At 44.8% G+C, this 141666-nt stretch overlaps 6 protein-coding genes and 1 long non-coding RNA gene across 16 annotated transcripts; 4 read left to right on the top strand and 3 right to left on the bottom strand.

Moving 5' to 3' along the window:
- Positions 1-26647: 26647 nt before the first annotated feature.
- On the bottom strand, positions 26648-39624 carry TMEM114 (transmembrane protein 114). Of its 2 annotated transcripts, XM_083414299.1 has the most exons (5): positions 39463-39624; positions 36555-36892; positions 35422-35502; positions 29671-29808; positions 26648-28651 (listed from the first exon to the last, which is right to left on the bottom strand). In XM_083414299.1, exons 2-5 carry the CDS (start codon positions 36736-36738, stop codon positions 28419-28421), a joined length of 636 nt encoding a protein of 211 aa, XP_083270425.1. In that variant the 5' UTR covers positions 36739-36892; positions 39463-39624; the 3' UTR covers positions 26648-28418. The 2 variants fall into 2 exon arrangements, with proteins under 2 accessions (XP_083270425.1, XP_083270424.1); XM_083414298.1 differs by lacking the exon at positions 39463-39624 and having other exon boundaries at positions 36555-37202.
- Positions 39625-41669: 2045 nt separating this feature from the next.
- Positions 41670-56020, top strand: METTL22 (methyltransferase 22, Kin17 lysine). Of its 5 annotated transcripts, none has more exons than XR_014504784.1 (13): positions 41670-41805; positions 44574-44727; positions 45728-46093; positions 46944-46984; positions 47069-47213; positions 47443-47514; positions 48575-48628; positions 49521-49601; positions 50632-50734; positions 51695-51863; positions 53138-53246; positions 54752-55231; positions 55279-56020. XR_014504784.1 is itself a non-coding variant. In XM_083412701.1 (11 exons), exons 1-11 carry the CDS (start codon positions 41758-41760, stop codon positions 53237-53239), a joined length of 1335 nt encoding a protein of 444 aa, XP_083268827.1. In that variant the 5' UTR covers positions 41670-41757; the 3' UTR covers positions 53240-53344. The 5 variants fall into 5 exon arrangements, 3 of the variants coding, with proteins under 3 accessions (XP_083268827.1, XP_083268828.1, XP_083268829.1); XR_014504785.1 differs by having other exon boundaries at positions 41739-41854; positions 53138-53302; XM_083412701.1 differs by lacking the exons at positions 54752-55231; positions 55279-56020 and having other exon boundaries at positions 53138-53344.
- A 5660-nt stretch (positions 56021-61680) lies between these two features.
- Positions 61681-103821, top strand: ABAT (4-aminobutyrate aminotransferase). Of its 2 annotated transcripts, none has more exons than XM_083414212.1 (16): positions 61681-61789; positions 79704-79841; positions 81949-82046; positions 82848-82877; positions 84046-84163; positions 86683-86732; positions 87646-87726; positions 88645-88737; positions 89184-89246; positions 91285-91348; positions 92162-92310; positions 93783-93920; positions 95115-95282; positions 96071-96217; positions 98496-98607; positions 99603-103821. In XM_083414212.1, exons 2-16 carry the CDS (start codon positions 79772-79774, stop codon positions 99722-99724), a joined length of 1503 nt encoding a protein of 500 aa, XP_083270338.1. In that variant the 5' UTR covers positions 61681-61789; positions 79704-79771; the 3' UTR covers positions 99725-103821. The 2 variants fall into 2 exon arrangements, with proteins under 2 accessions (XP_083270338.1, XP_083270339.1); XM_083414213.1 differs by lacking the exon at positions 61681-61789 and adding an exon at positions 68686-68823.
- TMEM186 (transmembrane protein 186) lies at positions 103653-107198 on the bottom strand. The gene is made up of 2 exons (XM_083414285.1): positions 107060-107198; positions 103653-105717 (listed from the first exon to the last, which is right to left on the bottom strand). The coding sequence occupies exons 1-2, from the start codon at positions 107060-107062 to the stop codon at positions 104998-105000; spliced, it is 723 nt and encodes a 240-aa protein (XP_083270411.1). The 5' UTR covers positions 107063-107198; the 3' UTR covers positions 103653-104997.
- A 648-nt stretch (positions 107199-107846) lies between these two features.
- Positions 107847-116839, top strand: PMM2 (phosphomannomutase 2). The gene is made up of 8 exons (XM_083414272.1): positions 107847-108092; positions 108531-108642; positions 110187-110263; positions 111166-111257; positions 112173-112272; positions 114004-114079; positions 114756-114871; positions 115850-116839. The coding sequence occupies exons 1-8, from the start codon at positions 107862-107864 to the stop codon at positions 115952-115954; spliced, it is 909 nt and encodes a 302-aa protein (XP_083270398.1). The 5' UTR covers positions 107847-107861; the 3' UTR covers positions 115955-116839.
- Positions 116840-119739: 2900 nt separating this feature from the next.
- Positions 119740-140140, bottom strand: CARHSP1 (calcium regulated heat stable protein 1). 3 transcript variants are annotated; one of them, XM_083414302.1, is made up of 4 exons: positions 139982-140140; positions 126860-127026; positions 123441-123563; positions 119740-121422 (listed from the first exon to the last, which is right to left on the bottom strand). In XM_083414302.1, the coding sequence occupies exons 2-4, from the start codon at positions 127015-127017 to the stop codon at positions 121260-121262; spliced, it is 444 nt and encodes a 147-aa protein (XP_083270428.1). In that variant the 5' UTR covers positions 127018-127026; positions 139982-140140; the 3' UTR covers positions 119740-121259. The 3 variants fall into 3 exon arrangements, with proteins under 3 accessions (XP_083270428.1, XP_083270427.1, XP_083270429.1); XM_083414301.1 differs by lacking the exon at positions 139982-140140 and adding an exon at positions 135690-135827; XM_083414303.1 differs by lacking the exon at positions 139982-140140 and adding an exon at positions 127826-129672 and having other exon boundaries at positions 126860-127593.
- LOC310664751 lies at positions 125293-129911 on the top strand. 2 transcript variants are annotated; one of them, XR_014505046.1, is made up of 2 exons: positions 125293-125804; positions 129805-129911. It is a non-coding gene; the product is annotated as an uncharacterized lncRNA (long non-coding RNA). The 2 variants fall into 2 exon arrangements; XR_014505047.1 differs by having other exon boundaries at positions 129767-129911.
- Positions 140141-141666: the final 1526 nt, after the last annotated feature.

Below are 141666 nucleotides of genomic sequence, written 5' to 3'. Positions count from 1 at the left end.
CCAGGACTCTGGAGACATTTCCCCCTCTTATATGCCATATCTTAATTAGGGGACAATACCACCATATAAAGCAATCTTAAGAATCGTCTCTCAGATTCTGGCCCAGGTGGTCCTGATATGTTGCTTTGAGCACATTGCACCCCCAGGCTGGCTTCCCAGATTATCTCCAAGCCTGCTGGCTCTGTAGCACAGCCTTTCTCAACTTGTTGCTCTTCATATGTTTTAGACTACAACTCCCATCAACCCCAGCCAGCATAACCAGGTTTGATGGGGCCTGGGACCAATGGGAATTATAGTCCTATGCATCTGAAGAGCATCGTGTTGGATATGGCTGATGCATATCAAGTTTTACGGAACTAAAACTGTATAGGGAAGCTTTTAATGTTTAATAGGCTATTGTATTTTAATATTCTATTGGAAGCCGCCCAGAGTAGCTGGGGAAACCCAGCCAGATGGGCGGGGTATAAATAATAAATTTATTATTATTATTATTATTATTATTATTATTATTATTATTATTATTATTTTCACATAACATTGGTCACATCCATGCCATACAGCTAAAGCGCATGGGTTCTGCATACGACAGGTAGAGGAAGTCTGCTCTAACATCTTATATACAGAAGAGGGAACATCCCTATAGGTTGTTTTTTGGAAGTGAATGTGGGAATGTTCAGGGATGCAAGAGAGTATATATTGTTTGATTATAGCCTTTCCAACTTGGGTTAACAAGTTCACAATTTAGCAGAGCAACATTCCCCTTTTTGAACTCACAGCAGATGCGTTTGCTCAGGCTCGCTAAAGCCTCTATAATAACTGTTCTGGTATTTTCCACTTATTCCCTCATAAAAGATAAGACACAACACAGTCTTCTATAAAAGTATAAAAAGAGTTTACTCACATTCTGTTCACAATCGGATCCCAGAAGGCAGACTTAGCTTAGAAAAGTAACATACACCTGGAAACAGGTGAGGCCACGCCTACCTCTAGTCACATGCAGAGGAAGACTGTCCCAGCCCAGAAGGAAACAGGAAGTTTACCTGCTGGCTAGACAAACATTTCTCCCCATGTGTAAACATGTTCACTCTAGGAATGTTGTAACTGACTGCCCTTGTGTTTCACATCCCACAGTGTACACAAGCGCACACACTCAGATACCATCAGTCACCACTTTATATGTGATGAGAAAATAGTCCCATTTACAGAAATGAGCCTCATGCCTTCACATCACAGCTGGCTGTTAACAAGCTTAAGCTGCAAGATCAAGACATAGAAAAGATCTGCTGTTCTAAAGCAGAGAGGGCAGTATCAGCAACAAGAAGCTAAGGAACAAAGCCACAGAATATATAGCTTTGTTGGCTGTGTGCATTTCCTCCCTCGAGTTCCTAAGCCAGCCAACCCCATAATCGATAAATATGTTATCAATAGTCCAACGAGGACAGACACCGAGAATTGTTACTAGACAACTCGGCTTGTACATTCAGCACCTTTGCACTACGTATCGACAACTGGAATTCTTTGGGGAAGGAATCGTGTCTTGCATGCACGCTTGGAAAAGTTTGCAACTGCCGACACTGGGAAATATAATTTTCTAAAAGAAAGTTCGAGGTGGTTTTTGTGTGTGAGCACGACATCTGAACGGGTCTTTCTCTCTTCCCTTTGAAACTCTTCAGCAGTTCTGCTCCATGTAAATTTGCAATTGGTGAAATAGAGGGAAGTCTCCGTTTCGGCAACTTTTCTAAATTGTACACGCCGGCACACACAGGATGTGCTAATTTTGCCACTGCAATTGATGTGTGGTCCAATGCTCATAACGACTTGGAAAGATGATGACCGTTGCTGACAGCAGTGTGGGAGTCTCTGCCCTCAGGGGTCTAATGTTCAGAAGAGGAGTCGTAATGATGCTCAGTGGTCCCGTCTGAGCCTATTAAAATCCCGGCTAGGGAACGAGGGAGAAAATCATTCTACTCACATTTTAATATGAAACCGCCTAATTCTTACATCATGAAACAATTCACAAAGCCTCTGATGGGACACTCTGGTGGTTTCCCATGTCTCCCCTGAGGTTTGGTGGGCCTTCACTAGGGACCAAGCCTTTAGTGCAGTAGGCTCTGCCCTCTGGAACTCCCTGCCACTGGAGGTTTTACAGGAACTGTCTCTGCCTTCTTTCAGACATCTTCTGAAAACTGCACGGTTTAGACAGGCCATCACAGTATGACTTCTTGTTTAAAACCAGGATCTACTGATGTTTTAGTGATGCTTTTTAATTTTGTTTTATATATGTTTCTAGACTGATTTTAGCACATTTTTTTATGTTGTAAGCTACCTTGTTATAAAACAGCAGAAGGAAACAGTAAAAAAGGAAAAAAACAGTAAAAGGAAACACAGCTATACTTCAGAATTTGCACATCTACAAATCTCTAACCAAAAAAAAATGTTCAGAAATGTGTCTATTAGGGGAAAGTGTGTGCAAAAAAAATACACATATGAATGAAAATATAACATGTATTATATTAGAGGGAAATGCTTGCAAAAATATGTGTCTCTGTTGGGCAAAACTTGGGTACCAAGTTTTAAAAGATATAAGATTGTATACGTGCAGAAAATGAATTGACTGAATTTAAGATTGGAAAAAATGAAGAACAAGGACCAGGGGAATTTGACAGTTTCATCCATCCTAACCCCAGCTCATGAATCCTAACTGAAATTCAGGTCCAGATCTTAAGGGGATCACCAACAGTGGGAGATCCTGAGCACAGAAAGAAGAAGAGGGGGAATGTTTTTCCAAGTGAAGCCAAGGGGTCAATCAATGCAAGAGATTAATATGTAGAACACAAATGAAAATTAGGGCATCCCATTTGCCCTAATGGACAAACATCCACTTGTTCCCAGGCCTAACTGAAGATGCTGGGTCTTGAACCCTTCTGCATTCAAAGCAGCTGCTCAAGCACTGAGCCATGGGCCCCGTGTTTTATTCTGGCTCGCTAGTATCCCAAATTCAAGCCAGCAGTCAATCGGATGACATTAACTCCTTTTTGGTGGGGAGGGGGAGGAATGGATACTATGATATTAATCCACTACCATTTATCTTCCTGCAGTGTATGCAGTGGAGTGAATTAAATGCATATTATATAGATATATGTACTGCACGCAACTGCTACATATATACTGTTTGGATGCTGCTATATATAGAGCATGCAATGGATGTGCGTTCAGATTTGTCTCTCTAATATTCTGCTTTCCATTCTGCAATGATCTATTGCTGCAATACATCACCGGCATGATGACGTCCTGATAATGAATTACTATCATTTATTATTAGAATATCATCACTAGCATATTATCGCCATGCATCACCAGGGAGGCAGCCAGCAGGAACAGGGCTGCGAGAGATGGACGGGCTCTCACTCGGATTCATTTCCAGGTGGTAGCATTGGTGGCTGGGAAAGAATTTGCATCCTTTGCGGAAATCTTTCCCAACCTGGTGCCCTCCAGATGTCTTGGACTGCAGCTTCCATCATTCCCAGCCAACACAGCTGCATTATGAACTACAGCTGCCATCAGTCTGTTCCTGGTGATGAAAATGAATTCCTAGGTTCAGAAATATGCTCAGAGGTATTCTTTCATTCTCAGCAATATGTCTTTTGCACCTGATTCTGAGTGGTCGATCTTGGAATTCTAGTAAATAAAAAACGTGAACCGGCTTATTTATTTATTTATTGCATTGCATTGCATTGCATTGCATTGCATTGCATTGCATTGCATTGCATTGCATTGCATTGCATTGCATTTATTTATTGCATTTATTTTAATTTTATGTTTGCATGAAGTCTACCCAGACCAGAAGCTCCCACCCTTTGCCTCTGGTACAGTAGGCCCAAATTTGTCCCCTTTCACTGTGTGGTCAGCCTTTCCTCTACTGCAAATCATTGCAGAATGCCATCTTAACATTCCTGAAATTAATTTCCACTTTTGGACTCGTTCCAACTCCTCCTCTTGCAAGTCAGAAATGCAGATGTCGGCAAGTGGAAAGGGGAAATACGAGGCTCGCCATCTCCACAATGTTTGTGAGCTCCCTCTTAATCCTTTGGAAGGTTATTTCCTGCTTCTCTAAACTCCTTTGCATTCACCTTGTGGGAGTTTTCCCCAGGATTGGAGAGGGGGGGAGAGAAATATTGTGCATTATTTCTGGCAATCTGTGTAGCTAGATTAACTGGAGAGTTAAAGTTGACCTGCACAGCCACATTCATAAGCTTCAAGGACAAGCCTTTCTTACTAACCTGAGAACTCAATGCTTTTCCCAAACTTTTGATAGCTGATATATATACTTCTTTTTAATAATAATAATAAAAAAAAACTGAATCAAAATTGGAGTCATGGGGTTATATCCAACTAAGTTCCACTCAAAATACACTCACTGAAATGAATGTACCGAAGTTAGTTCCCCCCATCTATTTAAAAGGGTCTACTCTGAGTAGGACTAACATGCCTCCAGTTCTTTACTCCCTTGAAATTAGAAAGCTGCCTTCACACCAAGGCAGATCTTTGGTCCATCCGTGGGTGGGGGACCTTTTCTTTACATGCCAAGGCACCGGAGCCACAAAGTTCCCAGGAGAACAATAAAACACACTGACACAGAGTATTTTGGTTTATGGGTTCAAATAGGCCACAACTTTATTGGTTCTTGGTGGTTTGGCTTAGGTGTTGGGGTGAAGCTAGGCTATATCTTGACTCCTGTCCATCTGCAGGGAGTCCACGGAAGGGTGAACCACCGATACAAATGGCCACACCCACCCTGGCAGCAGATTGGCTGGGGCTGTCCCCAGCACAGATGACGCAGCCGGCCATGACATGGGGGAGGGGAGGCAGCATACTGTTAGAATTCCTGCTCCATGATTGCAGTCATGGGATTTATTTTTTTTACATGACAGTACATGTAAGTACTTAATTTGTTCTGGATGTCTGTTCTTTTTTTCTTTTTTCTTTGATTTTTTTTAATTGATTTTCCAAAGAAAAAAATTAGACAAACAAATCTCAACCGTATTTAAACCAAGCATAGTAGCATTGTTAAGTGACTTCCTCGTATCCCCCTGGTTGAATTTCAGTGTATATCATTTTAACGGTTTTCCAAATCCCGGAGGTCCATTCTTAACCTGAAACTGTTCTTAACCTGAAGCACCACTTTAGCTAATGGGGCCTCCTGCTGCCGCCACACCGCCGGTGCACAATTTCTGTTCTCATCCTGAAGCAAAGTTCTTAACCCGAGGTACTATTCCTGGGTTAGCGGAGTCTGTAACCTGAAGCATATGTAACCCGAGGTACCACTGTATATGTTTTGACTCCACAGAGTGGGAAGTGACAGAAACAGAATGTTTGTGTTACTGTGTTCCGTGAAGTGGGACTATTGTCCTTTGTTCTTTTTCTCTTTGCTGTCTGATGCGAGAGAGAGAGAGAGAAGGAGCCATGTTGCAGTGCTCTGTGTGTGTTTATATGTAAATAAAGTAGATTAGCCAAAATGCTGAGTTGCTGAGGTGTGTCACGAAAAGCTACAAAGACTCTGCGGATCTCTAAGTGTGCCGGTTTCGGTTGGCATCAGTCGCTGGGATGCTCGGGATGAAGAAAGCTTCTGAAGCTCCCGAATGATCGACCAGGAGGGAAAGCTCCCATTGCTCAGCCCCTGCTCCTGCCAACCTAGCAGTTCAAAAGCACGTCAAAGTGCAAGTAGATAAATAGGTACTGCTCCAGCGGGAAGGTAAATGGCATTTCTGTGTGCTGCTCTGGTTCGCCAGAAGCAGCTTAGTCATGCTGGCCACATGACCCGGAAGCTGTACGCCGGCTCCCTCGGCCAATGAAGCGAGATGAGCGCCGCAACCCCAGAGTCGGCCACAACTGGACCTAATTGTCAGGTGTCCCTTTACCTTTATACAGTGGTACCTCAGGTTACATATGCTTCAGGTCACATACGCTTCAGGTTACAGACTCCGCTAACCCAGAAATAGTACCTCGGGTTAAGAACTTTTCTTCAGGGTGAGAACAGAAATCGTGCCTCAGCGGTGCAGCGGCAGCAGGAGGCCCCATTAGCTAAAGTGGTGCTTCATGTTAAGAACAGTTTCAGGTTAAGAACAGACCTCCGGAACGAATTAAGTTCTTAATCCGAGGTACCACTGTACAAGAAAAAAAATCATAAAGAACTTATTTTTTGTTTTGTTTTTTAAAAGAACACCTATGTCACTTAAAAAACCAAAGATAAATGAATAAGGCTGCAATCCTGTGGATGCACATACTGAGGAGTAAGTTCCATTGAACTCAGTAGGGCTTGCTTCAGAGGAGATGCGTGTTAGACTGAGCTGCAAAATCCCCCCAAAAAACGCTTGGTTGCTCTTTGCGCTGGAAGAGAAGGTAAACTTTTTTCTTTCACAAAGTAAAAGAACTGCAAAGCACATCTCAAGGAGATTCAAGATCCTCCTGGGATCACTGAAACATTCCTCCCGCACCCCGGTAACTTTTTAAATATGCTCTTGAAAGGATAGAGAGGGATTTTTAAAAATGCAAATAAACAAATATCCCCATTTCAGATGGCTGGCAAAAATAAATTAAGAATGTAACGAAACAGTGACTGCAGTCAACCCCCTCACCAGGCTCTCACTGTCCTCAGCTTCGTGCCCAAGAGCCCTGGAAAGGGAGCCATTTCCAAACTCGAACCCCCAAGTAATATGCTTGAGGGATTAACCGTCCATCACACACACACACACACACATATGAAAAAATAAAAATAAAATAAGACTCCAATTTGATATTATTTTTCCAGATCCACAAACATAAATCCTAATTTGTTATTCATGTGAGCATTTTTGAAACAACAGCTACTTGCAGAGCACAACTCTGGGCTGCATGCAAAGGCACGGAGGCGTTTGAAGGGCATTTTACTTCTGAGGACCAAATGAAAAAGATGACAAGGAAAAGTAACAGAAAAGAGACCTCCACCATTCCACCAACACCTTGCTTCACAATGGGCTTGTGCTTGAAGAAGAAGAAGAAGAGAAGAAGAGTTTGGATTTGATATCCCTCTTTATCACTACCCGAAGGAGTCTCAAAGCGGCTAACATTCTCCTTTCCCTTCCTCCCCCACAACAAACACTCTGTGAGGTGAGTGGGGCTGAGAGACTTCAGAGAAGTGTGACTGGCCCAAGGTCACCCAGCAGCTGCATGTGGAGGAGCGGAGACGCGAACCCGGTTCACCAGATTACGAATCTACCGCTCTTAACCACTACACCACACTGAATCAGACCCAGCTCTGTGTTGTCTAAACTGATGGACAGCGGCTCTCCCAAATTTCAGATAGTCTTTCCCAGCCCTACCTGGAGAAGGTTCCAGGGATTGAACCAGTGACCTTCTGCATGCAAAGCAGATGCTCTGCCACTGAGCCAAGCCCCTTCCCCATTTGATCCAAGAAGGTTCTACTTATGGTTTGAAGAGCTGGAGGCAAAGCCGCTAGAATAAGTTTATAAGCTTCCCATACAGGGAAGAGCCATAGAGCAACTGCCTTGCATACACAAGGTCCCAAATTCAATCCCTGGCATCTCTTGGCAGGGCTGGGAATATTCTCTGCCTGGAACCCTGGAAAGCTGCAGCCAGTCAGTGCAACAAGTGGTCTCTCTTGTATAAGATTCTCAATATTGTGTTTTAATAGTAATAATTGTCTGCTAACAGGATAACTGATGAAAGTTACTTTAAGTAATGTTGCAACATCATAACTCAACTGTGTAGCTGGATGTAAAAAGGTAAAGGTCCCCTGGATGGTTAAGTCCAGTCAAAGGTTACTATGGGGTTGTGGCACTCATCTCGCTTTCAGGCCAAGGGAGCTGGCGTTTATCCACAGACAGCTTTCTGGGTCGTGTGGCCAGCAGGACTAAACCACTTCTGGCGCAACAGAACACCATGTTGGAAACCAGGGTGCACGGAAACGCCATTTACCTTCCCGCCACAGCAGTACCTATTTATCTACTTGCACTGATGTGCTTTCGAACTGCTAGGTTGGCAGGAGCTGGGACAGAGCAACAGGAGCTCACTCCGTCATGGGGATTCGAACCACCAACCTTCCGATCGGCAAGCCCAAGAGGCTCAGTGGTTTAGACTACAGCGCCACCCACGTGCCTGGATGATACATGCTTAAAAAACAAAGTACATTGTTAGTGATCACTGGACTTGGGACTAGTGCATGACCTGAATCTAGATTTTGATCTAGATCTAGAATGCGATCTTGACTGAGATTTGGATATAGATGGTTCTTTTTCTCCCCTTTTTCATATACCAAGCTAGATGGCCCAATGGTTTGACTCAGTATAAGACACCTTCCTATCTACTGCTAAGGAGCAGATGAACTCTGCCTTGATACTCCTGTCAGATCCCTATTGATGATAAGAAGTTCACGCAGGCCATATCCCCAATTGCTTTGGAATTTGTAGCAGACACCACTGAGGTTTGGTTTATTTACTGTATTCCCACCCTCCCTTCCCCCTTAGAGACTGCCGATTTCAGTTTCATATCTCTCTCTCTCTCTCTCCTTTTGAAAAGTGACACGTGTTTTCAAAAGCTTCTTGAGCAGTGACAGGGAACTTCTAACAGATCCGAGTAATTGGCCGACGTTTGAGGCAGCGAGCAGTTGGAAATGACAGTATAAGCAAAGAGAAATTGGTGTGGGCTAGTGGGGAATATATGTGCAGGGACTTGGAGACCGAATGCAATTAACTGAAGGAGGACCATCGGGTGCCTTTCCCTTCCCAGTGACCCAAACAGATTTTAATCTGATCTGCTTTAAAAGAGTCAGAGACAGACAGAGCCAACCGATTCAAGTGCTACTCTCCACCTTCCTCTTCCCTGCTGAGTTCTACAAGGGGCAACCCTGAGGCTGAGGAGGAGGAAGCTGAAGGCAAGGTCAACCCCTGGACTGGCTGTAAGAAGCCAGGCAGACAGGTGGGAGCTAGTCAAGAGCAGACTGAGGCTGGTGGGGATGTTCTCAAATAGACCACTAGCCTTCACAGTACAAAATTCTGTACTGCTGCATCATGCAGTGAAAGATGAGTAACACCCACCTGGAAACCTGACTCGGTGTGGTCTCAAGAGGTGACATGATCGAAGTTCATAAAATTATGGGGAAGGTGAATTAGAGAAAAGTTTTTTTCTCCCTGTCTTACAACTCTAGAACTTGCGAGCATTCTATGAAGCTGAACGCTGGAAGATTCAGCACGGAATGAATGAAAAGAAATTCATTCTTCAAGCAGCACATAGTTAAACAATGGGACTTGTTCCCCCAGGAGACAGTGGTGGCCACCAGTTCAGATGGCTTTAAAAGAGGATTGGATGAGGACAAGGCCACTAAGCAGCCTGACTATGTTCTGCCTCCATAGTAATGTTTCTGAATACAGTGGTACCTTGGTTTTAGAACAGCTTAGTTTATGAACAACTTGGAAATAGAACGCTACAAACCTGGAAGTAGGTGTTCTGGTTTGTGAACTTTGCCTTGGAAACGGAACATGTTCCACTTCCTGTTGAGTGTGTTCCATTTGTAAACTGAGTCCCCCACTGCTAATCAGAGGCTTCCTCTTGAGTCTGTCGGCTGTTGAGTCCCTAGCACCCACACAACACAGAGGTGATATTTGGAGCTTTTGTTTTTGCCGCTTTGAGACTCCTTAGGGTAGTGATAAAGCGGGATATCAAATCCAAACTCTTCTTCTTCTTCTTCTAATCACTTGCTCCACCTCCTACTTCTTGGAGACTTAGCTGCAGCCAATTCCAACTCTTCTGGAGTTGAATCCAACCCCCTAGTACCATCTGCATCCTGCTCCTTCAGTTCTGTGCTGTTGCGAAAACTTTACAGGCAGCAATCCACAGCAAGAAGGGCTCATCTCACTTTCTTGGCGTGAATGAACCAAGTGCCTGTTTTCCTCTGCCTCTTCCTCCCCCTCTGCAGATTCCTCTCTGCCGGCCATGTCTCTGACAATGAAAGACTGAATTTGGGTGTGGTATATATGAGTTAATGTTGTATATTGTGAGTCGGAATGTGTTTTGGCAAGAAGGAGAGTGAAGAGAAGAGGGATCCCTGAATCTTTAAATGTTTTCAAAATGTGAAGCTATGTTTTTGCTTTTGGGGTGGCAGATTTTATTGTTTGATGCTTCACTAGCAGATTTATGCCTGGCTTGGCTCGGGAATTGTAAGAAACAAACAACAACAAAATCAGTGCAGTTTTGAAGTCAGTGGTTAAAATCAGTGCAGTCTTGAAAGGTCCAGTCTGCCACCTTGATTCAAAATGCCATCCAATTGAAGCTAAACATAGACAAAAACCTGCTCCTTGATCTCAGGAACCACCATGCAAAAATTTCGTTACAGTATCTTAGGAGGCGTCTAATTAGCCACCAAACACCTTTCCAATATAGAATAGATTGCATTGTAGTTTTGTGCAATATACCGCTGTATTCTATAAAGTTGGTTATTTTGCATATCACTTAGAGACAGTGTTAAGCACTGTATAAATATAAATAAATAAATAAATACCTTTTATTGAATAATGTGTCACATGCCCCCACACTTTCCCCTTTTGTTCATTGCTTTTTTATTTCGGTTTTTAAAAGTGCATGGATAACAATACAAACTTGGGAAAGTTTGCCAACATCTGATGATGACTTCAGTGAGGTTCAGATGGGCAGCACTTGCTGTTACTGTACTGATTTATCCATATTTGACATTGGACTTTTCCAGCACCTTGTTGCAAATGCATCAGCGATACAGACGCTGGCATGGGAGGCTTCAACAGGCTGTCTGGCTTTCAGGAAGGGCCTCTCCTCCTTTGCTTTTCATCTCTTTTCAAGACGGAGACCTCACAAGATCCAACACGATAACAGCCACGGGGAAGGAGGCAGCCGAGAGTCTGCGCCGGCTGTGCGAAGGCTGCCGAAGAGTGACACATCAAAACAGCAACCCAGCCAGTTCAGAAGCTACAAGCGTTCTTTATTTGTTGTGGGACCCAGTCTGGGCGCAACTTTATTTCATGTTACTAGACCTCAGGCGCTGGCTGCTGATAGGAAGAAGGAAGCTCCTGCAGTAGCTGACGCAGACAAAACAAAAAAAGTTCCATTGCACCTTTCTTCATTTGAAAACATCAGCCTGAAACTCTTCTTCAGCAAACAAACCCACTCAGCTCTGGGATTTAAATAAAGCTTCAGACAGAGCCAGATTCTGAGCCCCCATGTTGTATTTGGAGAGGGGGTTCTGGGAGCAATCTCACTTTGCCAATGCCCTCCCACCTCCCAAAAAACACTAGAAGTGTGGTCTTCAGGGGTGGGAAATAAATTACATTCAGCTCGCATTTAAAGGGAAACTTATCAAGTTCACACTTTCCATCACAATATGCAAACTGAAACAATAGCCACCCTTCGAAATTTGTGCTTCTCTGAATTTTGCAATGCACTTCTGCAGCCAAGCAATATGTATGAAAATGCATATACTAGGGTAAAGTTTTTATACATTTTTAAAGGTTCAGATACATTATATTATATTAGGGGAAATTGCTTTTCAATAATGTGTGTGTAGTATGATCCCCTCTTATGCAGGGGTTGGGTTACAAGGGTTCTGTGTATACATGAAAATTGCATATACCCAAACACCTTGGAGCCACCCCCATAGACAGCAGGTGAAGAGGAGGGATAGAGAGAATCCCCTGTACTCCCAGAGCCTGTGACCAAGTGAGCTTTGCAAGGGGAGAGCTTCAAAGAAGAAGAAGAAGAGTTTGGATTTGATATCCCACCTTTCACTCCCTTTAAGGAGTCTCAAAGTGGCTAACATTCTCCTTTCCCTTCCTCCCCCACAACAAACACTCTGGGAGGTGAGTGGGGCTGAGAGACTTCAGAGAAGTGTGACTGGCCCAAGGTCACCCAGCAGCTGCATGTGGAGGAGCAGAGACGCGAACCTGGTTCCCCAGATTACGAGACTACCGCTCTTAACCACTACACCACACTGGCTCTCTTTTTGCACTGGGTAACCGAGGCAGATCTGGCACAAAAAGAGCTTTTAAGTGGTCTGCCTTGCTTGCTGGGCATGGCCTGTTTGGTGAGCAGGCCTTGGTCCAAGCAAAGCAGAGAGCTTAAAAGTCTTTAAGTGTCAGGCAACCCCAAGCAGATCTGGTGCAAAAAAAAGGGGTTTTAGGAACTCCAGCTTGCTTGGATTTAACCTGTGCCATTTTGACCAGCATGCCTTAGACCACACATTGATGAAATGGCACAAGTTAAATGCATGAAAGATGTGATTGTACTGTATTGGGCATAACTGCATACAAACATGTGCCTATTAGGAGAAATTTGAGCTATATGACTTTTAAAGATACACAAATTGCAAATCAGTGTGGAAATGTAGAGACCTGAACTGGGGGGAAATGATAAATGGTGAGAAACCAAAACTGACAGATTCATACACCCTTTGTGGTCACTGAAAAGTAAAACGTGTCAGAAGGAGGAGGTCACACCAAGGATGAACAGCAAAAGCAACTTCAGTCAACTTTTTGTATCCTTTCAAGTAAGGCTTCCTTATCAGTAGATGCCCACCTGCCACTATGGAAGGACCTGTGCTGCTCTGTCATTTCACAACATTCAACTTACCACTTGCTGACATGACCTGGCTGCCAAGCTATTGAGCCATGAACATAGCACAAGAGTCTGACTCATCTAGCCTAGCTTCCTGTTCACGCAGTGTTACGAAAATGTTGGTTTTGCTGGACTGGTTGAATCAACAAGTGTTTCTCTTTCTTTCTTTCTTTCTTTCTTTCTTTCTTTCCCTGCCAGCAAATGGTTAATGAATGGCAACCTCTGATTGGCTGTGGTTCCAGGAGGGAGAGTTTAAAAGGAGAGGATTTGAGGAGAGACAGGGAGTTAGGAATTGGGGATTGGTTCTGGAGGGTTAGAATTGAGGTTGGAGAGGTTAGGAGATAGGTAGGGAGACAGGTTGAGGTATAAAGAGTGAATGGGAGAAAGAGTTGGTTCTGGGTAGAAACATCCACCCTGAGAATATTGTGAAGGACAGAGTGTTGTGTCCTGTCGGAAGAAAAGACGGGAATTTTACTGGGAGGCAGAGGTTGAGCCAGTAGAAGTAGGAACTGCAAAGGAACAGCCCTAGTCCCTACTTGGGACTCAAATCTAGTCTGGAGGGGAGAGATTCTTCTAAGGAAAAGAAGAAACTCCCAAACCCAGTAAAGGGAGGGGGTGTGGAGAGCCCTTTGGTCCGTTACTTAAAGTACCTCAGGAGAAGGAGTGTTGTTGTTTTTTAATAATCTTTATTAATTTAAATTACACACTTATACAAAGAATTTACAAAAATTTACAATCTCATACTACAAAAAGAAAATTAAAGAAAAAAACAATTAAGAAAAAGAAAAGAAGAATATACAGAAAAAGAAACAAGAAAAAGCAAATTTACGTACATAAAAAAACTTAATCTTCCTAATTAATACTTAATTAAAACTTAAATAAAAAAGACTTCTGACAAAACGAGTCTTCCAATCATTTTCATTGTACTGTTTATACTGTCATTGTTTTTCGCACAGTTTTATATTCTTTAATATTGTTCCCGTCTACTCCATAAACTGTTTTGTTGTGTTTACAAGCATCACTCAAGTTCTGCTAATATGGTGTGATTGGTACAATATGATCTTATATAATCCTTAAATATTCTCCATTCTCCAAATATTTTCCGGTTCAATACTCCTCTAACTCTTCCCATCAGTTTTGCTACTTGTAAATATTCTAACATGAGTATCTGCCAATCAGTAATTGTTGGAATTGTTTCATTTTTCCACTTCCTGGCCACAAGAATTCTTGCTGCTGTGGTGGCATACATGAACAGTGGTCTTACGTCTTTTTTAATTTCTAATGGTAAAATGACTAAAAGAAAGATCTCGGGGGGGGGGGGTTAAATGTAAGTCTGAATAATTTCTTAAATTCATTATAGATATTATCCCAGAATTCCCTAATGATTGCACAAGTCCACCACATGTGGTAGTATGACCCCACATCTATTTTATATCTCCAACAAATTGGTGACCCTCCTTTATACATTTACACTAATTTCAAGGGGGCGTGGTTCCATCTATATAACATCTTCATGATGTTCTCCCTAAGGTTATAGCATGCTGTGAATTTAATACCTACCTTCCACAATCTCTCTCATTGATCCATATATATGTTGTATCCAAAATCCTGTGCCCATTTCACCATAACTGTTACTTAAATTACCTCAGGAGCAGGAGTGTGAAAGGGGGTGGATAACTGAAAGAAAGTGCCACCGCATAAAGGAACCAAACCTATAACTCAAAAACAACTGAGGACGAATTAAAGAGAAAATCACACTGTATTCTTGAAGTAACCTAAGTTTAATCCATGTGTGTTATATACTATCTTGCCTTAAATAAATATTTATTGTTTATTTAAAGAAAACCTGTCTGAGACTCCAACTTACTAGTTATCCCCTCACAGAGGTCCCTTCCGCAGGATACTATGGGCTAGAATTTTAAGAGAAAAGGAAAATAAACCTTCCGGTAAAGAGTTGTTCAGTAAGAGGGGGCAATTTATCTGAGTGAGAACGGGCACACTGGCGTGAGAGGGAAAAGTGCCGATGCGGCCATCACACGCAGTGGCCAAACGGATGCTTGTGGGAAACATGCAAGTGGGAGCGGAGCCCAAGAAAACTCTCCACTCCTGTGGTTTCCAGCAACTGGCGTTCAGAAGCATGACGGCAAAGGCAGAACAGAGCCGTTGTGGCTAGTAGCAGAGGCAGTAGTGCATTGGGTGCTGCACTGCAAGGAGCACCAAAACAATGCTGTAGGACGGAGTGCGAAAGGCGGAAAGCCCCTGAATTTTAGTGTTGCACACAGGGCGCTGCTGAAATGTGAGCGTCCACAGGCCCCCACTGCTAGTAGCCATTGACAGCCTTATCCATGATAGGCGTTAATAGCAGGTTACCATTTGGTGACCATGCAAAAACAGGCCTTCTTGGTGGTAGCACCCACCCTTTAGAATGCCATCCCCTGGGTGCTTTATGAGACAAAGACAGTATAACTGGCTTTAAACACCCCTTCAAGACATACAGTGGTACCTCAGGTTAAGAACGGATTAAGTTCTTAACCTGAAACTGTTCTTAACCTGAGGTACCACTTTAGCTAATGGGGCCTCCCGCTGCCGCGCAATTTCTATTCTCATCCTGAAGCAAAGTTCTTAACCTGAAGCACTATCTCTGGGTTAGCGGAGTCTGTAACCTGAAGCGTCTGTAACCTGAAGTATTTGTAACCCGAGGTACCACTGTATATGTCTACCTCAGTTTTCCTATACTCCAGGTAGCCTAATTTTAAAATTATTCTTTCATGTACTGCTCAGTTCTGCTTGAGCTATACGGTTTTATTTTGCTTTTGCTTAGTTGCTAGAAAGTCTCGTTTGAATGTTATTTTATTTTTACACAAATTGATATTGATCCTTTTTCTGCTTGCAATGTAAAGCACCCAGAGATGACGAACCCCCAGGGCCGCCGTTTGGTGGTAGAGCATCTGCTTTTGATGCAGAAGGTCAAAAGTTCCATTCCAGCCATCCTCAGGTAGGGCTGGGAGGGACTCCTGCCTGAAACCCTGGAGAGCCACTGCCAGTCAGTGTAGGCAAAACTGAGCTAGATGGACCAACAGCCTGACTCAGTGTAAGGCAGCTTCCGGTGTTTCTATGCCTTTGAGAAAGGGCGGCAGAGCATGTGTAAAGGCAGAGCATGTGCTTTGCACACAGAAGGTTCCAGGTTCAAACTCTGACATCTCCAGGTAGGGCTGGGGGAAATCACTACCAGTCAGTGTGGAAAGCATTGAGTTTTATCAACACACAGTTAAGCTCATCTAAAAGCCAGTATTCTGGCTGCATTTCTGTCTGAGTACACTCAGTCACCAGCTAATTGCAAAACATGTAGGAAAACTCTCTTTCCCTTGTCGTAACACTGCATCCATCTGCCAAACCGGTGAGCAAAATTATTATTATTATTATTATTATTATTATTATTATTATTATTATTAATACCCCGCCCATCTGGCTGCCCCCCCCCCCCCAGCCACTCTGGGTGTCTTCTAACAAAATATTAAAATACAGTAAACAATTCAAAAAGGGCAACTACAAGAATCGATGGGATGGGATAACTCCCCTATGACGAAAGGCTGCAGCATTTTGGACTTCCTAGTTTAAAGAAAGGGTAGAATGATAGAAGTTTATAAACTTGTGCATGGCATGGAGAAAGTAGATAGAGAGAAGTTTTTCTCCCTCATAACACTAGCACTCATGGGCATCCAGTGAAGCTGAATGTTGGAAGATTCAGAATCAAGTACTTCTTTATCGTTGAACTATGGAACTGCCTCCCACAAGAGGCAGCGATAGCCACCAACTTAACAGGCTTTAAAAGAGGATTAAACAAATTCGTGGAAGAAAAGTTGGTTGCTGGCTATGCTATGCCACCACAGTTGGAACACAGCTGCAGCAATGCTTCTGAATAAAGGTAAAGGACTCCTGGATGGTTAAGTCCAGTCAAAGGCGACTCTGGGGTTGCAGCGCTCATCTTGCTTTCAGGCCGAGGGAGCCAGCGTCTGTCCACAGACAGCTTTCCGGGTCATGTGGTCAGCAGGACTAAACCGCTTCTGGTGCAATGGAGCACCGTAACGGAAACCAGAGTGCACAGAAATGCTGTTTACCTTCCCGCCACAGCAGCACCTATTTATCTACTTGCACTGGTGTGCTTTTGAACTGCTAGGTTGGCAGGAGCTGGGACAGAGCAACAGAAGCTCACTCCATCGTGGGGATTCGAACCGCCGACCTTCTGATCAGCAAGTCCAAGAGGCTCAGTGGTTTAGACCACAGCGCCACCCAGTTGCTGGAAACCACAGGAGGCCTCTTCTACTCAAATCCTGCTTGCTGGCTTCCCCCAGGCTTCTGGTAAGCCACAGCGAGAACAGGATTCTGGACTAGATGGGCCACTGGCCTGATCCCATTCTGATATTCTTATCTGGAGGGCCAAAAGTTCTGCACACCTGTCATAGATGACCTGGAGACACATGGAGCATCAGTCTGACTCTGCTTCTTGCTCTCTTGCCAGATGGTGGCATCATTTCCATGCAAGCAAACCTCCTCCTTCGCAGGAGCATAGAAGCATGCTGGTGAGCTTCAGCCCCATCACAGTGGCGACAGTCCGTGCGTCACACGCTCCATCCTCCCTGCCGGCTACTCCACAGCGCTATAAACTGCCTCCCTCTTTATCTTCATCTATCTCCGCTCACTCAGATTTATGGTTAAAATTAAGGTTTTGGCAAGTCTCCGGCAGCCGGTGCCCCATTACTGCCAAACAATATAGTGTAATTAATGTTTTTATGTTTAAGGAAGAGACGGCACATATGTTCTGGAGCGGCAGAGGGGCAGATTTATAGGGAGCGCACCGGAGTCAATGCTCATGTTTATATGCTCGCCTGACAGATCACGTATCATTTTCTAAAGGATGCACGCCGGCGTCCCGCTTCCCTGGATTTCGCTCGCAAGGAGTGGCACGGCGACACCATAGCGAGATGATGGATTTCAGGTGGCACCAGGGGGAGGAAACAGAACATCAGTAAATGCTCAGCGCATCTATCTCTTCGTAGGCAGATGGGCTTGCTGAACATATGCCATGGGGCTGAGCCCAGGGGAGGTGCTCTCTTAGCGGGGAACTTCTCCAGTACACCACCGTTTCTGAAAGGGCCAGGCTCCTGAGGTCTGGAGCACTACTGCAGGCACACCATAAATGTTGCAGAAGTGACCCCGTTTCTGGCAATGGGCAGCTTCGTTCTCAAAATGCAGCTGTGATGTTTGAGACAGCTTTACCTGGTGGGAACAACAACGGCCACTGAGGATCCCATTAAAGTGGAGCCTACAGGCCTACAAATTACACAAGCTCAGACCTATTTTCCAGGGACAGTCCCAGGTTTACAGAAGCCATCCCGGTTCCTGATTTGATCCCGGTTTTCCTTAAAACATCCTATTTTGATCAGGGAAATGTTGGAGAGTATGGAGTTATGTGACCCCTGAGCCAAGGAGATAAGGAACTGTACAACCTTTACAAGGCAGCCTGTATAGGGAAGTTTTTAAATGTTTTATTATGTTTTTATATATTTTGGAAGCCGCCCAGACTGGCTGGGGTACATATGAGTGGGGTATAAATAATGGTCCTAAGGAAACGCAGGACATTCCAGGATCAAATCAGAAATTGGGAAGGCAATCCGGGACTGTTCCTGGAAAACAGGGACACTTGGAGGTTCTAGGTTTAGATATACTGAAGGCAACACCTTTAACTTGACCTTAAAACAAATACATATGCAGTCAGTGCAGATTTCTGAGCACTTGCAGAGACAAGGCTCACCACAAGGGGCAGCATTCAGCAATTCTTGACCCCAACCCTTAATTCTGAAATTGGCCACAATCGCTTACAGGCATTCCTTGCTGGGGTGCTTTTTTTAGGATGAGGTACAACTTCCAGTTGCTCAGTCCCTGCTCCTGCCAACCTAGCAGTTCAAAAGCACGTCAAAGTGCAAGTAGATAAATAGGTACCGCTCCAGCAGGAAGCTAAGCGGCGTTTCAGTGCGCTGCTCTGGTTCGCCAGAAGCGGCTTTGTCATGCTGGCCACATGTCTATGTGTAAGCTGTACTCCAGCTCCCTCGGCCAATAAAGCGAGATGAGCGCCGCAACCCCAGAGTCGGCCATGACTGGACCTAATGGTCAGGGGCCCCTTTACCTTTACCTTTACAACTTCCAGGGTCAGCACATTTTCAAGGGGGCAACGGTAGGTGGAGAAGGTGAGAGCATTTCTGTCCTGCTTCCCTTGTGCATAATTGTCAAAGCGTTTTCCTTTTTTGAAGGGGGAAAAATGTAACAGAAAAGGCTCCATTTCCTGAACTGATAGTCCCAGAGAGACCACTCCATTCTGCAAAGCGAAGTATTAAGCAGAGCTCTGTCGACTGAGTGGCAGGTCTGTTAAGGCTTCCCAAAGCAACACAATCAATTCCTGTCAGGAAATTCAGATTCATATTTGTGTCAGACATTGGGTGCTTGTCAGCATTGTTGGCGAGATCTTCCTCAGGGCTTGTCTTTTTCCAAAGCGATGAGCAGGACTTCTAGAAAAGAAAAGGGGAGACGGGGGGGAGAGAGAGAGAGGAGACCGGAAGCCGCTTTGGGGAACAGCTGACTCTGAGCTTGTTAAAATAAATCCACTAGGAGAACTCTGGAATCCAGTGACAGGTGACTCCATTTATAAATCAAACCTAGGTTGTTCTTTTCTTTTTCTTTTTACTAGCAAGAAGTGCCCAGCATTGCCCAATGCTTTTTAGAAATCAAAAAGCATTGTGTTTTATGCATGGACAGTGCAATTTGTGAATTTTGACCCTTCATGCCAAAAACAGTCAAAGTCACACCAAAGACACATTTGATCTGCTGTCTTGATTCAAAATTGTGCCTGGCACCCAAACATCAACAAAGACCCCCACCCCAACCCCTACCTCAGGAACCCTCAGGTCGAGTCTGGCAATGAGGCAGACAAATCTATGTCAAAAAAGTCCCAGGGTCCAAATGGCAACAAAGCCTTACACCCCACCTTGGGAAGCCTCATGCCAAGTTTGGTGATGATATCTTGAGAGACAGCAACCAGAATATCAGGAAAGAAGCTATTTTAATTTGAGCATGGATGTAAATTTTGTGCCATTTTTAAATTATTACTCCATGGTTTCGTATTGTCTTTATTTTGAATTACATGTGGGGGAAGCATAATTTTTTAGAAAGTCTAAAGGTCATAATCCTGCTCTGTCTAGAGTTGTACCTTGTCTCAAATCAACCCCTGGGCATCCCTCTAATTTTGATCCAGTCTACTGCCTGTGGTTCTCATCAAAGCTTTTCATTTTGCTACTTTTATTTTATTTTATTTTTCTTGGATGGAAAGAGTGCAAGAAAGATGTACAGTATACGTTCTTTCTGGAGATATAGCAGGTGATTCTCAGCTTTTCCAAAAGTGCCCTCTAGTGCTACTCAAGTGGAATAGCATCCGAAGCCAACTGGGATGGCTCTCCCACTTGCAAACACACACACACACACACACACACACACACACACACACACACGTGTGTGTCTTTCAACAGCACTTGAACTTACTGAAATAACTCATTTAAATTAAACGGGGCTGCCAGTACATATTAATTAAATATCAATTTATTCTTGAAAGACTACTTATGGAAGGTTCTCAAGTTGGGACTGGGATAAACCCCAGCTGTCATGTAATTAATTTGGAACGACGCAAACACAGAACACACATTACATCCCCCCACCCCAACACACACACACAGAGAGAGAGAGACACCACTTAACATATTAAAACTTGTAGGGCATGTTTACACATCCAATTAGCATTTAACAAGATAACCTTATAGTGCATTAATGAGATCAACTAATTTATTTATTTTTATGCCCAAATTAATATAGGCACTTTTCAAATGCTGAGGCATAAGAGGCAAAGGGTTGGGCTGCAGGGAGGCCATTGTCGTTTCCCCATTGCTACTTAGAAGAGAGGGGTAGGATGTGCTATTTGCCTACAGCGGGGGAAACTAATGCATTTCTCTCCACATGTTATTAGACTCCAGCCCCCATCAGCCCCAGCCAATGGAACCGATGGTGAGGGGTGAGAGGAGTCATAGTTCAGCAGCATCTGACGGGACGGGGGTGGGAGAGCCATTGGGTTCAGTTGACAACTTCATGCAACCCTACCGATTCACACTTCCCAAGGCAATTCATGAATTGAAACACAGCTTCTTTGATAATTCTGAGGCACGGTGCTCCAACCAAGAAATCTGTGTCCTAGTGGAAAGCACATATGGGTGAAAGTATTTGGGACAATCATTTGTGTGTGAAAGAAGAAAAAGGCACACTAAAATGCTGGTGAAATTTCACAATTATTCCATCCCTGTGCAGGCGGGAACCCTCTGAATCTGGATGAATCCCCAATATAAGGCAATTAGGAGATGATGTTCCAGGTTTTGCGCTGCAGCCTTATTTCCCTTACCACTGTGTTTTCTCGTATATTTGCCTGCTCTTTGCTTTGCCATGATAACAGAATCCGCAGAGGGTTCCCCACCACCTTCTCTAAAGCCAGGTGATGGGACAGTTCGTGTGACAGAGTTAGGTCAGCCTCCTGCAAGCAGGTTGCTCCCCAGGTGTTTTGGACAGTAACTGCCATCAGCCCCACCCAGAGGAAAACAAGCAGACCCGGCCAACAGATTCATAGTGGCTAATAATAATAAGGGATATCCAAAGTTAATCATCATTGTAGTAGACCCCCTGGGCATAGTGAAACTGTGGCACTCACTCCCACTGCAGGCATTGATGGCCATCAAACGGGCTGGCGTTGAAAGAGGTTAAAAATTCATGGAGGAGAGGGCTATTGGTGGCTACTAGCCATGATTGCTCTGCCCTGCCTCTATGGCTGGAGGCAGCAATGCTTCTGAATACCAGTTCCTGGGAAGAGCAGGAGGGGAGAGAGTCCTCTTGTGCTCAGGTCCTGCTAACGGGTTTCCCAGTGGGGCATTTGGTTGGCCCCTGTGAGAACAGGATGCTGGACTAGATGGGCCATTGGCCTGATCCTGCAGGGCTCTTCCTGTGTTCTTATATTCTGCTGAAATCAATGTTAAATCCGTTGATTTTAATGGGCCTGCTCTAACTTACTTGGGTATCATCACCATTGTAGTATTTTAAAGCTTTGTAGTAGTAATAGTAGTAGTAGTAATAATAATATTAATAATAATAATAATAATTTATTATTTATAGCCCACCCATCTGGCTGAGTTTCCCCAGCCACTCTGGGCGGCTCCCAATCGAGTGTTAAAAACAATACAGCATTAAATATTAAAAACTTCCCTAAACAGGGCTGCCTTCAGATGTATTTTAAAGATAAGATAGCTGCTTATTTCCTTCACATCTGAAGGGAGGGCGTTCCACAGGGTGGGCGCCACTACTGAGAAGGCCCTCTGTCTGGTTCCCTGTAACCTCACTTCTCGCAATGAGGGAAACTCCAGAAGGCCCTCGGCACTGGATCTCAGTGTCCGGGCTGAACAATGGGGGTGGAGACGCTCCTTCAGGTATATTTTATTAAGGGTACACCCCATCCTAGCACTTGATTCCATTTGATTCCAGTGAGGTCTGAGCAGGATGTTCTGGTGGTTTCTGTCCACAGTTATCTAGTGATACTAAAATCTATGTCTCCAGCCTTCGTAACCGGTGGAGACCCTGTTAACTCCAGAAACCACAGTTCATTGTTATTTGTTGTGCAGTCAGGTGCATTTCCAGAGGGATTTGAGGAGAACCAAGCCGAGCCCCCACGCTCCCCATTGGAGTAAGCCCTTCTGCAAACGCTTCGCTCCCTCTCAGCCTTGCCTGGAGCTCAAAGTGCTCAGGCATGTGCTTTATCGGGAACTGCTGACAAGTGTTATGCTGTAAGAAGATTTCCAGAGTCCCTGTCATTTCCTCCGCAGGCTGCCACCCTGCCTTGTCCTCAGGGCTCTGTCTCGCTTCATCACAGTTTTCTCCTTGATGTAAAGCAGAGGTGCAATGGCCGGTGGTTCCGAGAGGATGAAGAGAGAATGACAGGAAGAGCACAGATTTCCGGATTGGCCGCCTCAGAGTTCCCTTCACATCATTCTTCCCTGAGGATGTGGAGGCAGAGAGGAGGGTTGAGCAGAGGTGTCCTGAACTTGACAACAGCACCTGGGGAGGATCTGCAGGAGGTCATGAGCCATCAAATCTACTAGAACTTTTTTTGTAGCCATGGTGGCCCTGCTCCACAATAACAGGAAGTGGTGCTTCTGAATGCCAGGGCTGCAAATCCAGGGAGGGGAAAGTTGCTCTTCTGCTCAGGTTCTGCTTGTGGGTTTCCCAGAGGCTTCTGTTTGCCACTGCAAGGGCCATCAGGCTCTTAAAGCCATAGCATTGTAGTATTGGAAGGTACCCCAAGAGTCTTCTGGTCCTGCAATGCAGGAATCACAACGACATAATCCCTGAGAGATGGCCATCCAAACTCAGTTTAAGACCCTCCATTGAAGAAGAAGAAGGAGGAGGAGGAGGAGGAGGAGTTTGGATTTGATATCGCACTTTATACTTCCTGAAGGAGTCTCAAAGCAGCTAACATTCTCCTTTCCCTTCCTCCCCCACAACAAACACTCTGTGTGGTGAGTGGAGCTGAGAGACTTCAGAGAAGTGTGACTAGCCCAAGGTCACCCAGCAGCTGCATGTGGATGAGTGGGGAATCGAACCCGGTTCCCCAGATTATGAATGCGACTACCACTCTTAACCACTACACCAAACTGGAGGCCTCCACCTTTTGAGGTGATTTGCTACTCTGTCAAACAGCTCTTGCTGTCAGAAAGTTCTTGCTGATGTTTAATCGGCATCTCCTCTCCTTTCTTGTACAGTCATACCTCGGGTTGAAGTAGCTTCATGTTAAGTATTTTCGGGTTGCGCTCCGTGGTGACCCAGAAGTATCGGAGTGTGTTACTTCCAGGTTTTGCCACTCACACATACTCAGATGTTCAAAATGATGTCACATGCATGTGCAGAAGCGGTGAATTGCGACCCAAGCACACGCAGACGTGAGGATGCAGGTTGCGTTCGCTTCAGGATGCGAACGGGGCTCCGGAACAGATCCCGTTCGCATCCAGAGGTACCACTGTACTTTGAATCCATTGGTTCGTATTCTACCCCCTGGAGCAGCAGAAAACAAGCCTGGGTCATCTTCCATGTGACAGCCCTTCAGATATTTCAAGTTGCCTCTCATTCCACTTCTCAGTCTTCTCTTCTCTAACCTAAACATGCCTTATGCTCTTATGTCCTTAATTGAAAATGAAAACTGTGAATGCATATTGCGGGGGGGGTAGGGGGGCATTCTCTACCTAGAAAGCAAGCAGTCAGTTGGCTGCTTGGCTCAGTTGTTATGTACTCTGACTGAAAAGTTTAGCCTCGCTGGCATTTTAGGTATCTCATGTTTTGACTTCAGGAACTTTGGCTTTTTTATGTGTCTCTGCAAACCGATAACTTCTGCAGTCAGGGTAGCAGTCATAAAATTGACTCACTTTTGCGATTAAAGGGGAATACCTAATTTGTGCTTTCTCCTTGCCGATTCACTCAGTTTGGAAAGATCCTCATCCGACTCCTTGAAGTCCCTTTTATTCTTTTTGTTTTTTTAAAAAATCAACTTTTCTCTATCTCCCCTGTGTCAAAATCTAGATTGCATTCTCCCTGGAGCAGAGACCTGCCCTCTTGCATGTGCAGCTTGAAAAACACAGCTTTTTCTGCCCCAGAATTGGTGTTTGCAGCTGGTGCATGGTACGTGAGTGTTTTTACTGTTTAGCACAGATTACGCAGCCCGGGTGTTGAGCATGCTTGTCAGGGGCCTTCCAAATCTGGCTGCCTTTCTAGCCTTCCTCCAGGCAGGCCTAAATATTATTTTAATGCATTTCTCTTTTCATAATTAACTTTCATCTTCGTACAATGCCAGCCAAGCTGGCGATCATGGCAATAAAAGGATGATTATGCAAACGCTTCCCCACTGCGCTGGTGCAGCCAGTTCCAAAGTGCTGGAGGAAGACCTAGCTGCTGCGCAGTGCGGAGCCATTTATTTGCTCTGCACCCTGCGTGCGAACGAGACAATATTGCCTTTTAAATATTTGAGGAGGCCAGGTTGCCTGGGAAAAGGAAGGTAATTCTTCAGGAAGCAGATGTGGGTGTCCCAGGGTCCCTGTCGTCGGCAGAATTATGCTGAGCTTCAGGGGGCAGGTGGAGAGAGAGAGACGCTACTGACACTGAAATATTGTTACAGGAAACCCAGCTTAGCTTCCCCCTCCCTCTTTCTCTGTCTCCTGTGCTTAAAGGAGGAGGAAGAAGATTTTGAAATAATAAAAAAAGTACAACTGAATTTATTTAAAGAAATTAGCGGGTGGCGCTGTGGGTTAAACCACAGAGCCTAGGACTTTCTAATCAGAAGGTCGGCGGTTCGAATCCCCATGATGGGGTGAGCTCCCATTGCTCGGTCCCTGCTCCTGCCAACCTAGCAGTTCGAAAGCATGTCAAAGTGCAAGTAGATCAATAGGTACCACTCCAGCGGGAAGGTAAAGGATGTTTCCGTGCGCTGCTCTGGTTTGCCAGAAGCGGCTTAGTCATGCTGGCCACATGACCCGGAGGCTGTACACCAGCTCCCTCGGCCAATAAAGCGAGATGAGCACCGCAACCCCAGAGTCGGTCACAACTGGACCTAATAGTCAGGGGTCCCCTTTACCCTAGAGTTTACACTATTTTTTTAAAAAAAGCACAAAGCACACACACATGGGTGGGGGAAAGCATGGAAATAGAAACCACAAATTTCCTTCACTATCTGTGGAGGTCTTAGACTAAAAAGACCGTTGAAATACACTTGATTGCAGAATCTAGAACCTGTGGTTCTAGAGGGCCACCGGTTCCCCATCCCTGCACTGGAGCAACTGGGTTCCAGAGACAAAAGGGACGCTATCCACATCTTCCTGGGGATTGAGAATGCCTCCAATCAATGGCATGGGAGACTGAAAAAGCCACCAATCATAGGAGAGCATGCAAATATAAGGGTTCCTTCATCTGCCTTCCTGCCTCTCACCTTTCGGCTTCACCTGGGAATCTGAGCCCTTGGGTGTCTGAGTCTTAAGGCCTAGGAACTTAAGAAGAACCTGGTTAATGGCCCATCTAGTCCAGAATCATGTTCTCACAGTGGCCAGCCACATACACAATCTAGTCTGGAGTCTGCTACTTGTGACAGACTTTGATTTACAGTAGGAGCTGTTTGACAGTAGAACAGGCTACATTGGAAGGTGATGGACTCTCATTCTTTGGAGGTTTTTAAACAGAGGCTGTTGGCTATCTATCAAGGATAATTTTGCTGTGGTTCCTGCATTGCAGGGGGTTGCACTAGATGAGGCTTGGGGATCCCTCCAACTCTACAATTCTGTGATTCGACAAAGATGAACACACACATGCATCAAAACAAAGAGACACTCGCAGGCCGGTGATATTCCAGGCCTAATTGAATAGAGAGTTGGCCCAACATACCTTGGAGAATCTAGCCAGATTTCTTACATCATATTTTATTTATTTGCTGATTTAAAAACCACTTCACAAGCCAAAAGCCACCAAAGTGGGGTAGTACAAGATAAAACACAAAAGACTGCAGACTCGTTGAACTAAAAGAAATTAAGGCCATTGCTATAGTTGTACAAGTAATTTTCCGTAAAATGACTGGGTCACATTACGGTAAAGCTTTCTTAAACAAACAAACAAAAGTCTTCCGTAACTGCCTAAATATCAAGATAATTGATTCCAGAGGGCTAATGCAGCAGCACTAAAAGCCTGCTCCTTTGTGCATACTAAACAGACCTCTGGGACAATGTCCTTTCTGAAGAATGCAGTTGCTGAGCAGGGATATATGGGATAAGGCAGGCCTCTAGATGACTGGGTCCCAAGTTGTTTTAAATGCAAAAAAAAACCCCTTGAATTACACCCAGTAGCAGGCAGTGTGCAACAAACTCAGCAGAGGTGTTACATAGCGTCAATGGGATGTCCTAGGCAACTACCTAGCTGCTATATTCTGCAGCTTCCGGACTAAGCCCAAGGGAAGCCTCACATTACTGCATTGCAGTAATCTAGTCTTGAGGTTGTGGGTGCCAGGACCACAGTGACTAAGCTACCTCAGTCCAGGAATGGCCTTAGCTGCCTTGCCAACTGAAGCTGATAAATATGTCACCCTCTTTTTCCTTCTCAGCTATTCAGTTTCTCACTCCTGCCACGAGATGTCAGCAAAGACCACAGTTCTTCTTTCAGAGCTATTTCTGGTGTGGAAACCAACTTGAAAGCATGTCGCCACCCCTTCTCTATAGTATTGGCAGGTGTCCTGTGTGCAGCAGGATTTCTTTGTAGGATGCACCAGGGCTGGCACAGGCAGCTACACACAAACTCACACATACACCTCTCTTTGAAGAGAAGCAGCACCTCTGCCAAAACAGATGTCTTGCACGCAGCAGTATTTCTTTGTAGGATATAACCAGTGCTCACTTCATCAAGATTATACAGACCTTTGCCCTTTGAAGGTAGAATGTTTGTGAGCATTCTTTGATGTCACAAGGACTTGGGAGGCACCTGCAGATGTTGGGCAGTACAGATGTACAAAGGTGGGGCTTGCAAGTAAATGTTGCAGTACATGTCCTTTCTCAAAGGAGTGCTGACATTCAGTGTTCCAATAAACTAAGCATCCCACCTTGGCCTCCCATTCTATTTTCTTCTTTTCTTTTCAAACTGTCACTCTAAATTCTGTGGTCATTCAACATGTTCTACTCTCGCTGCATTGTTGTTGTTTTCCAGTGGGTTTCCCCCAAAAGCTTTGGTGGCTTAAAAAAAATATTTTTGTTTGTATTTCTGCAACTCTCCAAGTTCCATCCAACATGTGGGTTGTTTCTGCTTGTTCCCTTGTGGTCCCATTTTTGCTACGCTCCTGCCAGTGCTCACCATCTGACTTTGCTGTCAGAAACAATTTTCTATAACTGTATTTATATCTACATCTGATCTATTCGTGGAAACCATTCTGCCCGCAGGAATTGCTTCTGCTTGCGGAATTTAGAGACATTTAATACACAGATATATAACCTAGTGGTGGGTAGGCACCTGTTCTGCAAGACTACAGATTTCTGATCATCTCAAACCCAAACTAGGTTATTCCCCCTCACCTTAGGAGGAAGGTGATCAAGGCCTTTGTTCATCTTCAGTCTACCAGAGAAGCTCAGCATGTGAAGATCCAAGCTCAGACCGCATGGCTCTTACAAGCCTTTTTGTGCTGGGGGAATAGGGGACTATTTTGGAACTTAAAAGGGCATGTTTTAAAGGTCTAACAACCTATATTTCCACACTTCATTTTGCTGCATGTTTTGTGGTTTTAAATCTCTGCGGGGATTCTCTCCCCAAAGACTACTTGCCCCAAACCTGGATCTTGGCATCCAGGAATTTTCCTTTTCATACATCATATTTTATTTCCTTGCCACTGACAGAAGGAGCCTACGTAGATCTGCACAAGACCCTCTTTCCAGAAGGCTACTCATCTGCTAACCAAAATTATAAGCACATGGAAGAAAAAAGGCCCAGGGGAGAGCAAGACAAGTCATCATGGGACTTAAAAGTCGCTCACTTTTAAGTGCCAGCAGGTGGCTCAAAATAAGAAAGAGAAAGTAGGGGGAGATGGAAACCTGGAGGTGTCAAAACTCACTGACCCAGATGGGCTGTGGTGTTTGATAACCTCATATGGTGCAATCCTGCCTTTGCTTCATATCCACCATCCTGGCCATCAGGAGGAAAGCTAGCCCAGTGAGGATCTCGGTAGCCAAGGAAAGCCAGGCAAAGGCCAGAGACCAGCCAAACCGGATGTTGATAATGTCCAGAAGGGTCTTCCTTCCCAAGAGGAGAATGGCTTCCCTGAAGCCTGCAGCAAAGTAGGTGATGTAGATGCTGAGCCCGGCCAGTGTGATGAGAGCTGAAAGAGAGACAAGCTGTGAAGGAGTCTGAAGAGGGGAAGCTTTTCCAGTCTGGGGACCACATTCCATTCAGGGTAACTTTCTAGGGGTGGGTGGAGCTAGAGGCAAGAGTAGGTGGGGCAATGAAAGCGGCTTTTACCTTTATAAAGTAAATAACAACAACAACAACAACATTTTAAAAACACAATAAAACATCAAATATTAAAAACTTCCCTGAACAGGGTTGCCTTCAGATGTCTTCTAAAAGTCAGATAGTTGTTTATTTCCTTGACATCTGATGGGAGGGTGTTCTGATGGCAGGCGCCACTACCGAGAAGGCCCTCTTCCTGGTTCCCTGCAACCTCACTTCTCGCAGGGAGGGAACCGCCAGAAAGCCCTCAGCACTGGATCTCAGTGTCTGGGCTGAACGATGGGGGTGGAGACGCTCCTTCTGGTATACTGGGCCGAGGCCGTTTAGGACTTTAAAGGTCAGCAACACTTTGAATTGTGCTCAGAAACGTACTGGGAGCCAATGTAGGTCTTTCAGGACTGGTGTTATATGGTCTCTGCCTGCTATTTAAGAGTAAAGGGCAGTACTAGAGTGAGGGTGGACACTACCTTTTACTCATAAAGATCAAGAAGAGGGCTTATCTCTGAACTCAGTGCTGCCATGCTTGGTGCTGAGATTGGAGATAAAAGATCCATCCAACTGTCCTTCAGTGATTCTATCTAGAGAGCAGCCAGAGGGATATTTTATCTGCCAATCAGGGAGATAAATCATACCGCTGCTCTTTAGATATTGCCCTCTAAAGAGCAAATAGAGAGCTTTATCTCCTGATCAGATCAAGAGATAAAATTTGGGGGCTGGCAAGTCTGTGACTTGTCAGGCCATATTCAGTCTGCAGGCCATGGGCTAGTCACCCATGGTGCATGGGGAAGGTTACCTTGCCTTCAGCTTCTGTGGAATTAAGGATAGTCTAAAAGTGCAAGGAATTGTTTTCTGCCCCGCCCCCAAATCCATAGCAGCTCCATGGCATACCTCCAAGGAGAAAGAGGAGGCCGGTGAACAGAAGGAGGAAGTAAGCCTGTGCAAGGATACTGATGAAGCCCATCATTGCTCCAAAGACCAACAAGATGAGGCTAAGAGGTAGCAGGATCACAACTGCCCCGTGCATATCTGGAGGGAAACAAAATCTATCGGTCACATTTGCCAAGTACTGTCCTTACACATATGGCTATTGCCACTTTTTGCAAGGATCTCAAAGGACCTAATTTAACAGGTATGAAAGTTTTTGTCACATAGACCTTGAAGAGAAACTTACATGTAAACTAAGAATAGCTAGAGGAAATAGTTGCAGAGACACATTTGTTGGAGACAGTAATCCTGATTGCTTACACAAATGTTTCAATTAACAAAATGAAAGTCCCTTTGGTGTACTCCAACATAAAAGGTAAAGGTAAAGGTACCCCTGCCCGTACGGGCCAGTCTTGACAGACTCTAGGGTTGTGCGCTCATCTCACTCTATAGGCCTGGAGCCAGCGCTGTCCGCAGACACTTCCGGGTCACGTGGCCAGCGTGACAAGCTGCATCTGGCGAGCCAGCGCAGCACACGGAACACTGTTTACCTTCCCGCTAGTAAGCGGTCCCTATTTATCTACTTGCACCCGGGGGTGCTTTCGAACTGCTAGGTTGGCAGGCGCTGGGACCGAGCGACGGGAGCGCACCCTGCCGCGGGGATTCAAACCGCCGACCTTTCGATCGGCAAGTCCTAGGCACTGAGGCTTTTACCCACAGCGCTACCCGCGTCCCTTTACTCCAACATAAGGATTTGTTAATTGACTGTTTTCTCTTTTTCTTACTTTAAATACTGTATCTCTGCATTTATTTATTTTTTAAATCTGAGGGATCTGCACTTACAAGCTTCTTGGCATTTTCTTTTCTGACTTTGTTCACTTGGTTACAGTCTAGATTTTGTAATGCCCTTTTCTCCATTGTTCTCATTTCAACGAGAAACCACCTAATTTGCAGTTTGAGGGCCTATATGCGAACCAAAGGGCAGCTCTCCTTCCAAATTCATGCTTCTCCAATTTTGCAATACAAAAAATGTATTAGTCGGTCCAAACACCACGCTTATTAGGAGAAATTTGAAGTGAAATGAGAAAGAATTTTCATGAATTTTCCGCCTTAGCAAGTTGCCGTGGAAATATGGAGAAATGAATTTAAGATGGGGGGAAATGAGAAACTGACATATTTGTCAATCCCTGGTGGTAAGAGAACAATTTGTAAAGAAAAGACAAAATCCATCAGGGCTGGAGCTCCCCTATCCACACAGACGCCAGGCCACAATCCATCTGTCCATCTTTAAAGGTGTCATAAGATGCCTGGTTTTCATAAATATCATGGTGGCTGCAATCTGAAGTCCCACTGAGCTGTGCTTCCTTCTGAATAAACATGTTTTGGATGAGAGAATGGGTACCTTGTCTCCCAGCTGTGCTTGTTTGTGATTTGTTCTTTGCTGTAAGTGACCCTTCCTGCTCTTGCCTGTTTTCCCTTTTCCTGTCTTTTTTGTCTTTTTCATGTGCAATGGGCTAATGGATAACTGGAAATTCCTCAGAGCCCTCTGGTGCCTCCTAGGAGCTACTGCTCGGTTGTTTGCTTTCTTCCTGTGCAATCAGCCTTCTGTGCTTCTCTGATGACCTTTCCTGCCAGCTATCTTGCCACCAGCTGAATAAACAGAGAGGTGTAGAGTACTTTCCGGGGCCTTTCTAATTTCCTCTTTTGTCTTCTGCCCTGGGTGGTCTGAGCCTGGGCCTCAAGTAAGCCGGGGAGAGACAATCAAATCAGTTTGTGTTTAAAGGTGAGTCTACGTTAATGGGACGCGGGTGGCGCTGTGGGTTAAAGCCTCAGTGACTAGGGCTTGCCGATCGAAAGGTCGGCGGTTCGAATCCCTGCGGCGGGGTGAGCTCCCGCTGTTCGGTCCCAGCGCCTGCCAACCTAGCAGTTCGAAAGCACCCTTAAGTGCAAGTAGATAAATAGGGACCGCTTACTAGCGGGAAGGTAAACGGCGTTTCCGTGTGCGGCTCTGGCTCGCCAGAGCAGCGATGTCACGCTGGCCACATGACCCGGAAGTGTCTGCGGACAGCACTGGCCCCCGGCCTCTTCAGTGAGATGGGCACACAACCCTAGAGTCTGTCAAGACTGGCCCACACGGGCAGGGGTACCTTTACCTTTTTTACCTACGTTGGGTTGTAGCCAACTCAGACCCCACCTGCAGCAGTACATCTAAAGCTTCTTCCTTTCCCTGGCCAGGAGATGGAAGGAGCAATGAACGAAAAGGTGGAGAAAGATTTGAGGTATTTTGAGGGGAGGGGGAGGAAAGGCTTGCAGCTGGGAATTCAGGACTCTGCGTGGTAATGTGAGAAGCTGTGGGGGCTTAAGGGTTTTTGTGAAGGTCCCAGGCATTTTCATCTCAGCTGGAGACTATGGTTATCACCCTAAAATGTTGGCAATGAACATGCTGGGTTTCAATTAAGAAGACTAGAGTCTGCCTTGGTGTTTGAAAAAAAGAAGAGTAGAAGAGTAGATTTTCATCCTTGTAAGTGAGTGGCTGGATTCTGAGTTCCACTTTGTTTCTCTTCAGTACTAATTGCCCATGCACTGAAAACCTGGCTTCCCTCTTGGTCTTTTAAAGCTACTATGGAAACCAATAAATGATAGAGACTCAAGAATTGGTAATGAATGCTATTATACTAATTCACAGAACTGTTAGAGGTGCTTGCCTTAGTACATTGGTGCAACTGGCCAAAACAAGAGGTTCTGCTGTGATTTCCTCCCACCTATTGCTGCTTCCAGCTCTTCTACAGGGGATGATGAAAAATGGATAAATGATGCAAGAAAAAGAGACTGCAGTGGGAAGCTTACTGATGAACACATTTCATCTCATTGCAACAGGCCCAGCTTAGGCATGAGGAGATTTTTGACTAGCATATTAGAACTGTGAACCTGGAGCTGACTTCCAAACCTCATTTCCACATCATTATAGGAAGAGCTTGCAGCAATTGCCATAAGCTGCAACTTAGTTCTTATACAGTGGTATCTCAGGTTAAGTACTTAATTCGTTCCAGAGGCCCATTCTTAACCTGAAACTGTTCTTAACCTGAAGCACCACTTTAGCTAATGGGGCCTCCTGCTGCCGCCACGCCGCCGAAGCACGATTTCTGTTCTTATCCTGGAGCAAAGTTCTTAACTTGAATCACTATTTCTGGGTTAGCGGAGTCTGTAACCTGAAGCGTATGTAACCTGAAGCGTATGTAACCTGAGGTAACCTGAGGTACCACTGTACAGTTAAATTACAGAATTCGCTCCCACAAAAGGTCAAGGTGGCCACCAACTTGGACAGCTTTAAAAAAAAGGGTTAGATGAACTTGGCAACTAGGCTTTGGGACAGTGTGGTGTAGTGGTTAAGAGCAGTGGACTCGTAATCTGGTGAACCAGGTTTGATTCCCCGCTCCTCCACATGCAGCTGCTGGGTAAACGTGGGCTAGTCACACTTCTCTGAAGTCTCTCAGCCTCACTCACCTCACAGAGTGTTTGTTGTGGGGGAGGAAGCGAAAGGAGAATGTTAGCTGCTTTGAGACTCCTTTGGGTAGTGATAAAGCGGGATATCCCACCCTACTTGTGCTGGTCTATGACTGTAATGAAGATTAGAATGATTGATTGATTGATTGATTGATTGATTAGATTGATTAACTGGTAAGCATGCTGACTTTTGCTCCTTGGTTCTAGAGATAGGCCTGAGTCCAAACAGACCCTGAATGTTGTGGCCCCATTCCTGGATGGTAAAATTAGGTGGAATATTTTGCTCATAAGAGCATAGGAAAAGCTCTGCAGCTAGGTTAGGCCAAAGGCTCTTGTAGTCCAGCATCGTGTTTTCACAATGGCAAAGAGATGCCCATGGGAAGCAGGATCTCAGTGCAACAGCATCACTCTCCCCACTTGTGCTTCCCAGAAACTGGAATTTAGGTGCACAATGTCTCTGGCAGTGAAGGTAGAACACAGCCATCATGGCTAGCAGCCACAGATAGCCATATCCTGCATAACATTGTCTAATATCTGGTAAAAGCCTCACTGCCTCATCTTGTAGGAGAAAATCACATAGGACATACACTATGTGAAGAAGTGTTTTCTTTTATTTGTCTTGAATCTTAATTTTGGGGTGGGAGGGAATGCATACCATTTTTTTCTCTCCAAATACCCCAGTGAGAACGCCATTCTGGGACATTACAAGTAAGGGGGATGGCAGCCCCCATAACTGGATAGAGGTGGGTCCAGTCTGTTAATATTGCATGTGTACATTTGTAAGTGGGTGTATGGGGTGTTAGGGGAAAGGTAGTACCTCTGGTGGGGGACACGTCATGCTCCTTCTGGGGTAGTTTGTCCACCTTTGGTCCCCACCTTGCTCTCAGTCTTCACCTGTGGCTCCTAGAAGCTGTCAGCATGCAACAGCAGTAACACCACATGAAATGCCTTCGACTGGCCAGCTAAACCAGGTGAGGGTAGCCAATGGGTCTCAAACCCTGGGTAAACTAGAGTCTTTCCTTGCATGAAAAGACAGGCTCTGGTAGATTGAGTGGACACGACCGATTGTGGGTCCAACGGTCAATAAGGTGTTTTCTGCACATGCTGTAGAGTAGAGGGAAGTGAGGGGCAGATGTGGCTCATCAACCTGGAAAGGTCTGGGAAGGCGGCCCATCTAGGAGAAGAAAAACTCTGATCCTAAACCTCTGCTGCCTTGTGGGATATCTTTGGGAGAAGAAAGCGCTAAGGAATAAACCCTACACAAATCCGGAGTGGAGTCCCTAAGGCAGCTGGGATAGCGCCATGTACAACTCCTTCCAGCAACTCCTGCAGCCAAGCTGGTACCACACATATTGCTCTGCTTTCCTTTCCACCACATCAATGAGGCCAAGAGGTCTTGTTATCTAGTGTCAGGGACTGGGCAGAAGAGGAATGGTGGAGACCACCTTCCCATGCTGACCCCTCCAGAGAGGAGGAAGAGGAAGACAGTATATATTGACAACAGGGGTTTGAGAGAGGTCACAGCTCAGAGGCAGATGAGGAGAAAAGCTGGGAAATCATGGGAGAGCCAGAACAACACCCAGCTGACTCGTCATTAGAAAGCATTCTCCCAAAACCTGGTGAGCCTTAAAAGTAGGAGAACAAAGAACTCAAAGACATAGGTACATAGCAGCACTCGTAGAGGAGATGATGAGAATGACAAATGAGGAAGTGGAAGAGATGAGGAGGTGGAGATTCACTTGGGACAATGTCATTATCCAAGAGGCTAGGTTCTCTAGCCTCTTTCTGTAAAGATTGAAATAAAAAAGGTCTGTAAGATACTTTTCCTTGTCTTTATACTTTCCTAGGCAACCAGCCAGGAGCTGCTGACAGCATCCTAACATCTGGGCAGCCCAGGACCTCCATACACCTGTCCAGGCTTGAGCCCCACAGAGGTCAATTTGGTGCTGCTAACACAGCAGTTTGACTTCACCCCAGAGGCGCACTCCATTGTCTCTTGAGACAGATGGATGCCGACAACAACAAAAACATTTGTATGTCCATTTCATCCTATTTCCACATTAATCTGGGATTTTTTTAGGTACTATTTTTTATTTAAAGACATACTCAGATATCACACGTATATAAATACTTGTTTTATATCAACATATGCATTTCTGAACACATTTTATCCTAAAATATGAATTTTGGTACATTTTTTAAGCCACTTACTTAAGATGTGCTTGTGTGATGTGGTGATATTTGATATGTCAGGGTTAAAGGGGTTTACCAAATTGAAACAGGTCCTATTAACTGGAAGAGAAAGAAAAGAAAGGGAGAGACCATGAAACATTTATTCAGAATTCAATAGATCATTTCTTACTACAAATTTTCCATTTCACCACCGTTGATTAATCAACCTGAAGGATCAAGTTGATTAATCTGGTTGCTAAACCAAGTAGAACATGCAGCTCCACTTCTTCTTGACGCAACCTCCCAGCACAGGACAGTTCTATGAGACTGGTCTTTAACAATTGCTTGACTGCAGCAGTCAAATCCATGGATTTCAACATGGATAGCATTTATGCCTTTCAGAACTCCACCCTGGAGGCTTAGCCCCTTAATCCTAACCATCACTAACTAATTTGCCAGCACTCATCCTTTATTTACCAATGTAGTGATCTGCAACCAGCAGGTTTAGAATAAGGACTCCTTCTGGGAATGTCCTGTCTCTCCAAAGCTTGTTTCCTTTCCTTTCACCTATAAAGAGTGTCAAGGTAGGGAAGTGGTTTGAGTTCTGGTCTAGGACCTGGGAGGCCAGGATTGAAATATCCACCCAACCATGCAGCTCACTGGGTGATCTTGGGCCAGTCACTATCACTTAGCCTAATCTACTTCACAGGGGTGTTGTGATGATGAAACAGAGTGGGGAGATCTATACACCACCTTGAGCTCCTTGGAGGAAAGGTAGGATGTGACTAAAGCATGGTTGGAAAATAAAATAAGCCCATCTACCAGCCATGTGGTGGGATACCTTGCGAGACAGTTGGTGGGATGGTGTCTGCCCAGCCAGCCAATTAAAGGAAGTGAGTATTTCCCTTTAGGGAGAGACTTTTCCCAAAGAGCTCAACTTATGTCAGTGGGCCATGGCTCAGAGGTAGATCACCTGCTTTGCAGAACATCCCATGCTCAATCCCTGACATTTCCAGGTAGACTCCCTGCCTGAAACCCTGGAGAGCCACTGCCAGTCAGTGTAAACCGTACTGAGCTCTAGGTGGACCAATGGTCTGACTCGGTCTAAGGCACTTTCCTGTGAGCCTAACCATTTCCCACCAAAGCTCAAGAGGAAACCAGGGGTTACTTACCTTGGCACGTCCTCCAGAGCCCTGAATGGGAGCTCAGGCTGTCTGTGCGGTTGAGGAGCTTCTGCAGCTTAGAAGCATCAATAAGGTACCAAAAGTCAGTGCTGATAGCCACCAGCAGGAAGCTGAAACTGACCACGCCAGCCAAGGCTGCCAAGAGGGAGACAGCGTTCAGTGTGACTTTCATGGCAATTTTCTTCAGGCTGCCACCTGCTGCCTTGGTCCTAAGACTGAAAGAACTGAACCACTGTTTTCATCCCTTGATCACAAGCTGGTCCTCTGGATATGATTCCCAGGGTGTCCAACAGATGAATTGCAGTCCAAACGGCGGTAATAACAGCCTGGTGGTCAGGAAAATCCACACATAATTAATTAAACCCTGCCTCCAATCTGTCCCTCTCTCCCTTTATTTACTCTGTCTTTTCCTCCCAGCATGGAAAGTCATAGCCAGTTGGTTCCCGCTTTTGAATAAGAGGTACTTATGACAGTCAGTGGCCCCCCTTCTTTGCACTTCACCCAGTCACCCTCCAAATGAGTAAACACACACAGCGCATGGTTGAAGAAGCCCACTCTAGCCCATCAAAGTACCAAACGGCTTATTGTTCAGGCAATAATTATCCAACAGCTTTTTTCTCCTGGATACAAGAAAGGAAGAGGAGAAGGACGTCAGAGATCAGCACCACAGACAGTGCCCAGGGAGCAATGAGTAAATCAAGCTCTTTTAAGCTGCAGGGAGGTTGCAAGAAGGAATTTGCAACAAGGGAATAGGGTGACCTGCAAAGAGATGGTCAGGGCATATCCACACATGATCTCCAAAGGACTCTCCTTTGTATTTCTTGGGTGTATTATTAGATGTTAGAGCCTGGAAAGATCAATCTGTACTTTTCATTGAAAAAAAGTCTCTCTCTGATGCTTCCCATCCCATCTTAATGGCATTCCAAAATGTGCACATTATTATATTATGTCAGAAACTTAAAGGCATCTTCAGTGCCATGTGTGAAAAGTCATTCTGTACTTTGCTGTTCTTCAGGTCTACAGCTTAGATATTATTGCTTGTACCCCCTAATAATGTATGGGTTGTCCGTGGTAGTGCAGAGATTGTTTCAGTGCAGGAGATTATATGCCAACTTGCTGAGAAGTGCCTTGCATGGCCACGGTGTGAGAGCCTGGAGAGGCATGACCAGCTCAGCCAGAATAAACTGGTCAGGAGAATGAGGTAGATTTATTAATGGGATTATTCAATATGAGGAAGTTGTATAAATTCACTTGATGGGAGCAACACACATGAAACCATACAGGTGTTGTAATAAGAGAGTCACAGTTTTGTTTAAAGTCCGAAACAACTTAGCCTCAGACAGACTAGAGCAGGCTGTTACAAAGCAGCTCTGAACCATCCTGGCTGCTGTTTTGAACGCGAGGTTCAGGGCAATCCTGGCTGCCTGTTTGGATAGGTTGCTGCTGCATTTATGGCATAAGTTGCTATGAATGCTGTACACCCCTCCATCCTACACTCAGGCTGTATATATGTGTAAATAAAACCATATGTCATAAAGACACCATAGTTTCTGTTGCGCCTCATTCCAAGAGCAACACAAACCCTGGTTAAGTGCAAAGACCATGGGATCTCACACCACTCAGAGATTGAGGCAGCCTGTAACAATAGGTTACCACCCTTTTTCTCAAAGCATTATTGTTGTTGTCTTCAATCACTTGCTTATTCAAAAAACTGAAGCACTTGCCATGAGAGAAGATGGCACCAAATAGCTAATTTCAATTTCTATGCCATCACTGGCACTCAGAAACAGCCCTATCATTGGGCAAAGTGAGGCAACTGCCTCAGGCAGTGGGTGCTGGGAGGCAGCAGTGGCTGGATCCTTTTCTTGTAGGCAGTGGTTGCTGGTGCCCACTGGGACACAAAGGGTAGAAGGCAGGGAGCTCAAGAGTAGGATTAGTAGCTGGGATTACTGCCTCTGACAGTGGAGGTAAGACATAGGGTTCACAGCCATGAGCTGACTGAGACTTGACCATTGTGTGGTTCGACACAAGCAGACCACAGTGGCTGCTACTGAAATCAATTGGTTTACCATCCAAGTTCTCTGACTCAGCTGAGTGGTGAGTCAGGTCCTTGATGGGACTTCTAATCAGCTTCTAAGACATTCAAGATGTCTTCAGCAGGGAATGTTTCAACCTGTGCTTGTGAAACAGAAGTCAGAGCAAGACCTGAAGTCAGAACAGGATTTGTTGCACATATGTCTTCTCTGATAACCAGATGCACCTACAAATCCCTCATGGCCAGAGAGTTAAGGGCAGTGACCAGAGCTTCAGGATGAAACTACATCTTACGTTATGCTTCTTAACATGGAATATCACATCTGATTCTGCCTAAAGATGTGAGGGCAGCAGCAAAAGCATCTGAGGTGCTATATTTATTCATTTGGGACTGTAGCTCAGTGGTAGAGCATCTGCTTTGCATACAGAAAGTCCCAAGTTCAATCCCTGGCATCCCCAGGTACAGCTGGGAGAGACTTCCTGACTGAAACCCTGGGGAGCTGCTGCCAGTCAGTGTGGACAATACTGAGCAAGATAAACCAATGGTCTGACTCAGTAGAAGGCAGCTTCCTATGTTCCTGTAATTACATTTCTGCCTTTTTCCCAGTGAGCTCAAGGTGGCAAAAAATATTGAAAGGACCAGTGAAAACAGTTAAGAAGAAAAATATTTAAAAACAGGTGCTGAAAAGGGTACAGTGAAGCCACCTGCCTGATGTAAATAGGCGGGGAGTTCCAAAGAGCAGATACTGCCACACTAAAACAGTTTTCATAATGAAGATTGATTTCTCACGAGCTCAGACTAACCAAAGATTCTAAAAGATTACCCACCACAAACCTACCAACAGTAAACAGAGCACTGTACCTGAGAGAGGAGAGATAGGAAGTCTTGGAACACATACTACAGGTTGTCATATCCTCCAACTTCCATATCTGAGTGGAGTTTTTATTCTGTGGTACTAGTCTGTTGCTGGGGAATCCCTTCATTGACAAGTTCCTGAATGTCAGGTGTTTGCCTCACTGGTTAAATATATACTTAGTGGGAGAAAACAAGTGTTCTGTGATATGCTGTCAACAAAACGAATCTTCTCAGCCTGTATAATGTTGGTGGGACCAGTCTGAAGGCTATGCAGAATGTAGCAGCTGCCTCAGGCAGCAGAAAATAGGGGGTGATAGGGGCAGCTCCCCAGCTGTTCCACCTGAGACACCTTCTGCTGGAAGGCAAAGATATGCATGCCATGCAGTCTGTCCTGCCGCCCTCTGCATCCCATGATTACCCACCTGCCCTCAGGTGCAGTGGAGGACATGATCCCATTTGCACATGATTTACACATGATTTGCTAGTATTGGCATGTGGTGAGAACATAAGAAGAGCCCTACTGGATCAGGCCAATGGCCCATCAATTCCAGCATCCTGTTCTCATAATGACCAGCCAGTTGCCCCAAAGCGAAACATGTAAGCTGAACCTGAACACAAGAACAACTCTTTCTTCCTGCAGATTCCAGCAAGTGGTATTCAGAAGTATGACTGCCTATGACCTAGCAGCCATTATTGGTCTTCTCCTCTTCCATGAATCTGTCCAATCCTCTTTTAAAGCCATCCAAGTTGGTGGCCAGCACTGCCTCCTGCAGAAGCAAGTTCCATAATGTAACTATATGCTGTGTGACTAAGAACTCTATTTTATCTGTCCTGATTTCTCCAGCAGCGAAATGTATTGGGCTGGCTCTGCCATTTAGTGCACACCATGCACATAAAATATATGAGGGGGAGCAAGCTTGAGCCATATTGCATTTGCCCATGACATATCTGTCAATGTTTCACCAATGAGCACAGGAATATAGAAAGCGGCCATATCAGTCTATGGGGTCAGCTGCAATGGGCAGGAAGGTTTTGGACAGGAATCTTTATTTTCATCTTAGAATAAGAGTGATGGCTGAAAGATGCTGTTCCTGGCAATCTTGACATTATTAGCTGTTAGATTATGTGATTGTTTTCCATGCTTTTAACTGTTTTAAAATTTATTTTTAATTGTATTGCTTTTTTACTGATGTATTCACTGTCTTGGAAGGGTGGGATATAAATTTAATCAATAGTAAATAAAATAGAGCAGACCCATCACAATCAATTAATGTGACTAATTTATGTCAATTGATTTCAATGGGTCTTCTCTGGGTATGTCTTAATTGGATGTGACTGTAAGGCTGCTGTTCTTGGGTGATTATGTGGATAAACACTGTTAGTATATTTGTTTCATTTTAATGGCTTTTATTGCATATTGCATTTTGCATGTTATTGTCACAGAAAATCATGTCATGATTCCTCAAAGCAATAAATTAATTGAATTGTAATCCTACCAGATTAGTTATGGTATCTGGCCAGAATTCAGTACTCTGAGAATATCAGTTTTTATTTTATTACAAATATGTATCCCTGTGCAATCCTTTACATATCTATTCACAAGCAAGACCCACTGTACTCAATAGGAGCCCCACTGAATTCAGTTGACTTATTTCAATTGGGTTTTTCAGTAGGCAGGTAAAAGATTGCACAGGGACTAGAATCTTTTTTAAATGAAAATTTATATTCTAGGAGCACCAATTTCTCTTCCAGATCTTTTTACTTGCACAGCACAGTCAGAAGTACAATGATGAGTTTGATATTATTGTCTCATTGCAACTTTATTGATTTTACTTGGAAAGCTGCCTTGGAAGGAGTTGTATCCTTAAAGACAGGATACAGATAAGCTAAACAAATACATTCTCAGAAAGTGACTCCATGTTTTAATAAGGAACATTTTTTGTGGTTTTTGAACTGGGAAAAAGGTGGTGTGGAGTGGCTGGGGGGGGTGAATAAAAAGGGCAGAGATCTGCCACATTGGCTCAGCAGGGCTAACATCTGGAATATTTTCTCCATCCTCTCTGCCCCAGCCCAGTCTGAAATGAGTTTGGTCCTTGCAGACGGAGACCGTTGCCATAGTAACTCTGGAGCGCGGGAGGGGTGACAGCAGTAAGTCAAACAGGGGCTCGTTGCCGCGGCAACAGAGGGAAGCAGGAGGCGGTTGGGCTGACAACGCATCAGTTAAGCTAAGTGGGCGGGCCGCTGCTACGGGAAACAGCGCGCCGGAAGTCGGGGAGAAGGGCGGAAGCGGCTGAGGGCAAAATGCAAAATGGCAGCAGTGGCGTCAACGAAGCTGCCGCGAGAGGGGAGGTGAGAGTCGCCATTACACCCACCTTGGGCAGGAGAGAGCCCTCGCTCCGTAAGGCGCAGCCCTCTGTTGCCTGTTCCACCCCATAACAGTCTCCCAACCCCTTGAAACGACTGCCGTTTGTTGCCTACTTGGAGCCTTAGCTTGTTTTAACAACTGGCAGCATGCGGAGAAGTAGAAATGGGAGTGCTTCTGTGCATGTGCAGAGTGGAATGCTTCCCGCTTGCCTTCTGTGCATAGGTGTTTTAAACTTAGAAAGGAAGGAGCATTACAATGGGGAGGCGGAGGGATTCTGGGCGTAACATTATTATGGACCAAAACAAATAAAAGTCATTTTGGCTGTGTGAAAGAGGGAGTGAAAGAGACTATTTTTTAAAAACTTCATGCTGCACTTCAAACAAATTGATCACCATAATCATATTAACAGTTACTAACAGAGATTAAATCTTTATAGAAAAACGTGTTGGCTTCCGGCTGACGAAGGCAGAAGCTGAAACAGCTTGCTTTAAAGAATTAGGCTGCAAGCCTAACTCTACATACCTGAAAGTAAAACCCATTGAATTCAATAGGACTTACTTCTGGGTTGACATGATTAAGAGTACACTGTTAATCTGTTTTGGTAGTTCTTATATACTGGGTTGCACATTGTCCAAGAATATATAGCCTAGCCATTTAATATATAGCCTAACCATTTAAATTCACTTTGTTATGCATGATGCCAGGCTAGCCAGCCTGCTGCCCTCGAGAAATCCCCTACCACCAATGTATATAGCCCTTAAAAATAAGCCTAGTTTATAGGAATGTGAAATATTAATCTCAACCTTTGTATAATGTGGGCTTTGATTTTTTTCTATTTATGACTAATTCATATGCTGTAAATTCTTGTTTTTACTCTTAATTTAAATAAAAGATTTTTAAAAATAACAAATCCAGTGAAATACAGCATATGAATTAGTCATAAATAAGGGGGGGGGGACCCAAAGATAGGTAGTGTGCTCCTTTCATTAAACCTGGGTGAAGTTTTGTTGTCATTCTAGGGTGAAAAGGGAGGCTACCAGTTTTGTTTTCAGAATTTCAGATACCTTATATATATGGGGGAGGGGGAGAGTATCGTGTTTTCAGCAACAGTTCCTGAACTTCACTTAAAAATGTGACTTAGAATGTATGAAAGAATGGCATACATTCTTACTGAAAAGTAAAATAATATTCAGCACTTCATCTCAATAATTTTGGAAGTAGAAGGTTGCCAGACTTTTTTTTTTTTAATCAATGGCTTAACACAGAAATTTAATTACTGGGGCATTTCAGACCACTGACAACCTTGTTGCTAACAGCTTCATCTGCTTCTGCATACCAGGCAGAAGTTGGAAATAAAGGAACTGGGCCAGGATAGAGCAATGTTAACCTTAGTCAGACGTGATCATCTCCCCACAATCCACTACATATTGATGCAGATTAAATGTACATACTATTTCATAGAAGCATAGAATTGTACCGTTGGAAGGGACCACGAGGATCATCTAGAATCTTTTGCCCAATGTGGGGCTTTAATCCATGACCCTCAGATTTAGAGTCCCATGCTCTACCAACTGAGCTATCCACTGCATCAGAAATGAATATTGAACATTAAGAATGCAATAAGAGCCTGCTGGATCAGGCCAGTGGCCCATTGAGTCCACTCACAGTGGTCACCCAGATGCCTGTGGGAAACCACCAAGCAGGACCCGAGCACAACAGCACTTCCCACTCCTGTAGTTTCCAATGATAAATATTCAGAATCATTATAGCCATCATGGCTAGTAGCCCCTGATGGCCTCATCCCCCTCCTCCAGGAATTTGTCCAATTCTCTTTCAAAGCCATTCAAATTGGTAGCCATTGCTATCTTCTGTGGGAGCGAGTTCCATAGTTTAACTATGTGCTGTGTGAAGAAGGCTGGCTTTTTCTAGCCTTCCTTTCCACACTGGTTGAACTGCTGTGGTGTGATGAAATTTCCATAAGCATTCCAATTGCTGAGGGAGAAGAATGAGTTGCAGAATATCAGCAGTGGTGGTGTTGAGGGGGAATTGAAAGGCTAGTTTGGCAGAGCTGTGGGAGCATTGCAGAAGATCTATATGTTGGGATGGAATGGGACAGGGGGGCAAGAGGCTGTGGGGGAATCAAATCCAAGAGGCAGAGATGCTTGGAGGCAGAATAAGCATTGAGCTGAGAATCTGGGTGCAGATCACATCCTGTAAGAGAGGCATAGGCTGGCCACTTCTTTTTGGAAAGTGCCCCTTTTCCTACCAATGTTGAGCAGGAGGAATGTTCTCTATTGCTGCATATTTCTGCCATTGAGAGATTCATCCAGTTTCAATAGTTGGCATTCATATGTGGAGGAGGCAAAGGAGGTTAGGATTGTATTTTGCTCTAAGTGTGATACCCAAGCTTTCTATGGCTGTTGTTGGTGGGATGGTAGTAGTTTGTTTACTTGTTGAGAATCATGTGTTTGTGTGAATGCGTCAATTGTATTATATATTTTTATTAAATTATGTTCTTAGATATGCTGTAAGCCACCTGTGTGTAACAATGGCTAATGTGTCAGAAGAAGAAGCAGAAGAAGCAGCAGCAGCAGCTTAAAGAAAGGGTGGGGTGGGGAGCAGTGCCTGAGGAGGTGTGCCGAAATATAGTGAATAGTAATACCAAGCTGGCAGGAGGTGCTAGGTTTTGTATACAATTCTGTAACTATTTATAATTAGCATACTAATAGAGCTTTATGTCTTATAATTATAGATGTCCCTTCAGCAGTGCACCATACAAGGTGCAGGGGAGAGAGAGGGGATGGATGACATCATCTTCCGAAGTGACACTGTCCTATCTGACGTCCACCTACACACCCCAAGCAAAAGGCATTTAATGGTCAGGCTGAATGCTGTCGGACAGCCAGGTAATGTGCCTCTGGTGTTTGTTACTGTTACTTGCACACAATTATCATAATCCCCACTGAGAGCTTTCTTCAACAGCTCTGTGTGTGTTTTAAAGAAGTTACTACATTAAAAGTCTTAGCTGATCAGTAGCAAACAGCTTACCACCTCCTTGATGCAACTGGTCTCGCCACCATCCTCTTTGGTGGAATCTCTCCATTTACATTGAGGCTCTTTGGTTGTTAACATTGCAACTAAGCATATCCTGTGTTTAGCAGGAATATCTATCCTTTTCAGTAGACAGTGTCATGGATAGGGGGTGGAGCTTGCCAGATGTAGCAGTACCTACTTCCTGGGTAGTGGAAAGGAAAGGGGCAGGGGAGGTTTCCAGAGCAATATATTTGACCCTAATCAAGACTGAACCTGTGTGTGCCAAGTGCTATATTGTGGAGATGCCACAATCATTTCCCATTGGGCTCGTATCGGGATTGACAACTGAGAGCTCCAGGGCCAACTCTGGCACATGCAGATGCTAGTAAATGGTGTGGAAGAAGCATTAAATGTGGCAATAGGACTTTCTGGCAGCCTCATTGGGGACTTGCTGCTTGGAGGCAAATGCCCACCACTCTTCCTCCATCCCATAAATCCTGGCTGAGCAGGTTTTTGGAGAAGACAAGCTGGGGAACTAAGACGTTACTAAGTACAGCAGGCACTTGACAGTGTAAGTGCAGGCAATGTGAGGTTAGGGTACTTCAGGAAAGTTTATCAGGTTCAGTAAAAACAGGTGGAATAGCAATGGAGGAAAGAGGCCAAACCAACAGTCATAATACAAAATTCAGACACACCAGGAAGGACTCGGCAAAAACAGGAGATCATACGTGTGACTTACGAATGGGCAGATGTCGGGGAAATCTATTTAGAGAGTAAGGAAAGCTATGGTGATATTCCTGCATTCTTTGTTATGGTTTTGAAGATTGACTGGGCTTTGATCACAGTGTATGACTTCAAATTGTTGCCTCTTAGTGTTTCTCTCACAGTTCAAATTCCTTTTGGACAAAAGCAATCAGAAGACTGAGAGGGAAGTGAGTGGCTTTGAAAAAGAAAACCTTAAACACCAAGACAAACGTGGAGAGGGATTAGATGCGGAGGATCTTGCTGATGACCACATTACTCTGAAAAGCACTAACAAGGAAGAGAACTCTTTGAAAGGAATTCAAGCTTTGTTAGACAAAGATGGGGATTTGGAGGTTGTCCGGAAGCCTCCGTTACTTGATGCAGAAGCTGAAGACCTTTCAAGGGACAAAGTGTGCCCCATCATTTTGATGAAAGGTGGAGAAGTCTTGGAAGAACAAGAGCAAGAAAACAATTGCTATGATATTATTAAAATAGGTCAGTAATGTAGTATATGGATGTGGCATAAAATAATTTGCATTTCATAACATGATCCAGAAGTACTCATTGAGATGTGAGCATAGAGAGCCAATTTGTATACTTTATTCCTCCCTCTACATCTGCACATAAAACCTTTTACCAGTACATCTTTTGGATTGAAATTGATAGGAAATGATATGCACTAATGGCAAGCCAAGCAGTCTCAGGAATTTCCCCATGCCAGCTATGTTTGGTGAGCTGGTTAGACTGTTGAGCTAGGACTGGGGAGAGATCAGGCACAAACCCAGACTTGCTTATAAAGCTGACTTGGCAACGTTGGGCCAACCGTTTTCTTTCAGCCTACTCTACCTCACAGGGTTGTTGTGAGGATAGAGGAGGGGCATGTGCGCTGCCTTGAGCTCCTTGGAGGAAAAGCGGGATATACATTTCATAAGTGTCCCTTCACAAATGTGCCCTAAGGCAACAGACTATATCTTGTTCTTTTCTGCCTTGTGTTTTTAATGGAAAAGTTTAAGGGCAAATGTAACAACATAGAAGAGCCTGCTGAATCAGCCCATTGGGCTATCTAGTCCAGCATCCTATTCTCAGTCCTATTCTCAGTGGCCAGCCAGAAGCCTGTGGGAAACCCATATGCAGAACCCAAGGACAAAAGCACTCTCCTCACTTGCAGTATCCCAAAAACTAGCATCCAGGGGCATGCTTCCTCTGACAGTTGAGGTGGAATATAGTCATTGTTAAATATAGAATATATTAGAATATAGTAGCCATTGATTGCCTTATCCTCCCTAAATTTACTGTACATGTAACATGAAAAAATGGGCCCCTTTTCATGTTCTTCCTTTTTCAGAGCACGCCATGGCAACCCCTTTAGAAGATGTTGGCAAACAGGTGGGTAGCTACATTGCCAGCCCTTCTCTTCTCCCTTGACCCTCATGTACCAGACTGTGCTCCCTTTTGCCTCCTGTCTTGAAGGTCTGGCGAGGAGCCTTCTTACTTGCAGACTACATCCTCTCCAATCAAGATTTGTTTAAGGACAGCACAGTGCTGGAGCTTGGGGGCGGCACCGGAATTGTCAGTATCATCATGGCAAAGGCAGCCAAGGCCATTTATTGCACAGGTATCTATTTAGGACAGTTATCTTTGATGTTTGTGATGTTGCTTTTATTTTTATCAGAAAGCTTGAAAGAGCAGTAAGTCAAGCTGAGTTGTTGAAAGCAGATGATGTTTGAGAGAAGAGACGTGCCTGCCCTGTTTTTTCTATGCTTGTTTTCCCCATCTCTTGTTTTGTTTTGTTTTTCATTTCTTCTCAAAGTATTACTAACATTTGCTTCTCAAATATTTTAAAGATATTGGTGAAGATCTCCTGGAAATGTGTGAACGAAATATTACATTAAACAAGCACCTTACTGAGCCAGCAGGTAAAAAAGACTGCTTGTATATTATTATTGTTTAATGGATTTGGGGGGTTTTTCTAGTTGGATAAAATATCATTCAAATCCAAAATACTGTCCAGACGGCCACATGAAATATTTACATGTCAAAAAGTGGCTTCTGTTCTGAACATTTCCTTCAGCCACCTCTGCCCTACAAACCTATGCCTGCAATCCTAAACACACTTAACTAAAGAGTAAGTTCCATTGAGCATAGTGGAGTAAAAAAATAGACCAATTTCAAGTCTGCTTATAAAAGATCCCTCCAAATTTAAGGAATAATATTTTACTTGTTATTAGAATTATTTAATACAGTGTTTTTGGCTTTTTATACATTGTAATGATTTCTGTGTTGTCCATTGCCTTAGGGTGCTGCTTCTAGAAAGGTGGCTAAGAGCACAGTTTCAGTGGGTTGTGGGGGCAGTGAGGACAATCCACCACTTTCCAGGCCCAGCCTTGGAGGGAGGTGTGGAAATACCTTGTTTTCTGCTCCATGCAGATCTTCTATTTTCAACCCCCCACCCCCGATTGGTCCCAGTGGGAAGGAGGAGGAGCTACACCAGCTCTAACCTTGTGTGGATATGGGTTCCCATCCTTGGGTCTCACTGATGAATGAAGGGGCTGGATCTAGGCTGTGTGTGTGTGTGTGCGCGCGCACACACACGCACACGTGTGCCTTCCTCCCTGTAACCGCCAGTGAATTTATGCCTGCAGAGCTTTCTGAGGGCCTCCACAGTGGATATACCCCCATCAGCAGAGCAAGCCTTTGCATAGTCCTAACCCTCTCTAGCCAGCAAATGCAGAGGTTAAGATTGCTCTGAATTACATTTTATAAATACATCATGGGAAGGAACAAGGAATCATTAGCAAGACTAATTTGGGGGAAGGCGGGTAAAGTGAGGTGGGGGCATAAGCCTCTGCTTGTTCACTATTATCAATTATAGCAATTTACAGTCTTCCTCTTATTATGACACTTTAACGGCTTTAACCTGTCTTCTAAAGAGCATTTGCCACCCACTTATTTTCTTATCATCTTACTGACTTCCAGGAACTAAGATTAAGGTCAGAGTGCTGGACTGGCTTAAAGATGAGTTCTGTATTGGTAAGTAGATGCATCAACTTCTTAAAAGCGTGATTTGATGTTCTCTCTCTAATCTGTTGAGTTACTGTTTTCACTTACAGCCAAATAACAATTTAAACCCATGCCCTAGCTTTGAAATAGATGAGTAAATGAGTTTGTTTCTGAGTATGTGCAAAGTACCGGTACATTTCCCACGCCACTGAGTAATCCAAATTCTTTCTCTAACAATAAGAAGTTAGAGAAGTGGAGAGCCAGACTTCAGGGGGTCAAGTGGACACATTTTAAAAGAGACCACCCACAGAGCCATTCTTGTTTTACATGTTATATGGAGCCATGGGTATCCTTTTTGTCAAGTCTGAGGATTGCTTGCATTATCAGGGGTTCCTTACCCACAGTTTGGGAGCCTGATCCAGTTCTCCAAGCAATTTTTAGATCAGTGGCAAAAAAGGAAATATACCCAGCACTTGGGTTGCTGGGTTTGTTATGTAAAGCTCTAAAAAACTTGGAACAAGAATACCTGAAAATTGTCTCACCCCTAGTTGATCATTGTGCTCTGCAGCTGAGGTCGTCTGCAAGTACCATCTTATCAGGGTGTCCGTTCCACACAATATAGAAATCGAGCCTTTAGTGTTGTGTTATCTTCCCTTCAGAATTTCCTCCCTTTAAATACTAGGCATGCACAATTTCTGTTGTCTTTTCAGTACCTACTAAGGATCGTCCCCTTCCAGCATATCTCTCCTAGTCTGCAGCTTTATCGGAATTGTTTTCAACATGCTTTTATTGTTTTATTCCTTGTTGTTTGCCACTGTGGGTTCCTTTGGGAAGACCTGCTTCCTTCTTTAAACTTTCTGTACAGTGTTTAGAAAATGATAGTCTCCTTTATAATCAAATCAATTTGCATATTTTGCTGTAGATCCTGATCATTCCTACAGCTGGTCTGAAGAAGAGATTGCGGAGCTTCACGATTTCACCACTGTGATCCTTGCTGCTGATGGTAAGCAAACAGAACTGGAGAGTCAAGGATTCATAGTGGTCGTTAAAGCCCCTGTTTTGTGTGTATTGCGTGCTTTCAGCAAATCGTTTCTGATCATTGTTTCAAGAGTCCAGTAAGACACATTATGCCCATAGACATTGAATGAGGAAACTGACTCGGCTCATTTAGCCCATTGTAAAATATGCACATCAGCTGCATCTGGAGAAACATTTCTTGACGTGGCAATTGAAGTGGGGGGCAGGAAGGAACATTACCCTGAATTTAACATGGTAAACGTAACACAAGGCCTAGAAAAATCACATCACAGTTCAGAGGATTTGTATTTTTCTGTAATGGAAATTGCTTTTAATCGACATGGGGCACCACTGGCTTTCCCTGAACATGCCCCCTTGAAATACGTAGGAGCTGTGGAGAAACTTACGCCTTTCTTTGTATTAAATGGGGGGGGGGTCATGCATAATAGAAAGGGGAAGGGCTGTGGCTTAGTGGTAGAGCATCTGCTTTGCATCTGCTTTACATCCCAGGTTCAATCCACCCTCTCCAGAACATCCTCTTATCTAAAACCCCAGAAACCTGCTTTCAGTCAGTGTAGACAGTACTGAGCTATATGGACCAATGGTCTGATTCCATATGTCAGCTTCCTATGTTCCTAACTTCTTTTGTTCCTATAGGACCCCAGTGAATGATAGAATGCAGTACTTCAGAATATGACCATATTTGCAGATGGAAGCTATGCCAGATACAGTAGTGTCATATGCCAATTTTAGAGGACCAGAAGTCAAAGATTTAGCTATTTCATCCCCAACTGCACTCACATTTGCAAGATTCCATGTCCTGGCTATTTCCCTTCCTAATGGATGTTAACAAAACGAAACACTGCTGTGCCCCTAGTAATTAAGACTATAGCCATTCTTTTCTGAAGTCTTCTGATGGATAACAAAATATTTTTAAAAATCAACTTTTAAGATAGAAGTGAATGTCTCGTATGTGAAGTCAAAATCCAGATGATCCTAACCCTTTTTTATTGCAGTATTTTATGACGATGATCTAACAGATGCCTTTTTCAAAACGCTGTATCGAATCACTGGCAACTTGAAAAACCCCTCCACCATCTACTTGTCAATAGAAAAGAGGTGACATGCTTTTAACTCTTAATTGGAAAATACACCACAATATGATTAATTTGTTTTGATTGTTGCTAATGCTAGAAACGTTTTTCAGCTTGGAAGTGGGCAGTCTTATTGTTTCTCAAAAAGGTTTCCAGCATGATGTTATTTAGATATTTTTCAATAGTTATATAGATGAGTGCATTCGTAAGAGGAAACTGTTCTTAAGAGGATGCAGCAAACAGTCATGGTCACCAAATAAGCATTTAAGTGGCTGTCAGGTAGTTTGGATCTCCTTCAGCTAGATCCTCTGTGGCGGAAATTACAGCACATCTACAAGGCTGCAGAATACTGAAGATCTGTTGAAAACCACTTGCTAGATACTGAGAACCTTCCTAGACAGACAGGCGTCGCTTTTGTGCTTACCTTTGGGAGTCTATTCTTGACCTGCGAAAGCAGGCACTCATGCTGTTGGTTAGTGATTGGTGGTTGAACAGCCCTAAGCTGATCCTAAGTGAATCTACTTCAGTTACAGCCTAAGAGAACCTACAGCTTTGTTGGGTACCATTGTCTGTATCTTTGGTTGAAAGATCTCTGGGAGTGGGAAAAATGGGATGAGAGAGAACTCGGCTGGAGAGGCAGTGCTGGTCAGGATTGCCTAAACTTGAACTACAATAGCTACACTGGGGAGGCATATCTGATTAAAGCAGGGACCTTGAAGAGCTGAAGCTGATAATACTTGGCATTTATACCAGCCTTGTACCTAGTACTGTTGGGGGATTTTGAGAAACCAAAACAACAATGCAGTCTTGAAAGGTTCAGCCCACCATCTTGATTCAAAGCGATATCTGTTTATATCCAAATGCGGATGAAAGCCTGCACCTTGATCTCAGGAAGCATGATGCAAAAGTTAGTTAAAATCTGTGCAGTTTTTGAAAGTTCTGTAGTATCTGTAGTATTTGAAAGTTCTGATGTATCTTTTTGCAGGCTCAACTTCACCTTAAGACACATGGATGTTGTATGTGAAGCATACAATTACTTTCGAAGCACCTTGAATGATCTAGAAAATATCAGAGATGGCAAAATGAGATATACTGTTCAGCCTGTCCAACTCTCCTTTCCTCAACATATTATTTATGAGCGGGTTGAGCAGTTGGTAGGTACTGTTTGTCTGACAAACGATCTAAAACTTTGAGCAGTTTTCAGTTTAATTGTATTAATGAGACAAAGTCAAAAAGAATTGACATTATCTTGTGGTTCTCTGACCGAACATAGAAGCAGTAAGTTGTACACATCACTTTATTTTCCAAGGCTGCTAGTTTTCTTTGCAAACAGCTGAGGAATGGATGATGAGTGGTGAAAACAGGCATGGGGTTTTAAGATATGAATTCAGTTGTTTTAGTGTTTCTTGTAAACTGCCTTGGGAACATAATTGAATGGATGCATAAAAATATATGTAAGAAAGAAGCAGAATCACATTAGATTCTTCACACTTGTGTTAGTCTAAATTTGCAGGTTTCAAAGGGCACAATCATTTATTTGTACATATATGCATTAATCTATCACCTTACTGGAAAAGACGTGTGCAACATCTAAAAAAAAACCAGTTGCAAAATTTACTGGGTACAAGGTGGTGGTACTTTTAAGGTTGCCACTAGCACTTGCCAGTAGGTCATCTTTTCCCTGTTCAGACTGAACCACTCTAAAAACCTGCAAGAGCTCTTGTTTCCAGAGCTCACCCTTGGAGAGATGAGTATGTGTTTTCCGAGCAGGAGAGCTGCTGTCATCCTACCTCTGACACTTTTAAAATGTCACCTGTGTCTTCACTCAGATAAAGATGATTTACCATGTCAGAGTGATTTACTTTTGTTGGAGGCATTATGCTTCTGGATGCCAGTTTCTGGGGATCATGAGTAAGAGAATTTTGTTCCTCTCTTGACCTACCCGTGGGCTACCTATAGGCATCTGAATAGCCACCGTAATCACAGGACATAGAACTAAAATGGCCTTTGGTCTGATCCAACTGCACAGCTTTTCTTAGGTGCACAAACTATGACTGAGCCTGAATGGCTGGACTAGTCCCAGTCCTTCATTCTGCCTGCTAAGCCAGATGAGAAATTAGACATTTATTTTTTTGTTTTGCATCTACTGAGTTATATCTTCTTTGTAAGAGCAAAGAATGTATATCGGTGGCAAATACAGCCGTGGCTTCTTGCTTTAACTCAAACTGCATAATGCCCTTAAAGTAACTCTTAATTTAATGGAAGCTTCTCTGTTAAGACAGTTGATGCATTAGTAATGCAGTCCCAAGTTATAAGTGTAAAGAAGGAATACTGTTACTTTAGAATTTAAAATTTAAATGCTCTGTTTTGATTACCATATTCCCCATGGCAGTTCATCGATTTTTGATATCTCTTCTCTGCCTAACAGGAGTTATGGAAGATTACGGCTGACATGACCACTGAAGGAAGCACACACACACCTCTCCCTGAGAGATTGAAAACCGGACATGGGGACTTCAGTACAGAATAATTTCCCTGTAAGGTTCTGTATGAAATAATTATCTGAATGGAGCCAGGACCAAACAGATCCTGGGTATGTGTTTAGAAAAGCATATTAAATATGTGCATAGCAGCAGTTAATAGTCTGGGTGTGATTTATGAACGATATCACCCTCTGTGATATGTTTGGTTTGCATTCTAACAACACATGCAGCTCCAGAAGACCATCAGTTTGGATATGGGATGGGAAAATTGCATACCAGGTCAGATTCAGATTCAGATTCTTATCTGAATCAGATAAGTGCTGGAGATGCAAAGAGGTTAAGGAAACGTTTTTTCATATGTGGTGGACCTGTAAAAAGGTAGGAGTTTTGGGAAATAATCCATAATGAATTGAAAAGAAATGTTTTAAAGTACTTTTCCAAAAAAACCAACCACCTGAGTCCTTTTCATTGGGGATAATTCAGATGGAAATTCCCAGGTATCAAAAAGGGTTATTTATGTACGCCACTACTGCGGCCCATTTTTGTTAGCCCAAAAACGAAAGATGAGTGAGGTCCCAATTAAAGAAGAATGGCAACTTAAGCTGATGGAATATGCGCAGCCTGTGGACCTAACATATAGAATAAGAAAACAAGAAGAACATACGTTTAAAGAAGATTGCAAAATGTTTATTGAACATATGGGGGGAAATTGTGTACACTTGAAAACATGGGCAGCATTAAGATAAATTCAACAGCGTAAGTAAGTTTTGATGGATGTAATAATGGAATACTGAATGGTTTAGTTTATGTAAAATATGCAGGGATTTATGGTATGCAAAATGAACAATGGAAGGAGAAGAAGGGATGTCATTGATATTTTAAGGATGTTTAAATGAGTATTCAAAATTGTAAAACAGAAAATTTAATAAAAAAAATTTATAATATATATATGAGAGAGAAAATTGCCTACCAGGGAGCACTGCTAGTTTACTAGGTGCCTCCTTCCCATTATGTCTATTATATTCTTATAACAGATATGCTTGTGGCACCTTAAAGAGGAACAGATGTATCACTGTGTGGGCTTTTTCGTTCACTGGACCCTTCTAACTCGTATGTAGAAATGGTTAACGTTTGTACACATATGAAGAAGTGGGGCAATTCACGGAAACCTTTGGCGCAAGAAATCTGTTAGTCTTGAAGGCAGCTTTCACCAGCATGATACCCTCCAGATGTTTTGGCTTACAACTCCCCCAGTTTGTGTGTGTGTGGGAGGACGGAGTTGTAGTCCGAAACTTTTGGAGGGCATCACATTGGTAAAGGTGCCTTTAGGTGCTATGCACAAGACAAGCAGATTTGCCCTCCTGGAAGTAATTGATGGTATTTTTTTGTCCTCAGTCTGCTGCTGTGTCTGCTCTTCAGTGTTACAATTCAAAATCCCAGGCCAAAGTAACCTCCGTTCTGTAGTAAGGATAAGAAAGCTGAATGTTACTACCACCTACATGCCTTAAGCAAAATCATGCTATTGGCTCATTTGTGTAATTTATCTTGTTTCTGCTCAGCGTGGAGAAGTCCAAGAAGTTCCAATCCCTAGGTACCGGTCAACCTGCTCATCTCATTTCTGAGAATTCACTGCTCATTATCTACCTTTGGAGACACTCAGCATACTGATTTCTATGTCCAGGAACAAATTCCTGTGCAGTGAAGCAGCTCTCCCTGGGCAGACAGACCACAGGGACTCTCCTTCACAGGAATCCTGCTTCGAAGAAATGGGGCTGTAAGTGAGGAGGACACTCTGTGGAGAATCAAGAGGCTCCATATACCTTAGAGCCTGCCAGCAGAGATGAAGACGAAAAACTGATTTAAGCGCCCTCAAAGGTTGGGAAATCAGGAACTGGTATGAACAACGTTGGACTTGTAATGGTAGTGGAGCAGAAACCAGGTTCCAATTCAAACTGAGTCATGAAACTTGGGCCAGTCATTCTCTCTCAGACTAACCTACCTCACAGGGTGGTTGTGAAGATAGTGTTGGGTGTGTGTGTGTGTGTGTGAGAGAGAGAGAGAGAGAGAGAGAGAGAGAGAGAGAGAGAGAGAGAGAGAACGATGTACAATGCCTTGAACTCCTGTTAGCAAAGAGCAATATAATGTATATAGTACAAATGCAAACAATGGACAAGGTTAGGTCTATCATTGGCTCCTAGCCACAGTGTTTATGCTCTGCCTCTCTGGTTGGAAGCAGTAATGCTTCTGAATGCCACTTGCTGGAAACCACAGGAGATGAGGGTCTGTGGGTCCTGCTTGAAGGTTTCCCATAGGTATCTGGTTGGCCACTGTGTGAACAGGATGCTAGGCGAGATGGGTCATTGGCCTGATCCAGCAGGCTGTTCTTATGTTAATAACCATAGCAACAGCCAATGAGCAAATAAAATTAAGAAACTCTGTATGAAGATAGGTGCATCTTCATACCGTTGCTTTATATTTGCTAGGCCAGCCTCCTGGAAGCCCAAAACAGCACCCCTGGCCTAGGAGGAAGAGAGAAACGACTGGCATCCAAGATTATGCAGCACAATCATAGAATACACAGAACCTGGCTGCATGCTTTATTTTGACTAAAGAATGACACAAGTCAATGTGCATTTCAGACCCTTCTGAAAACTCCTTATTAGCAAACGGAGGACAGCTGTAGACTCATCACAGTCTTAGGCATTTATTTATTTCAGCATATGCTGCTTAATATTCTGAATTTCGAAGCAGTGCACATAAAATGGGGTTGTTGTTTTAAGTAAAATGAATAAGAACTATTAAAATTCGCTTACTGTAGAAGCAGAAAACTACCTGAAAATTTCTGCTGTCAAATCAAGCGCCTGAAGTTCAGCAGGGAGGGGTCTTGTCTAACCTCATCTGGGAGGGAGTTGCACAGGATTGGGCCCACAATGCTGAATGCATGGCTTCTGGTCATTACAAGCCAAGCATCTGAACCATGGGGGACGGCAGAGACACTGAAGAGATCTGTGATCAGGCAGAGATATAAGGGATCGGGTGGTTCTTAAAGTATTCTGGACCCAAGTTGTTAAGGGCCTTGTAAATTAATAAAATGACCTTGAATTTGGCCCAGAAAGATACTGCTTTTTCTTAGCCATGCCAATTCAAAGCAGCTTCCAAAATGACCCCAAAACAAACCCACATACATACATTAAAACCAAGCGGAGTGGAAATGCAGTATCTTTCTTACTTGAGTTTGAGATGAAATGCTTGATGTTAAAATGGTATCTCTGGTGTCCTTTCAAGAACATTTATTTTCATGAAATGGTAGCAGGCTGGGATTGTTGAATTTCCAGCATGCCCCAATCACATTATTTTGTGTACCATAGAATATGTGGGGGGAAATTCAGGTGTTTACAGTACACCACTAGATGTCACTGTGACCTGACTGAAGACTTAAGTATTCTAGACACAACAAAGTATAGTGGCCTTTCTTGTGAGTATTCTGTCATTGCAGTTCTCAGGTTCAGACTGAATATCCACAAAGAGCAGCACTGGAATGTTCTAGGATGGGAACAGGGAGCCTGTGGCTTTCCAAAGATTGCAGAACTACACTTTGCCTATTGACTATGATGACTGTCAGGCCTGCTGGGAGTTGGAGTCCAACATCACCTGGAGAGCCACAGACTCCCCTTCTGGGACGAGAAGAGATACCTGCCTCTTCTCCATGTGCTATCTATGTAGTCCAGCATTGCCCATGAACATGCACTGAAGGAGCTGGTTGGTAGGAGAGGAGCCAGTCCTTTAACCAGCTTGGTTGCAAGCACACAGAGGTAACCACATTAAGCGATCTTGTGTTGGAAATTCCAGTGCTTTTCTTTTGAGCGAGATTTCTAGCCAGACTTTTCCCACTGGAGATTTGATTGCACAGTAGTTTTCGAAGAACAAAAGTACAGTTGTTCTTTTTAACGATTTGAGTATTTCCTATACAAAAGAAAGATTAGGTTAAGAGGGTTGCCTGGAGAATTGCAGCACTGTGAAGCAGAACTATTGCATGCATGTGGAAGACAAAAGGAACAACCCCCTTAATCTCTTTGGGATTTGAGGTGAAAAACAGGATTTAAAAATAAGTCTTCTGCTCAACTCTGCAGGCATCTTTTGTTTTCTACAATCCCGTTCCCAATTGTCTTCATTTATTACATAATGCATATTTTGCACAGGGTGAAAACAGCAATTGCTTGTGAACGGGTGCTGTTCTGTACCTTATGCAAAGTAAGTTGGGAGAGTGATGTGGTAGAATTCTGGAAGGAAACTTGTATTATTGAGAGAAGTTTACATTCTGATGTGCTGGTTTTGCTGCATACTGTAGAGCATTCAAAAATGCAATGCCCTTTCTGCACTGGGGCACCCCAGCACTCTACCACGTCGTTCTGCATCCCATGTAGAATAGCTCTCCAGTTCCGCCATATTTTAGTAAGCAATAAATTTAAGACTGGAGGTCACATCTCTTCTGAAATCCAGGTATGAACGAAGAAATTCTCCCCACAATCAGGAACCTCTGCAATAATCAGGGTTTTTGATCTTGAGAATCAGACCTTCTGCACTCAGCCTGGGAATTCTGAGTGGGGCAGACATGCCCAGTGTACGTGGGGAGATCAAGGTGCGCACAACTGCTTCACTTCCCAGTTTAAGCCCTGACACTAATTTTGAATGTGCAAGTAGAGCTTACGACGACACAGCCCTGTTTCTACGCTGTGTTCATGTGAACATTAGCAAAAGGGTAGCTACATTCCACTTTTGCTCAGTATGCTTTTGCATCCTTTAGAGAGGACTACTCCTCCTGAAAGTAGGGCAGAGGAGAATTCTGGGATACTCTGATTCAGCTTCACTTTACCATGAGCTTTGTTTTTGGAGGATACTCTTGTCTGTGCGTATGCACGATTCAGAAATATGGCACGCCCTCCTGAATAAGCTCTGCAAGGATTGCCTTGATGTCAGCCTCAGATTGGTGGCAAGTGACCCCTTGTGTGATTGGCTCTCACACCCTGTGTCGCTTTCTAGGTCACCCTTTGTTTGCCAGTCGGAAGACTCCTGCTGTGTCCCTCTTCAATTGTTCTCAGGCTCTGCTTGCTCCTTGCTTGCTGTCTGCCTCACTCCCCTCACTTGTAAACATAGCTACCCTGCACTCTTTCCTCACTTGGCCTCTCAACAGTGCTCCCTACTTATTACAGGGGAGTTGCCTCTCCAATGTCCAAATGCTTATCCTATTTGGGAGACCCCATGCCCACAGGCACAAGTGGATCTGAAGATGCCACGGATGAACCTGGGACCTTCTGCATGCAAAGCAGATGTTCTTCCACCAAGCTAGATCACTTCTCCTGCAGTCTCCAGGTAGGAAAAGCTCGTGTCTGGAACCCCGGAGAGCCTCTGCCAGTTACCAACAATACTGAACTAGACAGGCATGTCCTTGGTATAAGGCAGTTTCTTATTTCCCTAGGAGCTGCAGGGCAAAACTCACATAGGACCCAAAGAAAGGCTATGCACTGTGTCTGGACATGTGAGTTTGGAGAGTTGTGAGCCAGTGTTCTGCAGTCCTTGGAGGCACATGGAAAGAGAATTTCACACTAACCAGCCCAATGGTTGGCTGAAAAGCTCTGTTACACTTGCTAAAGGCCATTTGAAGATACAGAATCATATAATTGTAGAGTTGGAAGGGACCTTGAGGGTCATCTAGTCTTTGATGTTGGCTTAAAATCAGGCTGTTTAGGCAGTGGCGTAGCGTGGGGGGTGCAGGGGGTGCCGGCCGCACCGGGCGCAATATCTGGGGGTTAGGGTTAGGGGGCGCAAATTACTTGCCTTGCCCCGGGTGCTGACAACCCACGCTACGCCACTGTGTTTAGGAACACTGCTGCTCTAGCAGATTCTACCTTTTTTTCTTGCTCTCATTGGTCAGGAAGAGACCTGAGCAGAGACCTCAGCTCTCCCTCCTCCCTTCATCTCACCAAATTTGCCTGTCATTCCTTTGAAAATCTCAGCAGAGCTGTTTTCCCAGAACGTTGCCATCTTTAATTGTACATCATGCACTTAAACTGTACTGGCATATGATACGCAGCATGATTAAAGATGTCAGCCCCCACTGGGTATTAATGCTTCGGCAGGAGGATTTGAAGAACTAGGCTAGGACAATGAAGGTAATGCAAGAATTGAAGGTGAGGCGAAGGAAATGAAAAGGGGAAAGGCTTCTGGGTCAAAAGAGCATAATGTTATTTAACACTCAAATCTAGAAAGCAGAGAGAGTGGCAAGCAATTGGTTATTGGCAGCAAGCTCAAATTGAAAGCTCTAGCTGAGCTAGAGTAGACACAATGGACCTAAATCATGTCAATTAAATAGGTCTACTCTGAGGAGAACTAACATTGGATACAACTCCGTTTGTTTTAAATTTAAACTCTAGTCCCAAAATCAATGGGCAAATGAAGCTACTGATACTTGCGGTCATTTTGCAAACGTCAATAATTCTCAGAAATGGCTTTAATGGATGTATAAATTCATGGAGGATATGACCCTCGATGGTTTACTAGCTACGATGGCTATACTCCGCCTCAAAGATCAGTTGCAGCAGTGCTTCTGAATACCTGCTGCTGGAAACTGCAAGGAGAAGGTAGAGTCCTGCTTGTGGTTTGCCCTCTGGCATCTGGTTGGCCACTGTAGAAACAGGATATACTGGATAAGATGGGCCATTACCTTGGTCCAGCAGGCTCTTCTTTTGCCCTTACGTTGAAACAGGTTTCAAATATTCAGTGAATATTTGTGTGTGAGATAACTGTGGGAATAGGGAACATCAAAATTTGTAGAGGAGGATTTTGAAAGTAACTTTCCATAGAATCCTAGAATGGGAAGGGATCCCATGGGTCATCTCCCTGCAATGCAGTAATTCTGCCCACCACAGATATCCCTGGGTGGGCTCGAACCACCAACCTTCTGGTTAACAGCCAGATGCACTGACCCATTGCACCAGACATTGACATTGTTTCTGCTCTCTGTCCAGGTTGGCTATTTCTCAAATTGCCTACTGGTTTTCTTTGTAGCGCCAATTGCATAATCTGGCTTTAGGACGGTCTAATCAGAACAGTCGGCAAGGTTACAAGAGGACGTGTCATCATGCACTTGATTATTTACTATCTTTTACTAGCAGGGCCAAGTTCTCGGTTGCTAAATTTCAGCTATAAAAAAGGGCATATCTGAGCAGCCAGCCAGCCTGTGCACCAATCTGTGTGTTTATCACTGATATGCTGTGAAGAGCAGAATTCCCTAAGAACGTCAAGAACTGGTTTGCTGATTCAAATCAAGGTATCTGCTTGGAACACACTTGGGTTCAATGGATGCAATTAATCTAGGGTTGCAATCCTACCCCCACTTACTTGCGAGTAAGCCCCGTTAGGGCCCTTCCAAATATCCTTCTGATGTTTGTGATTATTTGTGCTCATGAGAGCACGGGGTGGTTATACTTGATCCTGCCTTGAATACTGTTTTGTGTCTGCAAAAGTTTTGGGGTGGATTTTTCCAGTCAATGCGTGAACTGCACCTTCCTGCTGATATCCTGTAACTGCAGGAGAGCTACAGCTGGCAGAGAGGTTTCGTAATCAATCTGTCTTCCCAGGAAACTCTAGGAACTGTGGCTGGGGCTGCAGGAATTGTGGTCTAATAACTCTCAACACCCATAACACACTTTAGCTCCCAGAATTCTCTGGGGGAAGAAGTCATCCTGCGGTTCTCAACCTGTGGATCTCCAGATGTTGTTGGACTACAACTCTCATCATCCCTGAGCTCTGGCCTTGCTAGCTAGGGGTGATGGGAGTTGTAGTTCAACATCATCTGGGGACCCACAGGTTGAGAAGGACCATCATAGTGATTTAAATGTGTGGGGTGAATGTGGCAAATGCTTACAACGGAACACAATATTTACACATTATTCTCTAAACAAATTACCTCTCAGTTAGTTATGTATATACACAGAATGAAGGGGGGGAATAGACAGTTCACTACTTATAATGCATAAATAAGGACCTTTTTTTCCTTTTTAAAAATAATACTATCCCCTCCCCTGTTATAAGTAAGCAGGGCCAAGGGGAATATTGGAAGCCAGATCTTTCAAATGAGGGTGGGAGATCTGATGTAGGTAGACTTGAGCCTGATACTTCCTCTGCGTTTCAAAAGAAATGGTACCACTGTTAAAAACTGCCCATCCCCAAAGGCTGATCAAAGGGACCACCTGTCACGGTCTCAGAGGCAAACCCCATCCGCCCGCCTCCTGCCTCCCTCCATCTCGCCCACCCCCGTCCTTTAGATTTACCCTCTTTCCTCCCAACCGCACAAAACAACTCTTCCCCTCCCCTCCTCAGAGGAGGGGTGTGTCGCACTCGGTTCCTCCCATTGGCCGGCGCCGCAACAGAGCGGCGAAAGCTCGGCTCCGATTGGCTGCGGCGCGTTCGGCGAGCGGGCCAGCTGTGATCCGCCCTCCCGGCTGCTCAGTTGCAAGCAGGGGACCGCGGCGGCGGCGCGGCTAGACGGGGGCGAAAGCGGCTGAGGTCGGAGCGAGCCGGCGTTTGCCTGGAAAGCGGTGAGTAGGGGGAGGGCTCTGCTTCTTTGCCGCTCTTCCGCTTATCTCGGGAAGGAGGCGAGAAGATAGCCTCCATTTTATACCTACCTGTGAACAGGATAGATAATAATTAGGAGCAGCAACCCCTTCCCTTCAGTTCTTAATACAGTAGAGGGGTCTTTATGTAATCCCTTTTAAGCAATTTATTTTCTTCCCCTTTCATCTATTATTGCATCCTGCTTCTCCCATCTTTTTTGGAGGGGGGAGGGAGAGAGGGGACATCAATGTGCCTCCCTGATCTGCTGTGGATAACCTTTTCCAGTATTGCCCCCTCCCAATCTCTTTATTGCGTCTTCATCTCGGAGATCTCTGGTTCTGTCTGGTTTCACTTCCCAGTCGCTCTCTTCGCCCTCCCCCCTTTTAGTGGGGAGGCTTCTTATTAGCCCTCTTCACCTCCCCCCCCCCCATGTTTCTACCTCTACAACATCCTGCCCCCTCAGCCTCAACCCCTTAGGCAGTGATGGCCAAACTTGGCCCTCCAGCTGTTTTGGAACTACAGTTCCCATCATCCCTGACCACTGGACCTGTTAGCTAGGGATGATGGGAGTTGTAGTCTCAAAACAGCTGCCACCACTGCCTTACGGCCTTTCTCGCCTCCCGCCCCCAATGTCACTCTCCTCCTCCAGTTCCATGTTGATCTCTCCACTCTCCCCATCATTCCCATTGTGTGTGGGGGGGGGGAGGTTCCCTTCTTAATCTATTTCCAGAGCCACCACTTAATGTCCTGTCCCCCATTTTTCTTCTAGGGAACTAATCCTCCCCCCAAAAAAACCCTTTCTTGAGGACACAGCTTCACTTTGTCTCCATCATTTCCCCAAATCTAGCCTATCCTTGTTAGGGAATCTCATCCCATTGCACACCACATCCCATTTTCAAGGAACCTTCCCCATTGGTATAATTTTGGGGGGGCGATTTCAATTCTGACAATGCCCAGTGTCTCTTGTGAGCCTTTCCAGGTACTCTCATCGTAAGAACATCAGAAGAGCTTCTGGCTTCTGGATCAGGCCAATGACCCATGTAGTCCAGCATCCTGTTCTTACAGTAGCTGAGCAGATGCCTGGGGGAAATTCGCAAGCACAACCTGAGCACAAGACCGCTTTGCTTTCTGTCAACTGGTACTCAGAAGCATTGCTGCCTCTGACTGTGAAGGCCGAGCAAGCCATTGTTTCTAGTAGCCAATGACAGTCTCATCCTCCATGAATTCATCACCACCACCAACATCCTGACTTGAGCATCTTTGCTCCTCTCCATCCCTCCTGGATGGTCCTCCTTTCCTGAGGAACAGGAAGCCGATTCAGACCAGCCAGCCAGCCTCTACCCAAGAATAACATTCTTAGACGCCTTCTGTAGTTTGTCTTGGCCACCCTTCCCATCACCACTCCCAGAAATTTAAAGGTTCAATTGTATTATCAAAACAAGCAAACGGTTTGGGCAGGTTCACATTGGAATTTGTGCTGCAAGCTTTTCATCAGCTTTATCTGTGGATTAATCAACCATTCTTGTTGATTGAATAGCAGGGGGCTGTTTCCATCGGTGAAGGAATATTTTAATCAGGGAGTTTTGTTTTGTAGCAGTTTTGGTTCTGGTTTGTTAACCATCCCGCCAAGGGACTCTAAGGATGTCCTTTTAGCAAATGATTGGCAGGTTTTGTTTATCAAAACTGCAAGTGCTTATGAAACTTAACCAATTAACTACTTGAAAGGCAAGTGACTAACTAAAATAAACCCACCCATTTCTTGCAAGTCCAAAATATGTGACTGTTTTTTAAATGGAACTGTAGAGTTTGAAGAGGTCAAAGGGTGATAAAAACCAGATTGCTAACCAATTTTGACCTGGGATAAAGTTCCTTCTACATGTCTCATATTCTGCACTCAAAAAAATTAAATAAATCAAAATTCACCAGCAAAGATACTGGGAGACAGTTAGCCAGGCACTAAAGTCCTAACCTCTGACCCCCAGAATTTATCTTGGAAGTCTTGAGGACTAGTGACCTTTTTTTAAAAAAGGAAAGCTTAGATTCCAAAGGATGATGAATGCTGTCCCCAGGGCTGATTACAACACTTGTAGAACATACCCAGCCCAGAGAATCTTGTGTCCTTATCTTCTGAAGTTACAGAAAATGTAGCATTTGTGCTCATCTTTTCTTCTCAGATTGCCCCTCAACCCACACTCAAAAGACCTTAGCCAAATCTTGAATTTGATGGGAAGAGCCTGACGACAAAAAAAGAAGCAGGAAGCACATCGTTTTCTGCACTGTGTTGTATGCAGTCAAGTCCTACTCAAATTAATGAACCTAAGTTAGCCATGTCCATTAATTTCAATAGGTTCACTCTGAGTGTGATTAGCATTACCACTGTTTGTTTGTTTGTGCTATGTGTTTCTATCCTAAAACCTCCCTTTTGTGGCAGGTGATCAGTTTTGGATCACCCACTTGCTCCTGACCCAACACTCCCCCAAATCCGTATTTGCACCTGGGGAGAAGGTTGCAAAGCCCCCTGTGAAATGACGCTCTCTTTGCTCTCCTTGCTGTGTCCATTCCCTTCCTTTTTCTGCCCCACCCCCACTCTGTTTTCCTTGCCACAAATGACTGTTTGTGTCTCTGTCCCCTTATGTAAGAAAATCTCTTTCCTTCAAAAGATCCCAACCAGTTTCAACCTTGGGGGGTGGGGAGGGATTTACATTTCATTCAAGTAGTCCCTCGTGTCAACTGCTTTTATCGTGGCTGGTTTTCCACGATTAAGGCCTTCTTCTTCCAGGGATTGTCTGTTGTGAGCAGTTCTTTGACTGGTGTTGCTCTGATGTTTTGAAAAGGGGTTGGGGGTGGGTTCATGCATTCTAGGGATTGAGGCAGCAACTGGATGGAAGAGAGCATTGCTGTGATTCTCTGAAAATTATCACAATAAATTCTGTTGCACTTATGCAGAAAGGGAGCCCGTATCCCTTCTCTTGCCTGGTTGGGACCAGAAACAGCCCTCCTGTTCCTTCTCCTCTCACTTCCCTGTAGGTGGTTTGGTTTAATTTTAATTTGGGGAGGTGGGAGGAGGAAACCTTTCCTAGCAGTGGACGGTAGAAAGATCCTGGATAGCAGGTAGCACGTTATAAGACCATATATCAGTTATCTTGCTATAGCCATGTTATTATCAAACGAAGCGGTTCCGCTTTGCTCTTCTGTGCTGAGTCATGTTTAGGTACTGTTTAATCGATTTGCTGTTTCAGCATAGGGAATTCGCCTTGCGCCGAATCGTGCCGTTTTTTTACACCAGGCTAGTGAGCACAGGCAGTGGTGGTCCAGGGTAGCAGCCTGAGACCTGGTCTTTCCCATCACCTGCAACAAGAGGGGTATAGAATCATAGAATCACAGAACTGTAGAGTTGGAAGCGCCCCCCACAAGGATAATCTAGTCCAACACCCTGCAATGCAGGAATCCTGACAGGTGTCTATCCATACCCTGTTTAGAAACTTCCAATGAAGGAGAGCCCACTAACTTCTGAGAGAGTCTGTTCCATTGTCAAACATCACTTATCGTCAGAAAGTTCTTCCTAATGTTTAGTTGGAATCTCCTTTCCTCTCCTATTAATCCAATTGGCTTGGGTCCTACCCTCTGGAAAAGTAAAAAACAAGCTTGCATGGCTGAAATGCGCCCTTGAACTGATAATAACTCTTGGTTGCATGAGTGGAGGATAGGGAGGGTTGCGAATGTGCCTTGAAACTAACCTACTGTACAAACTAAAATTTACATCTGTTGCTCTGCCCCCCCCCCCCCCGCCTCTGGCCCCACCTGCACCCAGCATGTGGCCCCTGGCAAATTACCCAGGAGGAAATGAGGCCCTTAGGCTGAAAAAGACTCAAAGACACGTTCCAGCCAGGCAAAAACCCCTTGGGCCAATGAGAGGTTTGGCCTGCAGAGAAGAGGTGGAGCCTGGAGAGAGGTATGGAGAGCCACATATACGCTCCAAGCTTGAGGTCCTCCTCCTGATGACTTGCAGCCAGACAGCTGAATTGTTAAATTTTGCCGGGTGTATTTGCTTAGGAAGTTCCAGTGGAACAGCATGCAAAGTTTTCTCAGCCAAATGAGGTGACGTGTTTGGAGCAGCTGCCTGCCACTTTGTGGTGGATGCAAAACACCACATTGCATCTGTTCCCCAGGGGCAGCACCTGTTCTTTGCTTGATCCTGTTGCCGGTGTGGGAGGGAGGGGCTGCAGTTCCTGCAGGTCAAGGCCTGGGCTTAGCAACTGCTGATTCCCGGCTCTGAAGGAATAATGATGGCAATTAAGGTGATCTTTGGAACAGGAGAGGTTGCCAGTTGGCTTTGTTTGGCAGAAATGAGCTGCAGTTTAATTTGTACTCTGATCTGCAGAAGACATGAGCTGCTTGTGTGCATATGCAGATTGACTGACACTCTAGGAACATAGGAACAAGCTGCATAATACCAAGTCTTGCATTGCAGGGGGGTTGGACTAGATGACCCTCGGGATCCCTTCCAAGTCTACCATTCCATAATTCTGTGATTCAGGCCAATGGCCCATCTAGCCCAATATTATTTACACCAGAGGCTTTCAACCTTTTTGAGTTCATGGCTCCCTTGACCAACTACCTTCTTTCTTCAGCACCTCTGTGTGGCTCAGGAGCCCAGTTATATCTCTCCTTGCCTCCAGAACATCTGTGGAGTGTTCCCTCAGCCTCCTCTCCCTGGGAGTCCTCTGGGCAGCCACTACTGCCACCCCTGGTCTCTGAGCTCCTCCCGCCCCAAAGAGAGGTGCCTCCTCACACTGCCCCACAGGGGCCTGGGACTTGTCTGTCCATTCCCAACAGCAAGGGCTGGTGGACTGGCAGGTTGGGCTCCCTTGCCCGCTTGCTTGCTTACTCCAAGGCTGCTTCAGCTCCTGGAAACCAGCACCCCTTGGCCAGCCCCAGAGGCACCGTTTGCTTGCGGAACTTGTAGCTAGGGCTGCTGCAACAAACGGCCATGCAAGCCTTTGGGAGGCACAGACACTAAAGGGCATCAGAGGAAGGAAGGAAGGAAAGAGGGATGGAGCCCAGTGTTGCCTGCAGCACCCCTGACCATCATTCACAGCACTCTGGTTGAAAACCACTGGTCTACACTGATAACAAGCAGTGGCTCTCCAGTAGGGGACAATTCCCAGCCGTCAGGGATCGAACCAGGGACCTTTCGCATGCAAGGCAGATGCTCTACCCCTGAGCTATGGACCTTGCCTTGTCATAGGAAGCTGCCTTCTACTAAGTAACAGCTTTAACCCAAAGTTGGGGTTGCTTTTAAATGAATGTTACCATTGAGATAGAGCTGAGGAGTTGAAGTCCACAATGTCTGGAGGGCAGCACATTGATTTAAAAAACCCGGTAAAGGTAAAGGACCCCTGACAGTTAAGTCCAGTTGCAGATGACTCTGGGGTAGTACTGTGTTAACTAAACCAAAGGCCTGTCTTGGTGTAAGGCAGATTCTTTAAAGGGTGCTTGTTGATAGGCCTCTTGCCTGGTCTTCTGTGGCAAGTAAGGGTTGCCATTTGGTGGGCCAGAGGCAGTTCTTTTATTATTATCACATACACACACATTCCTTTGGGGCCATTGAGGATTAGCAAAATTAATGTGTGGTCAGCAGAGGCTGGTTTAAAACACTCTCTCACACAATTATTAAATATTAGTAACTTTGGGCAAATTGGAATGGTTGCTGTGGGGATAGAACATGCAGATGGTTTTGTTCTGAGGCGGTGTTTGGGTTTGAGGACAAACACTTTTTCCAAAATCTTTCAGTCAGAAAGATATTTGCAGGCAGAAGTCTGCAGCCAACAAGGAAATGTTTGTACGGGTGACTGCCTGCTAAGTGCCATGATAAAGCAGTGTGTCTTGTTTTGCCTGAAAGGCTTTAAATGTCTTTGGGTCCAAAAGAGTTCAGCTTAGTTTCATCTCTGGTATAATGCATGTGTATCTGATGTATGTGTTTATCGAGATGTAGCTTGCATAGACCTGGGAATACTGCGTATTGTCATATTACTGTGTGTCTGGCCAGCTATGAGGGTAGCCAAAGGGTCTCAAACCCTTGGTAAGTTAGGGACTTCCCCTGCATGTGAAGACAAGCTCAGGCAGATGAACGGATGAGACCAATAGTGGGTCCAATGGTCAAGAAGGTGGTTTCTGTACATGGGGGGCAGATGAGGCTCATCAACTTGGGAAGGTAGCCCATCTAGGAGAAGGAAAACTGATCTTAAACCTCTGCTGCCTTGTGGCTATACTCCTTCATGAGAAAGGATTTGGGAGTAAACCCCAGGGAAAAGTCTGTACCCACTGCCTTGTGGGACATCTTCAGTTAAAGCATCCATGACAAGTGGCCAACCAACCTCTGCTTAAAAACCTCCAAGGAAGGAGAGTCCACAACCTCCTGAGGGAGACCATTCCACTTTAAAGCAGTCCAAGTTCATGGCCGACACTACACCCTATGGGAACAATTCCACAGTTTATTTATGCAGTGTTGGTCCCAAACCTTCTAACATTTCAGCTTCCTCAGGCTCTGAATAGCCTGCCTTGCACTGCCTACAAAAGGAGGTTGCGTCAGTATGGTAAATTGTAACAGCTTTCTGTCTTTCGTTCTCATTAGAATGCTTAATTCCACAGTGTCTTAGAATTGCATCAGATGTGAATACTGGTCATTTATCATAATAAAGGGATTGACTGAGTGATTGGTTGCATCAGATGAAATGGAGCCCAGTTAACGAAAAGGATGCCCCATAATAAACTTGTTAGATTTCAAGGTATTGCAAAACCCTCTGGAAATGTCTTCAGAATCGTTGCTATTCTGAGTAGTTTAGCAACAGTGAAGTCGCTGGGAATTGAATTTACACTCTGCATCACTGTGGTGTCCTCCCAGATGCCTCTGAAATTTAACTTCCATCATCCCTGACAATTGGCCATGCTGGCTCGTGAGAGTTGGAGTCCAACAATATTTGGAGGGTGTTGATTCTATCTGTAGAGGAGTGAGCAGGTAGTACATTGGAATCTATTGATTGAACTCAGGGTGATTTGCAGCTGATGGGCAAAAGCTTTTGACTCCCAGATTTAACAAAAGTAAAATTATATGTTTATTTTATTTTATTTTTAAGATACCATGATACCTGGCCATGTGCTTATTATTTTATCTCTTGTTCTCCTGTGAAATATTAGTAGTAATTTGTTGCCTTTGATCAGGTTGCATTGTGTCTGGAGAGTTTTGTGTTAGATTTTTTGATCTATAGTGACTTAGATGTATCTTTGTCAATTGCCGTGTCGATTACAGCCTCATGGACTGAAGTAGGTAATTGACACCACTGCCTCTGCACTCCCCTCCCACCCGCCTCCAGCCTCTTTTTCACCGGGCTCTGCTTAGGGAACCTAGTAAAAAGCAAAATGGGGACATAAGTCAGTGCTATAGCTCTGCATGCACAAGGTCCCAGGTGCAATGCTCATTATCTCCAGGGGGGGCTGTAAAAGACCCCCAGCTGAAATCCTGGCGAGTCACTGCCAGTCACAAGCTAGATCAGGGATGGGGAACCTTTTTGGGCCAGATCCTTATCAGGAGCAGCCTCACCAGTCCATTACACGATGCCACAATGACATCAAGTGAAAGGTGCTTTGACGTCCCAAAGTCGGAACTTCAAAGCACCTTGCAAGGTGCTGCTAAAAGAGAGATTTTTTCCCCTCCTTTCTTTTTAGCAGGGGGGTTCCATGGAATTTGCTGAACTGAGCAGGATTTAACTCCCCACTCATCGGTTGATAAAAGTAGCAGTTAAATCTTGCTGCTTTGGCTGCATACCCTTCCTCTGTGCTGGGAATGGGTGCACAGCCATTGTAGGATTTAACACCATCCTCCTACCCATTAGATGATGTCATGGGTTTTGTCAGCTGTGGTTTGGGGAAGATGGGTTTGCAGGCCAGAGGTTCCCCAGCCCTGGGACAGATGAACCCAAGGAGCTACCTTACTGTAGGGCAGCTTCTTGTGTAGCTCCATGCTTTCTGGCATTAGGAGAAACTGGGATAAATGTCCCTCCCTGCGCACTGTTCCAAATTGTGTTAATCCTCACCCACGTTCCCTTCTCGGTCATTTCTTTCTTGTTCCAGTGCCTGGTTTTATGACTGCTTGCAGAGCGGGGAGGAGATGCCTGACTGTTAAATCTGGTCAAAAGTCATAAAGGGAGCCTTGTCTTCAGATTAAAAAAAGGAAAGGAAAGGAAAAACCCCAAATCAATAATTGTGCTTTGGGGCCAGATCTTGCAGTCATGCTGTGGAACTTCAGCCTCTGATCAACTCATTAACTCTGTGCTGATGGTGTCAGCGAGGAAGTCGAGCAGCTCAGATTGCGAGCTTCTCTTAGCCAGGTCTATTAACTTTGCAGAAATCAATAATAATAATAAAATCGCTGCAGATGAACCTCGCGGTGCGGCACGTCAGTTTCATAAAGGCAGCTGAGGACCGTGGCGCTTGGTGGATGGGCTCCTCAGTTGGGACATTTCCTCCCCTGAGACGATGCCAGGTGAACCTGGCAGGATCCAATCTCTTGAACCCTGTTCAACCACAGCTAGGCATCTAATGCAGCAGCTGCCTGTCTGGGATACCACCAGGGAAGGGGTCACTAACCCCTGGCCCTCCAGATGTTGCTGAACTGCCAATCTTAGCAATTCGTGCTGCTTAGTGTTCAGGGATGATGGGCATTAGAAACATAGGAAGAACATAGAAAGCTGCCTGGTGCCAAGCCAGACTTACCTTAATCATGAACGTTTATTTCAGTGGGTCTGCTCTAAATTTGACTAAGGTAAGATGCAGCCCAGGGGTGGAAAGGAGAAACAGGAAAACTAAAACCTGCAGATTTATCCCTCCTTTTCTGACACATACCGGTTAGTTGGATCATAGAGATGGAAGAGACCCTGAGGATCATCTAGTCCAACCTGAATATGCAGCTGTCCCATATGCAGCTTGAACCTGGCGTTATCAGTACCATACTCTAACCAAATGAGCTATACTTGATAGGCATGAAGCATTGTTGGGGAAGGGCTGTAGCTCATTGGTAGAGCATTTGATTTGCATGTGGAAGGTCCCAGATTTAATCCCCAGCACCTGCAGGTGGGAAAGGGAATTTCCACTGTCTGCTGCCAGCCAGTGTAAACAATACTGAGCTAGATAGACATAGGAAGTCTTCTACCAAGTCAGGCCATTGTCTGTCTAGCTCAGTATTGTTGACACTGACTGGCAGCAGCTCCCCAGGTTTGGGACAGGGTTCTGCTCCAGACCTATCTGGAGATGCCAGTGAATGAACCCAGGACCTTCCGAATGCAAAGCAAATGAGCAGTGTTGTTGCCCAAAACATTTGGAGGTTTTTGGCTGATTCACCAATCAGTCAAATGTTGCAGCCCTAGAAAATATTCCACCTTGATGGGTTTGAGGGTATAGATGTTTGGGGTGTAGATGTTGATATGTTCTGGCTTTTCTTTAAAGGTAAGACCTACCATGTGAGCATAGGGGTCTCTTAGGTCCAGAGGTAGAACTTAAATCACTCTAGGTTGGATTTGATTTTTTTTAAGTTACCTCATTTGAGAGCGCTTGCTTTTGAAATGATAAACCAAATGCGGCAGCACTTGTCCTGCTTGGTTTGTCTTCTCCTTTGTGACGCTGATGTGGCCTCGTTGGGTCGCTTGCAGGCATAACTGATGTGCTTCCGTTTGACATTTTTGTCTCTGTCTCAAGAGGCTGCCGTTTATTTTTTATCTATTTTTTTATTAAAGATTTTGTTGATTTACAAAAGTGTGCAATGTCTCTCATGGTTTTTTTCCCCATGTAACATTTTTACAAATCAGTTTCATTTGTTGAGACATTAGAAAGAAAAGGGGGAAAGAGGTGGAGGGAGGGAAAGATGGGTGGGGGTGGGGTCAGGTGGCGATATTTCTATTTTACCATATTTACTATATGTAGGGTTTGGTGTCAGCGTTGCTTGTGCAGGTACTTTGCTGTTCCTTTGGTGGTGAGAGAGGTTGGGGTTGGCCTAGGGTGTGGCTATTCATTTGTGGTTGGCTGTGGTGGTCTTTGTTTTCATGTGTGAGTGGGGTAGGTGGGTGTTTTGGATCAGGTTAGCCATATTGATTTGTATGCTGTTGGTGGATTTTTATCGTTGTGTTGTTGGGCTGTGTATGTGATAAAGGGTAGCCATACCGGGGTGAAGGTGTCTTCTTCTATTTGATCCCATGTCAGTTTCAGTTTATTGGTTAATTTTTCTAGTAGGGCTGTTTCCCATACTATTTGGTACCATTGGTCCATGCTTACTCCTGACAGGTCTCTCCAGTGTCTGGCTATGATGCTTCTGGCTGCTAAAAGTAGGTGGGTTATGAGTTCTTTGTGGTGGAAGTGGGCATTATTGTCTTGGAAGATGTTTAGTAAGGCCAATTCTGGGGTGATTTCTAATACTTGCTTGGTTATTTTACTTATTTCTCGTATGGTTGTTGTCTAGAATGGTTGGATTTTGGGGCACTCCCACCACATGTGGAGGTATGTGCCTGTGGAGGAGCATTTTGGTGAGGTTCCTGGGTATATTAACGCTAGTTTTCTTGGTGTTAGGTACCACCTGTAGGTGAGTTTCAGAGTGAGTTCTTTTCTTTTCGTTGATATGGATTTAAAGGGGGGTTTAGACCACATTTTGGTCCATTGAGTGTGGTTAATCTCATAGCCTATGTCATCCTCCCATTGTTTTTTGATTGTGTCTAGGGAGTTCATGGGATTTTGTAGCAGTATTTTGTATATTACCCTGTGTGTTCATCTTGGAATCTTGCAACCAAAGTCCCTGTCTCCCTGATCCCTTAGGGCAAATGGGACGGTGCCCTGCCTGCCTGCCTTCTTGCTTACGTCCCCAGTCTGGGAGGGTGACGCTACCTGCCAGCTTCCTCTTCCTTCATCTCAGTGTTGCTTTTGTGGAACTCAACAGGGAGGAGGAAGATGGATGCTAAATGAGAATTAGTTGCCTCCACTTGTCATTGCTCTAGCGCCACCTGCTGTTGGGCTCCCTGTCTTCCACCGTACCAGACACAATGGTCACCAGCCACTCCTGCCTGACTCATGTTTTTTGATATAGAACTCAGAAAGGCCTGGTCTGGTTAGGTTTGGCTATCTTTTGGTAGGTTTGGTGATTCCCAAAGTGGGCAGTACCTGGGGGCGGGGGCGGTGGAATTACCTAGGGGGCGCTAAGAGGCAAGGGGGCAGCAGGGGGCTGCTGGAGGTGTATATGACTATCCGACTTTGAAAAGCTGGCATCAGTGGATCATGTTCATCGGTTTTGTTGAATTAATTAAGCTGAATTGGATTTTGGGAAAAATGTGCAATTAAGTGTTACTGTTTTGAATTATGTTCTGTTGTTATCTTCCTTAGTGGGTCATGCAAACCGCTATTCTGAATAACGCCTTTTATAGGGTAGAGTATGCAGGCACTGGGGATGAGTTTTTGAAACCAAGGGGGCATTGACCTGGAAAAGTCCGGGGAGCCACTTATTTAATGGGAGATAAGAAGCATCACATAAGAGCTTTAAATTACTGTTGACTGCTGGAAATCAGCCTTGGGACATGGCGGGGAGACTGTGCAGGGCTGCAATTCTCAGCACCTTTAACAAACAGCAGTTCCCAGGATTCTTTGGGGGAAGCCGTGTGCTTTAAATGTATGGTACCTATGCAACCTGAGGTTACAGTCGCACCATATATTTAAGGCACTTAGCTTCCCCCAGAGAATCCTGGGAACTGTAGTTTGTTAGGGAGCTAGAAAGAAATCGCTGCCTGCTTGCATCCCTAAGGAACGCAGAAGACTTTGGGGCAAGAGCGTGGAGTTGATCCTGTTTTATTGCCACACCATTGTCCTTTCTAAAGCTACTGAATATTTTAATATTGTTGTGTAAGTTAGGATTGCCATATTTCAAACAGTTGGAAGTTGTTGAGCTGCTGCTTCTTTTGCCAAAGTTGTTGAGCTTTTTGTAGTTTTGCCCAATTTTTTTAAGCTATTCTTGAGGAATATCTCAAAAAATGACACTGCTGACATAGGTTGCCATACATCCAGATTTGGACACTGCTTCTGAATGCAGTATTACGGATATTTCCAGGAAATTCCTGGAGAAATTTGAGGCTCTTTGCACTGTAACCTAATTTGCACTTTGCTACCTTTCCAAAGTCATACTTCTCTTAGTTTTGTAATAGAACTTCTTTCAAAAAAAAAAAGTGTACAAGCATAATATGTGTGTTGGGGGAAAGTGTGCATGAAAACAACATAGAAAAAATGGATTACGGTTAGGGGAAATCCCTTACAAAGATGTGTAAATCAGGAGGGAATGGAACAAAAATACTGCCAAATTTTCATTAGAAATTCCACACACACACCCCCTGCAAAAAATAAAAATAAAAAATAAACACACAAACTGATGTGAAAATGTGGCAAGCTGAATTTCAGAGGGTTGAACAGAGAAATTAAAACTGGACTACCCATTCTTACTGGGGTGTAAACAGAATGCATTCCAAAATATCCCCACCAAAAAATAATAATTCCCCCCTACACACTTTCACACACAGAAAAACCATAACCATTGAGCCATATATTTTCTGTGGTGTACTGATGACTGGACTATGGTGCTGTCTCCTATCTAATAATTATACATTTCCTTGCAGATTTTCCCTGTCATTGGTTACTACAGCAACCGTATAGTGATAGCTCAGCTGAAGAGCTGTCTGGGTGATTTATGGCTCAAAAGACATCCCCCCCCCCCCCAATCCCTTCCCTCTCATTGGAACATTCCTTGCGCTTGTATTCTTGCCCCACTGCGGGTGCCATGGCAACTTATCAAGAGGTTGGGGGGGGTCACCTGAGGCTGCTGCATTTTCTCCTGGTGAGTAAGGAAAGAGCTGCGGTCGCTCAAGCTTTGTTACTACAGCGTCTTGCACCGTGTATCTCTGCGCACACATCACACATCTGTGAGTGAGCAGAGCGTAAATGTGTACATATTAAATCTCCCATTTCTGGACTGTGAACTTTTCCATCTTGCAGAGGAAGGCTGAGCTGAACTAAGGGAAGATGGCTGATTATTTTTTTTGTACAGTAACGGTTTCTGTGTATTTAGCATTGCATGCGGAATTTCATAGTGCAGGGTCGCCCGGAGTTATTTTTATCTGAGGCTGGATAGGAAGGGAAAAGATTTACGGTAGATAATATAGATGTTAGGGCAGGCTGGTTTGTGTTTGTTCTCTCTCTCTCTCTCTCTCACACACACACACACACACTCACACAGCATCAAGCAATGGCTGTATGTCAGCCATATTTATTACCTATAGCTGCAGGCCTCTGCACAATAGACAATAACAAAATAATTGTTGTTCGTCATTATTATGTGTACATATTTGCTTATTTATTTGGTTTCTTGCCTTCAGATTTTTTAAATGTAATATTAAGAACAGTTAAAACGAATGACAGTCCAGAGAATAAATTGGGAAATGTATATTCCTCAGCTGTCGAAGGCCAGAATCAAAGGTTTCATCTTCAGCATGTGGTGGAAACCACAAAATGAAGGTGCCAGGTATATCTCTGTATGAGGGGTGGGATTGTGCAGTTTAGGGGGCTGCCACACAGAATGCACCTTTCCAGGCAGCCTCCCCCCCCCCAGCCTATGAGGGTGGGGGGAACTACCCAGAGGGCCCCCTCCATCATTCTGAACGTAAATGGCATGAAACAGAACATTGAAATGTTCAGCTTTGTTTATCGTTGTGATGCTAGCTACGACAAAAGAATCTTAACATCTGTAATTTCAATCCAGATAGACCATCAGCTGCACAGTTAACTCTCTCACATCCAAAATACTTTTTCTTGAATATCTTAGCATTGATAGGAATTTTAAAAATGAAATAAATCACAACCATCAGACTTTGTAAATGGAATTTTTTTTAATTAACTGTCGAATGAACCTCCACCCCAAGGGGTTTTTTTATACCAGGAGCATAATTAAACAAAGTGCACAATTCCTGAGATTCAGGACAGGCCCCAGCACTCACATAAAATCCAGTTATCTTTCCTCTGTCTCCCATCCCAGTGAGCATCATTAAACCAACGAAGAGGCATAACTCTGGATTGTATTCAATGAAATGAACCCCGTGTTCACGGACTTGATTTTAAGTTTAGAAAATAACTACTGTACATAGACAAGGGACATGGGTGGCGCTGTGGGTTAAACCACAGAGCCTAGGACTTGCCGATCAGAAGGTTGGCGGTTCGAATCCCCATGACGGGGTGAGCTCCCGTTGCTCGGTCCCTGCTTCTGCCCACCTAGCAGTTCGAAAGCACGTCAAAGTGCAAGTAGATAAATAGGTACCACTCCGGCAGGAAGGTAAACGGCGTTTCCGTGCGCTGCTCTGGTTCGCCAGAAGCGGCTTCGCCATGCTGGCCACATGACCCGGAAGCTGTACGCCGGCTCCCTCGGCCAATAAAGCGAGATGAGCGCCGCAACCCCAGAATCGGCTGCAAATGGACCTAATGGTCAGGGGTCCCTTTACCTTTAGCTTTACCTATAACAAATATAATCAGTTACATTTCCATACATTATTTTATAGATATTTAAATGATATTATTGTCCTAATACATATATGATTATTAGTAACCTGCTGTATTCTGTATAAACTCGTTCCAAATGTTATCCAAAGTCCACGTCTTTTTTTCTTTTTAAGCGTATTTTTTATTAAAGATTTCCTGATTTGCAAAAGTATGTGCAATGTCTATTTTTTCAAGTTACATTTCCTACAGATCAGTTTCATTTATTGAGACAGCAACGTCTACGTCTTTAAACAAACTGTTCATATGTTGCAAGTGTTGTCACGTCATGAATCCATTGATTAAAAGGGGATCAATACCTTTATTCTTCCAATTCATCAATACCAGTCTCTTGCAGGCTGCCCCTGCTGGTTGGCGACTGTGAGAACAGTATGCTGGGCTAGATGGGCCATTGGCCTGGCCCTGCAGGCTCTTCTTCTGCTACTAAATAGTGTGTGGAACACATGGGCATTGCAAGCAAGGATGTGCTTTATTCATTTGTAATAAATTGTGCAACCCGGGAGCAATCGGCTGCAAATGTAGAAGTTTGGAATAGTGTTGAGCAAGAATCCTTGGGTGCATCGTTGCAATGGGACTGGGTGACCCCAGCATGGTCCATGAGTCAGCGCATATCATTCGCTGAACTTGATCTGACCTGCTTTCCCAGCAGGGATGCATACCAAGACTCAGTGCGCCAGGAAAGGGAGAGATTTAATGATGGCATGGAGAAAGAATTACAAAACCCCTTTTTCGCTTTAAGAGATTTGACTGCTTGTTTGGATAGATTCCACAGGGAGAGTTACATTCCCTGGGCCGTCTGTAACATGAAGGCGATTTGAGTGTCAGACAAAATAAACCCGACGAAATGCCTTCAACCTCTCCAGCTTTGTGTGTTGCCGTGGCAATTTATGACCTTTCCAATACTGTAAGAGGAAAAGCAGGAACTGCTAGCTAGGAGCGAAATAAAAGTTGCCATGTGCAAAACACAATACAAGAAGATCTTTCAAAATAAAGATGGTAAATTCCCACTGTCAGAGGTTAGCAAAAAAATTATCTTTTTCTAAAAGGTTTTGAATCTGGAGTTGAAATTATTGATTGAATTCAGTCTGTGGAAGGAAAGAAGGAAAGTGGGCCATGAAGGGGGGGGGGAGCAACATAAGGGAACGATGCTAGCATTTCAATTAGTCTTTCTAAATTCTTTGCCCATTGTTAATGTTAATGCGAAGAGGAAGTGGCTTCAATGGGACAGCAGAGGCCAGATATACAGATTTTGAAAAACTTCCACAACGGGACAGGGATGAAGCGGTTTCATCAAATCAAAGTATTAACAGTATAGTATAACATCAGTGTACATATTGAGATTATGTGCATTCTAACCAATACTGGACGCAGCTCCCATTTATAAAGCTAAATAAAACTGAAACAGCAACAAAAGCAGAACTTCATAGTAAGCTCATTCATGTGTTCCACTGAATACAGGTAGAACTCGTCTTTGCACGTCTAGGAGTGTTTGTGTTTAAGAGTATAAGCTTGTCAATATGTACACCTCAGCTATTGTATATGTTATGTACTGAAGTTCTCACCCTGGGCCAGCAGGGGGATACTGTAGATAGTTTTCTTTTTTAAAAAAAAAATATTTTATTAAGTTTTGCACAAAAAATTAAACAAGAAAAAGAAGACAACAAAAACAAACAAACAAACAAAGAAAAACACAAGATTACAAAAACACAAAATATCGAATTAAAAACAATAAAACAGCAATAAAAACAATTCCATTTTCATAGCATTTTTTGCATTCACTTATTTCACCGACTTCCCCACACCTCCCTTCCCTGTATTCCAAATCTTAGATTTGATCAGCAAATCCCTTCCCTCTGCCTTCATTAGTCCTTCTCTTGTTTTTAGTATCTTAATATAACTTTATCTCCTTAGTATCTTAAAATGTTGAGTCTTTTAAATTGACTACTTTTTACTAATAACCTCTTACATTCAATCAGACGTCATTCTAACATTCATTAATCTTGTAGTATTTCTGCAGATAGTCTTTAAATTTCTTCCAGTCTTCTTCCACTGTCTCTTCTCCCTGGTCTCTGATTCTGCCGGTCATTTCAGCCAATTCCATATAGTCCATCACTTTCATCTGCCATTCTTCCAGAGTGGGTAACTCTTGTGTCTTCCAGTGCTGTGCAATGAGTACTCTTGCTGCTGTTGTAGCATACATAAAAAAGGTTTTATCCTTCTTTCGCACCTGTTGGCCGACCATGCCCAGGAGAAAGGCCTCTGGTTTCTTCGGGAAGGTGTATTTAAACACCCTTTTCATTTCATTATAGATCATTTCCCAGAAGGTCTTAATCGTTGGGCACGTCCACCAAAGATGAAAGAATGTACCTTCAGTTTCTTTACACTTCCAACATTTATTATCGGACAAATGATAGATTTTTGCTAGCTTGACTGGTGTCATGTACCATCTGTATATCATTTCCATAATATTTTCTCTTAAAGCATTACATGCGGTAAATTTCATATCAGTGGTCCATAACCGTTCCCAGTCAGCTGACATTATATTATGACCAACATCTTGTGCCCATTTAATCATTGCCGATTTCACTGTCTCATCTTGTGTGTTCCATTTCAACAGCAAGTTGTACATTCTTGACAAAATCTTAGTTTTGGGTTCCAGCAATTCTGTTTTCACTCAGGTCCACATATGCAAATAAGGGATTGAAAGTGATGTTCAGTGATTGGATAGTTACAGAAAGTTGTTACAGTTGCGTTGTAGTGGAGCTCTATATAAGCAGGCTGGCTGAACCCTTCAGTTCAGTTCTGTTCTGGCCTGTGAATAAACAAGAATTGTTTGAAGAATTGCTGTGTTATCTGATATGTTCACCCGCAACTTAACAGTATACACAGAAACATACAACTTTGAATGTTATTTGTGAATATGAGTTTACAGGTCAACTATTTGTGTATACAGGACAGGATGGTGGTGATTAATTTGTGGAGAACTAGGCTGTCATTGGCTACCAACCACAATGGCTGTGCTTTGCCTTCACAGTCCACAGCAGCAATGCTTCTGAATACCAGTTGCTGGAGAGCAAAGGAGAGTTGGGTGTTTTTTAGTGCTGGAATCCTGCTTGCTAGTTTCCCACAGGCATTTGGTCGGCCCTTGTGAGAACAGCATGGTGGACTGTTGGGTGCCTGATCCAACAGGCTATTGTTCTTATGGGGCTATGATTCATGGTCACAGGAAGAATGTATTTGCTTGTGTGTTCAGTCTCTTCCTTCTCTGTCTCCCAGGTCATCAGCAGCAAAGGAGGAAAAAAGAAGGTTTGATCCTTTGTTTTTGTGGCGGAAGAAAAGGGGAAATGGCGTTGATGCTGCTCAGCCGACATCTAACGAGTTCGTTGCAACAGAACTCTAGGATTATTGCAGCTGGTAAGTGGTGGGAAAAGCACGAAACAGAATGGAGATATTGGTAGAGTTCCACAGCTCAAGGCAGTGGCTTATATTAGTCCTGTGATGAATATCTGCCCCATGTTTCCCCCCTTCCTCCCACCAGTCTTCATCTATTTATGGAGAAAATAAATCGCATTTGGAAATTACTAGAAGGGAGGGGAAATATCATTGAAATTCAAGGGGCTTGCCTTGTACCACATTCACACCACACATTTAAAGCACCATGATATTACTTTAAACAGGCATTGTTTTCCCCAAAGAATTCTGGGAGCTGTAGTTTGTTAAGGGTGCTGAGCGTTGTTAGGAGGCCTTAATCCCCCTCCCAGAGTTTCAGTTCCCAGAGTGCTTTAACAGTCAGTCCCTCTTTCCAGGGAACTATGGGAATTGTGGCTCAGTGGGGGAAATATAATGCTCTCCTAGCGACTCTCAGCACCCTTAACAAGCTACAGCTCCCAGAGGTATCTGAGGGAAGCTGTGACTGTTTAAATTGGCATCATAGCACTCTCAATGTATGGGGTGAATGCGACCACAGTGTAAGGCAGATTCCCATGTTCCTTACAAAATGTCTTTCCGTGAGCAAAACCAGCCAGGATCCAAAATCTTCCCTTTCTGTTCTGGCCTTTCAAGAGGCTTTTAAATTCCTCTTGGCTGGGAAAGGGCTGGGGTTGTCTGGTACAAACTGCCTCCTTCTGCATCTTGTTTATCCTCTGGAGCTTCTCGTGTTACTCTTCAAGCATCCAATAAATAGGATTCATCTCCCAGAACATTGCACAAGAATTGTTTACTTGCTACGCAGTTCCCATTGGCTTGGCCTCCTGCTCTGAGAAGATTCCTGTTAGCAAAACTGCAATCTAAATGGGGGGGGGGGGGCATTTTTTCACCATGCACCAGAATTTTGGTGAGAAGGTAGATTGGCTCTACAAAAATATCATAGAGGCAGATATATGTCCTGCATTGTATACCCACAAAATCTATTACATTTGGAGGGCCACAGATTCCCCATTCTTTAATCTAGTTCATCATTGCTAGTGGTTTTTCAGCATCTCAATGAGAGGTTTTACACATCACCTGCTCTCTGAATGACCTTTTTGTTTTGTAACTGGAGACGACACGGATTGAGCCTGGGAACAGCATGGAAATAATGTGCTCTGTCATCTGTGCAATGAAATAGAGGAAAGAACATAGGAATCTGCCTCATTCTGAGCTGGTCCATCTAGCTCAGTATTGTCTACACTGACTGGCAGCAACTCTCCAGGATTTCAGGCAGGACATTCCTAATCCTTCCTGGAAATTCTGGGGATTGAACCTGGGACCTTCTGCATTCAAATCAGATGCTCTGCCACTAAGCTACAGCTTTTCCGACCAGCAGGAATGTTCATGAATCCTCTATTGCCATCCCATCAACTCAGCTGATCAATGTTCAGTGGCTTCACTGCCACACGTGCAATGCAGTCAGATCAATCAAGCTCTGATCAATAAATTAAATCAGCTAAAGTTTCGGCTGGTTTCATCACTGGAGGGCATACTTGTTAATCTTTTTCTTGGGGAGGCGAGGCTATTTTTGGTCCTAGTGTGTCAGCTCAGTTTGGACAGATGGGGCTTCTAGCCATGCTTGGTAGCCTTTGCTTAATAAATTATGTCAGAGGCTTCCACCAGCGTCTCAGAAAAGGCGTTCAGACTGGTTTTTGATAGAAGGCAACTTTATTTCACTGCAATGGATTTGTTCAATAGATATGTACACTCAGGGTGGCAAGTCCTGTTTCACCACTTGAGGTGATCCCAGAAGTGCCACCTTGCCCTGCAGCTACCACCATACTGCCCACCACCAAGATCTTGCCCAAAATGGACACAATCTTGCCCAAAATCTGCACTGACGATGGCAGTGCTTCTCTGCCACTGGCAGAGGCAGCAGGTGTCCCCTGGAGAGTTTCTGCCACCTGAGGCAGCAGCCTGGTTCTGCCTAATGCCTGGGCCGGCCCTATATACAATGCAATTCTATACATATGACCCAGAAGGGAGTCCTATTGTGCCCCTTAAACCTTTAAAAAAAATGACCTCAAATTGGTTAACTTTATATTCCTTGCAGGGCACAGAGGAATCAGTCAAGCTGCAGCAAAAATCGATGTGGAGTTTGACTATGATGGGCCCCTCATGAAGACAGAAGTCCCCGGCCCAAGATCCAGGGTAAACTGATGCATTGAGGCAGCCGTCTTTCAAGCCCTTGTTATTGTCCTGGTTTGGATGCAGGGATGGGGAAGAATTCGATTCAGTTTGCATTTAAACTGTCACAATCACATTTTTCAAAACAAAATGAGAATTGAAAGGCAGCCATGCTTCCAGATTTGCACTTCTACAAATTTTGTGATGCTGTTTTCCACCTAGTGTTCACAAAAATACATCTATTAGGAGAAGGTGTGCATATAAAAATGAACATATTTGAGAAAATAACATACAGATGTGTGTTAGGAGAAATTGCTTGCAGAGGGGTGTTCCTTAGTCGAAAGTGCATACCAAAACATGCTGAGGAGAAATTTGTGCTAAATACTGAACAATTCTCATGAAGTTTTAAAAAAGGAAAACCCAAACGGCCACAGAAAATGTGAAGAACCGAATTTAGGATTTGAAAAATGTGAAACCAACAGAAACTGAAATTGATGGACCTATCAATCCCAATTGATACATCACTAAGCCACACAATGGCTTAGTGGAAGGTGTGCAGACTCCAGGAGGAGAGAGTGTAGCCAATTAATTCCTCAGCTGAGCTGAGCCATGGTTTGGCTTATAGTGTTGCCGGAACCCAGGCTCACACTTCAGCTCTTTCTAGACTAACCAAGGTTGCCCTGTGGTTTGGAGATCCAAACCACAAGCCCTGTTCAGACAACATGCTAAGCCAAACCATGACTTAGCTCAGTGCATCTATCCCAAATATCATCCTGCTTAAGCCTCTAGTTATATTCATAATATTCTTTATCTCTTTCCTTCCAGGAATTAATGAAACAGTTGAATAGAATTCAGGTAATTTATCCTGTTTTTAGTGTAAAAATATAAATCTTTTGCCCCCAAACCCCTTACCTGCAGAGCCTTATAAGAATACTAGGCAGCAAATCAACTGTGGTTGGGTAGGCAACCCTCCTTGCAAATGGGGGGGGGGGGAGGGTATTCAATACTTTTTTGAGAAGCTGGCCATATTGATTTTCAAGGGGGAAAGTGGCCCAGAGTCCCCAGCTTGGAAGACGCTGCAGATTTGGGGGGGGGGGGGCTTGGAGAGTTCCCCCGTGGCTGTTATTTGTCTGTCCTTATCTCTCCCACCTACCTCTCCGTGGGCCACATTTGACCAGTTGTCAGTGCCTCCGAACTCTCCATCGCCTGGCATCGCAATGATGTCAGGTGGGTTGTTTTTGCCTGCAGGGTTTGAAATCAAACCACATGGGCAAAAAGCCTAGGGCTTTTTGCAAACCCACAATCAGCTGATGCAAGCAAACCCTCTTTTGGTTCAGCCTTCTTTACCTGCCAACATAGATGACATCAGGTAGAGGGCAGGTATGTGTGTGACTTGGGCCACACAGCCTTAGGGACCAAATGGAGAACCCTGGCCAGTCTTCTTAGGCCTGGGAGCTGGAGTTTTCCTTATTTGGATTCATATTTTTTTTTTATTTAGAGCAATTGTACCTTGCTCTTCAGCTAAAAAGCCTTTCAGAGCAGCTGATAGACCATCAGTTAAAACAAGGCAGCCCCTACCTGGAGATTTGCAATCTATTTTTTGGGGGGGGGGAGGCACAAAAGGGAGGGGGAAGGGAGAGGAAAAAGGCAAACTCAGTTTCCCTGATACTATGCTGAGGAGCAGCTTGCTGTGTGCATGTGCGCATGTGACCACTTTCAAGTAGGAAGCTGGCACAGGACCCCAGTCTGGACCAAGGGTGCATTGCTTTTTATTCAGAATAAAAAGTGGCTGCTTCAAGCACAATCAAAAAAGCATGAATAAACAGTGCTGTGTGTTGATTGGCCCTTAACTTCAGGGCTCTGCCAGGGAGGAAGCAGGCAGACCGGGACAGTGTTGTGGCCTCAAGTCTTGTTTAAAACCAGAGGCAGCCCCCCTCCTTCTCCTGTGCTAAATGGCCTGACTGGTCTTTCCCTGGGGGGGCGGCAGCAATCAAGGCCACTTCTCTCCCTCCCTTCCATCCAGAATGCAGAAGCCGTTCACTTTTTCTGCAACTACGAAGAAAGCCGGGGGAACTACCTTGTTGACGTTGACGGGAACCGAATGCTGGATCTCTACTCTCAGATATCTTCCATCCCAATAGGTAAGCCAAGAGGATGTTCTCTTGGGGGGGGGGCATGAAACTCCCTTCTGGGAGATGAGGGGTTGCCTGCTGTCTTAAAAACAAACAGTTGGGCCATTTTTGCAGGGTGGAGTTGTAAAAGTCCATTAACAGCTACACAGAACCTCCTTGTACAATGGCGCTCTACCACAGTGGCGTAGCGTGGGTTGTCAGCACCCGGGGCAAGGCAAGTAATTTGCACCCCCTAACCCGTGGATTTGCGCCCCCTAACCCATGGATTTGCGCCCCCTAACCCCCAGATGTTGCGCCCGGTGCAGCCGGCCCCCCCTGCACCCCCCACGCTACGCCACTGCTCTACCACTGAAGAAAAACTGCTGGGGCAAATAACAGGGTGTCTGCTTCATGCCCTCCTTGCTGTCTTTCTGGAGGCATCTGGCTGGTCACATTTGTTATTGTGGTTAGTGTCCAACTGGGACCAGGGTCCAAATCCTCACTTCACCATGAAGCTCACTGGGTGACCTTGGGCCAGCAACTCACTCTCAGGTTAACCTACTTCACGGGGTTGTTGTGAGGATTAAGTGAGGAGCATGGGAGAACCATGTAGGTCACCTTGAGCACCTTGGAGAAAAGGGTGGGGGTATAAATGCAATAAACAACAACAAACAGGAGGCTGGACTGGGCAGACTCTGCACTGGTCCTGCAATGCAAGTTTAGCATTCTTCTTTCCGTGTTGTGAGTCCTAAATTTGAGCAAATGTTGGCCCGAAATGCACGTTCTGGTCTAGAGCCAAGGTTGTCATTGAGCGAGGCACCAGGAGGAACTTTCCGAACTCCGAAGAAAGTAGGTTAGCCTTTACGTAAGACTTCCAAACAGAACTGAATAGCTACAGAAGTGGAACTGGCTAGGCCTCCAAGCTCCCAAAGGGCAAGAATGCAGATTAATGACCACAAGAGTGTGCCATTTTATTTTGGCTAGCTGCTGTGTAGTTACTATGTCTGAGCTGTTTCAACAATACACCAGCATCAAGAACACCAGCTGGGCCCGCAAGCTGTCAATGAAATATTTGAGGTTGTGAAAACGGGGCTTGTGACGCTGAGCTTTCAAACTTTTGATTGTGTAGAACTTAATGGGTCACTTGCTGCTGGCTAAGCTGCTGTGATTTGACAGAATGTTCAAAACACTCAACCTGCTCAGGGTAAGCAATCATATCATTAGTAGAATGTGACAAACCAATCGCATGGCTTTAGGATCGTTGCCAGAATAATTGGTGCACACACAACTTTTGGATACTTTGCAGGTGGTCACTGCAGTGCTTTTAGTTGTAGTTAGTTATGCCAGTATCAGTCATTCTGAAACCAGTTTGGGGGGGGGCATTTAAAAGAGGAGCATGGAGAGTATGGACTGGGCCTCCTACTGAAGGTGGGTGCTGGCAAGTCCCATAATCACAGCCTCTGGGCTCTTTGCCTCTGGGCTTCAATAGGGTGGCTAAAGTGTACCTTTTGGGGAGAAGCATTTGAATTTGTTGCTGTCCACTGTGCTAATTCCTAAATCATGCTTTTTCCATCCATGCCCTTTTCATCCTTAGAGGTGCTATATTTTCTTCCAGCTTTAAGGACAGCTGTCCCAGTGAGCTACCCTAGAAGTAGCTACTGTCCTTGTGAAATGAAAATTCACAATAGCAAAGACAAAGGTGGGGTGAGGGGTGGTGGATGGTGATGGGGAAATGAATTATTCGTGGGATTGAGTGTAGGTATGTTTAATTTAAAAAAAAGAAAAAGAAAATTCACAATAGCACTCTGTCAAATAACAGAGCAGTTGAGGTCAGGCAGTGATCCATTTTGCATGCAACACTAAGCCAATCAATGGCTTTGACTGAATGAGTAGTGTTGTAGGGGGTTGGACTAGATGACTCTTGGGTCCCTTCCAATTCTATGATTCTGTGGTGCACAGTGCAAAAATTGTGGCCGCTTGGCTCCTCCCCTGAACCCACAGTCATTGCACTACCTGGAGTTAAGCCATGGTTTGGCTTAGGGTTACATGCATAACCATGGCTTAGCTCTCTTGCTCCAAACAAGCCACAAGCTGCAATCAAGTTTGTTACAGGAACAAACTGGGGGAGGAGTGAAATGGCTGTGATTTCCTCTCTGGGTGCCAGTACACGTGCTTGCTCACACATAGCCATGGTTTATCTTAGCATTATGTGCCAAACAGGCCAATGTTCGTGTTGATTTCCTGTGGTTTCTGTTCCTCACGTTCAAATGACAACATAAATGAGAAAAAGGAAGTGAGCTAGAATGTAGTCATCAACAGCTCCCAGACTCAAATTACGTTTTCCAAAAACCTTTGAAGGGTATGCTTTCCACCTACCAACATTTCCTCTCCTAAAATTATTTATTTCGGCAAGCTAAGCTTTTGGCTATGCCCTCCTTTTTCTCCTCCTAAAAGGCATACAGTGGGTTGAGTACACCTTGAACATGTTAGCTGTAAGGTGGCAGGGTTCCTTGAAAGCCATTGGAAATTCTCTCTCTGTTTTGTTTTAGGTTACAGCCATCCAGCTCTAATAAAACTCCTGCAGCAGCCCCGGAATCTGGTAAGGTGCTTCTTTCACCCAAGTCACTGAAGCAACTCCTACCCATGTTGAGATTTATTTATTTGTTGATAAGCACCACCCAATATTGCCTGAATTTTACTTCTTTCCCCTCTGGTTTTGGAAACTGCATGCTGGAGTTTGCTTCTGGAGGGTGACCAGGTTTTCCAATTTTCTAGGAATTGGAGAAACATCTCTTATAGGGCCATTTCTGGCTCTCCACCACCACCACCCAGACCCACCTCTAAGTTTCTTCATCTACTTTCCCATTGTCCACCTCTGCTTTTCTTTGCTACAGGTAGTGCCCATCTGTTTGGGCTTCCTTGGAATCAAACTTGGAGCCTTCAGATCTGTGGCTCGCTGTCCCTTATGGGTGAGCCCTCAACCAGAGGTCCATCAGGCAAATCCCAAACCATATTTTTGTGTGAATCAGCCTGTACGTTTATTATATGAAAGAAAGAAAGAAAGAAAGAAATGGATGGGTAGGAATAAGATGAAATGGGAAACTCCAGGGAAGGGAGGAAGAAGACAGGTGCAGATGTTAAAAATGTAAAGTACATAGGAATATAGGAACCGGTCTGTCTTATACTGAAATCAAACTATTGGTGCACCTAGCTCAATGTTGTCTACACTGACTGGCAGCAGCTGTCTGGTGCTTCAGACCAGGGGGTTATTCCCAGCCCTATCTGGAGATGCCAGGGATTGAACTTGGGACCTTCTGCATACAAGTCAGAGGCTCTACAAACAAGCCTAAGAGCCTTCCCTTTACAAACATAGGGAACTGTTTTGGACTTCAGTTCCCATCGTCCCCCCAGCCAGTACCTCCTTTTTGTAGTCTAAAACACCTGGAGGGCATGAGGTTGGTAAAGGCTGTGCTGTTCAGTGCTGACTTCAAGCTTTTCGCCTTGTTTTCCAGAGTACCTTTGTCAACAGGCCTGCGCTGGGGATTCTTCCCCCAGAGAACTTTGCTGAAAGGCTAAAGGAATCATTGCTTTCGGTATGTTTTGCGTTGGTAGAGCATGGATAGTTTGGGAAGTTTTGTTGCACAGCAGCCAACCTCCTAGTGTGGTTTTTAATTTCCTGTTGTAGTGTGAATGGTTCAGGTTCAACCCTCTTGGCCCCATCTCCTCTGCATGAGCCATGTCCCTCACTGGTTCTTCTTCACACCTTGAGTGTTTTTGCCTGACTGGAATATGTCATTGAACTCTGGTGATGTCTTTTCCTTGCTCGGATGGGGAACAAAGGGGAGATGTGTGAGTGTTTGTAGAAATCTGCCTACTGTACAAAAGTAAAATGTATCCGTGTTGCTCCACCCACTTTTGCCTCTGGCCCCGCCCACCACTCCCATGTGGCCCTCGGAAGGTTACCCATAAGAGAATGTGGCCCTCAGTGTGAAGAGGGTTGCCCACCCCAGCTTAAGTCAGCACAGATTGTACCTCAAAATTCTGTTTGGGGAGCCGAGCTGTCCCACCTTACTGCTGCCTCCCAACATTTCCATCTTGCAATGCCAAAAAGTAAAATAAGCAACAAAAAGCCAAGCCATTCTGGCAACACAGGAGATTGCAACACTATGATGAAGGCTTTAGGTGTGTTTAGCACTACACAGTGGTAAGGCCATGAGGAAAATGGCCCCTCTAGGGCTCCTGTGCATGTGCCTCTATGGCACAAGCCATAGAGTACAGAGACAGGACAAATGTATGTTTAGCCGAATATTCAGTTCTGCTTCTAAATCAAATTTATGGAAATTGTGGAAGTGGAGCCAGTTGCTCAGGGAAAGTTAATAGGTCACTGGTGGCAGTGGTGCCTAGAGGGAAGACTATGCTCAGGATATGTACTTCCTTGAAAGTCTCTTGTGTTGTGCCTTTTGAGATTAAATGTCACTGTAACTCTTTTTTTGTTCTCTCCCCATTTACAGGTGGCTCCTAAGGGTCTATCTCAGGTTATAACCATGTCTTGTGGATCTTGCTCAAATGAAAATGCCTTCAAAACCATATTCATGTGGTACAGGGTGAGTAAAACATAGGAGACCATCTCAAAATCCTACAATCTGCAGGTGAGGCCTTATTGGTGGTGCCGTCACCGTGGGCTGCTTGGTTGGCATTGACCCATGGCAGGGCCTTTTCAGTGGTGGCTCCCCAGTTCAGTAATCCCCTTCTTAGAGAGGTGCATCTGTCACTATCTTCAGGTGGGATTCAGTCCGATGTCAGCAAATTCAAGTCCAGCAGTTATAGTTGGTTAGGAGGTCTTGCACTACAGACCCACTCTCCCTAAAGGTCAGACATTTTATATAAGAAAATCTCACTGGAAAGTTTGGGGCAATGTCATCTACCCTCCCTGCAAACAAATCAGGATGAATACTCAATAAACAGGTCATCTGGAAACGCCCCATAGAAATTGATGCTGGAATATTTTTCCATCTCTGGAAGTTTAATAGGAAGCCCATTTGTTTTCCAGAGCAAAGAAAGGGGGCACAACAGTGTTACCAAGGAAGAGCTGGAGACATGCATGATCAACCAGGTAAGAGAGCCATATCTGAGTCACCTGGTGGAGATTTGCAGATTCTTGGATGCAAAATAAGCGTGTGGAACCTAGAGGAGGCAAGATCCGCATCCGTGACTTAAAACGAAGAGTGTTAGCATCGTGGTCAACCTGTCAGATTAAGACCAGGGAGAGACTCGGGTTCAAATCCTCAGGCAGGCATAAATGTCACCTTGAATGAGTCGCCCTTATCATAGCCCACCTGACAGAGTTGTTGGGAGGATAAGACAGGTATGGGATAGGGGAGGGGGGGGGAGAATTTTCCTTACCACCCTGAACCCCTGGTATGGAAAGACACAAACATTTTGCAGTTTTACTCTTTTTGTTATTCTGTCTTGCTTTTATTGTAATCGAAAGACACCTAGAATACTGGCGAGATGAGGAATAGGTTATTTCAACAAAGGTCCCATCCTTCGAAGCCTGGTCGGTTGCATAACAATGCCTGGACCTTCAATACAGGGCTTGATGCTGCCACCTAGAGAGGCTACTGAATTATGCAACCAATATTATGAGAGTACCTGAATTCATAACCTTGCTGAAGCAAGCCCATCCAGTCCAGCATCCCGTTTTCATAGTGTCCAACCAGTTGGAAACCCACAAAGAGGACATGATCACAAGAGGGCTCTCCCCCTGCTGTGGCTTTCAGCAACTGGTATTCAGAAGCATCACTGCCTACGACCTTGGAGACAAGAGTGTAACCATCATTTCTAGTAGCTATTGATAAGCCTTATCCTGATCCATGAATTTGTCCAGTCACCTTTCAAAGCCATCCAAGTTGGTGGCCATCCCCGCCTCCTGTGGCAGTGAGTTCCACAGTTTAACTATGTTCTACATGAAGAAGACCTTCCTTTTATCTGTCCTGAATCTTCCGACATTCAGCTTCATTGGATATCCCAGAGTTTTCACGTTAGGGGAGAGGGAGAAAAAGTGCACTCCGTGTCAGACATAATTTTATAGACTTCTGTCATGTCTACTCTGACTTGCTATTCCTCCCGACTATAAAGTCCCAGATACTGCCAGCTTCCTTCACAGAACAGTCACTCCACCCCGTCAAACATTTGGTTAGCCCTTTTCCCTACCTTGAATTAAAGCGCATGCCATAACTTCAGTTCTGCAACACGCGAGTGAATTCAGACGCTCTGTCGCCCTACCACAGCAAACATGCTTTAAAAGAGAGAACCTGAATTTTTGCGGTTTGGAAAGTGACAGGGAAATGCGTTGAAAAGTGTGGGATGAACAAGTAGCTAACAGGAAGGCAAATGAACACCCTGCAAGCAAACTGGATCAAATGCTTGTTGCTGTACGACCTCCCTGTAAACAGGGATAAGAAGGAACGTTCAGTAAAGACCGGGTGTCATCTGACTGGGCTGCATCAATAGGAATATAGCATCTAGATCAAGGGAAGTAATAGTGCCACTGTATTCTGCTCTGGTCAGACCTCACCTGGAGTACTGTGTCCAGTTCTGGGCACCACAGTTCAAGAAGGACACTGACAAACTAGAACGTGTCCAGAGGAGGGCAACCAAAATGGTCAAAGGCCTGGAAACAATGCCTTATGAGGAACGGCTAAGGGAGCTGGGCATGTTTAGCCTGGAGAAGAGGAGGTTAAGGGGTGATATGATAGCCATGTTCAAATATATAAAAGGATGTCACATAGAGGAGGGAGAAAGGTTGTTTTCTGCTGCTCCAGAGAAGCGGACACAGAGCAATGGATCCAAACTACAAGAAAGAAGATTCCACCTAAACATTAGGAAGAACTTCCTGACAGTAAGAGCTGTTCGACAGTGGAATTTGCTGCCAGGGAGTGTGGTGGAGTCTCCTTCTTTGGAGGTCTTTAAGCAGAGGCTTGACAACCATATGTCAGGATGCTCTGATGGTGTTTCCTGCTTGGCAGGGGGTTGGACTCGATGGCCCTTGTGGTCTCTTCCAACTCTATGATTCTATGACTTCTGAATAAGCTTTGTGCCAGGGGATCAGGATGAATGCTCAGCAAATAAGTTTCTTGTTTTGATTCCAGCCCCCCGGTTGTCCAGAGTACAGTATGCTTTCCTTTATGGGCGGATTTCACGGGAGAACTATGGGTAAGGAAAAGTGTTTAGATGTGTGTTTTGGGGGGAGGTGGGGAAGAGTTTGGGGCCACTTGAACCTCTGCATTATGTGGTATCCTTCTCCCTACTTTGTCTGCAGGATGGGGGTAGCAGTGCAGAAGAGAGGGCTACCAGATGCCATTTTGCCATGGTCCCCCTCAAAACAAACAGCAGCCTTGGCAGTCAGGCAACATCAGTGCCATGCAGTTGAGAGAGCCCTGTGGTGATAGAATGAATGCTACTGAAAAGCTAGTTGGATAGGCGGGTGGGTGGGTGTGTGCCATTTTTTATAATGATAATAATAATTTATAATAATAATAATTTGTTATTTCTACCCTGTCCATCTGGCTAGGTTTCCCCAGCCATTCTGGGCAGCTCCCGACAGAATATTAAAAATAGAATCAAACATTAAATACTTCCCTAAACACACTCCTGCACGTTAAAAATAAATCCTCTCAAGTAGAAAACTAGCAAAGAAGTATAAATGTTCCTGCTGCACTACTTTTCTTCTTGTGGGGAGCTTCTTTACACAAGAAGGAGGTACTAAAAATGAGGCTCTTTCACACCTGCAGTTAGAGTGGTACAGTCCATTCTATTCATCTCATTCTGAGGCAGGGGTAGCATAATGGGATCAATGGATGGACTGTGGGTGAGTGGCGTGGGTGCCATATCTTGAATGTTTTATATTATATAACTGTTACTTTTGATGCTTAGCTGCCAGGAATGTGTTCTAAGAAAACCAGAAAGGAGAGAAACTGCTTTAAAAAAATAAAGGAGTCAATGTGTTGGTGTTGCCCCTTCCTGCAGGCTGCTTAGCTGCCACGCATTCCAAAGCCATCCACAAACTGGACATCCCTTCCTTTGACTGGCCCATCGCTCCCTTTCCGAGGCTGAAGTATCCTCTGGAAGACTTTGTGAGAGAAAATCAACAGGAAGAGGCCCGCTGCCTAGAGGAGGTGAGATCTTGGTCATGAAATTCTACTCATATATTGAGTCAGAGCAGAACTCCAATGTGTAGTTCGCAGAGTAAAAAATTAAACACATTGCAGGATTCCCCAAAAATAGACCAGAGGCAATTAATATTTTATCCAGCAGAGCTTTACTGCTGCTACTGAAGGCAAATGAACATAATGGTCACAAATCCAATACATTCAGGATTGGCACTGCCCATAAGAAATCAAGCTGCAGCAGACTTAAACTTACAATAACTTATACTTAAGTCCCTCAACACTATATACAGAACACCACACCAGAAGAAAGAGATATAGAAAGAGAAAGTGAAACCCAGACTCCTTCTGGCCTCATTTTTACAGTCAGCATGACCTTGACAGAAAGAGATAAGAGAACCAGTTTAAGCCAACTGTATTCAGCTTCTCTGAAGGAATAACCCAAACATCATGAACCGTCTGCTTGTTTCTTTCACACAGAAAGAAGCTTCCAGAACCATCTTGAATTAATTAGAATAGGAAAGATGTCTACACATCAGATCAATACTTTCTGTACTAAGAAATACAAACTGACAACCCTACCTCAATCCAGTCTGTTTCTTCCCCCCAACTCCACCCCAATCCTCCCCTTGCATTTATGTATTTCTTTATTTAAAAGCATTTATAATAAACTGCTTGATTTTTTATAGAATCTATAAGCAGCATGCCACATGAAACCAATAAACCGTATCAGTCAAATACAACATAAAACCAGTAAAGCTGTACTAGTTTTAAAAATTGTGTTTTGGGCTACAACTTCTTGCTGATTAAAACACACACACACACATACACACACACATATCATCTGTTTTTTTAGCTTTTAACAAATGTCAAAGACCTTCTTGTTCACACAAGATGTCCCAAGGTAGTGACATCATCTATGTAAGCTATCAGTCACTGTGGAAATATTGAGCTATTTATTGCCTAGTTGTATAGGGCTGTGGGAAGGGGAGTGGATGTAGCTGGCAGGTCAGATCCTCACCTCACCTTCCCCTGCCCCATTTACCCTGCAGGCTAGATTGATGGGTGATTGACTCCTCCCACCTGTCAATCACCTGATGTCACAATGATGTCAGGTAAGCTGGTTTTGGCCATGCATTTTCAAGCGCTGACAAACTCTAGTACATCTTTTCTCAAGTTAACGGTACAAGGCTATACTCAGGAAAAGTAAACATAGACTACAAGTATAGAGTTGGAAGAGACCCCAAGGCTTATCTGGTCCAACCCCCTGCTATGCAGGAATCGCAGCTAAATAATGCCTGACAGATGACAGGCAATAAGATACCCAATATGTTCACAGTGTTGGCATTTGTTCACTTCAACCACCCCAAATCATTTCCATTTCATTTTCCCTTAAAATATAAGTTGGCTCTTACATTTAATGGGGGGGGTGTCAACAGCCAGTTGTTTTATTCAAAAAATAAAAAATGTTCAACATACAGGTGGAAGATTTGATTGTAAAATACAGGAAAAAGAAGAAAGTTGTGGCAGGAATTATCGTTGAGCCCATTCAGTCAGAAGGAGGGGACAACCATGCCTCAGATGACTTCTTCAGAAAGCTGAGGGACATTGCCAGGAAGGTTGGTAGAAAGCCAGACTTAAAATTTGGGATATTGCCAAGCTTCCCATTCTTTGTGGTGGGTTAATTTGAATGTTTGCTGTTGTTGTTGTTGTTGTTGTTGTTGTTGTTGTTGTTGATACGAGGCACTTGTATCCCAAAGGCTATGTACAAATCCAGTCTGTTTTTTATGCTGTTCCAAGAATCTCTATTCTATCATTTATTTTTTATTATCATAATTGTATTTATGTAACTTTTGATTTTTATATTGTATAGATATTCTATGTATTGACTTTTGTGTTCTATGTTATAAACTGGCCTGTGGTCTTTCAGTGCAGGGTGGTATATAAATTTGTTTAATTATAATTATTATTATTATTAGTTTTCAGTTCAAGGAGACTGAAATATTAATTAATGTCAAAAACAGAGAGCAGGATAGACTGCCTCCTCTCCACCCCCCAAAAAGAATTATGCTTAGATGCACAGGTTGAAAACAAACACAGTAATTATTTGGGGTTGTATCCAATGCTAATCCTACTCTGAGTAGACTAACTCCACCCCACTAAAAGATAGGCAGAAAATTTTAAATCCAGAGGCCCAGGTGAATAAAAATGTTTTTGCCTGATGCCTAAAAACAGATAATGATGGCACCCTGAGGAGAGTATTCCACAAGCTGGGAGCCACCACTAAGAAGGCCATTTTTGTGTCATTACTCTCCATCAGAGGAGGCACATGGAGAAGGGCCTCAGATGAAGAATGCAGGGTCCCATCGGTCCAACTGCAAAGCAGTTCTATTGGTGGGATGTGCAGTGCAGGCATCTCAGATGCTTCATCCACATAACCTGTAAACTGCTGTCTCCTGCAGTTATTGCAGGGAAGGCAGCAGGGAAACACCTGTCCTACTCAGTTCCTTGTTATTCCTCCTAACCCCACCTGCTAAGAGTCCCAGTTCTTTATTTTACTTAGTTATTGCACTTACATTCCACCTTTTACTCCAAGGAGTTCAAGTGGTGCACATGGTTCTCCCCCTCATTTAATCCCCACAACAACCCTGTGAGGTAGGCTAACCTGAGAGGCTGTGACTGGCCCAAGGTCACCCAGTGAGCTTCTTGAGTTAGATTTGAACCCTGGTCTCCCAGGTCCTACTCTAGCACTCTAAGCACGACATCACCACTGACTCTCCAAGTAGCTAACATTGTCCACTCTCTCTGAGCAGCATGGCTGTGGTTTCTTGGTGGACGAGGTGCAGACGGGAGGCGGATGTACCGGCAAGTTCTGGGCCCATGAACACTGGGGCCTGGATGACCCAGCCGACGTGCTGAGCTTCAGTAAGAAGATGATGAGTGGCGGGTTTTTCCACAAAGAGGAATTCCGGGCCAATGCTGTAAGTCACAGATAGGGAACCTTAGCTTTCATTTGGTTCCACATGCTGCCCTACAATATCTGTGCAGCTGGTTTTAAACCCCTAACCCCTCTCTCAGCTGACTCCCTGGTCATTCTTTTAAAAAGTGCATTAGACAAATTGACAGGAAGGATTCGAAACCTGCGGGACCAGAGATTCTTAGAGGACTGGAGTAAATATTTGAATTATCTGAAAAGCAATTGTAATAAACAGATTACGCTAGTAGGACTGCAAGAAGTTTTGTAAGGAGGATTATGCTAAATATTGCAAGGAAGATTATGAAGAGAATATTAGTTAAGGATAATTAAAAGTAATAGAGAAATTAAGAAATGCAGAGTAAGTGATAAAGAATGAAAAATCTTCAGAGGGAGTTGACAGAAGTCTAAAATATTGTATAAGATAAAAATGTATGTTAAATGACTGTTGGAAATGATATGTTTAAAAAGTTAATTAAAATGTATTTTTTTATTTAAAAAGTGCATTAGAGGAAACTGAACCACACTCAACTCCATTGAAGTGCATGGAATGTTTTGTTTAAGTGTCGGCAGGCAGCCTTGTTGCTTTGATGGTGGGCAGCAGCCTGACAGAGGGGCCAAAGTCTCCTTCAACTGTCTTAATGGATCAAGGAGCAAAGATGTGCGAGGCATTATCTACTTAACTTGCACTGTTGTTAGTTAAGCATACTGGAGTCTGTTGGGCTAAGCATTTCTTACAATCCTCATTGTTTCTTCTGTTCCCTTCTTCTCTCCTTCCATCCATCTGCCCTGCAGCCATATCGGATTTTCAACACGTGGCTTGGGGATCCCTCCAAAAACCTTCTGCTTGCAGAAGTCATTAACGTTATCAAAAGAGAGGATCTTCTCAGCAATGTTACGCATGCAGGGAAAGCTCTGTTGTCAGGGCTGCTGGATTTACAGGTAAGCCTCCATGCAGAAATTTTTATCAAGTGCTGTGCCATAAATTGTGATTTCTTTCTGTCTTTATGGCTGGAGGCAGTAATGCTTATGGAAACCAATTGCTGGAAACTGCAAAAGGGGAAAGTACTCATGTGCTCAAGTCCTACTTGCGGGTTTCCCTTTGAGGCATCTTAGTGGCCTGATCCAGAAAGACTCTTGCTACGTTGATTAAATTCTCATGGGTGGGGTACAGGGTTTCTGATACACTTTTGAGGTGACCAAGGGCAGTTTGTGAGCTTCCTGTCATTCTACAAATCATCTCACTATTAAGCTACAAACATATATATATGTACCACTCTTGCAGGTGCCAATGCTCGGCTGGTGCTGAAATCACAACAGTAGGTTTTAAATGCTAAAGAAATCCCAGAGTGCCCCAAGAATGAGGCCAAGAAACAGATGCCTCTTCTGCAAAGGAATGAAACCTTTGAGAATCTGGGGGACAGATTTTAGTACAGCACTAATTGGCCGGTTCTTTGTATTGCGGATGAGCAGGTATTATAAGAATAAGAAATCCAGGATTGGGTTGCAATCACAGCCCAAGCTTTTTAGAAGATGCTGACATTTTATTTGCAGAGAGAATAACATCTTATTTACATCAGGGGCAGAGAACCTGTTCCCTCCCCTCCAAATGTTGCCAGACTTCAACTCCCATCAGCCTCAGCCAACCGAACCAGTGGCCAGTGTTGATGGGAGTTGTAGTCCATCAATGTCTGGAGGACCACAGGTTTCCCATCTCTGTTTTACATGGACTCAGCGACTGTGGCTTAACCCTCAAACTTTCCTCAAGCCATAGATGTGTCTTTATGCAAACTGGCTGTTACTGTGCAGCCAAATCCATGTACAGTATCCTCTGCCACAAACAAAATATCACTGCCTCCAGTCACTGTGTGGTGCAAGTAACACGCAATCTCCAGTCGTCAAGGTGCAAGCAAAGTCCTGCCTTCTCCGGCAGTTTAGCAGGGTGCAAGGACTGCTTTGCACCAACAATACCTTCTGTTCTCACTTGCAGTAAGATGACACCAGCTCCGTTTATTCAGCGAGGTGCCAGCAAAGCTGTCTTCTGCTGCCTGGCTTTTCGTCCTGTGATTCAGCAGGGTTTAGATTAACAGCTGGCAACACCACACTGTAATATACAACTGAACTGCAGCTGTGAAAAAGGCTGATTTCATCTTAGAAATCCTAAGGAGAGTAGCTGAAAATAAAACAGCCGATATTGCTAGGCCGTTACACCTGTCTTTGGTGACACCTGACTTGGACAGTGCTGGTCACTTCACTTCAAGAAGGATATTGTGAAGCTCAGAAGTTTCAGAAAACGGGATCAAAAATGGCCAGAGGGTTGGAGGAAGGTTTACAAGGACTGGGGCATTTTAGTTTAGGGGAAAAGGCAAGTTAACAGGGGGACATGACAGTGGTATATAATATTATGCATGGCGTAGAAAAAGGAGATAATGCTCTCCTACATACGCTCTGGTCAGCGACTGAAATCAACCGATTCATTCTCCTGCGTAATTTAATAAGAATGCAGTCATCCAATGACTCTGAATGTTGGGAGATTCTGGATGGGCAAAAGATAAGTACTTCTTTGCTCTCACTCCCATGGGAGGCAGTGATGGATAGCTTTGAAAGAGAATTAGACAAACAGTAGGGTTCCCATATTTCAAAAAGTGAAAATTTAGACACAAAAGTTATTTAAAAAATTAATGATGTTTTTGACCTATTTTTAAGGAAAAGCAGCAAAAATGACATTGCCAACATGGGTTGCCATACGTCTGGATATTCCTGGACGTTTTGCCGATTTCCGCCTGGACACAGCTTCCTACTACAGTATTCCGTGTATGTCTGGCTGGCCGTATGGCAACCCTACAAATGCAGGAACGAGAAGGAATTGCAAGCATGGAGTGTGCTGTTGCACTCAGATCCTGCTTGTGGGTTTCCATTAGCTATTGGCTGGCTGATGCTGGACTAAATGGGCTTTTGGTCTGATCCAGCAAACTCGCCTTTGTCTTAGGACAAAGCAGCAGCAGCCTGCTTGGTTTTCTTTGAAGTTGCCACTAACAATAGCCATTTTTGTTAGGTACTATGTGTGTTTGGGGGGTCTCTTTTTAGCCTTGCATCTGAAAGCCACGCGAGAGGCTTCTCCCAGAGAAGGCAGCTCCCTGGTCCATTACTAATCCTGGCTTCTCTTTTCATAGCAAAAGCAGAGTTAGAACTGGCTTAAATTCTCCTTCCCTCTTTTCAGAGCCGCTACCCACATCTGATGAGCAGGGTGCGAGGGCGAGGGACCTTCTGTTCATTTGACACTCCAAATGATGCTATCAGGAACAAGCTCATTGTATTAGCCAGAAACAAAGGTAAGGCTCTGTGGGGTTGTAGCTGCACCTGTTTCCTTATTTCTCATCAATTTGAGTCGCAAGGGTTTGGGCTACTCGGCATAGCCAATGGCCAGTGATGGTGGGAGTTGTCATCCAGTGGCATCAAGCAGCTGCATAATTGCTCTCATTTTGCATAATAGATCCCACCAGTTTTGTTTTTTATTTAATGCTACTAGTGACAAAAGAGCAGCGAGGTCCAACCTGCAACCAGTGACAATCTTGATCTCTTTGGCCTCAGAGTTCACTGCTATTCTCCACACATGTTCATGCATGTTTTAGCAGCAGTAAGGACTGGAAACTTACTTTAAGAAACAAACAGAATGGAGAGTTTCTTATTTGTTTATAATTTATTGTAAAATAAACTTAATTATGTATTATAAAATAATCCATTGCAACACACTGAACAATTGATCCTGTGATTTACAATACTTATGGAAGTTGTTCCAGCATTCCACAAAAGATGATCACCTTGGTAAACAAATCCTCCATGTTATGAAGTCTGTTTTCAAATCTGCAGATTATTTTGTTTTGGCAATCACAAACCAAGTAACTCAGTGGTCGACTTCAGGCTTTAAAATTTCAGCAGCACCCTGTGCAACACCTAAATTTGAGGGGCCTGTCTCTTGCCTTCTGATGCTTGTCGTTGTCACGCTGCCCCCCGCAGCACCCTCTCCGCTGGGCATCCAGTGCGAGTGAACCAGTTGCACTCCCCTAACTCGAACCCTGAATAACTTCTTTGAAATCAGAAAGAAAAAGCAGAAAATGTGAGTCACATCCAATGACCGTTACAGCCTGCCCACTGAAATTAAAGGACGTAGCTAACTTAAGTCCATGGTTTTCAAGGGGTCTGTGCTGAGCATAATTTAGTTTTCTGTTAGAAGGAAGGATTTAGTGCAAAGTGTACATTCCTCTGCTTGTATGCTGTCTGACTAAAGAGCGCAAGGCTTTTCTAAACTGCGTTTTCCTGTCCTTAGGTGTCGTGTTAGGAGGCAGCGGCGACAGATCAATCCGTTTCCGGCCTACTTTGGTCTTCCGCGACCATCACGCACACCTCTTCCTGAACATCTTCAGCGACATCTTGGCAGACTTCAAGTAGCCGAGTCTTACCTTGCACTGAGAGAGCCCAAATCCTATAAGAGTCTGAGAATAGTTTATTTAAAATCATAAACATATATATAAATATCTATATATATATATTTTCACTAATAGGAAAAACCGAATTCATAAAGTGGGGGGGGTTGTTTTGTTTTTCAAACGTTTGTTTTATTTTTCCATGCTTATCACCAATTCGAGCTGCTTCCGACTTAAAACTCTGGACACCCTCTGGTGCTTTTGAAATTCCTTGCAAGTATTCTCAGTTCTGGGCAGCCGACCTGTTCAGGATGGGGACTGAAGGGTTGTTCATTATCTTGGTTAGGACACATGCTAGATGTTTGGTGCATTTAGTCTCTGAAGCTGGATTCCTGAGAGCTTCTCAGCGTTTATAACAACCAATTTCCTACCCTTAAGGTGGCAGTGAGACTTCTGAAAATGCACACCTACTGCCACTGATCCAGAGCTCTGTATACATACCAATGCAGATGGGAGCAGCTATTCATGCACATCCATGCACACCCCAGAGCCCCCAGACCCACAAATAATCACTGACTGGAGCCAACTGTGTTTGTATTTAAGCAATTGAATCATTCCCCCATCTTTTTCGTAAAAACCCCACCTTTTTTTCTTTCCTTGCATATATGTCCCCTTTTTCTTCTTCTGTGGTACCAAAGGTGGTATCTGCCAGGTTCCCAGGACATCTCCCATCCAAGCACTGACTGGACTCAGACCTGCTTAGCTTCAGCTTGCATGCCTTTGGACTCAGACACTGGGTCCCAGTTTCCTTTTGAGTTCCCCATTGCATTTCCCTATATGCAGATCACCAGAGGCTTATACCCAATTTCTCTTTGATGCAGTTTCCTAACCCTGCATGGGTCACTGCCCTTGAGCATTGTAGATGTTTGGGATGGCTACCCCAACCCTTTTAGTGGAGATGCCAGGCACTGAACTTTGGACCCCTGGCCAGTGAGCTCCTCCTTAAAAAAGAGAGGTTCCTTTTTATACCTACCACACTTCCTGTGCCAAATATCTCTGCCAGCACAGAACTCTCCATCGCTGGAGGATTTTAAGCAGAGCTTAGGTCAGAGATTCTTTAGCTACGATTCCTGCATTGCAGGGGGTTGGACTAGATGGCCCTTGGGGTCCCTTCCAGCTCTGGAATTCTGTGATTCTACTAAAGTCACATTGGTGAGACTAAATCACGTAGATGATGCTTCCAAAGGCAAACATCTGGCTTGGTGCAAAAGGTCCCGATTTCCACATTGAGAAATGCACAATGAACAGCCCTGTTGCAAAGGTGCAGAAAGGCACCCCTCATCTGTCGGAACCAGAATACTAATTTCTCTTAGCAATGCCTAGCCTTTTGCAGATGAAACATGGCCTGCGTCAACTGGTGAACACACCAGCTCATTTAACGTGGGGCAGTTTTTGATGACCTTCCCATTTTACAATCCCAGTCAGGCAGCAAAAGCAAATGGTCCGTCCTGCCATCCCAGGCCTGCAGCTGCATGTGGCTGGACTGTGTTTTAGCCTTGAAGCATTGTCACTTGGCCTCAAATATCTTCCATGCTGGGGCGATATGTTGCACACAGATGTCCTTTTGCCAATTTTGGTGTTCAGAGGAGGGGGGATGAGAAGCAGCAGTTTGTGAGTGTGGGTTTTGAAGTTTTTGGGGTTTTTTACAAGGTTGTCTGCTAAGCAGAAAGTGTGGACTTTTGTATGGATTGGGAAGATGATATGTTTTAAGGAAAGTAACACACACACACAGAGCACTAAATAATTTTCAAATAACTTCTTCAGCACTTTTAACACTGATTTTAAGTTTCTAGACTTTGTGGTTGTAATACACAAGCATGTGGCTTGCTTGTGCAAGACTGAGCCAAACTCCATGTGCTTTTTTTTAGATACTGTGCCTTTATTCCGCCCCACCCCACCTCCCCTCCCACCATGCATACCCTTCTCATAAATGGAGTTCTTTGTGGGATGAAGAGACAGAGAAATTCACCCTCCTCTACTCAAAATGCTCTGTCACAACTCCTACCTTGCTGTCCCTGTCACTCAGTATTGCCTGAAAAAGGGGGGGGGGGACGATAAACATGTGATCAACAGAAAGGGGGTCTTCTGTATGCACCCCCCCCCAAAAAAAACCACCCATCCTGTGCTATGTCTCCTATTTCCCTTTTAAGACAACATCATCAGCAGGACCTGCTCTGCCATTAGGCAGAGGATGAAAAAGCCATTTCAGGCAGCTGATTCAGTGTGTCCTGAAAAATCAACATTCAGGACTGCTTAATTTATTACTGCCAAGGATGGGGAGAGGTGGCTGTGTGTCTCAGGTGCCAAAATAACTTGTCTGGCAAGGGGTTTCAGGCATGGAGGGTTCCCTAGTCCTACCTGGATCTTCTGCATGCCAAGCAGATGTTCTGCCACTGGGTTATGGCCCTTCCTTTTAGGAACATAGAAAGCTACTTTGTGTTGAGTCAGACCATTGATCCACCTAACCCAGTATTGTCTACTACAGTGACCATCAGGGGCTTTTAAGGATTTTGGGCATGGAATCTCTCCCAGCCCTGCTTGGATATGATGGAGATTGAACCTGCAATGCTTGACCACCAGAGACAGGAAATAGCACACAGAGGGTTATTCCCACTTCCTGGGAATCTTTGACTAATCCTTGTGGTTATGATACTTGGAAGCACTTAGGCAATGACTTCTAAAATCTCAGAAGTCAGGGAGATGGCTGAACAAGATTTGCAGGGGTTGAGGGAAGGGCTTCAGATCCTTTCCCCCTCTCCCTCGCCCCCCACCTGCCATGATAAGCAAATCTGGAATAGCAAAATTATAGCAATGCTGAACAATCTATGCAAAGGAGAGAGACCACGGCATGATTTATGCAATCACAAAATCGCCAGGACCTTTTCAGTAAGGAAGAAGCAAGTGGAGCCTTCATTGGCCGCTTTGTGTCACCAGACCTGCTGATAGCTGCATTACCACCCTTTGGCCATTTGCAGCGGGGGCGCTGTAGGGCAGCAGGTCTCCCATTGATCAAACTGCCGCAATTCCGCAGCAGGGCGCCTGCACTTGACTGCTGGAATCCCCAGTTCAAAACTCCCCTGGCACCTTGCAATAGCAGTATCGTACCAGTCTGTATCCTTGGGTACCTGGTAGCTAAATAGCTCCAATAATCCTGAGTGCTCCGAGTCATTAGTTCAACAGGCTAATTGCTTCTTCCTCACATTTCATTTTATACTGCCCCCGCTATTCTTAATGTCCAAAGAACTCCTTTACCTATGGGGATAGGAATGTATACACCCAAAGGTTCCAGACCTCTTGGTGCATAAGAAAGAAAGCTTATCCCACGGCTTGTGACACTTAGCATTTCCAAACGTAGTTGGGGTGGGGGGTGGGGGTACTGAACTCCTTAACGCTCCTGCCCTTGGGAGACTGGATTTCTTCTGCATGTTTTTCCAGACATTTCCCCGCAAGCACCCATGCATCAAAGTTTAATCTCTGCCACATCTTTAGCAGGTTGGAGACCTTTGTGAAAGAAGCCAGACTCCATTGCCAGTAGCAGGGAATCAAGAGTCCTTCAGCATATCGGCACAATTGATGTTGTAGGCATCTGTAGTGAGTCTTGTACTTTAGCTGTGATTCCTGCATTGCAGGGGGTTGGACTAGATGACCCTGGGGTCCCTCCCTGCTGACGGAACCCCAAGATCTGGTAACCTGCACATTTGCCACATTCTTGTTTTATTGTTCATAAAATAACTTCTCCGCCTGTCCCGTTTCTTCTTTTAAAGTAATTTTTTTTTAATGGAACACTGTTAACTGTGAACACGTGTGCACAACCTAACCATGGTTCTCAGACCATGGTGGATGCTTTAACCTAGGGAAGCTCTATGGTGTTAACAGACATCCTTTTTTTAAAAAAAGAAAGAAAGTAATAATCTTTGTTTACAGCCTCTCTGTTAACCGTGCCAAATTCATGCGTGAGCCAGTACCTAACTTGATGTAGCCAGTTACCATGTCGCACAGATCCATGAAATAACGTTTCCTGTGTTAATCAGTATTCTTAAAATAAAATATTTATAACTGAAATCTGACGGGAGTAGAGGTGTTATTTTAAAACAGGGGGAGGAGACATTTGGGGCCAACGAGTCTGAGGTGTTTGGGGGGGGGGGGTGACGACAACATGCCAGTGAGGAATGGGGGCAGAAGTAAAGGATTAGAATATTTATAAAACACAAATTCGTAAAAATCCTACATGGTACAGAGAAAGTGGATTGAGAAAGGTTTTATTCCTATTTTGTAACACTACAACTTGTGAACGTTCAATGAAGGTTGGAAGGTTCAGCATAAAATAAAGTTCTTCATGCAGCTCATAGTTAAACTGTGGAACTCACTGCCACAGGAGGCAGTGGTGGCTTTGTTAGAGGATTGGACAAATTCACGGGGAGAAGGCTATCCATAGCTACTTGCCATGAAGGCTATTATGTACCTGCACAGTCAGAGGCAGTAATGCTTCTGAATGCCCGTTGCTGGAAACTGCAGGAAGGGAGAGGGCTCCTGGGCTGGGGTCTGCTTGCAGGCATTCCCATGGTTGGCCACAATGAGCAGAGGATGCTGAGCTAGATGGGGCATTGCCTTGATCCAGCAGAATTCCTCATGTTCTTAAGTGGGCAGAACAATGAATGTAAAGGTTAACCTCATAGGGTAGGGTTTTTTAATACACACTTATCTAACTAATGAAGCGGCATGATCAGAGTTCAAGGAAATGCGCGACTGGGGCAAAAACCCTCAAGGCAAGTGCAAAGGAAAGGAAAGCCCAGAGGGCCCAACAGAGTGTGAAGCTCATGTGAATATGTAGTAATGCAAGAGCTTGGGACTAGAAATTCAACCTCTACTCTCTGTTGGATGTGAGTGAGTCTCTCTGTCTGGCACAGACAAAAACCTGCTCCTCGATCTCAGGAAACATTGCCCCAAAATTGATTACGATATCTGAAGAAGCGTCCAAATGCTTAACGAGCGTGCAACTTTCCAAAAACATAGATTAGATTTATTTAGTTAATAAATCCAGAGGATTCCCCCAACACTCTGAAGAAGTAGCATCTGCGGTGGGGCGTGAGATTCACCCAAAATTGCTTCCCTTCCTTTTGCACCGCTGGAAGCATTGCCGTCGGCCGACCAGCGCCACTCGAAGCAAACCAGCATGATGACCGCAAAATATTACGAACTAGCAATAAATGATCCCAAGGCTCCTGCTTGCTCCCGAGGTCACCCAAGCCCTCCAAACACTTTGGCAAATGCCTCCTTGTCCACAACCTGCCCATAGCGCAGACTAAAATACAGGACGTTATCTCGGTCGTACCGCCTGAGCGGTAGCAACAGCTCGTTGGGGTCTTCGCCAATGTCCCCCAGAGTCATCACGGTGGCAACTGGGCAGTAGATGTCTCTCCTCCTCCCCCAGAAGGTCAAGTGAGCCACTTTCAACAGGGTGCCATCTTCGCTCAGGTACATCATGCCAATGATGCGCCGGAGGAAGAAGCTCATGCCGTAGAGCATCGCAGCGGCGAAACAAGCAAGGCCCGTACAGTAAAGGCACTGTGCCACAGAAACTTGGTTCTGCCAATAAAGGACCCAGATCGGCGGGAGAACCAAGATGGTCAGGCCTGTCTGCAGCAGCTTCAGCCTTGAAAGGATTCTGCAGTACTTGATCCACGGAAACCTGTAAATCAACTTATATTGATGAGTGCTTTCCAAGTCGGGCATCTGCTCCAGGGCACGTTGAGAAGGGGTTAAGGTGCCCAGCCATCTGGGTCGTGCCAGCTGACTGCCTGGAGCTTGCTGACTGCAGGGTTTGAGCGCCGTAAGAATGCCAAAGGGACGGGTGGAGGCTGGGAAGCCCTTCTGCCATCGCAGAGGAACTTGGTTTCGCAGACACCTTCCGCAGGATGCGAGGAAGGGCAGGTCAACGCAAGCGGTGAGAATTCTAGCCTGAAAGACAGTTCCATGAGATATCACTGGGGTGGGAGTCGTTTTTCACATAGAGGGCCACATTCTCTTCTGGGGGCCACATGCAAAGGTGGGTGGAATAACAGACGTAAATTTTACCAACTTACACTCACACACATCTCTATTCTTCAATCATGCAAGCGAGAGGGTAACAGAGATCCCAACCAGCCAAGAACATTCAAGGAAGGTATGAAGCAAGGCTGGAGAGGGGTGTGGATTGTGGGAGTCCCAAAGGCCAGGCAGAAAGGCCATATTTCCTCCCAACCTCTCACCTGGGCCTGAGTTTCCCTATCCCTCAAGAGAGTATAACATGTGAGGTAGCTGGACCTGCCACCTTCAGAGATGCATGCAGCCGCTAACATTTCACTCAGGACAACTTTATTATTTACACTGATTGATTTATTCTGAGAACTCAGAGAAACATTCCCTCCCCACAATGCCAGGCTGGCCAGCTTTTCTGGGATGCTTTCTGCATCCCTCAGGACCATGGGGCTTGATTTGCTTGCGCAAGCTACCTGGAAAACGGCTTCTGTAGCAAATGGTTCATTCTCTGCTCATTCATTCCACTTGCAGGAAGGGTCTGAACCCAAAGGTCCTGTTCAGCATGGTCACATCAAACCATAGTTTAGCATGATAGAAATAAGCAGGAACAAACCACAGTGAGTCTCCGGTTCTTGTGCACCAGACTCTACCCCACCCCCACCCCCAGTGTCAAGTGTTCAGAGGCTTTCACTTCAGCTTGCTGTACAGACCTGAAACTGTAGTTAATTTAACTATGGTTTGAAACTGGCCTGTTTAAAACTACTCATATTTAACACTAACTACAGTTTATCAGTGTGGACAAAGTTCCATACTCTTCCACACTTTCATTTATTTGTCTTATTATTATATTTAATAATAATTCCACCAAGGAATTCAAAGTGGCATAGCTGGTTCTCCCCCTCTCCACTTTTATTCCCAGAACAACCCTGTTCAGGTAGGCAGTGGCTCAGGGGCACCCAGTAGCTGAGTGGGCATTTGAACCCAGGTCTCCCAGAACCTAGAACCTCTAAGCTAGGAGCAGCCAGCACAGTGCCCTCTATGGTGTTTGTCTTTTTCCTCTCTTTTTTGCACTCCCATGAACCCCAGCCAGCATGATGCGAGTTGTAGTCCAGCAAGATCTGAAGAGCGTCACGTTGACTGACCTTGCTCTAACCACCACACCACGCTGCCTGATGCACCCCCAACACCACAGACCAGTTTCCACCCAGCTCTGCTCCATTGCAAGGCTCTTTGCTCGCCATTTGGGAAGCAACCCGAAGGGGACTCCAAAGCACCGCTTTACCATGAGGGCAGCTGCAGCAGCTCCTGAACGGGGCACTTCTTACACCACGAACCCCTTTGACGCGCCTTCAGATGGGGAGACCGCTTGGGCGGCGCGGTGCCAGCTGGGGAAAATGCACGTGGGCTATGTCAGCTGCTGCGTGGCATGGCGGGAATTGTAGTGTCTGACTCCTCGCCCTGTGGAGAGGTAGAGTAACACAGGGCACTGTAGACACGTGGAACTTCCTGGTTCCTAGTTTAGACCCTGGGTGGCTGGGGCGGGTGCTTGCTGTTTTGTTCTCTCACTTGCTCCTCGCATATTTTAGAATCTATGATATATTATCCCATTCCCCCCCCCCCCAATGTTCAGCATGCTGTTAGAAAAATTATTCTAACAGCATGCTGAACATTGGGGGGGGGGGGAATGGGATAATATTTCCCCCTGGAATATATACAATTGGGGGGGGGGGGAACGGGATAATATTTCCCCCTGGAATATATGCAATTTCCCCCCTGGAATATATACATATATAATTTTGTTATTATAAATATTATTTATGACGTATAATATCAGATAGATAGATAGAGAGAGAGAGAGAGAGAGAGAGATAGATAGATAGATAGATAGATAGATAGATAGATAGATAGATAGATAGATAGATAGATAGATAGATAGATAGATAGATAGATAGATAGATAGTTTTCCCAGGGTGGAAGTGAGGTTTTTGCCCCGCATATTGTAACAGTCGAATAGTAACCGAAAGTGTTTATTGGCTACTGTACTCTACTCTACTCTAGGCTCCCTTTTCAGTCTTCCGCAGGGCATGCCGGGGAAGCGCCTGCGTAGACGTCAACCCGCCTCTGCGCGGCATGCTGGGAGTTGTAGTCTTCCTAACTGCGAACCCAGGAGGAAGCGAAGCGCCTCTCAGCCGGCCACCTCATCGCTCGGGCAGGCAGCGGCGGCGGGTGACACTCGAGTGACCATGGAGGAGGTGGGCCGCGGGCGGACTCTTTGCCTCTTTGACGTGGACGGCACCCTGACCGCGCCTCGCCAGGTGGGAGCCTGGGGACTCCACTCTTGAGCATGCCTCTGGGCATGTGCAGAGTGCTTTTAACCCCTCCGTTTAGGAACAGCTCGAGGGAAGGTGGGAGGTGAAGTGTGGGGCTTTTCATAGCTAAAATAAGTAACAATGAAAAATGAAATGCTTTTTGCTCTTATGAAAATTATTATTTCGCCATTGGTGTATTAATATTAAAGTACAATATATAGTAAAAGGATCCAAATTAGAAGGCAAATTTCTGCTGCAACAGCAGCAGCCTCATTCATTGTAATTATCTACTGTTCCTTGTTAGAAGTTCAACATATTCAGCTTCTGGATTCCAGAATGCAGCTTGTTAATTTGGGAGCTTATTAAGCAGCTTATGAATTCATAATTCATAATGAATCACAACAACAAATAAAACGTTGACCCGTCTCTTCTCTGTGGATCTAGAAAGTCACCCCAGATATGGCGGATTTTCTGCAGGCCTTGCGGAAGAAGGTGAAGGTCGGAGTTGTGGGTGGCTCAGACTTCGAAAAGATTCAAGAGCAACTGGGAGACGATGGTATGAATAGAGCACAAGGAAACTGAGAAAGAAATTGCTTGAGTACAGGATAGGGGACTTTTTATCAGCCTAAGGGCCGCATTCCTTCGTGGACAACTTTCCAGGGGCCACATTTCAGTGGAAGGCAGGGTTAGAGACAAAAGGTGGGTGGAACAACATGACTTTGACCTTTGAATAGTAGCCAACAGTCCCACCATACAACAGTTCATATTTCTGCACGGACACACGCCCTTCTTCATCCAGGCAATTGAGACCACAGTTTTCAAGGACACATTCTAGCTAGGCAAAAGTACCTGAACTGGGGAAAGAGTCCGAGGGCCACATAGAGAGTGCTGGGGGGGCCACATGCAGCCCCTGAGTCTGAGGTTCCCCACTCCTGGTTGAACGGGAAAGTGCTGACAGCTTTCCTCTTCTCTTGGCACCCTGCCTGATCAAACTAATTTACTCTGAAGCAACTTTCCTCCCATATTATTTGTGCTCATAAACCAAGCATGGCCAAGGACTTGCCATCTGGCAATGCTCTCCATTTTCAGCCATGTGTAAACTGCTCTTAGGTATGAAATGAATGAAAAGCTTGGCTTTAGACAAAATCACGGAGCATAAGATCTGCCTGCAAGTTGCTAGCCTGGTAGCTTAATAGCAATTCCATGTTTGGATGGCGTGAACACTGTTGGTAGCATAAGAAGCTGGCTTATTCCAAGTCTGGCCACTAGCCCATCCAGCTCAGTGTTGTCCACACTGACGGGCAGTGCCTCTCCAGAGTTTCGGGCAGGGGCCCCTTCCTTGGAGAGTCCTGGGACTTTCTGCATACAAAGCAGATGCTCTATCACTAACCCGTGGTCCTTCCCCAAACCTGTGAGTTGGTTGCTGCTTACCCAACAGGGAAGGGCTGTTAAATTCATGTTGTTGCAGGTGTTAAGATGTAATATTTCATTCTTGTATCCATGAAGATACAAGGGGGTTGGGGGATATGTGAGAAAGAAATCTGGGACTTGTTGCACCCCACAAGAATGACAGACCCTACAAGCCACCTCTGCATCGTTGTGTCCTAATTACATTACACGCACTCCCATGTTTGTGCATTACAGTGGTATCTCTGGTTACATACTTAATTCGTTCCAGAGGTTTGTTCTTAACCTGAAACTGTTCTTAACCTGAAGCACCACTTTAGCTAATGGGGCCTCCTGCTGCCGCCGCCCGATTTCTGTTCTCATCCTGAAACAAAGTTCTTAACCTGAGGTAATATTTCTGAGTTAGCGGAGTCTGTAACCTGAAGCGTATGTAACCTGAAGCATATGTAACCTGAGGTACCACTGTACATTGGAATCACTATTCAGTATTTGCTGTCATATAGAGCAGACACCAAAAATAATACAGCAAAGGCACTTGCCTTACATCAATGAGCAGGGAGTTCCAAAGTGCAGGTGCTACAATTATGACTAAATTGAGGCCAATCTACCCCCAATATTTGGGGGGGCATCTTTTTACAAGAGATGACTAAAATGTCTCTGATGATGCTGTTCTTTAACATTTGTTCTTCTTAGTGATTGAAAAATTTGACTACGTCTTCCCGGAAAATGGTCTCGTGGCATACAAAGATGGGAACCTCTTGAGTAAACAGGTGAGTTTGCGACATGTAGATTAGCTAAGAAGGTGGATAATTCCCTCCCTCCCTTCACTCAAAAATGGGGGCTGCTCCAGCTTCTTGCAAAATAATGGTTTTCCCAAGTGCACTGACACTGCTATCCTATTTTTCATTGGCCCTGTTATGAGTACAATCCTTTGACACACACCAAAGTTTAGTAGTAGAGGGATTGATAGCTCCTTGTTCATGCTCAGAGACATCATAACAACGAATGCCAATTACTGGAGGAGTTGCATTGGAGCAGGGCTCGTGGACTCTCAATGCCATCCAGCAAGGCTGTCTTTGCATTGCCACGTGAAAATGGTATGTTAAGATCACCTTGTGGCGAATTCTACCGCTTCAGAAAGCAGCCCTGAGGACCAACTGTCTGGGCCTTTGAGAGTGGGGCTTGTAACGAACCCAGAGACTCCTGCGATTAACAACATAGGAAGCTGCCTTCTACTGATTTGGTCCATCTAGCTCAGTATTGCCTATGCCAGGTTTTCCAAAGCTTGGGACTACAACTCCCATCATCCCTGACCACTGGTCCTGGTAGCTAGGGCTGATGGGAGTTGAAGTCTAACAACAGCTGGAGGCCCAAGTTTGGGAAACTGGTCTGTTCTGACTGGCAGGGCTCTTCAGAGTTTCAGGTCAGGCAGGAGTCTTGCCAAGCCCAAGCCCTGCCTGGAGGCTTGCAGGGGATTGAGCCTGGGACCTTTTGCATGCCAAGCAGCTGCTCTGCCACTGAGCCAAGCCCACCCACCCACCCCCAGGTAATTGTGGAACTGAAGCCCATCTTCTTATTCTTTTGTATACTTCTTTGTGGAGACAGACTCCCCCTTGGAAAACCCTTTTTCCGTCTATATACCTAATCACTTCCTGTTCTGCTTCCCATGTAGAGCATTCAAGGCCAAATGGGCGAAGAGCTTCTTCAAGACTTGATCAACTATTGCCTGAGTTACATTGCAAAACTTAAACTGCCGAGGAAGAGGTGGGTGGTTCCAGTTTCCTTCCGTGGCCTGAGTCAGATCGAGGCCCATTAGACACCTCCCCACAAAGTAGAGGTGGCAGAATTGCCGGCTATTATCCAACCTTAATCATACTTGTTATAGGCCCACTGAAAGTAATTGACATGTCTAACGTACTCTGAGCAGAATTTAGATGCCTACAACCCTTTTAAGTTTTTAATTTGAGGGTTACCACAAAAAGCTCATTAAAGGAACGGCATTGACTATCAGTGGTCAACCAAACCATTAAAGTGTCCAGGAAATCATCTTATTAAAAAAATGCCAAGGCTCTTTATATGGACAGTTTTGAGCCACCATATAAGTATTACCAGGCCTTAGTCACACATCAGACTTCTGCTTCAGGTTACAATCCACTCCTCCCTTACCTGGGAGTAAGTCCATTGAACTCAGTAAAGCTGTTGAGCAAATGTAATACAGAAAGACTTTGTAACTCTCCAAAACCAGCTGAAGAAACTTTCAAGTTTTGTTTTTCAAATAGTAGCCATATTAAACTACAGTCGTACCTTGGAAGTCGAACAGAAGCTCCTGCAGCCAATCGGAAGCCCTGTCGGACATTCGGCTTCCAAAAATATTTTGCAAACCGGAACAGTCACTTCCGGGTTTGTGGCGTTTGGGAGCTAAAACGTTTGAGATCTAAGCTGTTCGAAAACCAAAGTACGACTGTACTCTCTTCTCCATTTTTGACATGTCATTGACCTCTGAAAATGCATTTTCTGTTTCTCTCCCATGTATCTTCCTCCACTACAACAGGTGGGCTTGCGTCCTAAAAATACTGCTATGATACCCAGTAACTGACCTCCATCCTAGACACTGGTCCAAAGAGCTTTGTTTACTAGCCTAAATTTGAGTCAGTAACATCTCACTGTGTCTCTTCCTAGGGGCACTTTCATTGAATTCCGAAATGGGATGCTGAACATCTCTCCCGTGGGCAGAAACTGCAGCCAGAAGGAGCGGATTGAATTCTATGAACTTGATAAGGCAAGTGCACTTTTTTCCCATGCCGTCGTAACGTTTTGTTAGCAAGTCCCCTTTATGTCGAAACTTCACGTCCCCTTGACCATCGTCAGTGGCACACAGCCAGGTCCTTTGTGTACTCTGGTTCTGTGGCCGCAGGCTTACATCTGCATGGGGAAAGGCTGCAGCTCAGGAGGAGAGCATCTGCTCTGCATGCAGAAGGTTCCTTATTAAATCCCTGGCATCGCCAAGTAGAGACTGTAGGTAAAGGTAAGGACCCCTGGATGGTTAAGTCCGGTCAAAGGTGACTATGGGGTTGCGGTGCCACTGTTTGTCCACGGACAACATTCCGGGTCATGTGGCCAGCATGACTAAACCGCTACTGGCTCACAGAGGACCATGACGAGTGCCAGAGCACACGGAAACGCCGTTTACCTTCCCGCCACAGCAGTACCTATTTATCTACTTGCACTGGCATGCTTTCGAACTGCTAGGTTGGCAGGAGCTGGGACAGAGCAACGGGAGCTCACCCCGTCGTGGGGATTCGAACCGCCAACCTTCCAATCAGCAAGCCCAAGAGGCTCAGTGGTTTAGACCACAGCACCACCCATGAGAGACTGTAGGAATGAGGGCTGGCCAATGCGACACCCTCCAGATGTTGTTGAATTCCAAATCCTGCATCATCAAAGCCATCGTGGTCAGGGATGATGGGATTTGTAGTCCAGCAACATCTGGAAGGCATCATCTTAGTGTAGATCTACTCCAAGATTCTGGCACAGAAGTGAAAAAGCATTGTGACCGCCCAGTTACGACTCTGAAGTGGTTGAGAATTAATGCTATAAATGCATGGCACGACATGGGAGCATAGACAACTGCCTTACATTGAGTCAGAGCATTGGTCCATGCAGCTCAGCATTGTCCATACTAACCGGCAGTGGATCTCTGGGCAGGAATGTCTCTCAACCCTGCCTGGAGGTGCTGGGGATTGAGAAACTGGGACCTTCCACATGCAATGCAGGTGATCTGTCACTGAGCTGTGAACCTTGAACAACCGTAAAGACATTCAGCTTTTATCTTCCAGAGGTTTGCTGCGTTAGTCTTGTTGCATTTTAAAGATGAATCAAATATGTTGTGGCGTAAGTGGATGCATGAAGCCAGTTCTACCACGTCCTTGACTTCTAATGCCATCATTCCTGGGTGGGATACAGTACTGTAGTTTTCCATTTGTGTTTTCGGGGTGTTTCTTTGTGAGAAGATCCAGAAGAGCTGACAAAAATCCCCCAAACACACAGCAACAGAGGAGCAAGCTTCTGGAGTGTTTTAGTGTGCACACTCAGTTTGCACAGAGGGTGATGTCAAGTCTCAGCATGTCTGCATGAACAAGAGTGTGTGCCCTGGAAAACATCTCAGAATCTTGCACAACTCTGTCACTTTCCACAGCAGCTATGATCTGCCTGTGGTGTCGCAAGCTGTATGCCTCTAAATACCAATTGCTCTGAATCACAAGAGTGCCGTTAAACTCAGGTCCTGCATACAGGCTTCCCATAGGCTTCCCTGTGAGAATAGGATGCTGGGCTGGAGGGGTCACTGACCATTGGCAAGGGCTCTTCTCATGTTTGTACGATCTTCTGGCAGATACTCAGGGTCTCTGTGGCAGACTCAGGTCCCCCCAATGCTAGAAAGCTTTGAAAATCATTGGTGTAGCAGAATACATGTTCTCATCAACGCTCTTCCCCGTTTTGTTTTTCTGAACAGAGGGAGCATATAAGAGATAAATTTGTCGCCGATTTACGACGAGACTTTGCAGGAAAAGGCCTCACATTCTCCATAGGTATTTAAACATGAAATGTCACTCCCCTAAATCATTTTTGTTTGTGCCAAAGCACAAGGATGAGTCTGGCTATTCAGGTGTTGCCCTCGGCTTGATTTATGACACGACTGGGAAAGGGAAAGGGAGAAACATTTGCCACTAGGTTTTCAGAGGCACTGGAAATAAAAATAAAACATAGGCTTGGGATAAGGGTGTCCACACATTACATTCAGCAAGCGTACAGTCTGTGTACCTGCGTACTTCTGCAGTTATTTGCATGAAACGTTCAACAAGAGTACAGCCTGTGTGCAAGAGTTGAGCTGTACTACTCAGCAAGTGTACATTCTTTCACACAAATGCCTGTCTTCAGTGTAATGTGTGAACAAGCCTAGAGAAACACCTGAATTACTACTGACATATTCATCAATCCAGGAGCACAGGCAAAATATTTTTTTTTACTGGGACAAGAGTTAATTTCAGGTGCCTTGATACATTCCAACACCCTGTGTTTTCTGTTCTCTTTAAGCATGAAGCTTCTGTCCTCCCTTTGACCATAAATCCATTTAACTTTATGCTGATGGAGATAGTATCTTCCAAGGTCCTTCCTGCTCAGTAAACCTTCTTTCTAGGTCATTTTTTCTTTACACTGTACAAAACGTGCTGCTGTTCTAACTTTTTGTAACCTTTCTCCAACCAGGGGGCCAGATCAGTTTTGATGTGTTTCCAGATGGTTGGGATAAGCGATACTGTTTAGGAATTGTTTCCCAAGACGGCTTCAAAACAATTTATTTCTTCGGAGACAAGACAATGCCTGTAAGTGCTAGACTGGAACGTGCCAAGAAGTTTCAAATACACTTTCGGGATAAGGATTCCTTGTGGAATTGCAATAGAAATTCATGTGCTACCCGCATGAAATTGATATATAGATCAGGAAGGAGGAGTGTCTATGGCCCTCCAGACATTGCCGAACTCTAACTCCCTGCCTCCCTGACCAATGGTCAAGGACAATGAGACATAGTCCAGCAAAAATCTGGAGGGCCACAGGTTTTCCATCCCAGATAGATAACTACAGCCGTACCTTCCAAGCCAAACGCCTTGCAAGTCGAACGTTTTGGCTTCCAAACACCGCAAACCCGAAAGTGAGTGTTCCGGTTTGCGAACGTTCTTTAGAAGCCGAACATCCAACGGGACTTCCACGGCTTCCAATTGTGTGCAGGAAGCTCCTGCAGCCAATTGGAAGCCGTGCCTTAGTTATCGAACGTTTTGGAAGTCAGAGTTCCGGAGCGGATTCCATTTGGCTTCCAAGGTACGACTGTTTTGCAAATTTTTTGCCCATTTTCTGCCCCCAACCCCTTTTAACAGTTTCACCTAGACCCCGTTTTCAGGGAAACTGCCCCCTCTGGTCAGCAGTACACAGAGCAGCACATAGTTCCCCATCTTTGAAGCTCCCATCTTTGAAGTCCACATCTCCATTGCACTATGCAGAAGACAAGAATAGCAGGGTTTCTACCTACGCTCCACTTTTTCCTTCCCAAAATAGTCTCTCCTTCATAGCCCCAGAGAAATTAAATAATACAGCTGTGTTGGCTGGGGCTGATGGGAGTTGTAGTCCAAATTGGCCGTGCTGTCTGGGACTGATAGGAGTTGCAGTCAAAAATATCTGGAGAGCACCTAGTAGTTGGTGAAAGCTGCTATAGCTCCAGTTACGCTCACCTGAAGCTCCACAGCAGGTTTGAGACTGCAAACTCCAAAGTGTGATTTTTTTTGTGTGTGTGTGTGTCTTATTCGCAGGGTGGGAACGACTATGAAATTTACACGGACTCCAGAACCATCGGCCACAGCGTCACGTCGCCCGAGCAGACAAAACAGATATGTGAAGAGTTATTCTTCAACTAGATGCGCTTATTTTATACGAAAAGGGAGCAGGTTAACCTCAGGACCAAAATTTGTAGAATAACTGCCTTGGGGTGAAGATCAGGATCAAGACTGTGGTGTGCAAGAGGTTGGGGGGGGGATTTAACTCTTCTGTTCCCTCCTCCCCCCGAAGCTGCTGTTTGTCCAGAAAGTGGCAATTATGAGGCAAATAGAAGTTAGCTGCGTCCCCCCACGGCAGCTATTTTAAAAATAGGGGAAATGGTCAGACCTGTTAAATGAATGATTGCCTTTCATGTTGTGCCCAGTTTCTGTTTTGCATGATCACAGCTAGCCTTTCAGGCTGATTTCCTAGAGATTGAAAAGTTCTGCCATAACAGAAATGTCAAAGGCGATTCCCACCCCGCCTTCCAGACCAGATTCCTCGACACACACGTGCAACATGTGTGGATGGCTTCTTCTGCCAACACTGTTCTGTCCCCACTTTCATCCTTCTGGTTGCTGAGTAGCCCTGAAAAACAGGCCTCACGGTGGAAGCCATGCAGGTAGATCACAACGTCCAGAAAGGCTTTGCTTTTCCCAGCGACTTATTGAAACAGGCAGTTGGTGGGTGGTTTTAGGGTAGAGGTAAAATTCTGACACAGGAGCCCCTCCTGCTTCCACCACCCACTGTCTGCTACTGTTTCAGGGGTTCTCTGGTTCTCTGGTTTGTTTCAGAATTTGCTGCCTCAGTAGGGTATCTTTGGAATTTAATGTACTGGAATGCAAAGGGATGGGAGATTCCCACTAATACCTCACACCTGGCTTTTTGGAATATGGTGCAATTGCTAAGCCTGCATTGGAATTTCTGTTAAAAGCTCATACTTCAAGTTGGACTGCCACATTAAAATTCTTATGAACAGGGAAGAACGTTTTGTTTCTCCAGATATCTCCCTCACTCCCAGAAAGAAAACCCTCTGATATATATCAATAACACCCACTTGCCTTTCTGTCATCAGCACACTGGATTTGCCTGGCTGAGGATCATCGAACCTGTTCTCGAGAAGTACAGTCGTACCTTGGTTGTCGAACGCCTTAGTACTCGTACGTTTCGGCTCCTGAACGATCGAAACCCAGAAGTGAGTGTTCAGGTTTTCGGATGTTTTTTGGGAAGCCGAACATCTGACGGGGCTTCTGATTGGCTGCAGGAACTTCCTGCAGCCAATCAGAAGCCGTGCTTTGGTTTCAGAACGTTTTGGAAGTTGAATGGACTTCTGGAATGGATTCCGTTCGACTTCCAAGGTACAACTGTCTTTTATATTGAGTAAAGCCATTGTTACATCCAGCTCGGTATGGTCAGCATCGCTGACTTCTCAAAACCATGAGCAATTATGCAAATTAAATGTATTTGCATAATTTATCCCAATTACAGAACTCATTTTTCTAAAAACAAAAAAAACAACACCACCCTTGCCACAGATTTTCAGACGGTTTAGTGCAAAAAACAAAAAACCATGGCCAGATTCAATCATATTAGTGTCAGAGCAGGAAATGAATAGCTGAAATGTCCAAATTCAAGCCAGCATAGTCTCTGTAACAAAGTTTAAAAATGCACTGCAATTCCCTTTTATGGAAACTCCAGCAGAAGGAAGAGGGGGGCATTGAATTCCACAACTGCTTCCTAAAAAAAATTAAAAATCCAGCTATTCAATGGAATGCATATCCAGTTGAGCAGGAGTCAAGCATTGGTGTAAAATAGAATGCGGAAGGGGAAATCATTCAGCAACTGGTCTTTGCTACCACTTTTAAACACCACTTAGAGGAGACGTTGCAAATCAATGAGCTTACTCACACCCAAGACAATTTCTTCAGAACAGTCGTGTGATGCATCAGGGGGAGCGGGAGATTAATGCTATTCTAGGCTGCATCAACAGAAGTATAGTGTCCAGATCAAGGGAAATAATAGTACCACACTATTCTGCCACCTGGGGTCCCATGTCCACAGTTTTGGGTGCCACAGGCTAAGGAGGACATTGACAAGCTGGAAGGTGTGCAGAGGAGGGCAATTGAGGTGCTCAAGGGTCAGGAAACCAAGCGGTAATAAAAGCGATTGTGGGAGTTGGGTATGTTTAGCCTCCAGAAGAGAAGACTGAGAGGTGGTATATTAGCCATCTTCAAATATCTGAAGGGCTGTCATATGGAAGATGGAACAAGCTTGTTTTCTCCAGAGGGTAGGGATTCAAAGTACAGTGGTGCCCCGCAAGACAAATGCCTCGCAAGACGGAAAACCTGCAAGACGAAAGGGTTTTCCGTCTGCAGAGGCGCTTCGCAGGACAAATTTCCCTATGGGCTTGCTTCGCAAGACGAAAACTGACAAAAAAAATTGAGGGTTTTTTTTTGCTCCAAAACCCCTTTTTCTGAATCGCTAAGCTGCTAAAAGCATTTTAGCAGCAAAACCGCTAATCCCTTAAGCCTTAAAAAGCCGTTTTTAGCCCTTAAAGTGCCAATAGTGCTAATAGCGCTAATCCGTCAATGGGCTTGCTTCGCAAGACGAAAAAACCGCAAGACGAAAAGACTCGCGGAACGGATTCTTTTCGTCTTGCGAGGCACCACTGTACAAGAAAGGAATTTCCGACTAAACATTAGGATCTTCGTTGACCACCTAATTACTTTCCTGCCTGTTGCAGCAATTGCAATTTGCGCTGTGCTGTATGGTTTTTAATTATATTTTTATTGCTTTTTTATTCCTTAGATAGTGTATTACAGTTTGAATGATGGCATCCAAACTGTAAGACAATAAAATACAATCCAGGAAGCAATTAAAACAATTAAAATCAATATGTATTATTTAACACAGTGAACGTGCCACCTCCCATCTTCAACCACGAGCCTACAGACACACAAGACTACCTGAATGAAGCTCATGAACCACAGCTGGGAACCCCTGATGTAAAAGATGATAAAGTCAGGTTACAGCTGAGATGGTACTGTGATCCTAAGCACATCTTTAGCCAGATCCTTTAGCTCTTTACCCATGAAGCTGATATGCATGGGGTTTGCTGCCTTACTCAGCTGCCGTGAGCCCAGTCTTGGCTGGGGAGGGCGGGGTATAAATAAAATTTTTATTTATTTATTTATTTATTTTATTATTATTATTACTACTACTACTACTACTACTACTACTACTACTACTACTACTACTACTACTTGGAAGGAAGCTTTGGTGCCGTGAAGTGGAAATTACGAAAGTGGCAATTAAAATTTCATCTTGCACAAACTCAGCCTGGGCCAAGCCACTTTTCCTCCTCCTCAGCCCAGACTCGCTCAAGTAATGCATGTTAGTAGCCTGCAGGCCGCTTGCAGGCCGCAGTAATGTAAAATAACTTGTCAGACATTTAAAACTCAATGTAAATGATTCATAGGAGCAGCAACGTCAAGATCAGTGGGACAGAGGTTCTAATGAAACAGCTAAAGTTGCAGACAGTGTGGCCTTATCACAAGCAGATCTGTTTACCTGATCCGGTTGAAAACATAAGAGGCCAGTTCTATATCTAGCATGGCAAGAAAAACGAAAAACAGTCACAACGATAACAACTCCTGCAGTATCTCAATGTCCGGGGCTGCAGCGAATGGAGAGTTTAATTTCCTCTCTCATGTCTGGCTGGCTTGGCAGTCTTGTGTCCCTCTGGTGTTAGCAGATAATAAGAAAAGGAGATTGAGCAATTCTGGTCTCTGGACAGTCCCTGCTTGAGAGCCAATGTGTTGTAGTGACTAGAATACTGGACTAGAGGCCAGAACGAATCTAATGATTACAGATGCCTTTCACACAATTCCAGAAGAGGAGATTCACTCCAACCTTTTTATTTATTTATTTTCCCCAAAGGTTTCCAGCTGTTAGGGAGTTTGAGAAGGGAACACAACACACACATGTACTGTTCAGAACATTTTCTACTAGGAAAAAATAACAACTAGATGGCGTTGAAATAAAATATGGTTGAAATATGGTTTAGCTACAAACCTAGTTGGAGGCAGGAATTAGCTAGCTGTGCATTAAACACACACACATCACTAACTAAAAATAATATATACTTTGCCAGCTGAAGAAATGCACCAGAAGGGTTCAAATGTCAAACCAGTTCATGTGACATACAGTGGCTTGTTTTCCTCCTACTAAGCCATGGTTTACTAAAACTGTTGTTTACCTGATCATCTGGACCCTGTTCAGTGGATTACCTATGGCTTCTTTACTGCCAACAAACCACAAGCTGAAGCCATGGTTTGTCACTGACCCACAACCCTTGGTTTGTTTTAACTGTGGCTTGGTGTCACAAAGAAAGCCAGCACTGTCCCCAAAGCAAGGTTTGGTTAGCCAACCCACCACAAACACTTGCCAAGCTACCAGTAAAGACCAGCTGGAAAACAAACCACATTTTAGAGAAACAAGCAATGGGTTTGTTTTATCGTCCATGGGACAAATCTGTAGTTTGTTAAGCAAACCATGGTTTGGTGTGAGTTGTGCAAACGGGGCCAAGGACATAAAAATCAAGAGCTGGTTTTCTAAAAAGAAAAAACCCTGAAAGTTTTCATCAACCCAAATTACAAGCTAACCACGGCAGACACTACTCTTGCGTCTCAGATGTTTATATATGAAATGTTGCGGCGGGCTGTGCTTTTCTGCCAGCACAAAATCAAAAGAAGGGAAAGGTGTTTCCAGCTAGGGCTTCCCCCAGGTACTCCATTGAGGGGGCTTCCTTGGACCTAGAAACCCAGAGGGCACACCAGGAAAATTCCTATGTTTCTAGGAAAGTGGGTCTCACCAGCAGATGACTTCTACAATGACAGGCAAATTTCACAGTGCTGTTGCTCATTAGAATGGTGAGGCCCCGTGGTGCCAAGCAGAAAAGTTCTTCATGGGGTGATCTACCCAGGCAATGCTGGTATCCCTTGCCATGCAGAGTCCCCACCCAAACAGATAATTTACAGGCTCCAAGTCATGCTCCCCATCATCTGGAGAGATGGCACCTGCGCCATTTTGTTATATCTTGGTTAAGTCTTTCTAAGGCCTTTGGGTATCTACACGTACTGGTAAAAAAAAAAAAAGCAAAGCCGTAACTAAATCCCGTCTTCTTGGTCAACTTTAAGTGTTGTGCCGTTTGCGTTTTTTTAATTATTTTTTTTATAAAAGCGGGGGCGTTACTCTGGCCACCTTTGGACCCCCATTACAATGGTGTTTCCACCTCACTCAATACGCAGAAAACTCGTCTGTCAAGTCTCAAGTCAGTATCAGTTGTTGAACAATACCGAAAGTCCAGCATTTCCTCCGTCGGGGCGGCTTTGGCGTCAGGGCGGCCTAGGAGTTGATCACGTTTCCTGACCACGTCTCGTGCTTTATCCCCGGAGCGAGGTGAGTGATGACCACCTCCACGGCCTGGAGCTTCTCGTTCTTCGGAGGGATGGTGCACACCTTGTAGGTGACTTCATCCCCGGTCACCGGGACGTATTCTCCTTCAATGCTTTCAGGAGGCAGGGGGAGAAGATGCAAAACAAAATAATTGCCCAAGTGGTTCCCATCACAGGACTTTGCCACAAACTCAAAAAAGGGAACATGGAACCCACAAGAATGTTTTTATTCATTCATCTGGTTCACACTAAACAGTGGTTTCCCCAAAGTGGTCGATATTTACTCACTCACCCCTGGGGATGGAAAACAAGTGTATGAACTGTGTTTCTTAGGCCCCACCCTGTTTCTGTGGTTGTAACCTATTCAAAACTGTTTTATCACTGGGTTTTAATTGTTGTAACCCACACTGGGACCTCGGGGTGAAAGTGGGTAAATCATAATCATCATAATGCTCTAATAATAATAATAATAATAATAATGGGGAAATTTGAGTCTCAGAAATAAAGGTCATGGGCATGTACAGAACACACCTCCTTTGCCACTTCTGTATCTTAGTGATTCCACAATACAACAGTGACTGGTGATTCATAAATGTTGATATTTCATGACTTTGCTTCATTTACATGACTAAGAAGTTGTAGTGCGGTTGATGGCAATGTTATATATCTCATCCAGGGGTCAATGACCCTTGGAATGGGAAAGCCAATGCTAAGCCTGTCCTTTGTGTTCAGCAAACCACAGATTAGCCACGAGTTGTCCGACAGACAATCGCGCAGACCAAGGCTTGCTTCTCCACAGCTTGCTTGGGTTTCCAGCTGCTCTTGGCCTCTGGCCTTTGTGGCTTAGCTGTACAAACCACAGTTAAGAAAGGGGGCCAGGTTTGCACGTAATGCTGAGTCATAGATAAGAGACAAATGAAGCTTGGTAAGCCAGCGACAAACCATGGCTTCAGCTTCATTCTAGGGCATAGGTGAGGACTCTTTCCATCTCGTCCTCCCCAGGCCATCACCCTGCCCCCCTCACCAGATTTGCTCTGCACCACAAGCATTCTTGCCTGGCTGCTGGGACGTGTCCTTGAATTCTGATCATGCATTTTGCTTGCCTCGGGTGGAGTGGGGTGTGTAAGAGTGTGCGGAAAATAACTGGCTTTGCAAACGTAAAATTTACATTCATTGCTCCACCAGCTTTGCCTCTGGCCCTGGCTCAATGCTCAGTGCCGGATTTACGTATAAGCTAAACAAGCTATAGCTTAGGGCCCCACTCTCTTGGGGGCCCCAAAAAAAATTAAAGGAAAAAAAGACTGGACGTACATTTCCAAAATATAAGATAAAAAACAAATAAAAGAAAACCGACAAACAGCAATAATGTTTTCTGTTGTGTAGGCTCTTATGATGTAAGTAATGGGCCCCGCCTGCTAGCCTGCTCCCTAAAATATCACTGGTTTGCTCATTTCTATATATAGGGTGCCTACATTCTGCATGGACTGGTTGCATGGCAACATGTGCAAATGGCTTTAGATACCTATTAGGTCAAAAAAAATGGGACGTGGGTGGTGCTGTGGGTTAAACCACTGAGCCTCTTGGGCTTGCCGATCAGAAGATCGGCGGTTCGAATCCCCGCAACAGGGTGAGCTCCCGTTGCTCGGTCCCTGCTCCTGCCAACCTAGCAGTTTGAAAGCACATCAAAGTGCAAGTAGATGAATAGGTACCACTCCAGTGGGAAGGTAAATGGCGTTTCTGTGCGCTGCTCTGGTTCGCCAGAAGCGGCTTAGTCATGCTGGCCACATGACCCAGAAGCTGTATGCCAGCTCCCTCGGCCAGTAAAGCGAGATGAGCGCCACAACCCCAGAGTCGTCTGCGACTGGACCTAATAGTCAGGGGTCCCTTTACCTTTACTTTAGGTCCATAAATTACCATATAGCATATATTCAACACTAAAAAACAGCGACAATTTGTTGCTGACAAAGGACATATAAAAGGCCCCATTACCTTCAGTAGCTTAGGGTCTCATCAAACCTAAATCCAGCCCTGCCACTGTTGACATGTCCCCAGAAGGTTGCCCTGATGGGAATAATGTAGCCCTCAGGATGAAAAAATGAAGGGTAAACCCACCCCCACCCCCCGCACTTACTCAGAAATGTGCACAAAGATGTCTGGACTGCCATCGACAGGCGTGATGAAGCCATGGCCCTTGGAGCGGCAGAAACACTTACACACCCCCTTGTAGGTGGGCCCTTCAGAGGCTCTCGTCGTCCTGTGAGGAACAAAAGCAAGTTCAGAAAACCATTCCCCACCTCTTCTTACATTAGGGCGCGGAAGTCAGCTTCTAGGGAATTAATGTGGCTGCTTCTGAAAGTCAAGTTTCTTGTCCATATGGAGGAAAGCGCACAGGCAAAATGTCTGCTGAAAGCTGAGAAGCCTGAATAAGAGTTCAAGTGATGCCACAGGGTGCATCCGTGTCCTATGGAACTACTCACCACCCACTTACAACTAGCAGAAGAAAAATGAATTGTGGCAGGGCACACACGTCACACGCGGAAGGCCACAGGTATGATCCCGGCATCTTCAGGTAGGGCTCAGAGGGGAACCTACCGAAAACCCTGGATCGCCTCTGGCAATACTAAGTTGGATGGACTAATGGTCAAACATGGCACAGGGCAGCTTCCCTGTATCCCTACATTCTTAACAAACTATGCAAAATGAGGAGAAATCAGGCAAATGTATGCAGGTAGTAGAATTCAGATTGTCAAGAGAGAACTGGGCACGATGCTGTAGAATGTAGTGTTCTTTTTAGGAAAATAGGGTGACACCATGCTATTACAAATACAGTGGTGCCTCGCAAGACGAAAAGAATCCGTTCCGGGAGTCTTTTCGTCTTGCGGTTTTTTCGTCTTGCGAAGCAAGCCCATTGACGGATTAGCGCTATTAGCGCTATTGGCACTTTAAGGGCTAAAAACGGCTTTTTAAGGGGTGGGGGATTAGCGGTTGTGCTGCTAAAATGCTTTTAGCAGCTTAGCGATTCAGAATAAGGGGTTTTGGAGCAAAAAAAAAACTCAAAAATTTTCGTCTTGCGAAGCAAGCCCATAGGGAAATTCGTCTTGCGAAGCGCCTCTGCAGACGGAAAACCCTTTCGTCTTGCGGGTTTTCCGTCTTGCGAGGCATTCGTCTTGCGGGGCACCACTGTATTCCATTTGTTTGCCAGGTCCCCCTCCCGCGTGCTGTTCTGTGAGTTTCCCCAATCCCCCCACAAGCCAATTCCACGGGGTGGGGAGCCCTGCTGCGCAAACAGATGCCCTCATGCAGGGCTTCTGAGTGAATCTCACCCATAGAGATGCATCCAACTACATTATACTCTGAGTAGACCTGCTGAACTTGATGGACTTTGATTAGTCATGCCCATCTATTTAAGAGGGTCTACTCAAGAGTTGGATAAGAATCAAATGCAACCCACAGGGAACTGCTTTACCCTGAGCCAGACCAAGGGCCAATCTAGCACCCAGTCATCAACAATGCTCTCCTGGGATTGAGGCAAGAGCCTTACCTGGTGACACCGAGGACTGAACTGTCTGAAACAGCTGCTGAGCTAGATGGACCAATGGTCTGATTTAGCATCAGGCAGCTTTCTACATTTGTAGGTAGGAATCAGAATCTGGGAGAAAGTATCAGAATCATCCAAGGACAAAGCAGAGCTCATAACTGGCCTTGAAGACATGGCCTTCTAAGATCATCAGAACATCATCAGAACCTACTGGATCAGGCCAATGGCCCACCTAGTAGTGGGAGCGAGAAAAGGGGTTCTCCACCTATCTGTTCCCTCCACACCATGCATAATTCTATAATATTCCGTACTCGCCTTTTCCCTAAACTAAAAATTCCCAAACTCTGCATCCGGGGAGCCTCTCCATCCCCTGGACCCTTTTGGTCTCCCTTTTTTTTCTGAATCTTCCCCAAAATCTGCAATATCCTTCTGCCACCTTCCTCACCTTGACGAACTGGACCTAAGACTTTCCGACGCCATGGAGAAGCCCGCCTGCCTTGAGTGAGAGAGGGCACAACTTTCTACAGAGCATGGTAGGCCGTGCTGCTCCCATGCCCTCTCACTTCCCCGCCCGCCCGCCACCTCCCTCCTCTCAACACAACTTCTGAGCTTCTGGCCTGGGTGCGATTGTGACATAGCCAGCCATCCCAGAGTCATTTGTACTTCCCCGCTTGTCATAATGTCATTCAGCTGCAAGCTGAGCTAACCTTCAGAGCCCCAGGGGATTCAGCCAGTGACACACCCAACGTACAGCTGAGAGATTACACTCTGCTGCTCAATTCGGTATTTTGCAGGATGGGGGAGGGGGTTGCATATCAGGGATTTGTCTCAGCAAGACCAACTCTCAGTGGAAATCTACAGTGACCTCTCAAGCATCTACGGCCAGAGTAATTGCTTTCTGGGTGGGCTGTATGGAGGTGATCACAGAAGGAAGAAGGCAGAGCAAGCCTTGCAAAGGTGAGTAACCAGGGTCGTCGTCTTCTTTGGCGATCACTCATAGCCGAGTAAGATTGTCTTCCATAAACACGGTTTCAACAGTGTGTCCGTAAGTGACTGCGGAGGCCAATTCTGGATCCACACGTCCTTTCCACAGGAGGAACATAGGTTTCCAGGCAGGAGTTGATCACGGCAAGGGTTTGCCAAGCATTCCTTCCTCTTATTACGTTTCTCCCTTTCGTCCTGAGTTCGATCGTCTTCAAAGTCCATGACACCTTTGGTAAAGGCTGTTCTCCAATTGGAGTGCTTGCAGGCTAGTGTTTCCCAGTTGTCAGTGTCCATACTACTTTTTTTTTCTAACCAGAGAGAACACCAGCGATGTAGGAATGCCTTTTGTTTGTTATTAATTTATAAAAATATTTGTAAACAGCTATATCATAAAAAACCTGCCAACCTAGCAGTTCGAAAGCACCTCTGGGTGCAAGTAGATAAATAGGGACCGCTTACTGGCGGGAAGGTAAACGGCGTTTCCGTGTGCCACGCTGGCTCGCCAGATGCGGCTTTGTCACGCTGGCCACGTGACCTGGAAGTGTCTCCGGACAGCACCTCTTAAGTGAGATGGGCGCACAACCCTAGAGTCTGTCAAGACTGGCCCGTAGGGGTACCTTTACCTTTATATCATAAAAATATATGTTGAAGCAATTCACAGCAATAAACACATAAAACCATAAAAGTTAAAAACAAGTTAAAACAAGTTAAAAGCAAAAAAGTTTGAAATGTTCATTGTGGTACCAGCAATTCAGAATCAGGTAAGAAGCAAATTATCCCTATCTACCTAACAAAATTTATATACCACTTTATGGTAGCAAAACCTCTAAGGGGCTTAACAAGAAATATTAACATTAACAATAAAAAACAGACGAAAACAATGAAAAGCTGTTTTAGAAGATTGAAATTAACAGTAAAGGAGATTACAGCACAGCAACATCAGTATGCCTGGTTAGGCTTGCCTAAGCAACATTGTTTTAAATGAGCACCGAAAGAACACCATCCCACCTGCTCCCCTTGATACTCACGCTGAAAATGTGCGCGTCCTCCGTGTCGGAAGCGGGCTTGGGATGAGGTAGCCTCTCATTGGAGATGGGGAACGCTCTCTTGTCCTCCGCCCTTCTGGGAGTCGGAGGCTGCGTGGAGACGGAGGCTGCTCGTGAGAGGAAGCAGATTCTGAAGACATTTCAAAGACCTAAACAGGAGAGGAGGTCTTGTTTTAGAAGCAGGAGTTTAGTTGACCAATCTTCTCATTAATTTAGTTTTGACTCATGCAAGCTCAATCTCAGCCCCTCTCTCTCAGCTATCCATTACAATGATGCTCTGAGGTGGTGTCCATTAGGGCTGGGCGATACAGTGGTACCTCAGTTTTCGAACACCTCAGAAGTCAAACGTTTCGACTTTCAAACACCAAAAACCTGGAAGTAACTGCTTCGGTTTTCGAACACTTTTCAGAACCTGAACATGCCACGCGGCTTCTGTATTGAGTTTTCCAGAAGTAAATGCTTCAGTTTTTGAACATTTCAGAAGTTGAACGGTCTTCCAGAATGGATTACATTTGAAAACCGAGGTACCACTGTATCTGGTTTTCAACACTGTGATGTATTACCAGCTAAACATTGTGATATACAAATTGGCTGGCTTCACTGTTTTTCCCGCACTGTGATTTTTGCATAGCATGCGCACAAACACACACACAACATGGATTCGCAATTATATTGACAGGTCAAAAATTATGAAACTGATCACAATACAGTGGTACCTCGGGTTAAGTACTTAATTCGTTCCAGAGGTCCGTTCTTAACCTGAAACTGTTCTCAACCTGAAGCACCACTTTAGCTAATGGGGCCTCCCGCTGCCACCAGAGCACGATTTCTGTTCTCATCCTGAAGCAAAGTTCTTAACCCGAGGTACTATTTCTGGGTTAGCGGAGTCTGTAACCTGAAGCATCTGTAACCTGAAGCGTCTGTAACCCAAGGTACCACTGTATGGACTTCAAACCGGTTTTGGACGATATATCAATATATTGCCCAGCCCTAGTGCCCATCTTTGGGTAGAGCAGAATGTGTCCTTTTTTACCTTACTGCAGGCTGAGAACTTTTAGCTAATCATGCTTTGCAATCTTTTCTTATATTTTAATCAGGTATTATATGCTTCTTTAAAAACAAACAAACCTATAAATCACTTTGAGACCAAAAAGAAATTTTTGGTAGTAAGCGACAAATAATTATCCTAAATAATGATAATAAAAAATAATGATAGAACTGACAACACATTACTAAGACTCTTGCTCAGGAAAATGCCCTAAAACACAACAGGAAACCAATTCAACACAGAGAGTTCAGGTCCAACGTCAATGAAGCTCCCACATAGACGATCACATGAATTATGCAGAGGATCTTTGCCTGACATCTCATGTCAATGTGACAATTTTCCACCCCTTGTAACAATAGTGAAAGAACAAAAATTTATGGCTTATTAGTAGGAGAGCATCCGGGAACAGACTCTCTCTCTGTCCCTCCTCATCCTCTGTTTAATTGCTCCGGGTATGAAGAGGTTATAACTTTTAAATAACAAAACAAATGAAGTCAAGATCCCATGAGGAATAATATGCTTTCACTCCAACCCACCATCAAATTCCAGAGAGTATCATCACACTGCTGAAAACAAGGAATTTCTCACACTTCATGGTAACTGGGTAAACACACACACACACACACACACACACACACAGAACCAAATAGCAGTCAGAGCATGTTAAAAAGACAAAATGTTGGCGGCGCAAAACTGGAAAGTTAAGTTATTCCCTCCTTGACAGGAATGGCTTAAAAGAGTTTGGGCCATCTCCATAATGGCCAAAAAAACCACATATTATCTAAGAGCGAGATATGCAAGCAAATGCAGAAATAAATTTTGGGGAAACTAGTCTCCCTCTTGGCAGTGTGGCCCAGAAAACAATTATCTCCCGCAAAAGCAAATTCAAGTAGGTTCTGAGGTTTGTTTTTAGAGCAAATGTTAATTTATGATAAGTTATATTTTCTTGCAGGAATATTTATGATCTGAAGGAATTTTATCTGAAGCAGGGTTTCATTGATTATTGCTAATAATTGTCAAATGGTTAAATACGTAAATAATGCTCAAAATCGCAAGTGCCATAAATTAAAAAAAGACCAAACACTGAGTATTTGATATTTTATATGGCTTTAAGATTCCAAAGGTCCAAACTCAGTGGGAAGTTGGCGTAAGGCAGTTAAAAAGGAACAGAGCAACTGACACAAATTAAGCAATACTGTCTCTGTGAATACACCATACATTTAAAACACATTCCCCTGCCTAAACAATCCTGGGAACTGTAGTTTACCCCTCACAGAGCTGCAATTCCCAGCAATTCCCTTAACAAACTAGTGTGTGCCTGCTTTAAATATATGGCCAGGGAAGAAGCTTTTAAGAAGAAAAATTATCCCGAACAGCTGCTGGGGGTGAGAGCTCTCAATAGAACCTGCATTATCAGGGGCACTATACCAGATGTCAGAGACAAACAACAGGGGAAAGAGAAAGAATATCCATGCTGGGCTCATAAATTTCCAGAGCCATCTAGGCAAGCAGTTTGCCCAATCCACTAGGGCAATTATGGGAAAGCTTCACAGTGCTTCACTTGGCAGATTTGATACACAAACTGAAGCAATTATGGAGGGTGGGAGCTGTGTAGTGTATTTATTCAAGAGGGGCAAAAAGTATATACTCCAATATTTATATATATATATTTAAGCATTAGCCAGGTTGACCTTCCTGAAGCCCCCATGTTCAGTAGTATAGCTCTGTGAATTCCACACACCGGCAGTCATCCTGACCCTGAACAATTTCCACCCCAGCAGGTCATGGACTAACCTGTCAGACTCGCTACCTGAGTTTGCATTCTTCCTCTGCCCTCCCAGTCCCCTTTTTCTTTTATGTGTGTGGCTTTCCCCCCCAGAAACCTGCAGGCAGGGACTGTCCTGTATATAAGCTGCTCTGGGAGCCCTTTTGAATGAAGAGCCGGCTACAAATGTTCTGAATAATTAAGGATGGCTGGCTGGGCAAGCAGGGATGATCTTCTATTGATGCAAAACAATAACCAAATTCTGGCCACCCCAGTGCAAAACATGAAGATGAATGAGCTAAAGCCCAGCCTGCGGCTTCCAGCACACGACATCAGTCCGATTCTTGCCACAGGGCTTCTGGATTTCTACAAACCACGCGGTGCAGAGAGAGGGGAAACCCAACAGCTATAGTTTTACTCTTTCGCCTCCATAGCACGCTGTCGCCCTTCAGTTTACACATCAAGGCAAACACAACAGAGGCATCGGGCTGACTCACTTAATTGCCAGCGCTTATCCAATTCCCTTGCTCTCTGCCCTGCTTGCTCAGAACACAAAACACAAGCAGCAGTTCAGCGGAAACGAAGCCTTTGTCTCCCTCCCAGCCAGATCCCCTGAGGCCAGACCAAGAAAACAGATTTCTGTCATTTGTCACAGGACGGTCACAGGGAGAGGAATAATACGCAGCAAACTGTTTCAACATCAGAGGAGGAGAAGAATGCTGCGTAGGAAACAGATCAGCCTTCAGATGCTTCGGACTATAGCAGTGGCTGCCTGAAAGATCTGCAGCGCAACAGGTTGGTGAAGGCTGCTATACAGCATCTATGAATAAAAACTCAGACAAAGCTATGGCTTAAGCGCTTTGCATTTGCAAATTCCAATTCTGCTAACTGAGGCATGCTGTAATCTCATGACTTTAGAAGCAGTCTAACAACAAATCTGACTACATAAAAAAATAAAAATTAAAAAGCAGCCCTTGCTCTGCTTAATGCTTTCAAAGGCCAGAAACAGACACAACCCGACTTCCTTCCTCCCAGTAGAAGCCCTCTTGCCAAATCTACATACAGCAGCTGGATGAAGTAATTAAGAATATCTCAATGTGCCAGGATAGTCCGATTTCAGGCTGAAGCCCGGAAATAACATTATTCAACACTCCCCTTCGTGAAACCCTATCTACTCAGAAGGGAAGCCCTCCTGAATTCAATGGGGCTTACTCCCAGGTAAGCAGGGTTCGGATCATAGCAGAAGTAGTCTTTTCTATCCCTTTTTGTCTTCCCTTGCAAAGTGATTCAGAACTCACAATATCACCCCATCTGACAAGATAGGAAAGAAACATCTGTGGAGTTTGGGAAGCCACTTGGCCGGGTGGCAAAACCACACCCCTGACTCTTGCTCAAATTGAGATGGGCAAAGCAAGAGGAAGAGGCGTGCCAGGAAACACTGGTCATAGAGACCATATTTATAGATCAACATGTGTACAGGCTCAAAACAGGTAGATGTGCTTTAAAACAGAGAAGACATGAAACAAAAATTATATGTGTGCACAAAGGATAGGCAAAAAACATTAAAATCAATCTCCACTGGCTTAGCCTACAACTCCAGATGTGAGAAAGGTGCAATCCCAGCCAGGAACATGTCAAGAACACCTGAAGGCGAGTAATGCCATCAGCGATATGCTAAAATCAGTGATAAACTAGATTAAAACATGTGCTGACAACACATGTCTATATGTTCCGTACAGGCTTGTCTAAACAAAAGACGTGTTTGCATGTGTTTCGATCCGGGTTTTTGCTTACCATTGTTTTCAATTATGTTTTGAAAAACATTCTGCATGAGTGTTTTTAACTGTTTTTATTTATTTCATTGTTTTCTTCTTTTTGTAAACCACTTGAGGTTCATTGGCTTTTTTTACAATCAAGCAGTATGTTAATCTGCTAACATAAATGGCCTGCATGAACAGAAAGGTCTAGTGCTGGAGCAAAAGAACACAAAGATGGTGTGAGGTGAAGCTCTGTAATTGGCAGGGGCCGCCACTAAGAAGCCCCTGCACACAAAACACCCTACTTTTGACAGGGGGCACCCAGAGCAGGACCTCCAAAGAAGTTTGGAACGCAAGAAGCTGCCCTTATACCAAGTTGGACCATTGTGGAACATGTTTTCCTTTGAAATTAAGACAGGTTTCTGGGCCAGAGTCATGGCTCAAAGGCGAGGGCTACACTGCCCACCAAATATGAGAAGATTATCCACCCATCTCTCTGGCTTCTGACATAGCCCATTTACATTCCAGCATATATTTTACAACCATGAGGTCTAGAAACTTGATTGTCTCTCTATACTGTTTCTGTAAGAAAAACTGTAGCAGCAGTGTGGGGCTTGGTGGGTTGGTGGGCAGGGGAAGCAGCCCCTAGTATATTTGTGTTTTTTTAATGGAAGCAGTGATTCTCAGGAAACTTGAGTCCTGCCCTCATTAGGTGGCTTTTCTGCACAGAATCATAACATGAACAGAGGAATGTTTGCAACATGGCCCAGCAGCTCTGAGAAGGGAAAAAGAGACCCCATTGGCCCCTCCTTGCTTTATCTAGTAGTATGTCAGCAACAACCTTGCCTTGGTAAAAAGAGATGCTTCTCTAGACCTTGAGACAGGAACACAAAGCAGGCGGAAAGGCAAAATGTATTATTATTATAGCATCGCACTGTCTTGTAATCTTGATTGAAAACAGAACATCCTCAACTTGGGCGATCTCCGGATGGTGCCGCACTCCAAGTCTTTTAGGTTTAGAGAAAAGGCGAGCAAGAGGAAACACAACAGAGGAGAAAATGGACACAGAAAAGTTGTTTCTCCCTCTCGCGTAAGGCGAGAACTCGGATGCATCTGATGGAGCTGAGTGCTAGAGATTTAGGTCAGGCAAAAGGAAGTCCTTCATTATGCAGCACATAGTTTAACTACGGGATTTCACTCCCACAAGGGGCAGTGATGGATACTAACGTGGGTGTCTTTCCTAGAAAATTAGGCAAATTCCTGTACAAGGAGGCTATCAATGACTACTAGCCAAAAGGACTATGTTCTGCCTCTCCTCTGTTCTCTGTTCTATGCTCTGTTCTATGTTCTCCTATGTTCTGTCATTTTGCAGATGACACCAAACTGGGAGGGGTGGCTAACACCCCAGAGGACAGGATCACACTTCAAAACGACCTCGACAGATTAGAGAACTGGGCAAAAACAAACAAGATGAATTTTAACAGGGAGAAATGTAAAGTATTGCACTTGGGCAAAAAAAATGAGAGGCACAAATACAAGATGGGTAACACCTGGCTTGAGAGCAGTACATGTGAAAAGGATCTAGGAGTCTTGGTTGACCACAAACTTGACATGAGCCAACAGTATGACGCAGCAGCTAAAAAAGCCAATGCAATTCTGGGCTGCATCAATAGGAGTACAGCATCTAGGTCAAGGGAAGTAATAGTGCCACTGTATTCTGCTCTGGTCAGACCTCACCTGGAGTACTGTGTCCAGTTCTGGGCACCACAGTTCAAGAAGGACACTGACAAACTGGAACGTGTCCAGAGGAGGGCAACCAAAATGGTCAAAGGCCTGGAAACGATGCCTTATGAGGAACGGCTAAAGGAGCTGGGCATGTTTAGCCTGGAGAAGAGGAGGTTAAGGGGTGATATGATAGCCATGTTCAAATATATAAAAGGATGTCACATAGAGGAGGGAGAAAGGTTGTTTTCTGCTGCTCCAGAGAAGCGGACATGGAGCAATGGATCCAAACTACAAGAAAGAAGATTCCACCTAAACATTAGGAAGAACTTCCTGACAGTAAGAGCTGTTCGACAGTGGAATTTGCTGCCAAGGAGTGTGGTGGAGTCTCCTTCTTTGGAGGTCTTTAAGCAGAGGCTTGACAACCATATGTCAGGAGTGCTCTGATGGTGTTTCCTGCTTGGCAGGGGGTTGGACTCGATGGCCCTTGTGGTCTCTTCCAACTCTATGATTCTATGATTCTCTCAGTGCTTCTAAATACCCGCTAATGCTGTCCATTGATACAGAACTTGTGTGCTCAGAAAAATGCCTGAATGTGGCTATCCTGACACAGGACAAGCGATCCAACAGAAGAACATACAAGAGCAGCCCTGCAGGTTCAGGCCAAAGGCTCATCCAGCCCAGCACCCTGGTCTCATGGCCTTATGTGGCTCTTCTGAGAGACCTGCAAGCAGGACTTGAGCAGAACAGCACGGTCTCAGCAAAACATAGCCACTGATGCACATATCTGGCTACATAAATCTGTTCAATCCTCTTTTAAAGACATCCAAGTTGGCAGACATCACTGCCTCCTGTGGGAGGGAGTTCCACTGTTTATGTACCGCGTGAATAATTTAGCTGTCCTGAATCTTCCAACCTTTGCCGCCGCCAGCAGCAAAACGTTTCCGGCCGGCTCTGCCATTTGGTGCACTTAAAAGATGTGTGTGTGGGCCCGAGGCAGGTTGCATCTGCTCCTCATAGAGTTGTACCTCGGGTTACAGGCGCTTCAGGTTACAGGCGCTTCAGGATACAGACTCCGCTAACCCAGAAATAGTACCTCAGGTTAAGAACTTTGCTTCAGGATGAGAACAGAAATCACACGGCGGCAGCGGGAGGCCCCATTAGCTAAAGTGGTACCTCAGGTTAAGAACGGTTTCAGGTTAAGAATGGGCCTTCAGAACGAATTAAGTTCTTAACCCGAGGTACCACTGTATATCCAACACTATTTCACCCATGAGCATAGATAGCTGCCTCGTACTGAATCAGGCCTTTGGTCCAGCCCAAGCTGTAACAGGAAGGAAGGCCATCCAGATGCCTGGGGAAATTCCTCAGGAAGAGTATTCTCGCCTCTCCCGAAACTGGCTTCCAGCAACTGCTATCCAGAGGCATCCTGCTTTCCCAAAAGTAGAGAAAGAACATAGTCATCATGGCTAGAAGCCACTGATAGCCTCCTCCTCCATGAATTTGTCCCTTTTTTAAAAAAAAGCTATCCAAGTTTGTGGCCATCCTGTGGCCTCCTGTGGCAGGGAGTTCCACAGTGTAACTATGTGCTTGTCCTTTCTTTTATCTGTCCCGAATCTTCCAACCTTCTGCAGGCATAGTGTGTGCTCCAGCCACTAAGCTTTGAGGCCTTGGGAAATATTACTTCCCACTCCAAGTCCCTGGGGATGGAGATAACTTTATTACAATACCAATAATAACAAGGCTTTCAGCACGGATGCCGATGATTCAACAGCAATTCATCAAACAAGCTGTCACGAGATTTTTCCACCTAGCAATTAAGATACATTTCATTGCGTTGTCAGAAAAGCAGCCCACGCTCAACGCACCGCACAACCCGAAGGATCCTCTCACCCACTTTTTGAAAAGCCAAAACCGCTCATCTTCACCATCAACACTGCATGTGTGGCCCATCAATTAATCCAGCCCCTTTTCCTACACCAGTGTTAATATACTGACTTGACAGTTATTCTTGCATTGGGAGAAAGTCTCAACACAGATACCCACCGTCTGGTCACATCGAGGCTTGACTGCTGCAGTTGGGTGGGGGGTGTACATTGGGGCTACCCTTGAAGACTATTCAGAAGTCTTAATCATGTTCAGGACAGATTACCATATTTCCTGGGACTTGCCAAGCTCAACTGTATTTTGCAAACGTTTTAAAGATCACCACTGCATTCTAGTAACCTTTCAGGAGCAAGGATATATGAAAGGCCAGCTGCATAAGCAATCAGTCAACTGCTCTTCTGGTGCAGGGACTTCTTTGTGGTGGCACCCTGGTTGCAAAGACTTCACTGCTGTTAGCTTTCATGTCCCAGAGAAGGCTGTTTTATTCTCTCTAGCTAATGCGAACTGGGAAATCCTGGACCCAGGAGCCAAACGCAGCCCCCCAGGCCTCTCTGCCGGGCCCTCCCTCCCTGCCTGTCCAGACCCCACAGCCCACTATGCATTCACACACACACCCCACTTGAGTGTTCTTGCCTGGTTGGAAAGTGTCCTTGAATGCTGACTGTGCCTTTTTGCTTCCCTGGACAGAGGACTGGAAAGGGATTGCAAGTGTGTGAAGAAACCATCCTGCAGTACAAAATTAGCATTTTCATTCATTGCTGAACCCATTTTTACCTCTGGCCCTCAGGCTGAAACCCCTGTTTGAGTGTATGTTGCTGCATTCTGCATTTCCTATCACAGAATGCTATTTTACTGCATTTATGTCTTTTTACTGCATATTTAAATTGACGTCTTACTCCCAAGCTTCAACTTTTGTTAGGGGGCTGTAAAAATAAATAAATAACGGGACGATCACTTGGAAGAAATGGATCTTAGCCAGATTTTGTTTTGGGCTGCTTTTTTCCTTATATAGAATTATTTATTTTTACCCAGCCTAACATTCTGAACATTCTAACATTCTAACATTTGTACCATTGCCATATACCGTATTTTTTGCTCTATAAGACTCACTTTTTCCCTCCTAAAAAGTAAGGGGAAATGTGTGTGCGTCTTATGGAGCGAATGCAGGCTGCGCAGCTATCCCAGAAGCCAGAACAAGAGGGATTGCTGTTTTCACTGTGCAGTGATCCCTCTTGCTGTTCTGGCTTCTGAGATTCAGAATATTTTTTTTCTTGTTTTCCTCCTCCAAAAACTAGGTGCGTCTTGTGGTCTGGGGCGTCTTATAGAGCAAAAAATACGGTAAGTTGCCTACTTTCGTTTTCCGTTCTACAGTCGTACCTTGGATCCTGAACGCCTTGCAAGTCGAATGTTTTGGCTCCTGAATGACACAAACCCGGAAGTGAGTGTTCCGGTTTGCGACCGTTCTTTGGAACCCAAACATCCAACACGGCTTCTGATTGGCTGCAGGAGCTTCCAGCAGCCAATCGGAAGCTGTGCCTTGGTTTTCGAACGTTTTGGAAATCGAATGGACTTCTGGAACGGATTTAGTTCGACTTCCAAAGTACCACTGTATTGTGGTTTCATGAGACAAAACCTTCCCCTGCTTGAGCTATCTCCCAAAGGAGGCCTGTAAATAAGTCCTTAATGAAGGCCGCAATCCTAACCCCCTACTAACCTGGGATTAAGACTCCACTGATTTCAACAGGATTTACTTCTGAGTAGACATGCTTAGGCATCTGCTGAAACTAACTCCAGTACTGGGGGGCAGGGACCTTTTTCAGTTCAAGGGCCATATTCCCTGCTGGGGTAACTTCACAAGGGCTGCATATGGGGGGGGGGGGCAAATTGGGCGGATCACTCAATATATATGGTGCAATAAACTGGTTTGTACCCATGCGCACACAGAGAGCTCTCTCTATCTTGCATACATGCAAACAAGAGGCAAGATAAGAGTTCAGGTTCACCTTCCAGCCAGCGAAAAACACTCAAGGAGAGTGCAAAGCAAGGCCTGTAGAAGCAGACCCTCCCAGTTTCTCTATTTTCCAGGGACGTCCCTGATTTAGAGAAGCCGTCCCGGTTTCTGATTTGATCCTGGAATGTCCCACTTTTCCTTAGGATGTCCCTATGTTGGAGGGTATGGAGTTATCCGACCCCCAAGCCATCTGAAGGCAATCCTGTATAGGGAAGTTTGTTTAATGTTTTTATTATGTTTTTATATATGTTGGAAGTCTCCCAGAGTGCCTGGGGCAACCCAGTAAGATGTGTGCGGTATAAATAGTAAAATTATCATTATGGAATGGGATGTCCCTATTTTCATCAGAGAAATGTTGGAGCCTATGTAGGAGGGTGTGGCCTGCTGAAGGTTCTGAGGGCCAGAAAAAGAGTTCTAGAGGGCCACGTCTGACACCTGCCACTGGTCTCGTCTCCCAATCCCTGGCATAAACGATTAGTATTTTTTGTTGGTCTAAAAGAGCAGCTTAAGTCTCTACTTCTTGAAACTACACATCATAAGGCTACATAACAGTGTACACACTGGGCTGTAATCTGCCTAGGCCTAACTCACAGGGTTGTTGCAACGATAAAGTGGATGCAGGACACTCGGGAGATGGGCATAAAAGCAATAAAGTGTAAAATAAACCTCCAGTTCAAATTTCACATCAGTCACAAACTCACTGGTCCTGGGTATGTTGTATTTCTCTCTCTCATCACACTCTGCATATACAGGACTGGTCAATATTACAGGGCTGGTGCCCAAATTGCCAAGCTACTGTGGGTGAAGCCCTTTTGAAAACTTGAAATCCACAACTTTGAATGATTATAAAACAGAGTTGGCAGCATGCAGAAGACTTTTTGACCAAGGAGATCAGAGTTCAAATCTGCCCTCAATTATTGCAGCTGAACTATGGTACAACCTAACCTGCTTTGTATTATTGTTTTTGTTAGAATTAAATGTGGGTGGGGACACATGGAACTTCCTTGGGAGGAAGGACGGGATACAAGGAGAAGAAACGATGATCTTTTAAATGCACTCAAGAGATGCAGGCTGCCACCTTCTGGGTTAAGTTTCCTGCAGCCAGAAACTCAACAGGTGCAGTCCCTTTGCTTGAAGGAATGGTAAATCGTGGAATTCCTGCCTGCTAGGCAGCTATTGAGAGGCAAAACCCCTCAAGAGAAAAGAAAATATAAGTAGCAATTCTCTTGGGAGTAGGGCTGGGAGGAATAGCAGGCTTGCCTCCTCTTCCTTGGACTTGCACAATCAGGCTGGCCAATTGTTTCTGGAACCCCAGACCGGATGCCAAGCTCCTTCCTGGAAAACTGTGGCCTCCACATGTTAAGTTTTGCTCATTGCAAGTCAGGTTCTCTCACACTCCCCACAACTGAAGTGGCAAAGAGGTTACACACGCACACACAAAATACTACTTTTAAAAAATGCAACATACCAGCTTTGTGTTATTGCTCCCCTGCCCATCTAACATGTTTTCCCCTGAATCCAAATACCTTTAATGTTGCAATCCTAACCATGTCTTCTCAGAAGTAGGCCCTGTGGAATTCAGTGGGGCTTACTCTCCAGTAAGCGGCGTTAGGATTTTTGCAGATTCAGCAATCCTAAACTATTTACAAAAGATCAGGCCTCATCCAACACAGCAGGACTTACTTATCTCTCTGTAAACATGCATGTTGTCCTCCCAGGATTATGGAATAAAAACTCCCATTTTAACAGAGAAGCAGCAATCCTAAACCCCACTTACTTGGGAGCAAGTCCCATTGAGTTCAATGGGGCTTACTTCTGAGTAGACCTAGTTAGAGCAGCACTGCTATTCTAAGTGAACATGTTTTACCCCATCAGCTTTAGTATGTCCCTTAAAAAAAAAGCCTTTCATTCCCTCCTCCCCTTGAAGGTGGGGGTGGAAGCCTTTAATTTTCAGTAAGGAGACTACACCTTGAATTGTTTAAGGTGCCACAAGGTTGCTTTGATTAAAAATACACTTTTTTATATCTTCCAAACTAGCCCCACAAATAAAGGGACCGTCTCCCCACCCTTATATCAACACTTCCAGGGTTAAATTAGTTTGGGAAGTTCTGCACCTCTCCATACACGCCCCCCCCCCAAAATCAATGAAAGCCTTTACCCTTTGTCTGCACCACCCCATAAAAATGAGGGGGGGGGCATGCAACTCACAAGTAACTTCACACACGCACACAACATGAGTGAATCCCCAAGTTTCAACGTCTGGTATCATTTCCCATTGGTGATTGCTTCTCTTACCTTACAATTCTCGTTGTGTCCTTTGGTGGGATTGTCCCGGGGGGGGGGGGGACCTGCAAGATTTCCCCCGGGGTGTTTGGGGCGGGCGGCAAAGAGGAGTAAAGCACCGAGGCCACTTCCTCCACCTCCCCAAAACGAGAAGAACAGCGCTTACACATTTCGCCCCATATCTCAGGTTCCACAAATGCTAGAAACTTGCTCTTTTCAAACAAATGGAAGCTGGGGATCTGGAGATTATATTCGGGGGCGCAGTTGGGGTCTCTGCCCCCATCTTGCCCCCTTGCAGACGCCCAGGGCTGTTGCCTCCCCTTTTCTCTTTGTTGCAAACTTCAATAGATCCACCCTTCCTCTCAACTCGTCCCCACGTTCTCGACCCCCCACGGCTTGCAAGTTTCACTCCATCCTCCAAGCGCCCAGCTGAGGCTACGATCCCGACCCCGGGCACGCTTTCCCTGGAGTAAAGCTCCGTTTAATAGAGCGGGGCTTACTTCCGAGTAGACCCGCGCGTTACTTCCTCTTTTTTTTTTTTTAAAGTTGCGCACGTATCCATCAACTTTGCAGCCTCCCTTCCGCGCAAAAAATAAAATAACAAAAATAAAATCCAAAAAAAACCCCTCACCTATCTTCCCCTGCGAAGAGGTTCCGGGGCTCTCCAGAAGCTGCTGCCACCTTTGCTTACTTGCTGCCGTTCAGTGCGCGCGCCTCTGCGCTTCCCCGGGCGCCAGTCGGGAGGTGGAGCGGCTCCGGGAAGGCCAGCCCCCGGCTAGGGAGGCCCCTCGGGGCGGGGACTCCTGCGCCGCAGGAGGTGCGTTTACGCAGCTGGCTGGCTGCGTGGTCTAAGCGCGGAGGTTTCTCGGGGTCCCGGGGCTTCGCCCCAAGAGAACAGGTCTCTGCCCCGAGGGAGCTTGCAATCTGGAGAACGTGGAGGAAAACGAGGAACGAAGATAAGGTGGTTTGCCCAAGGCTTGGGGTAGAGATGGTGGTTTGTTGGTTTACAGGGAGTTCAGAATCGTAGAATTGCCGAGTTGGAAGGGAACTAAAGAGTCATCTAGTCCAGCCCGCTGCAATACAAGGAGTCGCAGCTAGAGAGCCGGACATAGGGTTGCCATGTGTCCTCTTTTTCCAGGACACGTCCTCTTTTTCAGGGGTAAAATTTGGGACAAATTGCATTTATGTGCTTTGAATGGCCATCATAGTGTCATTGTTATTATAATTGTTATTATTATTATTGTCATTTTTTATACAGAATGGTTATTGACATAAGTACATACAGAATGCAGTAAGAATATTGAATGTAACAAATAAAAAATAATAAAAAGACAATACAGAGGGGAGGGGGGAACTAAGAAATAACAGAGTGCAGTGCCACATACAATTATCACAGACAAAAAAGGTGAGTCAAATTAATTTTCAATAAAGCTTGTCCACATATTTACCTGTGGAGCAGGAGGTTTAGTGGATGAGTTAAGATAGGAGAAAAACTTATACCATAGGCATATAAAATAAAAGTAGTCTATTTTTGATTTTTGAAGGGGGTTTAAGTGTCTATATTTCAAGCTCCGAAACCGAAATACCGGTATTTTTTAATGTTTTAAGTGACTAGTGCTATAGAAATTAATCAGTCAATCAACCTTGAGTTTCCTTGGAGGTTTTGTTTATTGCTAGGGCTTGTGGCTGATGCAAATAAAGATTCTATCTATCCCTTGGAGGGAAAAGGTGGGGTACAAATTCAATAAGCAAATACTAAACTTGCCATTGATGCAAAACAGGCCCCCACCAAAGCCTCTCTCTTACCTGCGTTGCACAGTAGCTCCTGCAAAGCAGTGGTAGCAACGGTGGGTTCTGGTGTGATCTTGTGTGCTGCACATCGTTTTGTGTGCTCTGCAAGATCTCGTGAGATTTGGTGAGATCTCGCAAGATCTCACCAGAAGACACCGCTGCTGCAGCTGGTACGGCTTCTCCACAGAGTCACTGATCCTTGGACTTCTGCTGCCTGAGGCAACTGCCTTAGTCTACCTCATGGGTGGGCCGAGCCCTGACTGCGATGTTTTCCTCAACTAATGCTTTATTAGTGTCAGGAGTGACCCACTTGTGCAACGAAAAGCAGTATGAAGAATGCTTGTTAATTTAAAAAAAGCACTTTGGGCTCGACCAGACTTGATGCTTCACTTTGAGGAAACCCAATCTTTACAGCTGAATCAGAGCAAACATCGACTGGGTTTTCTGCAAATTGATGTTTGGAACTAGCTGTTTTTAATTGTAATTTGTTTATTTTTTGGAATGTTTCAACTGCTTCTGGTTTGT

Source organism: Podarcis tiliguerta (genome assembly GCF_965153285.1).
Source record: "Podarcis tiliguerta genome assembly, chromosome: 14".
NCBI lineage: Eukaryota > Metazoa > Chordata > Lepidosauria > Squamata > Lacertidae > Podarcis > Podarcis tiliguerta.
Note: the sequence above shows the minus strand (reverse complement) of the source record. Positions and strands in the feature narration are given on the sequence as shown.

Excerpts from the sequence above, each read along its gene's own strand:
- TMEM114 (XM_083414299.1), bottom strand. The coding sequence starts at position 36,738 with ATGAAAGTCACACTGAACGCTGTCTCCCTCTTGGCAGCCTTGGCTGGC. Across the intron at positions 29,809-35,421 it reads ATCACACAAGCACATCTTAA|ATATGCACGGGGCAGTTGTG; the intron begins GTAAGTGGCTTA and ends GTTTCCCTCCAG. Across the intron at positions 28,652-29,670 it reads CCTCCTCTTTCTCCTTGGAG|CTCTCATCACACTGGCCGGG; the intron begins GTATGCCATGGA and ends TCTCTCTTTCAG.
- METTL22 (XM_083412701.1), top strand. The coding sequence starts at position 41,758 with ATGCAAAATGGCAGCAGTGGCGTCAACGAAGCTGCCGCGAGAGGGGAG. Across the intron at positions 41,806-44,573 it reads AAGCTGCCGCGAGAGGGGAG|ATGTCCCTTCAGCAGTGCAC; the intron begins GTGAGAGTCGCC and ends TTATAATTATAG. Across the intron at positions 51,864-53,137 it reads ATGAGCGGGTTGAGCAGTTG|GAGTTATGGAAGATTACGGC; the intron begins GTAGGTACTGTT and ends TCTGCCTAACAG.
- ABAT (XM_083414212.1), top strand. The coding sequence starts at position 79,772 with ATGGCGTTGATGCTGCTCAGCCGACATCTAACGAGTTCGTTGCAACAG. Across the intron at positions 82,047-82,847 it reads TCCCCGGCCCAAGATCCAGG|GAATTAATGAAACAGTTGAA; the intron begins GTAAACTGATGC and ends CTTTCCTTCCAG. Across the intron at positions 82,878-84,045 it reads AACAGTTGAATAGAATTCAG|AATGCAGAAGCCGTTCACTT; the intron begins GTAATTTATCCT and ends CCTTCCATCCAG.
- PMM2 (XM_083414272.1), top strand. The coding sequence starts at position 107,862 with ATGCCGGGGAAGCGCCTGCGTAGACGTCAACCCGCCTCTGCGCGGCAT. Across the intron at positions 111,258-112,172 it reads CTTAAACTGCCGAGGAAGAG|GGGCACTTTCATTGAATTCC; the intron begins GTGGGTGGTTCC and ends GTCTCTTCCTAG. Across the intron at positions 114,872-115,849 it reads TCGGAGACAAGACAATGCCT|GGTGGGAACGACTATGAAAT; the intron begins GTAAGTGCTAGA and ends TCTTATTCGCAG.
- CARHSP1 (XM_083414301.1), bottom strand. The coding sequence starts at position 135,824 with ATGGGTTCAGCAATGAATGAAAATGCTAATTTTGTACTGCAGGATGGT. Across the intron at positions 127,027-135,689 it reads CAAGGACACTTTCCAACCAG|GTCTTTGAAATGTCTTCAGA; the intron begins GCAAGAACACTC and ends TCTCCTGTTTAG. Across the intron at positions 121,423-123,440 it reads ATCTTTGTGCACATTTCTGA|CATTGAAGGAGAATACGTCC; the intron begins GTAAGTGCGGGG and ends GCCTCCTGAAAG.